This window comes from Bos indicus x Bos taurus, chromosome 3 (assembly GCF_003369695.1).
Source record: "Bos indicus x Bos taurus breed Angus x Brahman F1 hybrid chromosome 3, Bos_hybrid_MaternalHap_v2.0, whole genome shotgun sequence".
Classification (NCBI taxonomy): Eukaryota; Metazoa; Chordata; class Mammalia; order Artiodactyla; family Bovidae; genus Bos; species Bos indicus x Bos taurus.
Genome location: NC_040078.1, coordinates 89,727,278 through 89,871,456, shown reverse-complemented (window position 1 = coordinate 89,871,456; position 144,179 = coordinate 89,727,278). Strand labels below are relative to the sequence as shown.

At 43.5% G+C, this 144,179-nt stretch overlaps 1 protein-coding gene and 1 non-coding gene across 3 annotated transcripts; both read right to left on the bottom strand.

Moving 5' to 3' along the window:
* Positions 1-5,189: 5,189 nt before the first annotated feature.
* On the bottom strand, positions 5,190-5,262 carry TRNAW-CCA. The gene has a single exon. It is a non-coding gene; the product is annotated as a tRNA-Trp (tRNA).
* A 36,609-nt stretch (positions 5,263-41,871) lies between these two features.
* PLPP3 (phospholipid phosphatase 3) lies at positions 41,872-131,233 on the bottom strand. 2 transcript variants are annotated; one of them, XM_027537129.1, is made up of 6 exons: positions 130,526-131,216; positions 86,078-86,235; positions 70,104-70,384; positions 69,646-69,703; positions 57,911-58,087; positions 41,872-43,799 (listed from the first exon to the last, which is right to left on the bottom strand). In XM_027537129.1, the coding sequence occupies exons 1-6, from the start codon at positions 130,662-130,664 to the stop codon at positions 43,677-43,679; spliced, it is 936 nt and encodes a 311-aa protein (XP_027392930.1). In that variant the 5' UTR covers positions 130,665-131,216; the 3' UTR covers positions 41,872-43,676. The 2 variants fall into 2 exon arrangements, with proteins under 2 accessions (XP_027392930.1, XP_027392931.1); XM_027537130.1 differs by lacking the exon at positions 57,911-58,087 and having other exon boundaries at positions 130,526-131,233.
* Between the last annotated feature and the right edge of the window lie 12,946 nt (positions 131,234-144,179).

The window sequence follows — 144,179 nt, the reverse complement described above, 5'->3', positions numbered from 1 at the left end:
GCACATGAGTTTGAGCAAACTCTGGAAGATAGTGAAGGACAAGGAAGCCTGCCGTGCTTCAGTCCATGGGGTCACAAAAGTTTGACATGACTTAGTGACTGAACAACAACAACAAACAGGACGGTGTTGGCCCAAGCTGCTAACACTCAGCTCTGCCATGATGTGAAAGGGGTCTTCTAAGATCAAAGATGCATAGCCACAGAGATGGTCATGCATTCCACTTAACAACCAGTAGAAATTAGAATGGTAGCAGCTACCTCTGATTGGAGGCTTCTCATGTGCTAAAGAGGAGGTATACACACCTCCTGGGTGTTAGTGCTTACCAGGCCCTGACTTGCCCTTGAAGCTCCAAGAATCCCAAACAACCCAGAGCCCCCCAGAGGCACCATGCTAATTCTTGCCTCTGTGCCTTTATCCATGCATTCCTTCATTCAACACTTATATCCTAACTATCTATTATGGGTCTTTGGTGGGGGGAATTGTGTCCCTTTCCCCAAAATCCACATCTTAAAGTCCTAACCTCCAATATCTCAGAATGTGACCTGATTTGGAAATAGGGTCATTGCAGATGTAATTAATTAAGAGGAAGTCACACTGGAACAGGGTGAATTGTGTCCTTATAAACAGGGACAATTTGCACGCGTACACATGGGGGTAATACCACATGAAGATGAAGGCAGAGAGCAAGGGGATATGTCTACAAGATGAGAAACACCAAAGACTGCCAGCAAACCACCAGGAGATAGGAGAAAGACATGAAGCAGATTCTTTCTCACAGCCCTCAGAAGGAACCAAGTCTGCAGACCCCTTGATCTCAGATCCCTAGCCTCCAGAAATGTGAGAAAATACATTTCTGCTGCTTTAGTCACCCAGCCTATAACACCTTGCTACAGCAACCCTGACAAACTAATACAGCATCAGACATGAAGTTATGGGGATCAGCACTGAGCAACACAGATGAGGTCCCTGCCCACACTGAGTTTGCCTCTCAATAGAGAATAGCCTAAGAATACAAAATTAAATACACTACAACTTCAGGTCATGATAAGTGATGTGAAGGAGACTAAAGCAGGATAAAGGGATGGACAGTGAACAAGGTGCTCAGGGAAAATATCTGTGAGGAGGGGATATTTTGCATAGAGGCCTGAAAGAAGTAAGGGAGTAAGTCATGCAAAGCTGTGAAGATAGAATATTCCATGTGGGCCCCTTTGTCTGGATGGTGGTCCCCCTTGCCCTCTCTTAACCCTCCCAGCACCGGCTGACTCATTCTAGTCTCAGCTTAGATGCCACCTCTTCCAAAGAAACTTAGCTGACCCCCAAACTAAGCTAAATGCTGCCCTTCTATGGGGCTCCCAAACATCTAGAGTACATGTATCCCTCAACAACTTGTTTTATTTATTTATTTATTGTTAGTTTTGTGTCTTTCTACCTAGATTGTGCTTTCACAGAGGACAGGACCATGTCCTATTCATTTCTGTGTCCCCAGAGGTCAGCAAAGAATCTGATAAACAACAAGTGTGATAGGTTTGTTGTATATATGGTTGGATGGATGGATGGATGGACTGATAGATGAATGGATAAAAGAAGTGAATGGAATTATGTTATTTATTCCTAACTACAACCTTGTGGGATAGTTATTATTGTACTTATGATACAGATGAGGAAATCTTGGTCTCACTGAGGAGGAATTTGGGTTATTCACACTATTCATACTGACCATGTTCTAGGGCACAATTCAACCGGCTTAAATTGTTGAAGGACTTAGATGAGCAAAGTCATCCACTGGACCCAAGTTCCTTGAAGGGTGCAGCCCTTTACAAATTACACTCTGACATTTCCATTTGTTCCTCCTAATAGCCTGCAAATATATAAACAGGATAACTGTCTTTATTTGACAGACAGGAAAATCCTGATTCAGGGAGGTGAATTGAATTGCCCAGGCTCTCACAGCTAGCAAGCAGAGTGAGGACTCCTGACTCCCTGTTTTCCCATTCATTGGTGCTGCTGCCCCAACTCACTGACCCTCAGAACCATATCTTAGATGCTTAGAGCTAAGAGGACTTGGACTTCATCTAGGCCAGCCTCTTACAGATGAGGAAGGAGAGACTCAGAGCTGGCAACCCCATGCCCACCGTCCTTCCTTCAGACTTAACCCATTTCACTTGCTCTAAGAAAGTACCAGAGGGATGCTACTCTGTTCAAAGACAACAGGAGACACCTGCCCTTTGTAACAAAATGAACAAAAAGCAAAACAAAGAAAGAGAAAAGGAAACCATCATCTAGACAGAACCCTAAAACTCATTTTTCCCGGAGAACGGCAAGCTCTTCTTCAGCACCCCTTTCCCTTTAAAATCATAAGATTTTCTGGAGGATTAAATCGGAGGAGGACAGAGTAATGACAAATCCACCAACCACAGCAGCCCCTCCATTAGCCCTTTAATGAGAAACATGTGAAGAATTGGTGCTTTTGAACTGTGGTGCTGGAGAAGACTCTTGAGAGTCCCTTGGACTGCAAGGAGATCCAACCAGTCCATCCTAAAGGAGATCAGTCCTGGGTGTTCATTGGAAGGATGGATATTGAAGCTGAAACTCCAATACTTTGGCCACCTGATGCGAAGAGCTGACTCATTGGAAAAGACCCTGATTCTGAGAAAGATTGAGGGCAGGAGGAGAAGGGGACGACAGAAGATGAGATGGTTGGATGGCATCACTGACTCAATGGACATGAGTTTGGGTAAACTCTGGGAGTTGGTGATGGACAGGAAGGCCTGGCATGCTGCGGTTCATGGGGTCACAAAGAGTTGGACATGACTGAGTGACTGAACTGAACTGAACTGAACTGTGGAGGCGGAGGGGCATGGCAGCATGGATAGGCAGGGTTCAAGGAGTTCTCCCTCTTTGGTATGGATGGGGATGGCTGCATTTCTCCAGTGACCCAGCATTCCTAGTGGGAAATGGAGCAGAGCAGGAGCCCCACCACAGCCAGCAGTCTGCGGGGCAGCAAAGGTGACTGTGACTTCACTCCCACCATCCACATGGCCCAGCAGCCCTCTGCTCTGTCCTGGATCTCTGTGCCCAGTTCAAGGTTATGGATTCAACCCAGAGAGGTCAAGGTCAGATCCAGGAGCTGCAGTCTGCCCCCATTCCATGAACAGGGAGAAAATCAGGCGTGCAACACTTTTTGGCATATAATATCTCAAATCTGGTCTAAAGTTGAAGGTTTTTATGCTGAAAGCCTGCTTCCACTCCTGTGTTCCAAAAACATGAGCAATATTCACCTCTCACTCAAGGAAAAAACCTCAGCCCCTTCCTTCTACCCTGGGACCATACCCACAGTCAAATGATGAGCAAGGCAGCTCACCCTCCTTGAGAGCTGTCTCCCTAGCAGCACTGTCTCTCCATTCCTAGAGCACCTACCTCAAGTCTGACCTCATCACCTCTTCATGACCTTCTTATAGTAGCAGACCCTCCCTCCCCTGACAACCTACCCCACCTGTTGACATGCTCTTCCTGCACAATTAACCTGATCAGGTTAGTTCCCAGCTCCAAACACCAGGTTCCTTTCCTGTTTCCCTTGTTGTTGTTGTTCAGTCACTAAGTCATGTCTGACTCTTTGTGACCCCATGGACTGCAGCACACCAGGCTTCCTTGTTCTTCATTATCTCCTGGGGTTTGCTCAAACTCATGTCCATTGAGTCAATGACGCCATCCAAACATCTCATCCTCTGTTGCCCCCTTCTCCTTCTGCCCTCAATCTTTCCCAGCATCAAGGTCTTTTCCAAAAAGTCAGCTCTTCACATCAGGTGGACCAAGTATTTGGAGCTTCAGCATCAGTCCTTTCAATGAATATTCAAGGTTGATTTCCTTTAGGATTGACTGGTTTTATCTCCTTGCTGTCCAAGGGACTCTCAGCTGCTTATCTCTTACCACCCATTTTTCTCCCCAGCAGCTCTCAGCTGTGCCATGTATTATCTCTATTCACTTCCTCTTGTGACCCTTCTTCCAGAACAACTCCCTCCCCTCACCATCTCCCACCTCTTATTGCACTGCCCAAATGCTACTCAGTATTTGAGACCCAGCACAGGCATCTTCTCCTGAAGAGGCTTTGCCAGATCTCCTTCACACCAGCCCAGCCATCCAGCTGGGATAGGGGCCTTCACCTTGCACCCACAGCCCTGTCTTGCTACATCCAGAGGGACAGCCACCTAATCCTGTCCCTTTCTTCTGACTCCTCCTCAAAGGTCAGGGCTCTGTTTTACTCATTTCCACATCCCCAGATGCTGGTCAAATCTCTGAAAAAACATAAGAACTCCATAAATATCTAATGGGTGAATGAATGCATGGTTGGTGGAATTGATTTGAAGAGTCAGACAAAACTGAGTGACTGAACAACAACAAATGAGGGAAAGTAAAGAGTCTAGGAGAGTTCCAGGTATTGACACTTTTCGTAAGACTGAAAACACACAACAAATGAAGGTTTAGGGAGCAGATGGCTGCCCCATTGGGTAGAGATGTCCCATAGGCAGTTAGGTCTATGTACTTATATGGAGTTAAGAAAAGACTGTATCTGGATGAGGGATATCATTTGGGGAATCACTGCAGTAGGAAACTTGCTCAGAGAAGGATCTAGAGTGAGAAAAACAGGGGCAGGAACCCTGAGGAACTGTCATTAAAGCATGGGCAGAGGAAGATAGTTCCATGTAAATAACAGAGGCTCCTACTGCTGCTAAATCTCTTCAGTCGTGTCTGACTCTGCGAGACCCCATAGACGGCAGCCCACCAGGCTCTCCCATCCCTGGGATTCTCTAGGCAAGAACACTGGAGTGAGTTGCCATTTTTTTCTCCAATGCATGAAAGTGAAAAGTGAAAGTGAAGTCACTCAGTCATGTCCGACTCTTAGCGACCCCATGGACTGCAGCCTTCCAGGCTCCTCCGTCCATGGGATTTACCAGGCAAGAGTACTGAAGTGGGTTGCCAGTGCCTTCTCCGAAATAATAGAGGGGAGACATGGCCAAAGAGGTAGGAGCCGCTGCATCAGAATGTGATGCCACCCAAATCAAGGGATGAGAGCACTGCAAGGAGACCCATGTTTCCAAATGCAGCAGTCACTTCTTCTTTTATTTATTTACTTGGCTGTGCTGGGTCTTAGCTGTGGTATGGAAACTCTTAGTTGCAGCATGTAGGATCAGTTCCCCAACCAGGGATCGAACCTGGGCTCCCTGCATTTGGGGTGCAGAGTCTTAACCACTGGACCACCAAGGAAGTCTTCCAGCAGTCACTTCTTAAACAATGATCAAGGCCTTTATAATCTAGTCCTTGCCCAGATTTTCTACCTCATCCCCTCACACTGTAGATTTCAGCCCTTCTGCATATCTTAGGGTTCTCTCAATCTTCTGTGACATTCTACCTTCCCATTCATTTGTTCATTCATTTCCTCTCCTATAATGTCCACACATTCCTGTGTGGTTCTGTACAACCCACTGGAAATTGTCATCATCAATCAAATGCCATCTTGAGCTTTTTCTCCTATAAAGCTTGCCTAACCTGTTAACCACTCCTTCCTCTAGCCCTCCACTTTTCTATCAACTTGGCTCTTACACTTCACCTGCAAGACTATATTTCTATTTCCATGCCTCTCTTCCCCATAAGATTGCCTTGTCTAGGGGCACAGGCTGTCTATTTATCTCTACAATGTCAAGAGCAGACACATGATGTGGCATGGTCAGCAGTTTATATGTTTTATTGAATGAGAAAGAGTGAACAAAAGACTTTGCACATCAACATCACTCAGAGAACAAATCAATGGTAGTGTAAAAATCAAAAGAGTTAATTGAGAATTTTCCTTCACTGGGTTTTGATTAACTGAGGTTTCCCTGGGTTAATGCCTGGATTGATACTATACAGAATACATTCAGGTTTGCTCTGGCCTATGTGAGCTCCTGAATGTAGTTGTAAATGAACTAATCTGGGTGGGAGGGATCACCTCTGTACGGTTATATAGAAACATCCATTTGTGTTGAGACTGCCCACCTCTGTACGGTTATATAGAAACATCCGTTTGTGTTGAGACTGCCAAACTGGCTTTCCCTTAGCCCCACTGCACCAAGGGTGTCTCATAAATGTTAAATAATCATAATGACCATGCTCAAGGGGGTGTCAGTGGTCATAAAAGCTGGCTTTTATGGATGCTTGTCTGCATCTCCTGGTGGGTGGCTACAACTTACACAGGCCTGATGGCCAGAGGGCTCCATACAGGATGCATCTGAGAGACCTCTACGCTTGGGTGGCTTGGATCCAATCACAAGCTGGGACGCCCAACCATTGATTGATTGAGGAAGGCCACCCACACTGAGCCTTCTGGAATCCATTGGTGAGTCATGGGCCAAAGGATTATGTCTTCAATATGGGCCATCAGGCCTGATACCAAAGCATTTCCTGCTTACAGCTTAGGGGAGCTGTCATTAATGAGGGTGATGACCTGTGGGTCCAAGAAATAGCCAGATGAGAGGAAAACCACAGTCTCATTTACACCTCATGGGACATGGCTTCCTAAGCTTTTCTGTTTGATTCTATATTCTCCAGCAAACCTCATTTTACACTCATCCTATCATTTATCCTTTGTTTTCATTCATTTCATGGACATTAATTGAGCACGTGGGCTAGACGTTAGAAGTACAGAGATGAATAAGACACAATTCCTACCCTTTTGGGTTCAGTTCAGTTCAGTTCAGTCACTCAGTGGTGTCTGACTCTTTGTGACCCCATGAATCGCAGCACGCCAGGCCTCCCTGTCCATCACCAACTCCCGGAGTTCACTCAAACTCACGTCCATCGAGTCGGTGATGCCATCCAGCCATCTCATCCTCTGTCGTCCCCTTCTCCTCCTGCCCCCAATCCCTCCCAGCATCAGGGTCTTTTCCAATGAGTCAACTCTTCGCATGAGGTGGCCAAAGTATTGGAGTTTCAGCTTCAACATCAGTCCTTCCAATGAACACCCAGGACTGATCTCCTTTAGGATGGACTGGTTGGATCTCCTTGCAGGCCAAGGGACTCTCAAGTCTTCTCCAGCACCACAGTTCAAAAGCTTTTTTGAACACAATTCTTCGGTGCTCAGCTTTCTTTAAGTCCAATTCTCACATCCATACATGACCACTGGAAAAGCCATAGCCTTGACTAGATGGACTTTTGTTGGCAAGGTAATATCTCTGCTTTTCAATATGCTATTTAGGTTGGACATAACTTTCCTTCCAAGGAGTAAGCGTCTATTAATTTCATGGCTGCAATCATCATCTGCAGTGATTTTGGAGCCCCCAAAAAATAAAGTCTGACACTGTTTCCCCATCTATTTCCCATGACGTGATGGGACCAGATGCCGTGATCTTAGTTTTCTGAATGTTGTTAATTGTAGACAAATAAGAAACCATTCCCATGTAATGTGTTATGTATATATGGCCATTGCATGCATGAGTGCTCAGTCACTTAGTTTTGTCCAACTCTTTGTGACCCTATGGACTGTAGCCTACCAGGATTCTCTGTCCACGGAATTTTCCAAGCAAGAATACTGGAGTGGATTGCCTTTTCCTTCTCCAAGGGATCTTCCTGACCCAGGAATCAAACCCATGTCTCTTGCATCTCCAGCATCAGCAGGCAGATTCTTTGCCAGTGAACCACCTGGAAATTCCATATATGGCCATAGGGGTATGTACAAAGGGAAGAAAGGGGACACAGAGGTCATATTTGTACTGAGTTTTAAAGGATGAATAGGATTCCAACTGGCAAGGAAAAGGGAAGAAGAGAGGTGCTGGGTATCCAGAGGGGTGAGGAGGCATTTTAAACAACTAGATACATAGAGTGAGAGGAGTGCAAAGTAGGGATCAAGAGCAGGATCTCTGCCTCCATAATTTCAGGGGTACCACTCACATAAGAGTCTACAAAGCCATGCAGTGCGTAACCTGGTGGTTATACGCCCCTTGTGGTCCTTTTTGGGAGACTTGGGTTCAGTTCCTGTCTCTGCTATTCACCAGCTGTATGACCTCGGGTGATGCTCTCGCTGTTCCTCATTCCTTTCAAGTCTGGAATAAAGAAACTGAACTAGATGATATCCAGATAATCTCTTCTCCCCAGAGTCCTCTATGAGTCCAGCCTGAGATGAAATGTCAAAGGAGTTAAAGCTTGTTGTTTTGCGACTGAATTAGGTATTGTCCTCAGAAATAAAACCCTAATCTTCCCCCAAACTCTTGATTTATGTACATTTTTTAACATAATGTTGGTTAAACAGTGATATATAGAATGTGAGCACTAAAACAGAATTTAAAGATCATTTAACCCAAGTGGTTCATTTTTGAGAAGATGAGACTGAGACCTAGAGACAGTATGCGATCCACCCAAAGGCATATAGTAAGTTAGGTCAAGATCAGAACTCTATCAGACTCTTTGTCCTAAGCCAAGCAGTTACCAAGTTTGACACTGACTAATTCTATAACATTGCAACCTCCTTGGCTTGTTTCATGTTTATTCAAAAAAAAAAGGAACCATCATCCTACTGAGAAGCATAATGCTGCTAATGAAGGCTGCCTGCAGATCCACTCGCATGCCTCCTGGACACCCTATTCCCACTCTGCTGGCTTCCACACAGCAGAGCATCCAGCTGACCAAACCTGCAAATCTAGGACCATAGCACACCTCCACCTGATATTTCTTTGAAATATAAAAAACTCCAAACCCTTTTCCTCATAATTAAATTAAATCTAGGTATATATACAAGTCACTTTTGATGTGGCCAAAAGCACCAGACATCCAAGTGAGAAACTCAAGTGTGATTCTTGCTCCTCCTCCTCCTCCTCTCTCCCATTCCCTCCTCCCAGTTCCAAAACATATCCTTGTCTCCAACTCCACTGACCTACTTCAGAGCTATACCCTTTCTTACCAGAGCTATTACAGAAGTCACCTGAGTAGTGTCCCTCCCTCCCATCCATCTCCCTCCTCCTGCCACCATGATGGTTTTGACTCTGCCCTGCTCAAGGGCAAACCAGGGGCACTCCCACATCTATCAGTAAAACCCAGTCTTGAGCCTGGCATCTTACATGGTTTTGGTCTTCCCCCACCCACCCGCCATTGTTTATCTCTGCCTCTGTACTCCATAAGTATGCATAATTATTATTTATGATTCTACAGGTAAGTTGGAGCTTCCCAGGTGGCTCAGTGGTAAAGACTCCACCTGCCAATACAGGAGGCACAGGAGAGGCCAGTTCAGTCCCCGGGTCGGGAAGATCCCCTGGAGGAGGTAATGGCAACCCACTCCAATATTCTTGCCTGGGAAATCCCATGGACAGAGGAGCCTGATGGGCTACAGTTCATGGGATCACAAAGAGTCAGACACGACTTAGTGACTGAATACACATGCACACATGCATGCCTTGGGCACAGGTATGCTGTGCTATCTCAGGTCTCCACATCTTTACTCAGCTGTTTTCTTTGCCTGGAATGCTTTCCCATCCTCAAATCCATCTCCCTTGTACATCCATCCTATACAAGTCTGCTTGGGGATACCACGGCAAAATTCCATTTTTGTGTAAACAACAAAAATGTATTTTCTCAGAGTTCTGGATGCTAGAATCCATGACCAAGATGTCAGCAAACTCAGCTTCTGCTAAGAGCTCTCTTTCTGGCTTACAGACAGCTGCCTTCTCTCTGTGTGTTCACACGAGCTTTGCTTTGTGTGTGCACACCGAGAGATAGCTCTCTGCTGTCTCTTCTCCTTATAAAAAGCCCAACCCTTATGACCTCCTTTAATTGCCTCCCTAAAAGCCCTATCTCTAAATACAACCACACATTGAGGGTTAGAGTCTCAACATATGAATTTGAAGGGCACAATTTAGTCCATAACACCTCCATTATAGCTCTCATCTCTATGTATTACAGTGTTTTATTTTCATGTCTTTCTCCTCCATTGGCTTCTGAGTTCTTGAGGAAAACTAGAAGTCTGTGAATCCTCATGTCCGTGAAGACTGGTCCAGGTTTTGTGAAGCTCAAGGCTTATAAAATGTGATGGGCCCGCACTAAGGGATTAAAACTTGGGTCCTGAGTGACTTGAGGAATGGCCCATGCAAGTGAAGAGCTCTGGAGCTTCAGTTTCATAGTCTCACAGTTTTACTGTCTCTGGACTCACAATAAAAAGCTTCATTGGGTCCTACAAAGACCACTGGGCTGGGGCGCATTCAAACTTCTCACCTGATTTTGGACAGATAATTTCATTATCCACACCTCAGTGTTTATGCATGTGTAAAATGAACCTACAATACCTGCCATGAGGTTGTTTTGAAGATATAATTAAATAACCTGAAAATACATTAAATATTTGTTTACTTGCTCATTGTCTGCTTCCAACTACAATGTCAGCTCCATTAGGAAAAGAGACTCTGCCTTGGTCGTGGCTGAATCTTTTCCATGATGGCGCCTGGAAATGGTTGGATGCTTCATAAATATTTGTTGAGTGAAAGAATGTAGTGCCTTGTAGGACCTGAAAGAATGGTGCTTGGTATCCATTGTTAAGTTCTGCCAGTTGTAACTATCGCTACTATTAATGAATCTTTAGTTCTATGAATAAGGAAGAGACAGAAAATACTAACATCAGAAGACATAAAAATCACTGTAAACTAGACTCTGGAGAGCATTATCATTCCAAATCTCTTATTCTCCTAAATGTTTTGAAACTTAGAATAAGAAAATATTCAGAAGGAAGAAGGAAAGTTGAGAGAGGGAAGGAGAGAAGGAGGAGAGGAGGCAGAGAAGAAAAGAAAAAGAGATAGACAAAACAAAACAAAAGAACATTGAAAACTGCCCAGCAATGGAGAGAGGCAAAAAGGAAAGCCCCAGAAATTTGACATCGTTTCTTCCAGGACCAAGACAGCTTATTTATTATTCATTGTTCATCAGCTCCCCTTGTGCTCTCCAGGGAGGAGGGAGTGTGGCTGGGTGCAGAATGCTCTCTCATCAGCCTTCAAAAAGGGCAGACAACCTCAAGTCATGTCAGGCCCCAGTCTCTTCCATCTTGGAGCTGAAAAGCTAGTCTTCCAATTTAGCTCTGAACTCCTCACCCCAATCAATTAAGAGAAATCTCATCAAAAACCCCAAATAAGTTTGGTTGGCCTGACCTAGCTAAAGAGGCATGGTTCCTCCTGGAAGAATCTATCATGTTTAAATGGCTCACCCTGATGGTTAGGAATTCAGGGAGAGAGGCTGTAAGCCACACAAAAGAGCTGAGAGGGACCCCCACACTTACAGAGGGCCCCCTTCATGACAGATGGGGAAACTGAGGTTCCAAGACAGCCAGCAACTTTGTCAAGGTTACAGAACTTTTTATTACTATTGTTAAAAGGAATCCCTGAGACAGATCTGGCTTCCTACACAGTCCATTTAATTCTCACACTTGACTGTGTCAGTAACTCTGACTCGTGGTTCAAGGTTCAAGGCTCTTATGAGCCTGACCTCAGCTTCACAGACCTTGTTTCCGCTTCTCATTTTGCTTCCTATGTGCTATGGGAACTTGGACAAGTGACAACACCTTTCTGGGCCTCAATCTTATCCTTCGTAATTTGTCTCACACATGTGCTGTCAAGATTAAGTAAGACAGCATGTTTTAAAAGCTGGTACTTTTTGTGCTTAATAAATGCTGATTTCCCACCTTCTCTCTTCCTCCTTCTGGCTTCCCTGGTGGTTCAGACAGTAAAGAATCTGCCTACAATGCAGGAGACTCGAGTTCAATCCCTAGATCAGGAAGATTCCCTGGAGAAGGGAGAGGCTACCCAACCCAGTATTCTTGCCTGGAGAATTCCATGGTCAGAGGAACCTGGTGGGCTACAGTCCATGGGGTCACAGAGTAGGACACTAACTGAGCAACTAACATTTTCACTTTCCAATCTTCTCCCTTTCTCCCGCAGCCCTCCTTCTTTCCCTTTCCCTTCACTCCTCTTTTCTTCCTTTGTTCTTCACATAACAAATGATGAATGCGAAGAAGTAGATCACCGGGTCCTCGCTCAAAGGAAGTTCATCTCCAATCAGGCTTCTGTTTTCACTTCTGTAGCACGTAAAGGTGGGAATACACAGATGTCCTTCCCTGTCCTCAAGGAGCTTATAGAAAACCAGAGCTACATACAAGGGAGAGAAAACCCCACAGGAAGCACGAGATATTTTCAAGCACTCAAAAAATTTTACACATAGAAGGGGAGAGATTACCAAGTTAGGGTACAGTGATAAGGTATCAGAGGGGGAAACCCAAGAGGTACTGAAGTTCTCTTTGTCTGATTCAGAAAGAAAAAAAAAAAAAAAAAACTGGTAAAGGGAACTAGAAGTTCACCCATCGGGGCAACTATTTCTGGGCACCAGAGAATCTAAGTCCTCTGGGTCCTGTGACTAATGAACCTGGTGGGAAAAAATATCTAAAATTACATGAAACTGAAACAAGAGAAACAAAATGAAAGGAGAAGAGGAAAGAAGAAGGAAGAAAGGAAGGAAACTACCACTGGTTTTCACTTAGCAGTACTAAGTCCCAGACCAGATTCCTTTATACATTCATTCTATGAGTGAAAAAAAGAAAGGAGGAAAGGGGACAGGGGCAGTGAGAAAGGGTGGAAGGAAGAAGGAAGGGTGGGAAGAAACATTGGAGATGGATACGCTCTTCTTTTTAAACAAGAGGAAACTAAAGTCAAGAGAAAATGCCTCGCCCACAGCAACACAGTCATAAAACGCAGAACTACTATTGAACGCCAGCTATGTGTAACTGCAAAGCTCGGGCTCCCTCAGGACATCCCAGTCCCCCGATCAGAGTCCACATTATCCCCCAAATTATAGCATCAGTGGTAAGGTATGGTCTGAAGAGCCAGGATGTCATGGGAAGAGGAATAAAAAGCACAGAGAAAAGGGCCCTTTCAGGTTCTCAGGGAATCCCACCATTTCTGTGATTATCTCTACAACATGAATTTCTCCTTGGGCTACTGACAAAGTTAACCCTGGGCATGTCACATAATCTCTCTGCTGCCTTATCTGTAAAATGGGTTCATAACATCATCATCATTTGATGAAAGAGACTGGATTAGCTGAAATCTTGAGTACCGGTCCAGGTTGAAGTTTTTAGATGCTACTCACATCACAGAATTCCACACCTAAAAAAAGTGTAAAAATCCATGCCCGAGAAATGGCTAGACTCTTGGTAGAGATTTCCACTTGGCCCATTTGGTCTGTTCTCTTCTTTTGCATAATGACAGAATTTTTATCTAGTCACAAGACTACCCAGGTAAAGTGATTTCTTGGCCTTACTTAAAGGTAAGGGTGGCCATATGATCAAATTATAGGTAGTGGAATATGAAAAAAAGTGATATGTGCAAATTCTTCCCTGAAAAAGAAATGGTAAGCTCTCCCTAATTCCTCTTTTCCTCTTCCTGTTGGATGAAACGCACATTTGATGGGAGGAACTGCCATCCTGGATCATAGGATGGAAGGCGCGTGATGAGGACCATAAGGCAGCACAATGGGAAGAACTTGGGTTCTTCTGTCATTCGATATGGAATCTAGAACGGTGGTACTGATGAATTAATTTGCAGGGCAGCAGTGAAGAAACATAGAGAACAAACCCATGGACATGGTCGTGGGGGAGGGGGAGGGGAGGAGGGAGAGGGTGAGATGTGTGTATGGGGAGAGTAACAAGGAAACTTACAATACTATATACAAAATAGATAGCCAATGGGAATTTGCTGTATGTCTCAGAGAACTCAAACAGGGGCTCTGTGACAATCTATAAGGGTGGGATGGGGTGGGAGATGGGAGGGAGGTTTGAGAGGGAGGAGATATGGGTGCACCTATGGCTGATTCTTGTTGCTGTATGACAGATGGAATACCACAAAATTCTGTAAAGCAATTGTCCTTCAATTAAAAAATAAATAAAGTGAGAAAAAAAGAAGCCATCATTCTATCCCTTGATAATCTACCTGAACTTCATATGTGAGAGGGAAATAAATTCCTATCTTATTTATGCTGCTGGCCTCTAGCAAATACATCCCTTTTATGAAAAAATAAAATTACAGATTGTCCAATTTGGGAAATATACTGCATGGAAAGTGAGATGGGAAACATTTTAGACACGTTCATGGTGTTGTCACAGTCATAAATACAAAGTCAAATGGAGCCAATGAAACTTCATGTCTATGCATGGAAATAGAGGGTCCCCCAGATAATCCAAATTATATTTATATTGAATAGAAAGAGGGCTGGATAACCATTTCCATGTATACACAAAATTGTAGAAGTTGTCACAAGACTTTTTTAATTACCCTCACCCCCTACCCTGAGCCTAGAGGCCAGAAGACCCAGTTAGAATGAAAATTATATAATCCATTTATTTTTAAACCAAATTCCACTATGACTGCAGGGTAATAGTGGGAGAAGTCTGTACAGGGAAGATGAGACAGGATGAGGTGAGGTCAACAGATCTCCAGGAACCTGCCTCTACTGCATCTTCATCTCTCTTATCTGCTTTATATATCGAGGTTCCCCAAAAAAGTTCAAATGATTCTGTGCTCAAGCCTGAGTAAGTTCAACTTCCTGGTAATAGAGGAAAGAACTAGCACCCAGAAAGGGGAATTGACTTGCCTACAGTCACACAGTGATGGAGAGGACAAGTTCCCAGGCCTAGGAATCAGCCTCTTTCACTGAACCAGACCTATCTATTGATCAGGATAGACACAACTGCTAGCCCGGGGACATCCCTCTCTAACCACAGAGACAGAGTTTCCCTTTTGTTTGTGATTTTTAAGTGACTCTCTCATTCGCATGGGTGCTTCAGCCAGAAGGGAAAGAACCTTTGACCACAGCAGGTGCTCACAGCCTGAGAACAAGCCAGTGAATTCCTATACTGGCCCCAGGATGTCACATCCTGTCCAGCCTGCTCAGCTGTCCAAGAGAGGGATGGATCTCTCCTGGTCAGAATGGGTCTTGAGAGCAGAGCAAAGGAAGGCATCACATTTCCTGTAGCATTATGACCACAACCAAAGATGTCTTCTTCCCAGAAGGGAGGATCAGGTGGGTGCCAGGAACAGGTCCCCAAATCCCTGAGCACCAGTATTGGTCAATCAGATTAATATTAAAAGTGATTGAGGGGACTTCTCTGGTGATCCAGGGGTGCAGATTCAATCCCTGGTGGGAGCTAAGACCTCACATGCATCTTGGCAAAAAAAAAACCCCACACAAAACATGAAATAGAAGCAATACTGTTACAAATTCAATAAAGACTTTTAACATGGGATGGGGGGAGAAGTGACTGGAAATTCCCTGGTGGTCCAGTGGTTAGGATTTGACACTTTCACTGCTATGGCCTAGGTTCAATTCCTGGTCAGAGAATCAGAGAATTAAGATCCTATACGGTGTGCAGCACAACAACAACAACAACAACATTAAAAGTGATTATTCATTGGAATGATCCAGAAGTTCCCACTTCCCAAAGGCCTTTTACATACATTATCTCAGTTGGCGGTTCTTACAGTGCTAGAGGGGAAGTGGGTCAGAACACTTCTAGTGGCCCATCAGGGTCTCACTAGAATGTGAATTCCCCCAGGGAAGGGGATTAGGTTGATTTTTGTCCACTCTTTCCCTAGTGTTCCAATACTACACTTGAACTGATGCCCACTATTTGCTTCATAAGTGAAGAAACAGCCTCTGCCAATCTTCCCAACTTCATCTCTCTTCAACACCCCCTAATAAGACACAATCCACTCAGCCTTCCAGTCAGTGAACCACAGGCAGGTCCCCAAGCTGAGGCAGCTCTCTCTCCAGCCTGCAGGGTTTCTGCATGCTCTTTCCTCAGCCTGAAATGGCCTCTGCCAACTCTTCCTCTACTGGACCTTTCTATCTCAGTCGACATTCAGGGCTGCTGTGTTCAGATAAGCGAGTTGTTCATCAGGCAAGAGTGATCTGGAAACTAACACAATATTATAAAGGGACTACATTCCAAGATAAAATTAAAATTAAATTAAATGTAAAAAATAAAAGAGTGATCAGCCCAGGAGGCAACTGGGGACACAAACATCTGCCTGGGCTCTGCTTATCACGCTGTGCCACAGGTTAGGGGCTGCATTTACCCAGTAAAAGGGGAAACTTAAAATTATCACACAGATTCCATAAGGCTAGAGTCCTATTGATAGCAGGTCTTCCAGGGCTCCTTTGGCCATACCCCAGAGCAGCATAGAATCCACAGTCTCTGGCCTTGCTCATTTCCCCACAGAAGCCATGAGGTCTTCCACTGCAGCAGCTGTCTCGTTACAAGTTGTCTCAACCGTTACAAAAATACCAGGCCCACAGGAGCACTTCTAGAAATGTGAATGAATAATGATGGGCCTAGAGAGGTGAATTGCCTTTTCCAGGGTGACATGGTCAGCCATTAGCAGAGCTGACTCAAGCCCCCCAGACCTCCTGGGGTCTGGTCTAGAGCTTCCTTCCATAGTAGAAACCCTCCTTCCAAACACTGCTTCTGGAAGCCAAGCCCTCAGAGATAGATATCTTATTTAGCAGTGAAGACAAGCCAGATGAGCCTAATTAATTTTGAACCCTTGCATGCAGCCTGTTCACTCAGTCAGTGAGGGTTACTCATGAACAGAAATATTTGAGAAGACTCATTTTTCCACCCCCAATTCATAATTCTGTCTACCTGTCACTCTTCACCCAGATTTAAGAGGTGCTAGTGAACTTCAAGTAGGCCCCGTGCCTCCAGCACCACTGTCCTGACCAGGCTTTGCCCCTTGATGCTTATCCTGCAAACATAAACCAAAGGGGCTTGACCAAGTGGCTTCTGCAAAGGGTCATGGAGCTAAAAGCATCTCACATGCTGGTATTTTGCGTATAATGTGATCCAGACCCCCTGATAACAAAGCTGTGCAAGAAAAAGTGAGGAGGAATGCAGAAAATCACCATGTTGGCAGCTGGAAGAACTGGGTCACCATCCTGTTAGGATAATATTAATAACCCCTCATTGGAAAGTGAGATTTGATTAAAGCCACTTTGCCTGCCGAGGACAACATTCCCAAGGCAGAGCTGTCTGGAAGATTTGAAAGGTGAGCAAGAGACAAGGGGCTTTGACTGCTTCTCTATGCAAGAAGGGGGCTGTGCTAGGAGTAGAGAACCCAGGAATGGTCTCACACTTTGGACTTTGGGTATAATGTGATCCAGACCACTGCCTACTCCACCGCTTTATTGCTCTGTGACCTTGGGCAAGTCACTGACTGTTTCTGAAACTTGGTTTCCTTATCTGAATAAGGAAGATAAAAATATATACGTTGAAAGGGGTTTTTTGGGTCACACCCTCCTTTCTTTATCTGCTTATCATTTAGAGCCTGGGCTCCTGGCTTAGACTTTCCATGTGACCCTGGGCAAGTTACTTCTCTCAGTCTCAGTTTTCTTTCTTGTAAAATACTGTCTACCTCACCGAGTTGCCCCAAGGGCTAAAAGAAAGGAATGTATATAATATACTCATTTAGTAACTGCTAAACAAGCGTGACTGCAGCCATGAAATTAAAAGACGCTTACTCCTTGGAAGGAAAGTTATGACCAACCTAGACAGCATATTCAAAAGCAGAGACATTACTTTGCCAACAAAGGTCCATCTAGTCAAGGCTATGGTTTTTCCAGTGGTCATGTATGGATGTGAGAGTGGGACTGTGAAGAAAGCTGAGCACCGAAGAATTGATGCTTTTGAACTGTGGTGTTGGAGAAGACTCTTGAGAGTCCCTTGGACTGCAAGGAGATCCAATCAGTCCATCCTAAAGGAGATCAGCCCTGGGATTTCTTTGGAAGGAATGATGCTACAGCTAAAACTCCAGTATTTTGGCCACCTCATGCGAAGAGTTGACTCATTGGAAAGGACTCTGATGCTGGGAGGGATTGGGGGCAGGAGGAGAAGGGGACGACAGAGGATGAGATGGCTGGATGGCATCACTGACTTGATGGACATGAGTTGAGTGAACTCCGGGAGTTGATGATGGACAGGGAGGCCTGGCGTGCTGTGATTCATGGGGTCGCAAAGAGTTGGACACAACTGAGCGACTGAACTGAACTGAACTGAAACAAGTGTGAATAACTCTTACAGTATGTCTGACTACTAAGTTACTAATAAAAACAAACCATAGATTAGTTCAGTGGTAAAGAATCCACCTGCCAATGCAGGACATGTGGGTTTGATCTCTGGGTTGAGAAGATTTCCCTGGAGGAGATGGCAACCCACCCCAGTATTCTTGCCTGGGAAATGCCATGAATAGAGGAGCCTGGCGGGCTACAGTCTGTAGTGTCACAAAGAGTCAGAGACGACTGAGCGACTAAACAACAATGACCCAGGGTTTCAGCTCCAGTTTGGGCACTCCTGTTTCCTGATCTTAAATAATTAAATACCGTCTCTGGTCCTCCATTTATTCCCTCGGTAAAATGAAGGGATGGGGCCTCCCTAAGGGCTTTCCTTCATTACATTCTGTGGGTACCCGAATCTCTGCCCCTTTGAACTCTTCGAGGTCTGAAATGTCCATTGTCTGCCTGTGGAACTCCTTGCTCATCAAGTAGGGCCAGGTTAAACAGACTTCCTCTGAGCATACTTCCGTGACAGGCACAGAAAAAAGCAAACAATCAAAGTAAGTCACGGTACTTTCCCTGCTTTTATTTTTTTCTCATGTTTAAATAGTGACTTTATTATTATCTCCATTAATTCTGTGCCACAACCTATCATACCCCACTGTACACGGTGGCACTGAGATACAGCAATAAGTATCTTGCTCTTCATAACACATTTAGTTATGGTAAAGGCAGGTCTAGTCCCAAACCCTCTTAACTCCTACTATTACTATTTCTACTGTGTCATACTGACAACATCCCAGATTACTCTCTAGTATGAAAGGATCGGGAAAGTCGTATTGTCCAGTGTTGTTTGAAGGGAAGATGAAAATCATCTTTTTCCTGCTTTTAACAGTCACCTGGATTCAGTACTTCCGACTTACTCCTTCTCTCTTTTTCTCCCACTCAGCAAACCCAGTAGCCCTGGAGGACATGGCTCCAGCAGAATAGATAGCACTTGGGCTTTAAAGGCAGATCCGGGCCAAACCAAATTCTGTCCCAACCACCTATCTAATGATATTGGTAAGTCACTTCAACTCTCTTAAGACCCAACTGCCATATCTGAAAAATAGGAGATTAATGTCGACATTACAGGCTGTCAGAATTCAGTGCAGGGACCACCAAGAGCTGGGACCTGAGAACGAGAGAGAGTCACTGGAACGAACTGGAAGTTGCCTTTCTCTTTAGAAACATCCCCAGGGTGTGGTACAAGGGAAGCAGGAAATAAAGTATTGGTGGATGGCACTCGGTGTATAGAGCTGCTTGGAAGTCCAAATCGGCTAGCCACCAGGCCTCCCGATAGATAAACTGCCGCCACAAAGAGTTAATGTTCAACTGCCCTTCTGACCCTGCGTCCTTCAAAAGGAGTACTGGCAGGAAGCCCTGGGCTGCCCCCACTGGGCCCGTGCCTGCCCACCCGAAGAAGCTGGCGGAGAAGGGTGCCGGCCAAACAAAAACCTTCAACTGTGATGTCATCGCAAACTCTCTCCCAGATAAATGCCCAGCTACCAAAGTGTCTGCGTTGCATGCCAAAACGTCCAGCTGGGCAGAAAACAAGGAATCAGGTCCCAGGCGGCCCGTGCAGTCCCGTCCCGGGCGTCTGTCTCGCTGACAAGTGACCCTGGGATCACAAGAGACCAGCGGCCCAAGAAGCACCCTGGCTGACTCTTCTCTAGGCCTCCCTCCCTGCCCCGGACGACAAGCCCCGCTCCGGTTCGCAGGGCAACCAATCAGCGCTTCCTTCTTTCCCAGACCCTGAAGGGACCGCCCCGATGCGCTGCGGCGGGAAGAAAGCCCCGGATCAAAACAGACTGAAAAGTGAGTTCCGAGATAATGCACAAAACTGGCCAATCGGGCTGCAGAAGTAACGTTGCAAGAAACCGCATCTGACTTCTTTCAAGATGTTAGAAGATATTCCACCTGTGAAAACGGCGGCAGAAGTACTGAGGAAGGAAGAGGAGAATCGGAGAGTCATTGCACTTAGGAAAAAGAAAATAAGACGGCTGACATTTGAAAGAGTCCTAACTCCAAACGCAGCAGTTGACCGCCCCCCCGTGCCCCCCCCCACACACAGGGAATTAATAATTCATGGATCGTATCACCCATCCTTATGCCGTCCCTTCTCTCCTTCCGCAACTTCAAGTCCAGACTCCATCATTTTAATGACTCGGCCTCAGTTCCCTTGCACTCTCACGCATCAGTGTGAGCACCTGCCAAGCCAGTTAAATGCAATTTTCACGTGCGACAACCTGGCGCACATCGCCTGGCTGACTCCTCTCAACAAATTCCAGAAACCAAGCCGAAGTCCTAATACACTTCCTGAGTGGATTCCATCCCACTTCTTTAAACGACCATTCGACGTCTCTCTCTTGTCATCCCCAACACCTCCTCCCCCACCCTTCCTCACAGCTGCTAATCTTGCTTCGGTTTTATTGAGGAAATAGACTCCATCCCAGCAGAGCTTCCTCCAGCCACCACCCGCTCCCCGCCAGCCCATATGGATATCCACGCTTGCCCTTCGCGCTTCCTCTCTGCCCCCGCGACAAGGCTGCCTTGTCCTCTGCCTTGCCCTTTCAAGGGCCTCACCTCTTTGGGTACTCCGTGCCCACTTCTTTCATTGCCCCAAACCACCTTCTGGCACCCTCACTTTTCCTTCCTGTCGAAATCATTTTCCTCCGCGCACAAACATTCTGCATTTTTCTCTCATCTTTAGAAACAAGAGCAAACCCAAATCAAGCGTCTCTTTAGGTTCAATATTTTCCTCTGGCTACCTACCCATTTCTGAGTATCCTTTACAGTACAGCTTACCAAGGACAGTCTGTGCCAGCGGTTTTCAAACTGGTTTGGTTTACATACCCACAAAAGAATTTTGAAAAATATGTACTCTAACACATATTTCAAACTGACATCTAAAATTGTTCAGTTCAGTTCAGTTGCTCAGTCGTGTCCGACTCTGCGACCCCATGAATCACAGCACGCCAGGCCTCCCTGTCCATCACCAACTCCCAGAGTTCACTCAGACTCACGTCCATCGAGTCAGTGATGCCATCCAGCCATCTCATCCTCTGTCGTCCCTTTCTCCTCTTGCCCCCAATCCCTCCCAGCATCAGAGTCTTTTCCAATGAGTCAGCTCTTCGCATGAGGTGGCCAAAGTACTGCAGTTTCAGCTGTAGCATCATTCCTTCCAAAGAACACCCAGGACTAATCTCCTTTAGAATGGACTGCTTGGATCTCCTTGCAGTCCAAGGGACTCTCAAGAGTCTTCTCCAACACCACAGTTCAAAAGCATCAATTCTTCAGCGCTCAGCTTTCTTCACAGTTCAGCTCTCACATCCATACATGACCACTGGAAAAACCATAGCCTTGACTAGACGGACTTTTGTTGGCAAAATAATGTCTCTGCTTTTGAATATGCTGTCTAGGTTGGTCATAACTTTCCTTCCAAAGAGTAAGCATCTTTTAATTTCACGGCTGCAATCACCATCTGCAGTGATTTTGGAGCCCAGAAAAATAAAGTCTGACACTGTTTCCACTGTTTCTCCATCTATCTGCCATGAAGTGATGGGACTGGATGCCATGATCTTAGTTTTCTGAATGTTGAGCTTTAAGCCAACTTTTTCACTCTCCTCTTTCACTTTCATCAAGAGGCTTTTTAGTTCCTCTTCACTTTCTGCCATAAGGGTGATGTCATCTGCATATCTGAAGTTACTGATATTTCTCCTGGCAATCTTGATTCTAGCTTGTGCTTTATCCAGCCCAGGGTTTCTCATGAGGTACTCTGCATAGAAGTTAAATAAGCAGGGTGACAATATACAGCCTTGACGTACTCCTTTTCCTATTTGGAACCAGTCTGTTGTTCCATGTCCAGTTCTAACTGTTGCTTCCTGACCTGCATATAGGTTTCTCAAGAGGCAGGTCAGGTGGTCTGGTATTCCCATCTCTTTCAGAATTTTCCACTGTTTATTGTGATCCACAGTCAAAGGCTTTGGCATAGTCAATAAAGCAGAAATAGATGTTTTTCTGGAACTCTCTTGCTTTTTCCATGATCCAGCAGATGTTGGCAATTTGATCTCTGGTTCCTCTGCCTTTTCTAAAACCAGCTTGAACATCAGGAAGTTCACGGTTCACATATTGCTGAAGCCTGGCTCGGAGAATTTTGAGCATCACTTTACTAGCGTGTGAGATGAGTGCAATTGTGCAGTAATTTGAGCATTCTTTGGCATTGCCTTTCTTTGGGATTGGAATGAAAACAGACCTTTTACAGTCCTGTGGCCACTGCTAAGTTTTCCAAATGTGCTGGCATATTGAGTGCAGCATTTTCACAGCATCACCTTCCAGGATTTGGAATAGCTCAACTGGAATTCCATCACCTCCACTAGCTTTGTTCCCAGTGATGCTTTCTAAGGCCCACTTGACTTCACATTCCAGGATGTCTGGCTCTAGGTGAGTGATCACACCATCGTGATTATCTTGGTCGTGAAGATCTTTTTTGTACAGTTCTTCTGTGTATTCTTGCCACCTCTTCTTAATGTTCATTGTAAGTTTAATTGTTGTAAAGAGGTAATTTATGACAATTTGTAAATACTGAAAATTTGAAATGAGGATACTAAGTCACTCTTTTAAAAGATCTAGTTGAATGTGAATATCATAGCATTCTGATGTTTACATTTACTTAAAAAGTATTAGTATATGAAAGAGCTCCTTTTAACAATCAGAAATTTTAGGTTTTTTTAATTTATTGAACTCATGTTTTCATTCTATTTACCTCTCCTCTAAAATCTTAACCTAACACAGATTGTGTGATTGAGAGTCTCTAATTGATCATGTCATATATCTCTAACAAAATGTATATAAATAGAAATGTAAAATGTTTTCTTTCCTCTAACCATATGGTTGTAAACATTAAAAAATTCCATCTGCATTATCATAATGGTTAATAGTATGCAATTGATCAAAATAGCAAATATGGTTTTTTAGAAATAATTCCTAAACATATAAAGTGTTATAGGAAATTATCTCATAATGAGATCTCTGAAATTTTTCTTTAATTAGTTTATGTATCCATTGATATGGGCTTCCCTGGTGGCTCAGTGGTAAAAAGACATGAGTTTGATCTCTGGGTTGGAAAGATTCCCTAGAGAAGGAAATGGCAACTCATTCCAATATTCTTGCCTGGGAAATCCCACGTACAGAGGAGCCTGGCAGACTGCAGTTCATGGAGTTGAAAAAAAGTCAGACACGACTTATTGACTAAACAACATGCAACATCCACTGGTATATAATATTTATTGCTGCAGTGACAGAGGATTAAGCATCAATTCTAGTCCTGCTTTTCTTATTTACAGATGTTAGCACTGAGAGCAATTAGTGTCAAAAATCAGTTCACTGGAAAAGAGTTTTGTTTATAGAAATGTGACTTCATTCTTTGAACTCCTTCTAAGTTATATGCCAAAAATCACATAGTGAACTGTCATCAAAAGTTATTTTTAAGGGGGCTTCCCCGGTGGCTCAGTGGTGAAGAATCTGCCTGCCAACGCAGAAAATGCAGGCTTGATCCCTGGTTCAGGAAGATCCCACATGCTGCAGAACTACTAAGCCCATGAGCCACACTACTGAGCCTGTACTCTTGACACCAGAACTGCAGCTACTGAAGTCTGTGTACCCAAGAGCTGGTGCTCCACCAGAAGAGAGGCCACTGCCATGAGAAGCCCGAGCACTGCAACTAGTGAGTAGCCCCCACTCACTATACCTCGAGAAAAGCCCTCATACAGCAATGAAGACCCAGCACAGCAAAAAAATAAATGATATTTTAAAATATTTTTAAAAATATACTACCTGATAACTACTAAATTGGAGCTCCACATAGCTATTTGCACGGTGCCTATTAGACTTTCATGCAGAAATGCCAAGGTACATATGTCCTGGGAAAGAATGGGGGTGCCCCAGGAAGGATCAGGATGTGAGAGGTGGCTGCAGAGACTGCCCCTGACCCTGACAAGTAGAATGGAGAGAACACTGCACTCGAGTCAATGACTTAGGTTCTAATGACGGGACCAGCGCTGCTGACAGTGTGACCTGGGACAAGTGATAAATAAGCTCTTTCTGAGCTTCAGTTTCCCATTGCGCCTTTCATGCATGTCCACAGATTCTGAAAGCAGGAGGAACTCTCGCTAGGAACGCATTCGACATTCCTAAAGAATTCGATGAATTCTTTAACTTAGGAGAATAACACAGATTCATATGTGACTGAATCACTAGTCACACTCTGATTTTTATCTGTTCTATTTTTTTTTTATTTTTTAATGCAGTAAAATACAGAAAACATAAAATTTACCATCTTAACTAACCAGTTCTACCAGTGTACAGTTCAGTAGCATTAAGTATAGTTACATTCTTCTCTAACCAATTGCCAGAACTTTTTCATCTTGCAGAACTGAAATTCTATACCCATTAAACAACTATTCATTCCCTGCTCCCTGTAGTCCCTGGCAGCCACTATTCTACTTCCTACTTTTATTTCTTTAAATATTCAAGGTACCTCATATATGTGAAGTTATTCAGTATTTGTCTTTTTGTGACTGGCTTATTTCATTTAGCAAAATGTCCTCAATATTCATCCATGTTGCAGCATGTGTTGGAATTTCCTTCCTTGCTAGGCTGAATGAGATTCCATTTTCCATTCCATATTCACCAACTGTGAATTATATCCCACATTGAAATGAGACTTCTGTTTATTCAAAAATATTTATTGAGCACCTTCTATGTGTATATACATCTGGATGTATTGTTCATGTGAGTCAAACAGATATAATGACTAGGTGACTAATATTTTCACTTTCATAGTCTAGTGTAGATGAAAGTGGATTCAGTCTCCTGTCCCATCTTTTAATCCATCAATCAAGCTTTTGGGTCAGAATATCAAGATGGCATCATGATGCCAGTATGCCAGTTTGGAGCCCTGAGACCACCTAGTTTCATCCTCCACACATACAGCACAGCTCCGACCCTTCCTCACACCAACCCAAACTTCTGCCCCCATCTTTATTCACTCCCTTATAATAGCTGTGTAAGCATCTGTATCTCTGATGAGATTATAAACCTGTTTGCAAATAAGAAGCAAGTACCTGCCTCTTGAGAAACCTATAAGCAGGGTCAGGAAGCAACAGTTAAAACTTGACATGGAACAACAGACTGGTTCCAAATAGGAAAACGAGTACGTCAAGGCTGTATATTGTCACCCTGCTTATTTAACTTATATACAGAGTACATCATGAGAAACATTGAGCTGGATGAAACACAAGCTAGAATCAAGATTGCCGGGAGAAATATCAATAACCTCAGATATGCAGATGACACCACCCTTATGGCAGAAAGTGAAGAGGAACTAAAAAGCCTCTTGATGAAAGTGAAAGAGGAGAGTGAAAAAGTTGGCTTAAAGCTCAACATTCAGAAAACTAAGATCATGGCATCCAGTCTCATCACTTCATGGCAGATAGATAGGGAAACAGTGTCAGACTTTATTTTTCTGGTCTCCAAAATCACTGCAGATGGTGATTGCAGCCATGAAATTAAAAGACGCTTACCTCTTGGAAGGAAAGTTATGACCAACCTAGACAGCATATTCAAAAGCAGAGACATTACTTTGCCAACAAAGGTCCGTCTAGTCAAGGCTATGGTTTTTCCAGTGGTCATGTATGGATGTGAGAGTAGGACTGTGAAGAAAGCTGAGCGCCAAAGAATTGATGCTTTTGAACTGTGGTGTTGGAGAAGACTCTTGAGAGTCCCTTGGACTGCAAGGAAATCCAACCAGTCCATCCTAAAGGAGACCAGTCCTGGGTGTTCATAGGAAGGACTGATGCTGAGGCTGAAACTCCAATACTTTGGCCACCTCATTCGAAGAGTTGACTCATTGGAAAAGATCCTGATGCCGGAGGGATTGGGGGCAGGAGGAGAAGGGGACGACAGAGGATGAGATGGCTGGATGGTATCACTGACTCGATGGACGTGAGTCTGGGTGAACTCCGGGAGTTGGTGATGGACAGGGAGGCCTGGCATGCTGCGATTCATGAGGTCACAAAGTCGGACGTGACTGAGCGACTGAACTGAAGTGAACTGAACTGAAGGTTTAGTTATGTATCCGCAGGACTTTAACGAAGTCTTTGCACATAGAAATGTTCAATAGTTGTTTTTTTTAATTTACTGATAAAGCTGAAAAATCCTTTATTTGTTCTAAATTAAATTATTCAAATAATTCAAATTCAAAATAATTCAGGGGGACTTGCCTGAGTCTCACCATGGTTGCTACTCTGGAGTGCAATTCTTGGCTGATCCCGTATAAACCCATTATTACTGGGGAAAAAAAATAATTCAAAAAGTACTGCTTGCTTGCTACATGCCAGAGTCTATTCTAGGAGATAGGACTATGGCAAAGAACAAAGCAAACTTTATTCACACTCTCCTAACACATTCTTGTTAGGGAGTGAGAATCAACAGTGAGTGAAGCACAGTGAAAGAAATAGCAGGCAAGGGCCAGGGTTTATACTGCTTTATCCTGGAGGGTCAGGCACATCTCTGCAGGAGTGTTAGTGGGTCAGAGATCTGATGAGAAGTAGGAGCCCAGCAGGGAAAGTTCATGGGGAAGAACATTCTGGACAGAAGGAACAGAGACCGCAGAGGTCCTGAAGCAAGAAAGTTATACTGATGCAGGTTAAAGCTATATTATTTCTAGTTTAGAGATAAGACCATCAAATCTAAGATTCAGTGACTTGTGCAGCACTCACAGAAGTGGTAGCTAGACTGGAAATTAGGTACAGTCAGAAAGTAATCATATTTAAGTGGTATGCAGACATTTTCCAAAGCAGTTCAATCCTCTAAGCCATAGAAAATAAATACCCTGACTGAACTTGGTCCAAAATAAGCCACGCTTCTCATTTGACACTCTCGCACTGGGTCATCTATCTCATCCACTTCTTGTGTCTTTCTCCACCTCTACCATGTCCAGGTTGTTGACTTCTAAAAGTCTGCCTCCAGACCAGATGTCTGTTATGTCTATTCTGAGCTACAGGTCCTTGTCCCCAACTGGAATGCAAGCTCTCCAAAACCAAAGCATTGTCTTACACACAATAGTTACTGAATAAACATTTGTTGAATGAATGAATGAGCAACTAAATGAACTGTCTATCCAACTATTAACTGGACACGTCCATCTCAACATCTCACAAACACCTGAAATTCAGCGTATCCCAGAATTCCTCATCTCTGCTACTCTCTCCTCCCAACTACCCTTTCCACGTTCCCTCTCCCTCTGAGATCAGTGCACATTCCAGGGCCCAAGTCAGAAACCTGGGCATCATGTTTGATTTCTTTTCTCTATTTTTACCCATATCTAGTAGGCAATGGAGTCTTCTCAATTCCAACTCTTTATATTCTAGAATTTGTCCCCCTACTTCTACATTCTTTCTGGGTTTGCCTTGGTTGAAAATCTTTCTCTCCTGAATTATTGTAGTAGTCAACTAATTATCTCATTTCTTTCTGTCTCTCCTACATAAGACTCTGTTCTATAAGTGATCATTTAAAAATATATTTTAAATTGTAAAAGCCGAATTTTCATTGTAAAGATGTGGAAAGTACAGAAAAACTTGAAAAAGAGAACAGAAATCACCAATAACTCCACTATGCAGAGATAACTATAGTTATTTTTTGCTTTTGGTACAGTTCCTCCTGGTTTTGCTGTGCATATATTTATTTATCTATTTTAAATCAAAACCTGAATCATGCATTCTTCTTTTTGGCTTGGCATTTTATTATGCATGTGTCCCTATACACTGAAATATTGCCAAATGATTTGAATGCTTTAGATATCACATCAGTTGCATGTAGCATAATTTATTTAATCATTTCCTAATTATTCAGCATTTAGATTCTTTCCAGTTTTACTAATGTGTCTTCAGTGCACATTCTTGGACATACATTTTTGTCTTCATTTCTGATTATTTCCTTATGACAAATTCCTAGAAATAAAATTATCAGAGCAAATTATATGGCCATGCTTAAGGCTCCTAAAGCTTTTGTCAAGTTACCTCAGAGAAACTTTTTAAAAACGTGAATTTAATCGTGTTATTCCCTTTTGAAAATCTCTAAAGACAGAACTCAGAAACTAGTTCAAACTTCTTGGGTAGATTTATAAGACTACATGGTTTGGCTTCAACCTACCTCTCTGACTTCATCTGCCACTGCTCCCACATGTAACCGCTTTATTACAACCACAACATACTATATATTAATATCAGCTCATGAAATATGTCAGTCCTTTGGACATGGTTGTGCTCTCTGCCCAGAACATCATGTTCCCTTTTCTTCATCTAGTCATCTCCTATTTGTTGATTCAAAATTTAACTTTAAGCATCATCTATATAAGATAGAAAATATCTTCCGTTTAAATGCTTGCTGTGAGTCAGGCTCTAAACTAAAGAAAAAATTCATTTCATTTAATAATCACAACCGTTTTATCTAAGTATTTATTTCCAATATCAACTGAAGAAACAGGCTCGAGGAATGACAGGCTTCTGTAGTTAAGTGGCAGAGTGGAGATTTAAACCCAAGTCTATCTGACTCTGAACCCATGTTCTTTATCGATGTGTGTAAAATTTGTCTCCTCTCTGATCTTCCTGCCATTTCAGTTCAGTTCAGTCACTCTGTCATGTCTGATTCTTTGTGACCCCATGGACTGCAACGCTCCAGTCTTCCCTGTCCATCACAAACTCCCAGAGTTTACTCAAACTCATGTCCATTGAGTCGGTGATGCCATCCAACCACCTCACCCTTTGTCATCCATCCCCTTCTCCTCCCACCTTCAATCTTTCCCAGCATCAGGGTCTTTTCCAATGAGTCAGTGCTTCACATCAGGTGGCCAAAGTATTGAAGTTTCAGCTTCAACATCAGTCCTTCCAATGAATATTCAGGACTCATTTCCTTTAGGATGGACCAGTTGGATCTCCTTGCAGTCCAAGGGATTCTCGAGAGTCTTCCCCAACACCACAGTTCAAAAGCATCAATTCTTCGGCACTCAGCTTTCTTTATAGTCCAACTCTCATATCCATACATGACCATTGGAAAAACCATAGCTTTGACTAGACGGACCTTTGTTGGCAAGGTAATGTCTCTGCTTTTTAATATGCTGTCTGGGATGGTCATAACTTTTCTTCCAAGGAGCCAGCGTCTTCTAATTTCATGGCTGCAATCACCATCTACAGTGATTTTGGAGCCCCCTCAAAATAGTCTGTCACTATTTCCACTGTTTCCCCATCCTGCCATTTAGATTCCTCTCTTATAGGTTTTCAGAATACCCTGGGCTTCCCTTTGTCTTTCTGTTTGTCCATCCAATCAGCCTCCCTCATTAGACTGGAAATTCCTTGAGGGCAGGAACTATGTCTAATTCACAGTGTAGGAACAAAGTGAATAGTCACTGAATAAATGAGAAATGAATAAACAAACACTGGTTGCACTCGTATAACTCTGACCTCAGTTTTCCTTAATTTCCTTTGCTGTCACCAATGATGACTTTATGAGCTTGTCTCCTTGGGGGATCACCACTCATTTCCTCTGATGTCTTGATTCATGCTGGGGTTCACCAACTGAGCAGAGGTGACATCATGGTCATAGAAGTCCTCTGCCAATCAAGGTGGACCCCCAGACTGCATCCTGTGAATCCGGTAGAAAGAGAAAGATGTCAACTGGGAGTGCCAGTAGAAAGTTAGTTTGCCCACACATGCCAGAGTAATGAGAGGAAAGGAAACATAGAAATAGAAAGCAGAGGCTTAATGGGATGGAAAGAGGCTCCAGTGTGAGGCAGGAACTGCCCCAAAAGGATTAAACAGGAAAGGAAAATTGAAAATTTGGCACAAAGCTTCAATTGGAATCAAAGAGATCAGGTCCATAGGAGTTGTCCGCTGAGGTTGTCCCACTGATGTCAAAACTCTTTCCAACCCTTCCTCTCAAACCCCTGATTTCAAAGGCAACATAATGTTTACTTAGGTACATTGAGTTCCACCCCCAGCCCCATAAAAGGCACCCTCCATGGGGTGAGTTTCTGAGAGCTGCTTGGACCACATGTTCCACAGTTTGGTCTCCCAAGTGGCAATTATCCTTTATTTCCTCTTTCCACTGTCACCGCAAACATCTTAGCATCCCCACAAAAGCCACCTAAGAGTTCGTGTCACCCAGTCAGAAGTAGCAGAGCAAATATCTGCATACATGTGTATACTCAGACACACACACACTTGCATGCATGTCCAGAGTTACACAACCATATGTTTGCAATTATATATACATCCTTGCATATAATTAACACATAACCATGTTTTCACATATACTAAAAAAGGCACCCTCTGGGCATCTATTTAGTCAAAAAATAATTAATTGAGTACTTACTCTGTATCAGCCACTATGCTCCATCCTAAAGAAAAGAAAGATAAGACATTGTCATTGCCTGCAGGAGTTCACAGTTAGTAGGCGAAATAGATGGACATCTAGTCAGTTGCAGAGCCAGATAACAGTGGAAGTCTAGCAAAGCCATCCAGCCCAACCTCTGAGCTCAGAGTTTTTCCAGGGAGGTAGAGGCAGATGTGATCCTTAACAATGACTAGGAAAAGGTAGCTACATATACAAAAGCAAAGTGATATGAATTTGGGAGAATTGCAAGCAGTTCAACATAGCTGGATTTTAGAGGATAAGGGGAAAGGTAGATGAATCATAAAAAATAGGGGTAGAGGGATAGGGAAATACGAACTCATGAAAGGAATTCCATGCTGAAATTCCAAATCTAGCAACATGGCAGACTTCATTAACATAGAACTGCCATCCCAGAAAAAAAAAAAAAAAAGCACACACACAGAAATACTGAATAAAACATAATAGCTCCTCCCTCCACTGAATACAGATCTAATGAACTCTGATGCATGGATCAGACATTTCACGTAACAGAAATAAAAGGAAAGTATAAAATCAAGGTAATAAGCTTCTAGCTGAAGTTGAAGTGTATAGAAGCCAAATCATGCAGTCTTATACATCCATCCAATGAAACTGGACTATTTTCTGAAATCTTTCTGTAGAAAGTTTAAAAAGAGAATAATAAAATTAGATTTGCATAGCCTAGGACCTGTGAACCCCCTGGGATTCCTTCCTAGCAGCACAAAGACAAAATGGCTTTCTAGAGACCAGGGTGCATGGCATTCCCACAGAAAACATAAGCCCTGCTATAGATAAGCTCACAATAAAAAAATTATAGACCACACAAGCTTAATCTATCTAGTATGCAAAATGAAGATTAAAATTCAAAGGGATTATACATATTCATACTTAACAGATTGTTAAAATTTTAAATTCTAACAATACCAGTTGTTGAGGATGGAAATCAATTGCAAAATTTCATATGCTGCTATTGGCTAGTAATGGCACAAATTTCTTACAACTACTTCTGAGAGCATTTAGGCAATAATATCTGTTAAAGTGGAGGTATATTATATTCCTACCATTTAGCAATTCCATTTCTTTGTATACTGGAACTAAAGGAAGAAATACATAAAGGAGTCCATTTCTGCATTGTTTGTAATAGCAAGCAGCTGAAAATAATCTAAATGTTCACCAACTTTATAATAGATCAATAAGGTATGACGCTATGCTATGCTATGCTATGCTAAGTCACTTCAGTCGTGTCCGACTCTGTGTGACCCCATAGACGGCAGCCACCAGGTTCCCCCGTCCCTGGGATTCTCCAGGCAAGAACACTGGAGTGGGTTGCCATTTCCTTCTCCAATGCATGAAAGTGAAAAGTGAAAGGGAAGTCGCTCAGTTGTGTCCGACTCTTAGCGACCCCATGGACTGCAGCCTACCAGGCTCCTCCATCCATGGGATTTTCCAGGCAAAAGTACTGGAGTGGGGTGCCATTGCCTTTTCCGACAGTGATGCTATAGCATGTTAAACGAATATTGTAGATCTATATGCCATCATGTATAAATTGTAAAAACACAATGTTGTGATCAGAGCAGATTATTAAAAAAAACTACTTTGATACTATTTACATATATACATATTTTAAACTCACAAAAGGTATATAGAGTTCATGGATGTATACTTATGTTGGGTTAATAAGAAAACCTGATTTGAAAAGACACACACCAAATTCAGGATAATGGGGAGGGACTGTGTGGAATTAAGGGACGGGGCTGAAATTGTATCTTAACTGATTCTTTCTTAGCAACAATATTTGATTGGAACAAACAGGGCAATATGCTAATCTCTTATAGTTGAGTGGTAGGCACATGGTTCTTGTGTTATTCTCTGTATAAATTACATTTTTGAAATGAATTCAAATTTAAAAAGAAGAATAAATACTATGTGAAGGATTGTATTCCCTGAGAAGGTGAATGACATGGTCAGATTTCTGTTTGGAAGGCTCTCTTTGGCCCCTATGCAGAAGAGTTCTTACCAGAATGAAGACTCGGGCAGGGAAAACCTGATTACTGGAGGCTCTTGGAGTTGGTTAAAAGAGACTTAATGAGGGACTTCCCAGGTGGTCCAGTGGTTAAAATCCACCTTGAAATGCAGGCGATGCACAGCATCAAGGAACTAAGATCCCACGTGCCACAGAGCAACTAAACCCACAGACTACAACTACTGAGCCCAAGCACTCTGGAGCCTGCACACCACAGCTAGAGAGAAGACCTGGCACAGCCAAATGAATAAATAAATAATATTTTGAAGAGTTAATGAGGCCTCAAATAAAGGCAGTAAAGGGAAGGGGTGAGTTTGAAAGCTATTTATGAAGTAAAAATTGCCAATGTATTGTCAATCTTTTCCTTTGGTATCAAGATTTGTTTTGTTTCATTTTTTAGTAAACTTTGCTCCTTTCCCTTTTTCAGTTGAAGTATGACATAGCAATAGACAAATACATGAGTGAAATAAATTTTCACAAAGTGACCAACACCCAAATTAAGTCCTCTCCCAGTCAATATGCGCCTAAAGGTGATCCCAAACCTGACATTTATCATTATAGATAAATTTTCTGTGTTTAAAATATTGATTTGAATTTATTGAAATAACAGGCATTTAGTTATCACAGCTTCCCAGGTGGCAGAGTGGTAAAGAATCCACCTGCCAATGCAGGAGACGCAGGAGATGCAGGTTTGATCCCTGGGTTGGGAAGATCCCCTGGAGAAGAAAATGGTAACCCACTCCAGTATTCTTGCCTGGAGAATCCCATGAACAAAGGAACCTTGCAGGCTACAGTCCATGGGTTCACAAATAGCTGGACACAACAGACCTCACACACACACAGTAGTTGTCACACATAGTGAGTCGTCTAGATGCCAGTTGGTTCCAGAGCTGATTCACCCAGGGCACTGGGTCAGTGACTCTGTGAGGTTCTGACTTTTCCTTTATGGCTGGCAAGATGGCTGCCACAGCCCCAAACATCATACCCTCACAGAAAAATGTTGAAGGAAGGAAGCAGCAATAACCAGGCTACTGAGACATCTCAAGTGCTTTCCTGTTTTCTCAAATACATAGAACATGATCAGCTTCACGGAGGCTGGGAAAGTCAGTGATCCCCGTTTTGAGAATCTGTGATGGGAGATGAGTAGGAAAAACAAGGTTAGGTATCATTATGACAGTCAAATAATTTCCTTGGTTTCCTACCAGGCCCACTCAATCCTAGGAATCAAGTAGTACAAATATTTATTTTTGGTTCAAGTGTAAAGTTTTTCTGACTAATGTGTCATCATTGCTTTGGAATTTTCTGTTCTTACCTAATTCCTTGTTTTTACTTGCTTGTTTTGTTTTTTTTTTTCTTTTTATTCAGTTTTATTGAGATATAGTTGACATACAGCACTGTATACATTTAAGGTGTACAGTATAATGTTTGACTTACATATATTGTGAAATGTTTACCACAATGAGTTTAGTCAGTATTCATCATCTCTTGTAATACCAAAAAAAAAAAAAAAGATTAAGAAAATATTTTTTCCTTGTGATGAGAACTCTTAGGATTTACTCTCTTAACTTCCATGTATACCATGCTGCTGCTGCTAAGTCGCTTCAGTCGTGTCCGACTCTGTGCGACCCCATAGACGGCAGCCCACCAGGCTCCCCCATCCCTGGGGTTCTCCAGGCAAGAATACTGGAGTGGGTTGCCATTTCCCTCTCCAATGCATGAAAGTGAAAAGTGAAAGTGAAGTCACTCAGTCGTATCTGACTCTTAGCGACCCCATGGACTGCAGCCTACCAGGCTCCTCCATCCATGGGATTTTCCAGGCAAGAATACTGGAGTGGGGTGCCATTGCCTTCTCCCATAGAGTAGCATTAACTACATCATCATGTACATTACATCCTAGTTCTTATCTTGTAACTGGAAGTCTGTACCTTTTGACCACCTTCATCCAATTCCACCTCCCTTCAGCCCCTGACTCCAGTAACCACAAATCTGGTCTTTTTCTTTGAGTTTGGTTTCCATTTTTTTTTTTTTAAGATAAAATCACTAGCTGTTTTAAACAAATGAACTTACAATGCCTATGGAGTTGGAGTATATAATAAAATAAGGGTGACAGTTAAATTTAAAATTTTATATACATTTTCCAGCCAACATATTTGAGAGGGAAATTATCCTTAAATCAAAATTATGTATATTAAAATCCTTGTTCCCCCTGATTTATGCTATAAAATTTAAAATTCCCAGAATATAATAAATATCAGCAAAGAATAGACAAACATTAACATTTCTCTAAAGATTATCTTTTCTGATAATCATTCTTAAATTTGTCATAAAATGTGAATATCATGTTGAAAAGGTCATGTTAGTTCTTGCCAAAATAACTTAATTCTAAAAATGAAAATGTCAATTTAACTAAACTACCTCTTGCTGCTGCTACTGCTAAGTCGCCTCAGTTGTGTCCGACTCTGTGCGACCCCATAGACTTCAGCCCACCAGGCTCCCCCATCCCTGGGATTCTCCATGCAAGAACACTGGAGTGGGCTGCCATTTCCTTCTCCAATTCATGAAAGTGAAAAGTGAAAGTGAAGTCGTTCAGTCGTGTCCAACTCCCAGCAACCCCGTGGACTGCAGCCTACCAGGCTCCTCTGTCCGTGGGATTTTCCAGGCAAGAGTACTGGAGTGGGGTGCCAGTGCCTTCTCCAAAACTACCTCTTAGCATCATCCTAAACCCACAGTGTTTTGGTAATTTATAACTCTGTTTGTCATATGTTCTTTCATTTATAAAAGATGTGTATCTTAAAAAGTAAATTGGTTTATCGGGACATAAAAGAAATTGAAACAAGCAAATAGCCACTCTTGAAAATGTATTTATCCGTGACCAATGGAGGAGTCTAGACCTGAAACCCCCAGTGAAAGAAACTCTGACTTTTCATATATTTTACCATTTTCATACTAATTCCTAGATAACCCAGACTTTGAGGATATAAAATGTAAAGAAGAGGGATTAGACCCTGGTGTTTGGAGGGATCTTCTAGTAGGTGATGAAAGGAACTGGAGAAAGCCTATAGTAATCCCTTTTGGTGTCACTCATGACGTGTTTGTTCCTTTGGGATTTAGTAACCTAGATTTAGTTGGGCTTCCCAGGTGGCACAGTGTTAAAGTATTGGCCTGCCAATGCAGGAGATGAAAGAGACATGGGTTTGATCCCTGGGTTGGGAAGATCCTCTGGAGAAGGTAATGGCAACCCACTCCAAAATTCCTGCCTGGGAAATCCCATGGACAGAGAAGCCTTGTGGGCCACAATCACAGGGTCACAAAGAGTCAGACACAACTTGGCCACTGAGCACAAACAACCTAGATTTAGTTATTTTGACTCGACTGTGTTCCATTAGTCACTAACCGCTTATCTTACATCATTTTCCCTCTTGGCACATGAGAGTTTGGTTTTTGTTATGTTTCACATATAAGTGAGATCACTCAACATTTGCCTTCTGTCGGACTTACTTCACTTAGCATAATGCCTTTCAGTTACATACACACTGTTGCAAATGTTAGAATTTCTTTTTTATACTGGAATAATACTCCATCACATGTGTAATATATTCCATACCTTATTTATTCATTCATCTGTTGATGGACACTTAGGTTGTCTCCATGAATTGGCTATTGTAAATAATGCTGTTAAAAACTTTGTTGGGGGTGTGCAGATATCTCAACACAGTTTTCAGTCTCTTCAGATATATACCCAGAGGTAGAATGGCTGGATCATATAATACTTCTACTTTTTTTTTTTTTTTTTGAGGAACCTCCATATTGTTTTTCCATAGTGGCTGTATCAGTTTACATCCCACCATTTGAACAAGGATTCCCTGTACTTCACATTTTTACCAGCAATTATTATATCTTGTTTTTTGATATTAGTCACTCTAATAGGCATGAGGTGATATCTCATTATGATTTTGATTAGCATTTCCCTGCTGCTAAGTCGCTTCAGTCGTGTCCAACTCTGTGTGACCCCATAGACAGCGGCCCACCAGACTCCCCCGTCCCTGGGATTCTCCAGGCAAGAACACTGGAGTGAGTTGCCATTTCCTTCTCCAATGCATGAAACTGAAAAGTGAAAGTGAAGTCGCTCAGTCATGTCCATCTCATCGTGACCCCCTGGACTGCAGCCTACCAGGCTCCTCCCTCCATGGGATTTTCAAGCCAAGAATACTGGAGTGGGGTGCCATTGCCGTCTCCCTAGTGATTAGTAACGTAGAGCATCTTTTCGTGTACCTGTTGGTCATCCATATACTTTGGAAAAATGTCTACTGAGGACCATTATCCATTGTTAAATTGGATTATATGTTTTTTGCTATTGAGTTGTATGATTTATTTATATTTTGGGGGTATTAACGCTTTATTGGATATAAAGTCTGCAGATATTTATCTTCCCTTTCAGTAGACTGTCTTTTAGTTGATTGTTTCTTTTGCTGTGAGTTTGCTTATTTTGAACTTCATTCTGTTGTGCCTGTTTCCATTCACTCAATATTCTTTCTGTGAAATTTATTTGTATTGTTGTGCATTGAAGGGGTTTGTTCATTTTCATTGCTAAATTGTATCCTCGTGTGAATGTTTGATTTCATTATTCAATGATCTGCTCAATCGTTGATGTAGATTTGAGTTATTTCCAGTTTTGGAGATAATATACATCCCTCTGTTGGGTGTATATTTAGGTAGGAGTGGAATTTCAGGAGGATGGGGTATGCATATTATTGGCTTTAGTAGATACTCCCAACATTTTCCAAAATGGCTGAACCAATTTGCATCCCTGCTTGCAGTGAATGAGAGTTCAGTTGTTTTACCTCTTCAACAACATTTCATACTGCCAGTTGTTTTTTAATTAGACAAGGGGGTCACAAGTATGAAGCAATACCTCACTGTGATTTTAATTTGCATTTCCCTATGACTAATAAAGTTGAGCACACTTCTGTGTTTGTCTACCATTTGTACACCCTCCATTCAGTTCAGTTCAGTCTCTCAGTAGCATCCAACTCTTTACAGCCTCATGGACTGCAGCACGCCAGGCCTCCCTGTCCATCACCAACTCCCGGAGTCTACTCAAACTCATGTCCATTGAGTCGGTGATGCCATCCAACCACCTCATCCTCTGTCATCCCCTTCTCCTCCCACCTTCAATCTTTCCCAGCATCAGGGTCTTTTCAAATGAATCAGTTCTTCACATCAGGTGGCCAAAGTATTGGAGTTTCAGCTTCAGCATCAGTCCTTCCAATGAATATTCAGGACTGATTTCCTTTAGGAAGGACTGGTTGGATCTCCTTGCAGTCTAAGGGACTCTCAAGAATCTTCTCCAAAACCACAGTTCAAAAGCATCAATTCTTTGACACTCAGCTTTCTTTATAGTCCAACTCTCACATCCATACATGACTACTGGAAAAACCAAAACTTTGACTAGATGGACCTTTGTTGGCAAAGTGATGTCTCTGCTTTTTAATATGCTGTCTAGGTTGGTCATAAATTTCTTTCCAAGGAGTAAGAGTCTTTTAATTTCATGGCTGCAGTCACCATCTGCAGTGATTTTGGAGCCCCCAAAAATAGTCTGCCACTGTTTCCACTGTTTCCCCATCTATTTGCCATGAAGTGATGGGACCAGATGCCATGATCTTTTCTGAATGTTTTCTGAATGTTGAGTTTTAAGCCAACTCTTTCACTCTCCTCTTTCACTTTCATCAGGAGACTCTCTATTTCTTCTTTACTTTCTGCCATAACAGTGGTGTCATCTGCATATCTGAGGTTATTGATATTTCTCCCAGCAATCTTGATTCCAGCTTGTGCTTCATCCAGCCCAGCATTTCTCATGACATACTCTGCATAGAAAGTTAAATAAGTACGGTGTCAAAATACAGCCCTGGAGTGGGGACTGTGCGGCACTACAGTGACTTTGAGGAGACACCACATGTCCAAGGTCAGAGAAGCCCCACCAAGACGGTAGGCACTGGAGCAGTGGCTGCAAAGCACTAGAGCAACTTTGAGGAGATACCCTCTGTTAGAAAGTTCTAAAAATGGATTGTCTCTCTTTTTCTTACTCATCATTTACAAACCATTCTGATATCAAAAGAATTCTACCAAAGCCTCGCTGATTCTAACATTCACCTCTGATATCTGGGGCCATTCATGCCTTGTCTTCTGTTCGAAGGAGGTGAAGAGAATCCAAATGTGATGTGTGCACTCAAGTTTTCCAAAGACTGCAGTGGGCTGTTGAAGGCAAAATTAGCATTATTGGAAGGGTTCAGCCAGAAGCTGGAATTTTTTCAGGGTTGGATGTTCTAGAAGGGATGCTTACCAGAGATAGGGAGAGGGTCCACATGGAGGACATCAAAGTCTAACTCATTCTACTCATTACACTCCTGCAACACTTCACATAGGCTCCTCCGCCCATTATCATACTACCATAATCACTTCATTGGAAGGACTGATGCTAAAGCTGAAACTACAATATTTTGGCCACCTCATGCAAAGAGTTGACTCATTGGAAAAGACTCTGACGCTGGGAGGGATTGAGGGCAGGAGGAGACGGGGACGACAGAGGATGAGATGGCTGGATGGCATCACCGACTCGATGGACGTGAGTTTGAGTGAACTCCGGGAGTTGGTGATGGACAGGGAGGCCTGGTGTGCTGCGATTCATGGGGTCGAAAAGAGTCGGACACGACTGAGTGACTGAACTGAACTGATAATCACTTACTCACTCACTCGTCTCTTCTCCTAGACCTACATCTTGTGGAGCCCTTTCCATTCATGTCATTGGTCTGGATAGTGTAAACAGGCTTTGGCCCTTGGTGGATCTCAGGAAAGCCACCATCAGACAGGATAGGTCCTCCAGCTGATATCTCTCTTAACTTCCTGTATTCTTTCTTTGTAACACTTGTCTTAGTTCTTAATTGCCTAGTTAAATGATTATTTGACTTTTTGCATCCTTCTCTAACTCACAAGTCCCTGAAGCTATTATCTCGTCCCTTTTACCCACTGTCCTGCATGGATTTACTAGTGCCTGGTACAGAGTACTTAATGAGTATTAATCAACAAATAACTGAAATAATTTGAATCTGAATCCCAGAGCTGCCCTATATTATGGCATGGCTCCATCTTTGCTTAAGTGAAAGTGTCATTCGCTCATTCATGTCTTTGCAACCCCATGGAATTCTCCAGGCAAGAATACTGGGTAGGGTAGCCATTTCCTTCTCCAGGGGATCTTCCTGACCCAGAGATCGAACCCGGGTCTCCTCCATTGCAGGTGGATTCTTTACCAACTGAGCCATAAGGGAAGCCCATCTTTCCCTTAAGTACCCATGAAATGGTGCTACTTCTTATTGAGACTAGTTTAATTCATCAAGTACTGTTGGATAAGTATAACGGGAAGACAGGGAGACCAGTAGTATGCAGTGACTTGATCTCCACAGCTCCTCCACTAACTTGCTGTGTATCCCCCTCCTCCTGCTAGCAAGTTATTTTATCTATCTGGACCTTTGTTCCCCTAGATTTGAAGGGAAAACTTCAGACTCTGGCCTTAAGAATCTCCCTCTCTGCATTCTGGGATCCAAAGTTATGTCCACTCACAGGAAAATGCCGAGAAAATGCTGAATTAGGACAGGGATCTGAGTAGGGATACCAAATGGAGTTTGCCTGGCTGGATTTTAGAATTGCTTGAGACCAGTGACTCCTTTTTTCCTTCCATTTTCTCTTTTGAATAGGGCTATCTATAACTGTTATCCTATGCCTGTCCCATCACAGAATTTTGGGAGCAGGTAACTTATCTCTTAAGTTTCACAAATTCATAGATTCATAGATGCAGAGCAATTGTGCCTCAGGATAGATTAAACCCAGAACCTCATTCTTACCTTACTTAGATGATGTAGTTTGGATGATGAGATTTGAGATTTTGAACTGATGTTATAATGTGTTGAGACTTTGGGGAATGCTGGGTTAGGGTGAGTATACTTTGAATATGGGATGGGTGTAAATCTTCGGGAGCCAGAGGTAGACAGAATAATGGTCCCCCCAAAGATGTCCACTTTCTAATTCCTGGGACCTGTGAATATGCTATGTAACATGACAAAGGGAAGTTAAGCAATTAAGGTAGCAGATGGAATTAAGGTTGTTAATCAGCTGACTGTAACTTGGGTAGATTATCCTGGACTATCTGAGTAGATCCAATGTCAGCATCAGGGCCCTAAATGTGGAAGGGGTGGCAGAAGAAAATCAGAGAGATGACAGAATAAGAAGAACTCAGCCCAAGATTGCTGGGCTTTGAAGAGAGAAAACAAACCAAAGAAAGTGGATGACCTGCGTAAGGTGGAAAAGACCAGGAAATAGCGCCTCTAGAGCCTCCAGAACTAAGAGGTAATACACTTGTGCTGTTTTAAGCCACAAGTTAGTGGGTAATATTTTTATAGCAGCAATAGGAGAGGAATCCAAGTTCTGGCCTGTGGTTTACTCCTCCACAATCTTAAACATCATTTTTGCATTCCTTTGTATTCCTTATTTCTCAAAATCAGAACTCCTGGAAGAATCAAAAGCGACAGACAGGCTGCAGTGCCTGGCACACTGGTACTTAAACGACATTAGTGTCCAGCTTCCCCTCCTCTTCCAGGTTGGGGAAACACAGAGAAGAAAGTGAGTGAGTGAAAGTCGCTCAGTTGCGTCCAACTCTTTGTGACCCCATGGACTGTAGCCCACCAGGCTCCTCTGTCTGCAGAATTCTCCAGGCAAAAATACTGAAGTGGGTAGCCGTTCCCTTCTCCAGGGGATCAGAGAGGAAAAGCAGGAGCCAAATGCCATTCTTAGCAGTGCACCCTCCTGCCTTTGATGTCACCGGCTGTGTAAAGGATTGCCTCAGTGAACTCCCCAAGCATAACTTATCGACAGCCTGCTCCTTATCTGCCTTTGGGGGACTCACAACTCCCCCCTCCCTGGGGAAACCCCCCTTTAGAATACAAAAGCTCTTTAGAAGAGGAGGGCTGTCTGAGAGGAGAGCAGGACCAGAGCGTCACTCTGCAAACAGGCTCTTGGAGATGAAAGAGTTCAGGGCATCAGTATCTACACCACAGCCACTGTATTTCGCAGGGAGAGAATCCTACAGTGGTGCGCTGTCGGGGAGGGGAGCCCCTGGAGGAGTATGGCCTCCTCCCAGCCCCCAACCACCAAGACCAACCCCCCTCAACCATTCCAAGTCTCCAGCTCCCTCCTTAGTTGTTATGAGCTTTTATTTAAAAAGCACATTTAATACAAGTATAGTTTCGCAGATACAAATTTTCACTTTGTATTCTACAAAAGTCTTTGAATATTATTCTCTTTACAAAATGGAACCTTACAAAAATACTGGCAATTTAATGTTTTTATACAGTTTTCTCTAGTTGCAGTTATTTCTTTCATTGTAAAAACATCTACCACAGAACTACGGTATTTTAGTTGATATTAAAAAAAATTAAACTTGATGCTTTTTTTAAGCAGCTAATGTAAATAACACAGGTCGAGACACAGTTTATAATCATAGTGGATATAGCTAAAATTGTTTCAGAAATAATATTTTACATAGTTAACTTTTAATGTTTTATACATTATTTATATAATATTTATATATAAAAATCATAGCTTGCTATAAGTTGAAATGAAAGGACGGCTTCTGTAGTAAGGCTGTGCATGTGGTTGACCCATGTGGTTACACTTAGCCCTTTGAAAGGTGTGCATCCGAGATCTGAAAGCATTTCTTCCTTCCTCCTTTCCTCAAAGGTTCAGTAGAAGCGGTCCCTGACTGCTGCCTCAAGTGGGACCTTGCTTGGAAGGACACTTATGGAGAGAAGATGAGGAAACTCTACGGAGATTTAACCCACGTGTTCTGCCCAGCAGAACCTACCAAGAACTGCCCTAGAGATCAACCCCAAGACAATAGTGCTTTACACAGCTTAGCAAGAGTGGCTCCCCCAGAGATCCTGCCCCCGTCAACTCCGTTATCTGGAAGGGCCGCCTCTGGGATGTGAGACCGTCTGCTACTCTGGCTCATTCAGACTGTGAGTAGCCAAAGGGTTGCTTCATTTTTCATTCTGCCCCCTTCGTTCCTCCATCTCTTGCATGGAAGGCTGCTTTCCATCAGCTGATGGCAGACCACAACTGTGCTCATCTCCGGCCCTCAGAGACCATCCCGGTGGGCACCCAGCAAGGGTTTCCAGGGAGAAAGCAGTAGCCGAAGCTAATCATCACTACTCGAGTGTGCCAGTGCCCGGGTGATTGCTGTACACAACATCAGCATCCTGTAATCGACATTTCAGCATCACAGGATGGTGCGTCAAGAGAAGACACAGGAGGGCCTGAACCCTCCAGCTCTTCCAAAATTGTGCTATTTGTGAAATTCACTCATCCACAAAGAGTCACCTAATCACTATAAGTGAGGGACTGTGGGTGCTGGCCTATGGGCTGAGGAAGTGAGTGATGAGGCCTCATGACTGGGAATCTGGATTCAGGATTTGATCGCTGGACTGAGCAAACCTGCTCTTTTCTTATATTTAAAAGCAAAAACAAACAAATAAGTTTCCTGAACCAAAGTCACAGTAGAGAATCGAGTGGTGTGGACAGAGACACAAGAGGGGAGCCCCCAATGGCTAGTTTGTTGCTTCAGTGCTATTTCTGGCATCATGTGCTACAAGGTGAATGTGAGCTTTCCCAACAGCTTTCACAAAGGTGACCAGCAGACTCCACTCAAATCGTCTTAGTGTTTGCTCCAGAACAAGCCCGTGTTCACTAGAACATGAACACTTAAACCAACTGCATATCCGGGATTCCCGCACTTGCTGTTAGCTTGCTGTTGTTTCCATACAGGTGAACGCTACCTATTTTGGAAGGCCACAAGGTAAGACTTTTTTTTTTTTTTTTTTCCTTTTTAAAAATCAGTCGGGCAAAAAGTTTTTCCCTACATTCTACTGTCTGATGAGATTGGAGAGCAGCAAAACTTGCTGTCAGCAGTCATTTTCCAAGAACAGCTCATGGTGGGTGGCGCCTACACCATGTTGTGGTGATTGCTCCTGTCAATGTCCACAGGCGAAAGCATGTCCTTCCTGATGGCAGAAGGAGGCAGGGAGAGTGTGGTCTTGGTCTTGAAGAGGTCAGACACGAAGAAAACCTAGAAGCATAAAATCAGAGATCCCAATCAGTCACTAACATTTGGGGACAGGCAAAGGGAAGATCCTAGGAGTGTGGACTTTAGGAAAAGGGGCCCCCAACTTTGAATATGGAGGACCACCAAGACTATGGGCTTCCCCAAAGGCTCAGCAGGTAAAGAATCTGCCTGCAATGCAGGAGACATGGGTTGGATCCCTAAGTCAGGACGATTCCCTGGAGGAGGAAATGGCAACCCATTCCAGTATTCTTGCCTGAAAAATCCCATGGACAGAGGAGTCTAGGGGGCTACAGTCCAAAGGGTTGCAGAGAGTTGGACACAACTGAGCGACTAAACACACAACGACATGGAGACCACAGAGTCCAATTCTTATTGCACAGAAAGGGAAACTGAGGCCCAGAGAAGGGTAGTGACAGGCCCAAAGTTGCACAGCCAAGGTAGGAGCAGCCCTCATATCCATGGGCTCTCAGTCCAGTGCTCCCTATCTACATGCCCCACTTCCTTACTTCTCAAGGTAAATGAATAACAGTGAAAGATAAGTTCTCAAACAAAGGAAGCATTAGTCACCGGCATTAGTCCTCAATACTTTCCCTTTCCTCACAAAGGAATCTAGGGTGTAACCAAAAGAGATCAGCCAATATGAATTCCTATCAGCAGGCACTGGAGCAAGGAAGCAGTCATGATGACTTTTTCCTGAAAGCCCAGTGATGTCAACAAGCTGATGGAGGTCAAGAAGCCAGGGTCTCTTGGCTGAAGGAGTCAGCAACTAACCCGGAGGAAAGGTCAATGAAAACTCTCCTATCACTCATTCCCAACCTCCTTCCTCCTGAGCATATGACCTCACTAAGTCGTCTTAGAATCACTGAGAAACATTTACTGAGTGCTTACTCACAAGTGTATAAGGATGGCTCAGGCAGTTTCTGCCTCAATTAGCTTACGATGAAAGATTCAAGAACTTGCTCAGTTACCCAAGTAAGAGAAATTTATGATTTGTATTAGGTGGGAAAATAAATACACAGATCCCCATTTGAGCAAGTTAGCAACAGGAGTTTGTACTAAGTAACTGTAAGAGGCAGCTGTCAGTCATGTAATTTAATAGGAAACATATGGCTGGGTTTTGAAATGGGGACTAAAACACTTCAAAGTTCCTATGTCTAACAGCTTTCTGGATGGAAGAATCTTTGTCCTGCAGATGGTAATGCACTCACTAATAAGGACAACCCTGTGACTTCATTCTGAACATATTACAGGCAAAAAAAAAAAAAATGAAGTTCTTAGTAAGACTGCACCAATACCAAGGCTGTAACAGCCAGAGCCTGGCCACAGAAGGGACTTGTATTCTTTGTTGAACCAATTTCCACAGTGTTCTCTTTAGTGATACAGTCATCAGCAAAATGCAATCAAAATCACTGGGGATGGGTTATCACTGGACGCTTGGTTACCCTGGGAGAACTCGGTGACTAGAAGGCCAAAGGAAACAGTGACTTACTAGCCACCACAAAATCCTTTGTACCTTTTGAGTTTTTGCACCCATTTCATAGATGACCTACTCAAACATTTTATTATTATTCCTTTGTTGAAAAAAAGTAAGAAAAGCCGGGCAATTTCTTAAGTTATAAGAAAGTGAAAAATAAAAATAAAAAAGAAAGTGAGATATTAGTCAAGAAATGGAACATTTGAAAACATTTACAGTCTGAGTGCAATTGAATGGACCCTTTGCAAAGGAAAAAATTAAACCTTTTGTCTCATTTTCTAATGAGGTGTGAACAGTGAGAGCTGTGGCACAGGAAGGTTTGTCTCGTAGCCAGGGACAAGTTGAGACTCAGGAGAGAAAAGGTCTGTTCAGTCCTGCCAGGAGGCCCGAGGCTGCCCTGTCTGGGAACTCTTTACCAACAAGTGGGGAAGGGGGTTTTCAGATGCCTCAGTATAAGGAAATCTGAATAAACACAGTTAAATGTAAAATCAATAAAACTTTTCAACTCTTCTCTGACAGGTGCAGAACCTATGTCCTCATCACTACCTGGAAATTACCTTCTCCTTCCTCCTTCTCTCTGTCCCCAAGGAAGAGGTTTCAGTCAGTCCCTCCACTGCTGGCTCTCAACTCCACTTCCTCTAGCCCAGCAGTGAGCCCCCCAAATAAAGGTTCTTACTGATCTCATTTCTTAGAGATCTTTCTCCCAGCCTGCATGCCATCTACTGAGGGCAAAGAGAGCAGAGGACACCCTCAAACAAACATCCCTCCCTTCAAGATCCTGACACCACCTCTGTCTACTGGCTGATTTCCCGATTTAATTTCCTGAGCTCACACCCAATACATATTAAGAGTTTCCGTTTCCTAACTGCGAGATAAGAATGAAATGAAGGTTAAAGGAGAGAACGTACTTGATAAGAATTCTGAACCTGTGTCTGGCACATAGTTCAAGAAAAGGTGTACCTTGTCTGGGAACCAAAGTCATGTCTGGGCCTAGAGTAAGCCATGTGCTCTCGTGTCTGCAAAACTTTGCTCATCAGCCTTTCTTCTGATGGGAGGCTTCTTAAGGATGGAGTCCAATCCCGATCATCCTGTATCACCTACACTTTGCATTGAACCTTGCACATATTAGGAGCTTATAAAATGTTGAGTGTTGAAATTCTACACTTCTCTCTACTGGAAGCAGGCACTCTGGCCTTGGATCTTCTCATCATGTAGAACTCTTACAGACCTCAGGGGGATCAAATCCTCCCACACCAACTGCACACAGCCCCACAGCAAGATGAAAAGTAGACTCTGGTCCAGCAGGATCCTCCCTGCCCCCCCATAAGCTATATTTTACCTTTCGCGTGGCTTGAAGTTACAACAAACACTTTTTGGGGATCATGAAACATGATCCTGTTGAGACTCAAACAGGGCTCTGTCTTCTTCATGCTTGAACAGCAGAACACAAAAAGGACTAGAAAAACTGAAAACTTTTTGTCCTGGAGCAGTTCTATTTTCCATAGAAGATGATTTCCACCCAGAAAGAAAACCCAGAAGCCCAGGCTGTGAAAGGTCTGTACAAATTAGGTGACTACCCCAGGTGTGTGGGACAAACCCCCTCCAAGCCCATAGCCCACTGCACAGAACTTCTCTGCCACGGGAAAGTACCAGCAGACAACGGTCTCAGCAAACACAAAATTGTGTGAAGCACCAGTAAGAGTTCTAAGATCTCTCGCCCTGAGCATATGCTTTCAATTCCTATTCTCTTCTCTGCATTTCATAAATTACCTTCTTGAAAAGCACAATCAGTAAACACTTATTGAACATCTGCTCTGTTCCAAGCCCTGAGATGATAAAGATAATTATACAGGAGACAGAATTCTTTGCCCTCTAAGAGCTCCCAGGTCAATGAGGGAGAGATCCAGGTAAATAGAGCAATATAATAGCATGGTTTAGGATTAGGATAGAGGGAAGCCAGGGTGTTAAAGCAGTACAGAGAACACAGCATCTAACCCAGGATGAAGGGGAGGGAAGAGGGCCTGAGAAAGCTTCCCCCAAAGGTGGTCTATTTGAGCTTAGCTTTGAAGGATAAGTAGGAGGGAGCCAGGTGGTGAATGCCAGGAATGTTGTTCTAGGCAAAGGGAGTAGCACATGAAAAGGGAGTGAGGGAGCCCAGCAAGTCCAGGAGCTGTGGGAAGCTCAGTGTGGGGAGGGCCGAGCGGTGAGGGGGGCTGGAGGGGGAGCCAGATCTTGAGAAGGAGTATGACACAGCCTGAGGAGCCATGGTCAAGGCTGAAGCAGGAAAGCAGCATGGTGGGGAGACCTGCATTAAGATCACAATTATCTAAGAATAAGGCATCAGAAAGGGAGCTGGGCGCCTGAAGGCAGGGATACTGGTCAGGACACTGTTGCAGAAGAGGAGACGATGAGTCCTGTGCAACCATCACGCAGTGAAGACAAAGAAGACAAGATGGGTTTTTGAAAGGCTGAGGCCAGAACTGCGGTTGAGAGAGGTGTGCGTATGTATGTGGGTGGATGTGTGTGCAGGGGGACCTATGTTTCTCTTTGTAGTCTTGTTTTCAACTCTAGAAATCTTGCACTTGTTCCCATCAAAACTCTGTTTGGGTAACTATCCTGGGGGGTGGCAGGGAATTATAGTTCTGCTTTCCTCTGCCTTCTAATATTCTGGCTCCCTCTGACATTGGCTTAGAGATATGGTTCTAACCTCCTGAGTCAGAGAGGATCTGTAATCTGAGAGTATGGTGATCTGATTCAGGCAAGCACTCAGGAGAATGTAGTCCTTCCACCCAGAGCAAGGCTACACACAAACATGACAACTCCAGGCTGGAGGAATCCCACTGGAGGTGATGAGATGAGAAATGTACAGGAGTCTCCTCATATAAATGGTGACTCTTATTACTGTGCCAATGGGTCACCATGTCCCACTCCCCATCCTACACATGCAGCACCGGTGACAGGCTTTGCTCCTGGGAGTAGGGCAAATCTGTCTTCAAATCAAAGTTCTGCCACTTTCAGCAAAATACCTAAATGAGGGATACGATACCTCAGGCTTACTTAAGGAATACGTGGTGTCACAAAAGGCGCAAGTGGGGCTTGATAGCAAACAACCATGATCACCGGCTTGTGTGTTAAGTGCCTGCCCACATCCAGTCACCTCTCTTCCCCAGCCTCTTGGGTAGAAAGAAAAGAAACAAGAGAAGGAAGTAGAAACAAGAAAAATTAGAGGGAAATAGAAATGATCGAGAATATGAATGAGTACGTGAAAGCCTGTATCGATTCAAGTCAGACACGAAGACCATGTGAAATGGGAGTTTTCCATAGGACACATAGGATCTGCTCTCTGAGTCTAATAATTTCTGGGGCTTTTGGAGGGAATGAGTCAGCCAATCAAAAAGAAAGATGCTTCCAGTGTCGTGTTGCCAGCATTCACCAGCCCTGACATGCCACTCCCCAGAGCACATAGCCCAGCCCAGCTGAGGGGCTGCCTGCCTAGAGCTCACCAAGCTCCAGATGATCAGATGGGCTGCTAGGCCTGCTATTTAATGGCTTATGTGTCTTAGACATCTTGTAATCTCTTTGAGAGCAACTCCCCTATCTGCACACTGGGGCTCCATGAGCCCTTCCTTGAGCTGCTCTTACCTGCTCTCTTCGGTACCCAAACTGAACTTTTAATGACCTTCCATCTTAGTATGAGGCCTAGACTTTAGTGCAGATGCAGTGCTTAAATGTGATGTCATGATTTCCCTTTAGACAACAAGCTACTCAAGGGAATGAGCTGTGCTCAGAGCCCAGCATGCAAAACCCTCAGTAAATCTAGTCCACTCACTCCCCTCGTGAGGCTAGAAACCATGGGCTGTCCCTGTTGCATACCCCGCTATGCCTTGGTCTTGGGATATCCTTAGAGCATCCTGCTCTACCATAATAAACAATCTCACCGATTACAGAATAATTTTCCTTTGCCTTGAGTCTTGGCTCACCCTCACACCTTAAGTCCGCCTGCCAATGCAGGACACGAGAGTTTGAGCCCTGGGTCCGGAAGTTCCCCTGGAGGAGGAAATGGAAACCCATTCCAGTATTCTTGTTTGGAAAATCCCATGGACAGAGGAGTCTAACGGGCTACAGTCCATGGGGTTGCATGAGAGTCTGACACGACTGAGTGACTGAGCACACATGCAAAGAAAAGGCATCTTTGGCAGCCCTGTCTTTTGACTAAATAGGAGTTACTTTATTACAATAATTATTTTCTGACCTTAACAAGGCCAGTGTCAGTGACTTTTTGGCCCTGGGGACTTACCAGTGTCCATACTGAGTAATTTCCTTGTGTATGTGAGTGGGAACTTGATGAGGTAGAAAGAGCGTCACACAAGAAGTCAGGCTACAGGATCTAGTCCCCAAATTGCTACTGCTGTGTGACCCAGGCCAATGCACACTCTTGTCTAGGCTTGCACTTGTGCAAGACAAAGAGGTTTGTGATATCAGATGATGGGTCTGCCCTTCATTTGTGTGCTACGGCTATTTAAAAATCTACCTTCCCACGGTTTCTGTAAGGCTTAAATGGAAGGATTCATGTAAAAACACTTCATACCTATGAAAGGGTCTTCAAATCCTCAGTCATCATCTTTTATGACCATCATCAATACTGAGGGTCATGAAGGAAATTAGTCCCATGAAAAGAAGGAGGGTTTGGAGCAGCAGAGGAAAGTCATGGGCAGTTCTGAAGGAGACAGGCATCTGAACCCTGTAGAGATCCTCACAGGAGGGCACTTCTCAGTTAATACAGAGGAGGGTAGCTGGTAAGGAGGACCCAGAGAGCTGACGCTCGGTCACTAGGGTGCTAGATCCAGCATCAGCCAGAGTTCAGGAACATGGTACCCAAGAATTATAGAAACTGGAGGAAGCAGGAGACCACTTCCAGAAATCCCATCTTTTGAAGTGGAAAGCGTAAAGGAGGCTACTATAACTGACTTTTCCCAAGCATCCCACATGTTCCATCATTCTGAAATTTTTAGGGTCACAGATCATGCCATATACACATCCATCCCCATGTCTTTGTGTTATTGCTCCTACATGAAATGCCCTTCCTTATCTTTCATATCTCAGAGAAAATACCCATACATTGCTCAATATTCTCCTACTCTAGGAATTCTTTCCAGACTTCCATCACCTTCAAGATAAAGGAGTGCTCCCCTTCTCATGGCCCCACTGTCCCCAGGACAGGAGCCCATCCTAATGGCTCTGCCCGTCTACTGCACTTGGGTGTTTTATGTCCTTCCCACTAGAGTAGCATTTTTCAAACTGCACAGTTCAAGTCATTAATAAGTCATGACATCAATGTATTAGGTGGTCACTACCAGCATTTTAAAGGTTAAATTTAAAACAGTAGACTGTATCACCTATAATAAGTGTCTTATTTTGCAAAATATTTTAGTTATGTGTCAGTGCCTCTATTAGGCTTCCCAGGTGGCTCAGTGATACAGAATCTGCCTGCCAATGCAGGAGACGAGACGTGGGTTCAATCCCTGGGTCAGGAAGATCCCTTGAAGGAGGGAATGGCTATCCACTCCAGTATTCTTGTCCGGAAAATTCCATGGACAGAGGAGCCTGGTGGGCTACAGTCCATGGGGTCGCAAACAGTCGGACACACAGCTGAACACGCATGCACAGTTGCCTCTCATGGGTTATGATGTGCGGTGTATTTCTTATTATGGACTGTGGTTGGGAAACCACTGAACCCTAAGCTCTTTAAGGACCAATTCTTTTCAGTTTGTGAATATTTAAAACGAAGCATCATACTTAACACAGAATACACATTCAATCAATGTGCTGCACATGCCAGCATGACACATCTTTAATTCATTGATTCCTCAATCCAAAGATGAGGTTGTGTGTTAAGACGTATCATCCCCACCTGGTGGGATGGAAAGAGGCAGCTGAAAGGAAGTAACTTGGCCGATATATCTAACTAAGTGGTGAGAATACAACTCCCCCCTTCTGAGTCAGCCTTGCATCCATCCCATTCATCTCGGCAGGGGAATAAGAAAGCAGATTTTATCTTACGGAAAAACCTGAATGAACATGTTAGCCAACCCAATACAATGACTCTGCCCTGCTTTCTTCTCTCTCTCACACCTATATTCCTGTCACCCCTGCCCATCTGAGAATGGGGGCCCAGAGTGGCAAGGTCATCCCAGAACTTCTGGACAAACAGCAAGGCTTTTGCAGGGTCAGAGAGATTCAGGAGGTTATTTCATCCATTCCCTGTGCCTGGGCAGCAGTGGAACAAATCCAGTGGAAACACATGGAAATCTCCCGGTACAGAAGGTGATCATCCCACAAATTCATGGCATAGATTGCACATGGTTAGGGTTTCCTAGTTTAATCTTTTAAGATAAGATCAGGAGAGCTGGGATCTGGTTCCTACTCTGCCACCATGTGTCCTCAGGTGTGTCTCACTCTCTCTGCACCCCGGTTTCCTCTGGGGGGGCTGTCATTGCTGAACTCTTCTTCCATTCACATCCTCATTTGTCTCCTCCCTCAAGGTCACCTCTCTGGGGCAGAGACAAAGAACACCCTTGCCCTTCCCTACATCCTGGAGGAAGACAGCAGCACACAAAAGAGCAACGGCTGGCTGAGCCACACCCCCCAGGAGAGGAAAACCAGGAAAGACTCTGCCTCATGTTTATGAAATTCACGAGCAGCTGCTTCCTCTGCTGCACCACAGCAATGGCGGCCTGGCCCTGCCCTGACCCCTCCCAGGGCCCCGTAATTTGCCATCTGTTGGAGGGTCAGGGAGGAGGTGGCCAGATAGGCAAGTTGTCACCAGACAGGAAATGAACCTACTGTCTGTCGCTTCATCCGGGTCCCTGGGTTACTCCAAGGGTGGGAATGCTGAGCCCAGCTGTAGAGTTCAAATTTTGGGAGGGGTGATTGTGTGTATGTGTGTGTGTTGGGGGAGGCGGGGGACAGTGAGCATGTGCCTGTGTTTGCCTTGGCCTGTCTATGTATCCGTGGTTCTGAGAGCTGGTGACAGAAAGAGGATGGATGACAGTGTACAACTGGGTCTGACCATGTGCCTCTGTGCCATGCACCCGCATCCACATGTGTGAAGGTGTATATCAGTGCGCCTGCCCTTCGGACCCCATGCGTCTGTGTCTCCGTGTTGAGTCCACGATGCCGTGTAGGTTTTTTGTCTGTGATGGGCACCGTTGCCTCCCTCCTCTGGAAAGAGTTCAACTCCCAAGCAGTGGGGGAGGGAACCGAACCCTCTCCTGTTTGGCGTGTGATTTTTGTCTAGACACATCTTTTTGCTGTGACAGGACTTACTCTCAAGACCCAGGTCAAAGTGCTTGGCTGTCATAGCCTATTGCCCAAGGCTCCACAGTGGCTGAGCCCACAGTCTGCAGTGATGTGTTATAACCCCTGGGGACTTAAAGATATGCCGTGGCCCCCAGTAGAGGCCACCTACATGGACAATGCAGAGAGACAGTTCTGTCTGAGAAGGCAGGTCTCTCTGCATGTCTGCTCAGTCATGTCCAACTCTGCGACCCTATGGACTGCAGCCCCTCAAGCTCCTTTGTCCATGAAATTTTCTAGACACGAATACTGGAGTGGGTTGCCATGGTCATTTTCCAGGGGATCTTCCCAACCCAGGGATAGAACTCACATCTCCTGTGTCTCCTGCATTGGCAGGTGGATTCTTTACCACTGAGCCACCTGGGAAGCCCCAAGAAGGCAAATCCAGTACAGTTACTACAAAGCCCAAAGTTGGCTGAGCCTCGGAATCTCTGTGGGAGAAGGTCATGGAGCTAAAGGGCTTCCAAGATCAATTCACAGATGAGGAAACTAGGCTCAGGGAGGAAGTATCTTGCCGAAAGTCACAAGCTAACATTACTCATTCTTTAACCAATGCTTATCAAGCAGCTACTGTGTATCAGCCACAGCACTAGGCACTGAGAATGAACAACCAAGGGTTAAGCCATGGATTCTGCCATCAAGATACCCATAAGGCTACTTGGGGAGACAGACATTTGAACAATCATGACAGAACCAGGCTGAATGTCATAGTGGAAAACATTCAAGGGGCCATGGCACCATTAGAAGAAAGTTAAGCAACTGTCTTCAGAAAAGGAAGAAGAGAAGATGTGGCAAACTAAACAATGCCACCCCCAACGATGCCCAGGTCCCTAATCCCCAGGACCTGCGAATACATATGTTACATGGCAAAATGGACTTTGCAGATGTGACTAAGTTAAGGATATCAAGATGGGAAGATGATGCTATATTATCCAAGTGGGCCCAATGTAATCACAGGGGCCCTCAAAAGAGGAAGGCAGGAGAGTCAGAAACACAGAAGATGTGCTGATGGGATCAGAGGCCAGAGAGCCTGAAAAAGAGATGAAGATGCTACGCTGCTGGTTATGAAGATGGAGGAAGTGACCACAAGCCAAAGAATGCAAGCAGCCTCTGGAAGCTGGAAATGTCAAGCAATCATTGGTATTTGAGACTCTCCCCAGATCTTCCAGAAGGAATGCAGCTCTGCAACATGTCAATTTTAGCCCAGTGAGATGCATTCTGGAATTCAGAACTCAAGAACTCTAAGAAAATTAATCTGTGTTGTTCTAAGCTACTAAGTTTGTGACAATTTGTTAGAGCAGGGACATGGGAAAGTAACACAGGTTTCATCAACGATGGAGTGAAACTGAAACTGTGCTCTATTAAAAGGGGACAGCTGTCTAAGACAGGACCTCAGGGTTCCGAAAAATCTGTTTCAAGTGCTATGCCTGGAGGTGAGGGGGTGTGAGAGGAGTGGGAGATGAGGTCTTACAAGAGGCTGGGATCTTCAGAGCTGGCCCTGCTGAACTGCCTGGAGTCGACCCTCTACCTTCTACCCTTTCTCTGTGTTACTTCATCCTTCCTAGTCCGTTTCCTCATCTCTTTAGTGAGGACAGTGAAGGGTGCAGGGTTTTCCGGGCACTGGAGATGATCAGTGTAAAGTGCTTGACACAGTAGCTGCACATGAGCTTTCCATGCTTGTTAGCAAATGTGATGCTTTTGTCACTGGGGGTGCATTTAAGCTTGGCTCAGGAGATTATTGGCAAGGGTGGGAAATGGCTTATACATTCCTTGGCCCCCTGTGAAGTGGCCTTGTACCTTACTGGGCTGCCTCTTCTTGGTCCTCCTAACCAGTCTCAGGTGATGCCCCTGTGTCAAGATCCATTCAAATCAGCCACATTCATGGGTGAGAAGCGAATATGGCTTTGGGATATGCCTGGGCAGCCTTTTTTCTTGGGACCAAGTTCTGCTATGAGACACAGCAGGGCAGAGACCACAGGCTCCTGCCTAGGCTGCAAGCTACCTGGTACAACTCCAAGAAAGCACCTGATAAGTGGTGCGGCAAAACCTGTAAGGTAGATGCCTTTCATCCACCTTCCTGTCCCCTCTTCTTAGTTCCCCAGACCCATCTCCAGCTCATCCCGGTGTCCTGAGTTTTGTTTCTGTCTTCCTCATACTTCTTATGATGGAAAATGACACACTGCCTTCCTTTCCCCCAGTTGAGCATTCTCAAGCTCCTAAGCTGACCCCACATCTTGCTCTGGCCTCTTTGAGTAGCTTACGTGAAATGGCTCACTCGGTGCTGGAATCCTGAGCCAGTTAGGACCACGGGCTCCTGAGGACTAAGCTGGGAGTCAGGCGCTGGGAGAAAAATAATAAATATTGAGTCCCTACACTCGTGTGTTCAGAGCTGAGTGGGACAGGGAAAATGCTTGCAACCCTTTTCTAAGCCATCTTTACACTGTAAAACAGGCTAACAAACTGAAAGCAGCAACTGAAGCAGCCTAAAGGCTTGGGAAGGCCCCTGACACCCTTAAATTCTGCTCTTGAAGTAGCTGCATACGCTGGCTACTTTGGCTCAGGTGACCACGCCTCTTTGCCAATCCCAGAGGGCACAGCTTTGAGCATCCCCAGGAGCTCTCATCTTGGATGACCTGAGTCATCTCTCTGAGTCTCAGTTACCTCATCTGTAAAATGGCTATAGTCTCCAATGGCTTCATATGCCTTATAAGGAACCGATGAGTAAAGAATCTATAAGAGACCAACACAGAGTAGGTGCTTGACAAACGCTAGGACCAAATTCCTATCCAGTGCTCCAGCCTGCCAGAGCCAAACAGGATAAAAGTCAGACCCCTCATTTCCCTTCTCGAAAATAAATCCTGGTCCTCCCATACACTTTGTCCCATTGTACGTAGTACAACGTGCTCTATAAAAGACAGGAAGGCTATCAAGGACCCCCACCCCCGATCTTTCAATTTTTTTAATTGGGGGTGCAGGAGATTTTAATTAGGGCAGTGGCGCCAAAAAGGAAACACCACAGCAGGCCCCCGTGGGCCGACCTCCTGCCTCGAGTGAAGCTCAGACAGCACGGTCAGCAGAGGGTTACCCTGTCATGCAAACACCCATCCCCCGCTGTCACTTCACATTAAAGGGCCAGGCTGCAGAGAACAAGCTGCCCAGTGAAAGCCACTCTCATTAACGGTGCGCTCCCCCAATTTCTCTCCCTTCTGGCCTTGACTAGGAAAAAAAAACTAAAGAAAGTAAAGAATAAAGCCCGCAAAACAGCCAGTCCCTAGGCTAGGGTTCCCAGGTCAAGGCTGGCTGGCAGCTCAGATGCTACTTTCTCCGTGGTGCCCACTCTGATTGCCCCAACTCCATGCCCCTCTTCTCACCTTGTATGCCTGCTCAAGTGTCCTGGCCAGTCCCCATGATGGCCCCTCGTCCTAGTGTAGTTCCTGTGCCTGGCCTGGCTATGAGCAACTGAACTGGGATTGCCTTGAAAGCAAGGACTGTGCCTTATCCATCCCCCTGCCTTCAAGAGAATGTTCTCAAGAAAAAGTGGATCAGCTCACAGATCCTTGCTTTGTTGATTACACACCCATTCACTTCGTCTGAGCTAGCATCCCTGAGAGGTGCTGGTGACATAAGGAGAATAACACATATATTGACTAGGATCCCTGTCCAGGAGGAAAGGTGTAAAGGGAGACACATGTTCACAGTTTCAACACAGAGTGATGAATATAGGAGACAAGGTGGTTAGTGCAGGGAGATACCAGGCTTCAGCCAGGCTGAGTACCCAGGAAAGGACCAGGGGCTGGTATAGATCTCTCTGCCTCATGATTCTTACCGGGAATGAACAAGGGTTAAAACTAACAATACGACCTGCACATGTAGTACTCGAACACCCAGCCAGTACTCTCTGTTCTAGAACTCCTGCTGGACCGGGGTAAGTACCCCTTAGTACAGACCAGGAAAGCATGGTGTCAGAGGAGGTGCTCAGTCATGTTGGCTGAATAAGCCCCTCAAAGTTTCCAGCACAAAATTTAATGTTATACAGATTTTTTTTTTAAGCTTCTCTTTTTGACTTTTAAAAACAGCTTGTTGCAGGCAAGAAAAGCAGAGATACCTGAAGACACAGAGGCTCAGAGGTAGAATGCCTCACCCCACCCTCACCAGGAGTCAGGGAGGAGGTATGTGAAGGGGTAACTCTGCCATATGGGGCAAATCAGAATGTGATCCATTCAAGACCATTCTCCAGGAAGCTCTGTGGTTTGATGTACAAAGCCCTCAGGCTAGGAGAGAGCTGAGCCTTCACCAAGCTCTCTCTCACCCAGCCAACACCGAGACAAGGATCTGACTAAGTCCAGTAAAGGTCATGGTGGTGGTGGTGGTGGTGGTTTAGCCGCTAAATCATGTCCAACTCTTGAGACCCCATGGACTGTAGCCCGCCAGGCTCCTCTGTCCATGGGATTCTCCAGGCAAGAATCCTGGAGTGGGTTGCCATTTCCTTCTCCAGGGGATCTTCCCGAACCAGGAATCAAACCCAAGTCTCCTGCATTGCAGGCAGATTCTTTACTGACTGAGCTCCAAGGGAAGCCCAAGGTCACAGTAAGAAGGGTAAAAGTTTTCAAGAAACTGGGAAGTGCCTCTGAATAGTAAGTGATCACCAAAGCAGCATGTGAGCAACAGATGAGTCAGAGACTTAGACTCTTGACATATGACTTGGGACAAGTTTCTTCCCCTCCTGAACCCTAAATGCCCTCATGAATAGAGTAAGTGAGTAGGATACTATCTAAGATATCTTGCAATAGCAACTATGAGCCTAACCCTTCTGGAGAAGAGGATTTATAGAGTCTGGTGGATTAAAACTTCCATGGGGACTTCCCTGGAAGTCCACAGGTTAAGACTCCATGTTTCCAATGTAGGGGGCATAAGATCCCCCTTTATGTTGGGGAGATAAGATCCCACATGCCTTGTGGTGAAAAAATCCTATGCCTGTGGCAATAGTTATACAACTCTGTAAATATACCAAGAAGCATTGAATTATGCAAGTAAAGCAAGTGAATTGTATGGAAGGTAAGTTATAACTCAATAAAAATTTAAAAATAAAATAAAACTTCCAGGTTGGAAAGAAGCAGGAATTATCCTCAGTTCATTGAAAGAGGTCCTGGGGCAGGGTGGCTCCCTGGACACCAGGCAGAGAAGAAGATTGAGAGTGCCCTGGCTCTGATCACTGAACCAAAAACATTTAATGAGCAAGTTGTTCAGGACCCTGCTCATGTGCTGAGGACCAGAGGCTACTTACTATGCAGCAGGCCACCAGGGCTCCTTGAGCAAATCCTGCCAGGACATCGCTGGGATGGTGCTTGTGGTCAGACACACGGGACAGTCCTGTGTAAAAGGCCATCATGATCAGGGTGAACTGCAGAAGGGGCCGGAGCAGGCGGGCCCCTCGCCAAGTGAATCGGGCCTGCAGGTACAGCTGGAGGGAGGAGACAGAAAGAACAAACACTGAGTGACTGACCGCTCACCTGCATTCTAATCCCAGGTCAATTCCCATGCATGGAATCATCTGCAAGAAAGAGCATTCAAATTGGACTTGACCTCAAGCCCATTTTTTAACTTAAGCCTTAGTTCCTCTACTAAAAACTAGGAAAAATGGAGCTTTTCTAGGGAGCTAAGCTAGAGAGAATTGAAGAAAAAAATCCAAGAGAATGGCCTTAGCACGCTGCCTGACATTCCATAAATGGGAGTTTCCTTTTCTCATTTTTTGATTGAAACCAATTAAAGAATACTAACCAGGGTTCATGGAGAAGGTAATGGCACCCCACTCCAGTACTCTTGCCTGGAAAATCCCATGGATGGAGGAGCCTGGTAGGCTGTAGTCCATGGGGTTGCTAAGAGTCAGACACGATTGAGCGACTTCCCTTTCACTTTTCACTTTCATGCATTGGAGAAGGAAATGGCAACCCACTCCAGTGTTCTTGCCTGGAGAATCCCAGGGATGGGGGAGCCTGGTGGGCTTCTGCCTACGGGGTCACACAGAGTCGGACATGACTGAAGCGACTTAGCAGGAGTAGCAGCAGCAACCAGGGTTCATAACAGTTTCTTTTTTATATTCAGTGACAGTTCATTCCATGCATTTGTGTATTTTCCTAGAGATTATGGCTATACAATTCCTTCACTTCCCACCTCTAAGAAGCATCATGGAAACTCATGCATGCTGATCAGGGGAGGTTATTATGACAATCACAAGGCAATGCTTCCGATTCAAATGAAAGCAACTCTAACAAAGAACAATTTCTAAGTCACCACCTGGAACTATGGATTTTGCATCACAACACGAGGAAACACATAAACCAACCAAACAATGCACGAGATCGTTCAAACAGAGGTTGACAGAGACTGGACTGGGTGGGGTAGAAGAGTAACCTGAAGGAAAATGGAAGAAAAAAAGCCACTCTGGCCGAGGCAAAGAAGTTGCAATGACGTCAACTGGGTATTGTCCCTTGAAGTTATCTTGCTGCAGTTTCCGTTCTAACCTCTGGGCACAACCTACTTCTCAGGTTCCTGTGGGAACTTGGGAAATGAAGGGGAAGAGGCAAGAGGACGAAGGGGAACTTCCGACACAAATCAAAGAAAGGCGCTGGGAGACCAGAGAAAGGGGAGGAGCGCGGAGGGGCGGGCGGCGGCCTAAAGATAGACCTGGGGCAGCGGCAAGGGAGTGATTCTGCCCTTCCTGAGACAAATGGACACCTTCCTCAGGGTGGTCAGGAAAGAAAAGCCAGCAGCAAACCTGAGAGACAGAAGAGTGGAAGATTCCAGAATCATTCTTGCCCATGTGGAAAGAATGCCTAAAACTGACTCCTCAACTACTTGGAAGACAATTTCAAAAAACCCAGACCTGGAAAACAGCAGGCAACTTTATAATCATTATGAAATTACATAAATATATTTTGGGGAAATCTAAGAACAACAGATAAAAAATTTAAAAAGACAGTGTACTGATGTTGTTGGCTGCTAAGCAAGTGATAAAACCCAGTCATTTTTCAAATATTAAAAATACCCCATTAAATATCAAAAAGAAGTAAAGCAATTATATGCCAATTTAAAAAATTTTTAAAAATCTAAAAGAAGAGGTAAAATCATCATAATAGCCCAGCTGATCCTATAAGTAGAAGTTAGCTCACCAAGAACTGCATAGAGCCAGGATGAAACAAAGGACATGGAAGACAATTTGAATAGACAGAATTTTTATTTTTAAGAACACTCATTTATAAGAACCCTCAACTTATAAACTCAAAAGATAATACGTAAATTTGATCAGATTCCTAGGCACATCCTAAAAAGGTTTAGAGAAAAAACTTTAAAAAATTATTATCAAATTAACCTAAAAGGTCAAATAAGTAAATACACTCACATACACACACACAAATAGATCAGTACATAAGCCAGGCACCATGCTAAGTGCTAAGCACACAGAAATGAGAAGTTATCATTCCTCCCCTACGAGAGGCAATATATGAAATATATTAAATATAGATGAATATATGCAAACAGGTTTAAGTGCACTTATGGATTTTATAGACCTATGAAAGAAGCTGGGGTACCAGGGTCAGTTACTAAGGGGTAGGCATATTTGATTTGAATCCTAAAGATACATAAGTATTAAAAGCAGAGACATTACTTTGCCAACAAAAGTCCATCTAGTCAAGGCTATGGTTTTTCCTGCGGTCATGTATGGATGTGAGAGTTGGACTGTGAAGAAGGCTGAGCACTGAAGAATTGATGCTTTTGAACTGTGGTGTTGGAGAAGACTCTTGAGAATCCCTTGGACTGCAAGGAGATCCAACTAGTCCATTCTAAAGGAGATCAGCCCTGGGTGTTCTTTGGAAGGAATGATGCTAAAGCTGAAATTCCAGTACTTTGGCCACCACCTCATGCTAAGAGTTGACTCATTGGAAAAGACCCTGATGCTGGGAGGGATTGGGGGCAGGAGGAAAAGGGGACGACAGAGGATGAGATGGCTGGATGGCATCACCGACTCGATGGGCGTGAGTTTGAGTGAACTCTGGGAGTTGGTGATGGACAGGGAGGCCTGGCATGCTGTAATTCATGGGATCACAAAGATTCAGAAATGACTGAGAACTGAACTGAGCTAAACTGAAGGGGATGTATTGAGAAGTGTGTATCCTAGGCAGCTCAGTGGCTTAGAAGCCAACAGTCAGAGCTGCAAAGAACTTCTGGAGGTTCAGTAATAACAGAAAAGTGTATATACGACCAGTGGGAGTGTGAGGGTGTCAGGGTGTGAGACACAGGGCTACAGAGGCAAGCAGGGGCAATTCATGACGGAGGTTGCATGTCAAAGGAATGTGGCCTCTATTTAGGTAAGTCTTTCTTTCCCAAACCATACTTCATGGAACATTCCAAAGGTCTTTTTTTAAAAAAGGTTGAAAACCAATACAATATTGTAAAGTAATTAGCCTCCAATTAAAATAAATGAATTTATATTTTTTAAAAAAAAGAAAAAAAAAGGTTGATAAATACTAAATCCTTATTTTTATCACTTATAAGACTTATTATTTTTATAGAGTATCTATCTATTGAATCCCAACCAGGAAATATTACTGTTAGCCATGGTGAAAAAATCAAATTATTTTTAAGTAAGAGACTCAGTACCCCCCCTAAAATAATGTGCAGGTCAAAGGCCACTCCCTCATTTCTAGTGAAATAACCCAACAAACAGCAGATTCTGCAATCATGAGTCAAAGGAATCTCTTTCTTTTGAGAGTGAGAATGGGAATGATGTTGGTAGCCCCAACTCAGTCTGGTCCTTAAGACAACGGCAAGTTCAGGGAAGAAGGACTAGTCCATATCCAGCGTGACCACCATGGTCCAGCCTTCCTCCAGCCAGTCTTGGCAAGGAACAGGGATGAAGGGGGAACAGGGTAGCTGAAATGGCACAGGTTTTCATCAGATAAACCTCACTGAGCCTCACTTTTCTCCCATGTAAAATAAATTTAACAACTGCCTTATAGGCTGTAGCACAGATTGGTGATAAATGCCTGGCACCAGGTACTGCTCCAAGAAACAGATGATTTTACTCTGTAACCACTTTTCTTTTCCTTAATTTGGACCTGATAACCTCAAGATTTTCTCATTTCTCTCAACTTAAAAATCTATAGGTCCTCAGAAAATGATTGTTCAAAATCTTCCAAGTCTCCCTGCCCTCCTCCATGTAGCCTTTAAGTCACCGGCCCTGGAGATGGAGATGGAGCAGAGGAAGGGCAGGTTTCCCAGCTGGACAAGGCACACATCTCCCCATCCACCGACTCAGATACTGAAGGCTAGAGCTTAATACAAGAAAAGAACAAATATGTGAGAGGAGCTTAAGGAGGGAGGAAGAGACGTGTCGTCAGAATAGCTTCAGGAAGGGAGTGCTTAGGAAGGAGGAGGGGGCCACCATGGGGCTAGAGTCCCTTTGGGAGGCAGTCCCAGGTGGGGCAGTTGGTAAAGAATCTGCCTGTCAATGCAGGAGACATTGGTTTGATCCCTGGGTCGGGAAGATCCCCTTGGGAAGGAAATGGCAGCCCATTCCAGTATTATTGCCTAGAAAATTCCATGAACAGAGGAACCTGGTGGGCTACAGTCCCTGGGATTGCAAGGAGTTGGACATAACTGAGCATACACACACACAGACATGGAATTAGTGGGCAGATGGAAGCTTGTTCCCCTACATCCACTGGTAACTAGTACCTTTATTGAGAAATGTCTCGAGATCTCAGGATCAAGCCTGGTGTCCACAGCTGGGGCACAGCAGTAATTAAGTGAATTCTGGGGTGAGATTACCCTGATTTCTGGAGAAGGAAACGGCAACTCACTCCAGAAATGCCAAGGACAAAGGAGCCTGGCGGGCTACAGTTCATGGGGTCACAAGAGAGTCAGACATGACTTAGCATCACAGGCCCCTATTTCAGTCCCTTACTAACTTCTCTAAGCCTCAGTCTCCTTCTCCGTGAAACAGGAAGGACAGGATCTTCCTCTCAGGGTTGCCAGCATCAAATGAGACATCACAGGACCCTGCCTGGCAGAAGACAGGGACTGAAGGCATTCTTTAGAAATCAACACCACCCATTCGCCTTGATAGATGAGACTGACTCAAATGACTGTAGTTGATTTCACCAAAATAAGTGAATCACTAAAGAAAAAGATTGTGCAATGACCTTTAGCCCAGTGACTACTTCAGAAATGAGAAGTCAGCTGAGGGCAGCAGGCTTTGAGGTTGATCAAAGAATCTGATAACACCCTCTATCCCACCCCAATCTAAGTGCTGAATGGATTGGATTTTGCCAGTTCAGAGCCCAGTTCATATGAGCCACTCATTCCAGGACCAGAGGTTCAGGCCCCCTCAGAATCCGTGAGTACATTCTGGAGTGCCCTGCTCCTTGGGAAATCTGACATGGGAATGCCATGTGGGTCAGGAGGCTCCATACTCCATAGGGGCAGGTAGCCCTTATCCAGGAGACAGAGTCAAACATACCGGCCACAAGGATGTAATCCCCTGTTATGGGCCAAAGAGCATGGAGCCTTTCCAAGAATCAAAACTCCTGCAGGGGCTTCAGCGAAGTCCCAGGCTCCCTGAAAAGGGTGATTTAGAAAGAGGTGAGCAGAACTGGACAAAACCAGAAAGCCTAAATCAGCTTGACCTCTCCTGCGGGTCAGCAACCCCAAGGTCCTGAGTTCTCTGTCTTTATTTCCCCAACGGTGTTAAGGCCTCTGGGCTCAGAGAACCCACTTCCTGGGCATCAGTGTGATGCCACAGAAAGTGCCTAACTTGCAAACAGAACAACTGGATTTGAATCTTTTTTTTGCTACATACCAGCTGTCTGACCTGGACAAAGCACTCCACTTCTCTGAATTTCTGCTTTCCCATATGTAACATAAGGAGATTTTTTTTTTCATTTAAAAAAATGTTGTAAGCATCAGTTCTGTCCAAAACTCTGAAAGACACAGACACGAATAAAACAAATTCCTTCACACACACACAAAAGAATATAATCTTTCCATCTTTTCCTGGGGCTAAGATTGTTCTTCCAATTGCTAAAATAAAACTGCTGATTGTAGATATGGAAAATACAGTAGAAAAGTATATATCTGCCCCCGACCCCAATGTACAGGAAAAGTCCCCAGCACACAGAACTCACTCCAGAAATGGAGCTCTCTTCTTTCTGGTCCGAGCTTCCAAACTGTGGTCCTGTGGAATTCCAACAAAACCTCCTTAGAAAAGTCTGGCTGAGTTCAGGCTGGCTCGGGGCTGAAGCAGCAAGTCAGACCTGGGTGAGTCTCACTGCTTCTTGCTAAGTCATTTGTGTTTCATTACATGATTTGCATACGGGTGAAACAGGTCTGTACTGTCCTCTGGCTTCATTTCCATTGCTCTTGGGAGCTCTCTGCTAGGCGTGAGAAGGAGGCTTTTGTCCTTCCTCTGTCCCTGCCCACTCTCTTCCTGGAAGTCTGTCTAGATCGCTGACATCCACAGGGAGAAACTTTCTCCCTTCTCCCATCTCCTCCATAGCTCATACTTGACTCTGGTTCACAGAGCTGGTGAGTCTACATGGTACAGAACTGGGAAGTTATTCAACTATATTCAGGACAAAGAGGAGTTATTAGTTGACTTTTCTCCTCCTTGAGAAGGAAAGAGGTCTTGCTCTCTGTCACTATCAGGGGGAGAAAAAGAAATTACCAGTTTGCTCAGCATTTAGACACTGAGCAAGGGGCCTTAAATTACATTCCCTACAATTGTTACAACCATTCTGGTAGGTAGACACCATTGTGCCCATTTTACAGTTGAAGAGATCAAGGCCAAAGAGGCCATGCCACCTGCTCAAGGTAACAGTGGATCATGATTGACACTGAGTAAGAGCGGCCTCTTTTAGGTCCATGCTCTAACCACAGAACCACCTGGCTTTCCTTAGGGAATGAGTGCTCTGCAAGCCAAGTATTGGTCTTCTGTATTGGATTTCTGTCTCTGGAGAAGCAATCTGAGGGGACTACACAGATGTCATGGACTAAAGGACAAACTGAATGGGACATTTAGAACTTCAGGCTCCTCTAGCTCACCTGTCACACCTCTTAAGTGTGCATGTCTGAAAACACAGATGTATAGCTTTCGTAAGAGCTAGAGTAGAGGAGTCTCTGACCTGATCTTAAGTTCAGCAGAGCCTGTGAATTGACTCAGCATGCCTCAGAGCCCTCTCCTCTGACCTCCAAACCCTCAGTCCACCCCAATCAGAGAACTCAGCCAGCTGCTTTGCAACTATTTACTTTTCAAGCTTTCCTCACAAAATGTGAGCTCTCTTGGTGTCCCCAGCTGTTGGCACAGAACATGTACTCAGAAAATGCTGGATGGATGGATGAAGCAGAGAGGAAGAAGAGGAAAAACATCTGGTCCAGTGGTTTCTTTATTCCCCCGTGGAAACAACAATCTTGTTCCTGGCAGGGGTTTCACCAGACACTCCCAGGATCTGTGGGCATGTCTCGTGGACATACCAGACCCCACTGCTCTGGGATTCTAAACATGTTGAACAAAACCTCAATGACTAAGAACCACAGGATGGAGAACATGGCTGTCAGAGCATAGCCACTTCCCTGTTTCCTTGGTACCCAACAAACCCTCTGACACCAATTCTCATGGGTACCACAGTGAAGAGCCCACAGGTAAATACTTCAGAGGCAGCAAAGTCCTTCCCTACATCACATGGGCCCTTCATGATCTATAAGTCAGTGATGAGGAGGTGAACAAAATTTTGATTGGAATGGAAAGCAGAATGGCCTGGAAGTGTCAGAAGATACAGGAGTCATCCATCCATCCATTCATCTAACATTCACTGCATACTTAACTGTCAGACACTACTTGGGTCCATTCGTTCATTCATTCATCAAGCATTTGTTGCATTCTTAATTGTCAGACAGTTTTTGGGGAAGTGAGAGACTGCAATAAATCAAAAGACAAAATCCTCTACTCCACAAAGCTTGTAATATATCTAGTGGAGATACACAAAGCCTGTTTCAGATGGTGAGAAACTGGGGGGGAAATAAGGCTGCAAAGGAAGCTAGGGAGCATAAGATGGGACAGCCAGGAAAGGCTTCTCTGACAGTGTCCCGAGGAAGTGGAAGGGCAAGGTGCAGATTCCTGGGAGAGGAACTCAGCAGTCCAGGAAAGGCCTCACTTGAACTTGCTGTTGCCTGATCTGAGCAACAGAAAGAGGAGCCAGGGCTGATGCTCAAGGGGTCTTCTCAGCTCTCAGTGTACTTTCCATGGTCTACTTCCTATCAGCCATCAAAGCCATGCTCAACTGAACATGTGCAGACCCCATACCACTGTCCTCATGTCCTTCTAACCTCCCACCATCAAGAGACTACCCTACAGGACACCCTCTTTGGCTTCTACCCGCCTCTGCAGTTTAGCGAGTTTCCATAATAAACTATAGACCCCTGTCCCTCCTGCACCATGGACCAGCCTATCGTCATTGTCCATCTGCTCCTCTAGACTGAATTCCCTGAGGGCCATGACCATGCCCTGCCCGTCACTACGTTCCCACCTCTAGCCTGGGGCTTGCATGTGCGTATGCTAAGTTGCTTCAGTCATGTCCGATTCTTTGTGACTCCATAAACTGTAGCCCCAACAGGCTTCTCTGTCAATTGAATTCTCCAGGCAAGAATACTGGAGTGGGTTGCCATTTCCTCCTCTAGGGAAACTTTCTGACCCAGGGATCAAACCTGCCTCTCTTATGTCTCCTGGATTGGCAGCCTGGTTCTTTACCACTAGCTCCACCTGGGAAGCAATTCCTCACTAAACTGCTGCTGAATGATGAATGTTGAAAGCATAGGTGAGTTCCTTGAGGGCAGGGCCCAGGGCTGATTAATCTAGTAGCCCCAGAAGGCAGCAGCGTGCCTGGTACAACAGAGGTAACTCCAGATATGCTATGTGAATTGGTGCCCCCTTCCCTCCCCCAACTGTGTTGGCATTTTATCCAGATAGCCAGGTCATCCTCAGTCCCTGACCATGGAGGTTCAGGGCCAATCCAGATGTGGTCCTCTGGAGTTTAGACCAGGGCTCAAGGGTAGGGAGCACCATTTAGGTTTATATATGCTGTGGGATTTCTCTGATTTGTATCTGCATTAATCTCTGGCAAGCCTTAACCTCATCCTTAAGCTTCTGTACCCAGAGATAATTTGGTGTTTGGAGCTATGGTTTTTCCAAGCTATCCATTTTACAAATCAAAACCTAATACAGAGCACCCTCCAAAGCCATGGGAAGCTCTAGATGGCAGCCTGGCAAAGGGATGGCTGGTGTTCTGGTCCGCCGCTCTCTGAACTCCATGGAAATCGGGACAAAATTGTCTCTGCCTGCTTTCCATCTTCCCTTTCAACACCTAATCCAAACTTCTTTTAAAAACAACCACAAGGGACTGAGAAATCAATTAGACAGTAGACACCATCTAATTCCACTCTGACATTTGGTAGCTGGTGAAAGCAGAGCCTAGAGAAGAAAAGTGGCACCAACTTCCAAAAACAGACACGATTGTCTCCACTTGACAGAAGAGTACACGGAGGTTCGAAACCTAAGAAACCAACTCACAGTTCCACGGCTAGTAATTAGCATGTCCAGAATCTCCCGGGTCTGTTTGACTCGAAAGGCAAACACTGGCAACGCCATACTCAGCCAGTCCAAATGGGGATATTCCTCAGGCTCCAAGGAAGCTGGAGCCCAGGCTGCCTGAACAAAATCCCACAGGGCTCTGGGGGCTGCCAGAATCTGAAGCTCAACATAAAAGCTGCGGGAGGAGCTTCTCTGATGGACTGCAGTATCTTCTACTTCCCCAGACAGGCAGCAAAGTGTTCTTCAAACTTCCTTTGAAGGCTTTGCAAATTGGACTTTCAAAGGGTGGAGACTTCTGTGTAACATCACATAAAAAGGAGCCATGGTGAAGGACACTGTCCTCCCCACTTCTCAGCTCTTACTTTCAGAGGTTATTTTAAGACAAGATAATCTTAGAGCTAAAAAGAGAGCCCTGAGTGTGCACATTGTATATGTGGGTGCCTGTGAATTGTGAATGTGTGTGTGCAGGTGCTCCAAAGAGTGTGTCAAAATATGCTGCAGAGATGAAGAATTAAAGAGGTTCTTTTCTTTCTTCCTCTCTCTTTCTTTCTAGCCACTATAGTTTTTTCCTCCCTTGAAGATGTAAATAAACACTGAGTCACAATCCACGCCTTACCCAACACCCCCGTAGAGCACTCTTGCTATAATCATAGCTGCCAGGAGGTGATGGGCAGTGGGGGTAAGGCGGCATCTCACGCATTAGAGCAGATCTGAGAAAAGCAGGTCGCCTTCAAGTGACATTGGGATCAGGGCTGGAGCTTGTATCTTGAGTTTATCCTGCAGAGGTTTGATTTTTTTTATCACATAGCACCATGAAAAGAACATACAACAAGGCTCGGGTCATGAAGACCAGGCTTCAAATACCTTTCCTGCCTCCTAAATTCAGATTTGTTTGTTTCTGTGTCTGAAACTGAACACAAAACACATCTCGCTGGGTTACTGAGAGACTCTCAGAGTCATAGCATGAGCACGACACAGTGCCTGGCACACAGAAGGTACCAGAGACCTTTCAGCACCTGTACTTTACAAAACAGTGAAATTACATTTTGTAAAATTGCTTCCAGACCTGGGTAAAATACAAATGCAGTAGGAAATGAAATATCATTGTTAAACTGTCCTTCCTCAGAGCAAAGCAGAAACAAAAACAACAGAAAAATAAAGTATGGTGGGAAGTGCTATCCATGAATTTTAAAAATCCTTGTTTAATGCTTTTAGAGGTTGGGGCCCACCTTGTAGCTCTGTATCCTAGGTAACGGGAAGCCTGGAGGCCTCCAGACTTGGAAAGGACTGGGGGGAAAAAACAAAACAAAAAAACCTCTCTGTTGTTTCTTCCAACTCTTAATTATGTTTTTTAAATACAAAAGCAAAATGCTCTTTTTCCAAACAACTTTATGCTCCTCTGAGCTATGTCTGACCTCTCAGCGCCTTCTCACTCTGAACTCCATCAAAGCAGCCAAAAGCAGGAAGTGCCTTGGCATAGGAACCTCATTTCAAGGGGAGAGGAAAGGCAGGGGGACCATATTTAACTGACAAACAGAAACAGACCAGCAGCTGTCTGCCTGTGTGGCAGCCGGAGGGGAGTAGGGCGCTTCACCTGCACCAACCGTCCCAGCATCTCCAGGAAGCATGGCCATGGCAAGGCCAACATGGGGCCTCAGACGGGTCCACCACTAGCTGAAGGCCCTCCAACACACTGTGATCCTCTCTGGGCCTTGGTCTCTAGGTCTGAGCACTGGGGCTGAGGATTTCCTACTTCACTCTGTTATTACGAGGTCACCTGTGCTCATGGATGCAGAAGGATTCTGCAAAACTCAAAATCGGTCTGCAGGCAGATAATGACAGTTAAAGCCTAAATCAGAAGACGATGGAGGAGGACACGGCATGGAGAACATTATGAGGAATTTGATCAGAAGGCATGGACTTGAGCGATAGTTCTGGTGTCTATGTGAATTTTGGCACTTTGCTGGAATTGTCTGAACCTTATTTAGTGATCCTTTCCCACAGTAGAGATAATATTACTTATAACAAAGTCCCTGGAAGGATCAACTGAGTTAATGGATTTTCAGAAAATGGTGCTTGTTACCACAAAATGTTATACAAGTGTCTTTATCACTTAATCATTCCAAAATGGGTGCTCAATCCTTATCAAGCAGCCATGGTAAATATTATTTTTATTTGAAAAACGGGAAAAATCTGGAAAGTGAAATGACTTCTGCTAACGCAGTGGCAGGGCTCAGAATAGAAACTAATTCTTCTAGCCAACCTCTTTTTCAAAGATTCCTCAGTGAAGTCTGCCCCTAACCATTACAAGGGCTGTATGTACAGATGAGATTTAAGCTGGGGTTGGACTTCATTGGAATCAGAGACAAAGTACTTACCACCAAATACAGCATAGTGTACATGGAGAAGGAGGCATGGCCAGAGAAGAAGGACTTCCTGCAAGAGCAAGAGATGGCTGTGTAAGGGCCATATTCATACCCCCACTACATGCTGGTCTGTCTGTCTTCCCTCCCGGGACTGTGACCCTCGGAGTAGCACTTGCTCATTGCTGCATCCGTGGTCGTGCTTTGGACACCTTGCCCAGGACATAGCAAGCACCCGTGAATGAACAAATAAATGAAAGAAAAAACAGATGAATGAATGGACTTACAAAGCTCCACTGTAATTGTTTTTACCATCTGTCAGCTATTTGACTATGAGTTCCTTAGGAATGGGGACTTTGCCTTATTCGTCCATCTGAATCAGGGCCCCAGCACTGAGCGTGGTACTAAGTAAGTACTCACTGATCTGCCTGCAGCAAAGGCGTGCACCCAGTGCCACGGGGGTGGAGTCTCACCTGGCTTCCTGGACTTTGCTGTCTTCGCCTCTGCATCTGTAGTTTTGAATATAGCCCACGGAGCAGTTGATTTGACTGAAATCAGGGTTGCAGACATTCAAGAAGTGAGGACGCAGGCGCCCTATGGAGACCTTGGCAATGTCTGTGAAGGACTGGCTGATGGCGCAGCCGAAGAGGAAGCAGCCCACCTGCTTGTAGAGGGCTGCCACGTAGGGATTCTGAATCGTCGAGCGGGACTTCTCCTTCAGGTAATAGATGCGGTAGAATTCCCCTGTGATGATCTGAAAGACAACGGAGAGGGAAGTGAGGCGGCATCAGGATCCATCAACAAAAGTGAGGCTGTAAGGATATTCAGTGACATAAGAAGATATTCAGTACATAGCTATAGGTTATAATCTAGAAAAATCCCAATTTTCTATTCAAGAAGTATATAAGACACCAATGTGCATGGGAGAAAAGATTGAAATACTAACACAGTCATTTTTTCCTTATATAAAAAGTCATACATGGTCATATAGGACCTTTGTAGGAAGAAATATATGTAATCAAATATGGTCATATGTAAATATATAAAATATATATTAATATATATATTAAGATATAGATATCTCTGTGTGTGTGTGTGTATTGGGTTGGCCAAACAGGGTTTTTCCATTATGGAAAAACCTGAATGAACTTTTTGGCCAAACTGATACACACACACACACACACACAATTACCAAAGAGAGAGACAAATAAGGACTTAGCTATTGAGGAACCAAAATCATGATTAAGGGTGGCCATGGTGGCGCTAGTGGTAAAGAACCAGACTGCCAATGCAGGAGACATAAGAGGCATGGGTTCCATCCCTGGGTTGGGAAGATCCCCTGGAGAAGAAAATGGCAGCCCACTCCAGTATCCTCACCTGGAGAATCCCATGGACAGAGGAGCCAGGGCTATAGTCCATAGGCTAGAACAGAGTTGCACACACCTGAAGCGACTCAGCACAGCATGGCAAGATGTCAGAGGGTCTGAGCAAATCTCCAGATTCTAGGACTGGGGGTCACGAATCACCAACCACGATCAAACCCTACACAGGGCCTTCGCCTGTACCACACTGGGCCCTGGCTGAGGTTTCTTTGGGAAAGGGTGAATGCTCCCTGACTTGGTTTTGGGTTTGAATCCAGGCTCTGTCACCTACCTGGTGTCCGTCTAAAATAACTTGAGCCTCTACAGAGGTAGTCAGAAACGTGGCAAGTGCTGGAAATGCCCTGGGTCACAGAAAGGGATTCTTTCATTTTACTCTTAAGAAGTAGGGCGTGATGAGAAGAGTACTGGCCTACAAACCAAGAAACTTTTACACAAGGCCCTTCAGAGTTTGTGAATTCCCAAGGGTGCCTGCATTGTCTCCTCCATCCTGAAAGGCAGTGAGCAAGTCTGGGTTTTCATATCCTTCCTCCATCCCACTGTGTCTACTCTTTAATGTTTAGGGGAGGAAGATTCATAACTTCTTTAAAAAGAAAAAAAAAAAGAGCCAGCAACTATTGATTATGAACAGCATGTCAGTATTTATTTTTTATATACTTTATGACACCCCCTCAACTACCAGGAGATAGATTGAGACTCAGAGAGGAAAAGCACTCTAACTGAAGCTGCCTGATTCTACATGCAGGTAAAGAATGGTGGGGGCTTGGGGCAGGGAAGCGGGTCAGCTGACTCTCTGTAAGGTAGACACCTTAAATGCCTACACAGCTGAGGATAAGTTCTGTGCTGGTGATACACCACCCCTCAGCCTGCTGTCCTTGACTTAACTCCACCGCACAGCCCTGGCCACTTCCTGGTCACAACCACAGTGCCGGGACAACGATGTTCAACTCATCCCTCACCACAAAGTCCCTCTCACACTTCCTCACAGGGAAGGCTGATGAGCCACACTTGCCCTTTCAGGGAACAGAGAGCATGTTCACAGCCACAAGGGAAGCAATAGACTGACACATCCGGGCACTCTTCTCATGGTCTTCCCTCATTCTTTTTTAGCTGGGGAAGGCATCCAGGCTGGGCGTCTGATCCAAGTCCAGGGCTCCCAAGTCTGGAGGGGAGGATGGCCATGAAATGCCAGCTGGGCCCAGGGGCAAGCAGGTGCAGTCGTGAGAACAGCTACCAGTGCTGCTAACATTTATACAGTGATCCTGTGTTTATAAATGCTGGTGATTTCTCAGTGCCACCCTTTGGTTTCCTGGATCATATTGAATTTCCGAGATCATATGATTCCCTTAGAGAGATGGTCAATGGCCAGCCCCGTCTGGCATCCTGGCTTAGCCATTCTCTGGGAGAGCAGCAGGACTATCAGCTGAATGAATCAGTGAATGAAGGAGCAAGATGGTGGTCCACACGGTTGTTTTTATTGCAAAATTGGAAATGTCCTCTAAACATTACCAAGAGTCCTCTGACAACATGCTGCAGAGATTAAAATCTGAGAAGCCTAGCTAGTCATAAATGAAAGGGTCCATTATATATGGGAGAAACTGAAGTTCAAATTAACTCACATCTAAAGATTAGACCCAGGTGTTCTAACTCTCCACCCAGCATTCTTTCCTACCATTCATGGTCTAATTCCCCTTTTGAACCTGTTTATACTTTTACCCTGTGTAACCTTATGGGCTAACACGTTCCAGATGTTTATTACCACCATCACGTTCTCTCTTCCTTCTTCTTCTTTTTTTATAAATCATGCTCACTTGACTTTAGACATGGGGGGAGAAGCACTAAACTAGGAGTCAAGGGGCCAGAGTTCGAGTCCCTACTCACTGAGTGATCTGGGACAAGTCAGCTTCTCCATTTGCAAAATGAAGGCACTAGACTCCGTGATTAATTCCTTCATAACTGCAGTGACATTTATTCCCAGCTTTCCTGTGCTCCCTTCACCAGTAGCCTCTCATCAAAGCAAAGATAATAAGCAGCAGGAAAGGAAACGTACTTGTGAGATGACACAAGCCAAGAACAGAATCAAGACCCCATGCATAATTCCTGCCCTAGGATGGCTTCTGAGTTCCTTGAACCATCCACTGAAACAGATTAAGAAACTGTTTCTAAATGGGCATGTCTTGGGTGTGATTCCAATTTGATACTGAAAAAGAACACGTGGGTTCCCACTGCAGATCAGCATCTCTTACATCATTTTATGGTTGATTAATCCCAGGGGAGTCACCTCTCTGCTTCAGTCATCTCAGGGAGAAAGGGTTTGGTTACACCCCAAGGACAATCTTTAGCTCTCACATCCTTCATTCTGAAACTTCAGTTTTCAATGCCACAGTTTTGCAAATAGCAAGCTGCTAAGTAAAATGCTTCCTCCTCTCACAGGAAGATAATGATATAAAGAGAACATCTGATGGCCCCTCAAATTCCCAATAACAACTCTAGTAATACTAGCAATCTTTTATATTTCTTTTGCAACTTACAGTTGCATTTAATCTGCAACCTGTAAGGACAATATACCCAGTTTACTGGTGGGAATACTAAGGCACTGAGAAATAGTGACTTATCTGAAGGATTTGAGGCTAGAAAGCTGACAGTTAAAAGTAGAGCCCAGATAGTCCAACTCTCAAGTTCAAAGACCCACAAAAGACTACATCAAGATCGTTTTATTATTTCTGTTATTAAAAACAATTTCCACTATAGAATAGCAACTGTGTATTTTCAAGGACAGGATCCGGCTGAAGCCATTTAGCAGACATATGACTCCAGGACCACATGGCTTCTGGGGCAGCCCTGACAGATCTTGGAGTTAATGAGCAACAAATTATGTATTTTCTCCATCCCCTTGTACAGAAGGGTCGGGGAGTCGACAATACAGCCATAAATCATCATTATGAACTGGCCAGGTTTGGCTTCTTGTAATCCTAACCCTTAAAAGACCATTTAATGAAATTCGGGCTGCCCAAATACTTCACTTCTGCAGAAGAGACGAAGGCTTAAATTGTTCTCCGACACGTTACACACCTAACTCTGGAGTTCCAGATTTACTGCTTTCGGACTTTATTCATTACTCGCAATGTTTTTATTCCCGGGTAATAAAATAAGCTCTTCCCTCCCACCCCCTCCCCCTACAAAGGCTCTGTCCCCACTCGCACTCTGGCCCCTGGAGCCCTCATTTCTGCTTCAGTCAGCAAAGTTGTGATATGTAAATTTCAGCTGAGAAATGCCTTCAATGTCGATCCCTTTCTGAAACAGCAAGCAACAGATTCTGGGGGTGATGGCAGGCTGCCAGGCAAGCAGAGGAGAATTCTCCCCTACCTGCCTTTTAAAGCACTTGGCACAAAATCTGGAAACTAATAAAGTGGGAAAGCATTGCAATTAAGCTATGAGGGGACAGAAAGGGATCAATCAGTCCTCGCCAGAGAATGGCTGAGTTTGAGGGAAGTTGGCTCCAACTCTTAAGACAGCTCCTCTTCCTGTCTTTTCTGGTATACAAGAGCTCAACTGCCCATATATTCACAAATATTGAGCTGCTCTGGAGAGGAAATTTGGAAAAACATTAGGAGAGACATTTTGGAAAGGAGAGATTACACAGTGATGAAAGAAGCACTGACTTTTGGAGCCAGAAAAATCTTGATCTGCATATCCCATCTCTTACCATGAACCTAGAGAAGTGACTTCACCTCTCTGGGCTTAGGTCTCCTTGTCTATGAAATAAGAGTAATATGTTGACAAGTACACACTGCTATATTTAAAACAACCAAAAAGGACCTACTGTATAGCAACAGGAATTCTGCTCAATATTCTGTAATAACCTAAATGAGAAAAGAGTTTGAAAAAGAACTGATATGTGTATATGTATAACTGGATCACTTTTCGGTACACCTGAAACTAACGCAACACTGTTAATCAACTATACTCCAATATAAAACAAAAATTTTAAAGGGAAAAAAAGAAATTAAAAATTTAAAAAGGACTAAAATCTACCTGGCAAGATTGCCAGGGGAATCAAGAAGATGATATATCAAATATCTGGCACCTAGCGGAAAAGCTCTGCAAACAATAATGGTTTTTTTTTTTTTTTTTTTTCCTTCCCTTGGAAAAAAAGAAACAAAAAATTAACACAGGCATACCATTTTATTGCACTTTGCAGATACTGTTGTGGTTGCTGGTCTTTACAAATTGAAGGTTTGTGACCACCCTGTATCAAGCAAGTCTATTGGCTTTTATTCCCCCCCACCCCCGACCCCCGACAGCATTTGCTCACTTCATGTCTATGTGTACTATGTTTTGAAATTTGTAATACTTTCAATATTTCTAATTTTTCATTGTTATTATATTTGTTACAATCAATGATCAGTGGTCATTTTTTAGCAATAAAGTATTTTTTAATTCAGGCATAAACATTGTTTCTTAGACATAATGCAATTGCACACTTAACAGATTACAGTTTAGTGTAAACGTAACTTTTACATGCCCTGGGAAACCAAAAACCCATGACTCACTTTATTGTAATATTCGCTTTATTGCAATGATCTGAAATGGAACGTGCAATAGCTCCAGGAAATGTCTATACTTGTATAAAACATCTTTTCCAAAATAGTTCTAAGAGATCCCTGGAAAAGAACATATCACACTAAAGAATTTGGAAGTACCACCTCTCCAGGGTAGAACCAGAAAAATATGAGTATGGAGATGTTGGGTTTTGACCATTTCACCTAGGATGTCTTTTTCAGGGGAACAAAGCAGAAAGAAAGTCTAAATTCCAGGCAGCAAGGGCTACCCTACTGCATTGTTCGTGTTATTTATAACAGTCCACTATATAGATTATCCCAAGAAAAGCAAGGCTTTTGCACAGAGTCCTAACAATCCCTCTTACAGAGTCTGAGAACTCATCTTCTGCTGCCAAATTCGAAGGACAAACTTCCCTAATACTCTGATCTGCTTCAATGAGAATATCTGCATAGTCTGTAACAACTTACAGAACTTTCCCCTATCCACTGCATTACCTGCTTCTCACAACACCCTAAGAATTGCTAAATTATTCTCCACACTTTGTAAATGAGTGTGATGAAGGCCAGAGAGGCCACTGCATCACCCTTGGGGATAAGGTAGTGGACAGTGGCAGGGCACTTGCTGCAGCCTGGGCCTTCCATGCTCTGCCCAGTGGCATCTAGCTGGCTTTCTCTTAGAAGCCCTAGCAGGTGGCAGGATGTCACCCTGTCAGGCACCTGAACATCCAGATCCCCATCAGCCACAGAGCACCAAGCTCGCCCTTCACATCCCAGCTCTGTGAATTAATGAACTTTTTTCAATCCAGAAGAGATTCATTTATTCAACAAGCACTGAATGATGGAGATTAATGAAGGAAGAATCATTTTTCTCACTTGATTTCTCAGTAAGGGAAAGGGAAATGTAACATATCGAAGTCCTGCTTCTAAGGATGGAGACAGAAGTGTTGCTCTATCTTCTTTGAGCTTTGCTCCATCTACTACAATGAAATGCAGTATCTTCAGTGACTAGAAATAACTGATGAGAAATTTAGTCTCCCATTCTTCTCCCACTCAGTTGTCTTTAACCTCTTGGTAGAAGATCAGTGCCTCATAGATCAGGAAAGGCAATGGGGACCCAAATCTGTCCCAAGGCCACCAGTGGAGTTTCTAGGCTTTACGGGTAGGTCTAGAATATGGACAGCAAAGAAGCCAGAGAGAGAGGTCACAGAAGCTATTTATGGTTGAAATCAACAGTGGCCACCCTAAGCCCTCAAGCTTTACAAAGGAGGCATTTTGAAAGATGAAGCAGTCTATTTTCCAAGAGCTTCCCTGGTGGCTCAGATGGTAAAGTGTCTACCCGCAATGCGGGAGACCTGGGTTCGACCTGGGTTGGGAAGATCTCCTGGAGAAGGAAATGGTAACCCACTCCAGTATTCTTGCCTGGAGAATCCCATGGACATTAGTCAGGCACTCAAAGGCATGAGTCTCCTAGATGATCAGCTCTGCCTATCCACGCAAGAGTTCTCTCTATAGCATTGCCTACTGCCCACTTCTCGCTCCTTTGACCTTGAATTTCCTACCATCCTTAATATCACCACTGTGCCTTTCTTCCTATTTCTCAAACACCTTTCTCTTTCCAGTGGCTCCTCTTCTGGGTGCTGTTAATAAATGTCAGTCTTCTTAGGATTGTATCCTTGCCTTTTCTCTGTGACTTCACCTGTGAAAACGACCTTCAAAAGGGCATTTCTTTCACTCTCTAGTTTCAGCTCACCCTTTACCCCATCAGTCTTATTCCAACCTTCTGCCAAATCTTCCAACTAGTTATCAAACCAGTATTATCAGCACGTCCACCTGACCAAGTCACACTCATTCCAACTTCTGCCCCAAACCTCACTTCTCTTGCCTCCATTCCTACTCAAGATGCCACCAAACACAGAACTGCAAAGACAGGAAATCTTAGACAGCACCCTCTCCTTTACCCCATTGTCATCCAATTCTGTTCATCCCATGTTTGCAAGGTGGGATGTCATATCCATCCTATTCTCTCTCTTCTCTTTGCATTACCACCATGGCAGTTCAGACCGCATCCTTAACCTTGGTTGAAAAGTTGGCCACGTGAGCTGAAAATACTTTCATCAATCTGTAGCCTATTAATGACAGTGAAAACTCCTCAGCACTCAAGGAGTTTCACAATCTTGCAATCATCTCTTCCTACCTTATCTTTGTCTTCTCCCTTATACTCTATTTCTCTAGCTGAACAGGTCCGTCTGCTTACACTTCCTGAAAAGGCCCTATTGTTTCAGTCTCGGTGAAGCCATCCCCTCTGTCTGGAACATCAGGATCTCTGATGAAAGTCTCACCTCTGCTTCAAAGTAGAGCTCAATGCCAGCTAGTGCACCAGGTTAAAGGGCTCCTTTACTCAAGAGTCTTGGGCAGCTGAGCTCTATGACTCTCAGACTCCTTATGTGTACAAAGGGAGATAATCTGATCGCAGTAGCAAGAGCCCAAGGGTTGTTGTGATAATTAAATGGAGTGCTCCATGCATGATGATGATGATGATGAAGCCTTCACCAATGAAAACAACCTTCAGTGATCTCCCTATCAACTCCCACAGTACTTTATTTCTGCCTTAGACCGTCTACAGCAGAAGTCCCCAACCTCTAGGATCTAATGCCTGATGATCGGAGGTAGAGCTGATGTAATAATAGAAATAAAGTGCAAAATAAATGTACTGTGCTCAAGTCATCCCAAAACTATCCCTCCCCCCCACACCCTGGTGGGTGGAAAAATTGACTTCCACAAAACCCGCCCCTGGTGCCAAAAAGGTTGGGGACTGCTAGTTTACAGCATTTCTCTTGTTTTGTCCTTGAAGCTCTCACCTCTCTGGGGCTTACTCTCCTTCTCTGCCCTATCTTCTAGCTGCCTGACCAGTTCTTTAGTCTCCCGGAGGATCTAATGGTGCAGTCAGTCATGTACTTGGCCTGTTCCATAAGCGCCAAGGACAGTATCTGTGTCTTGTATCTCAGCTTCTAGGCTAAAGGGAAGCCTAGAAGCTGCCTGTATGTTCTGAGGAAGGTCTCACTCAGAGAGGCTTTCACTTTCTGAACAACTACTTCTTCCTACACAACACTATCCCAGGCACTTCCCCAGTGGTCCAGTGGTTAAGACTTTGCACGTCCAATGCATGGACTGCAGGTTCAATCCCTGGTCGGGGAACTAAAATCCCACATGCTGCACAGCAAGGCCAAAAAACAAAGAAATAATTAAAATAAAAAGAGAGTAAGAACTAAATTAAAATCTATTTTAAAACAAACAAAAAATTTGTTTTTTAAAAAAGGAAAACCCACTATCCCACACTGTCAGTCTTGGGCAATCATCTGCCCAGGGGCCTAGCTGTTTTGTCCTCCTCCATACAAAGAGCTCTTTAAAACCAGGAAGTACAGATTTTCTAGCTCACTAAATACAGAGCACTCTGCATAGCCCCAAGCACACAGTGGGTCTTCAATGTCAGCTCCTGTGCTGGGTTTTGAAGCCAGACAGACCTGGGTATCAATTCCTGCTCCCTGTTCACCAAGCAGAATGACCTCACACTGGCCACACTCCCCTTGTAAACCTTAGGACCCTCCCTCATTAGTAAAATGGGGTCAATAATACCTATCCCCTGCAGATGCTGAAGAGGACTTAAGATAAGGCATATTAGTTTCCAGCCCACTAGATAGTGGGTCAATGGTGTCTAATCCTCTATCCCATCCCCTAACACTGACTCACATGAACAGATTGCCCAGCCTCCTAAGAATTGTCACTTAAAGTGGAGAATATCATCACCCTCATATTAGATCGGAGAAGGCAATGGCACCCCACTCCAGTACTCTTGCCTGGAAAATCCTGTCGACAGAGGAACCTGGTGGGCTGCAGTCCATGGGGTCGCTAGAGTCAGACACGACTGAGCGACTTCACTTTCACTTTTCACTTTTATGCATTGGAGAAGGAAATGCCACCCCACTCCAGTGTTCTTGCCTGGAGAATCCCAGGGATGGCGGAGCCTGGTGGGCTGCGGTCTCTGGGGTCGCACAGGGTCGGACATCACTGAAGCAACTTAGCAGCAGTAGCGTATTAGATAGATTTTCCAAATAGTCCTGAATCCCTAAGAATGATAGTAACTAAGGAAAAATTGCTACAGTGTGTGTGTGTGTTGAGGGGGTGGGGTGGGGGGGAGGCCGGGAGGGACCTAAATCCTAATCTCAGTGCCTGTGTTTGTTACATGGCAAATAGGGCCCCTCCCCCCACCACCCCCTCAGGCAGTAAGGAGGTCTGAAGAACTCTGTAGCCCTCTGATCAGGGATGACACAGTTGAAGGATTAACATGATCATTCTCTGTTGGTGGTCTTGGTAATTGCACAGATATAGTGGATTGTAAACTGGGGGAACTGGGTCTCCCACCAAGGCACCGCTCGGCCAGCCTGACTTCACATTTTTTTTCAGAGTTGAAGACTCGACTAACCTTTAATGAGGAGGCGGTCTTGGGGAACCTTGTTTTCTTGGCAGTGCTCTCTCAGATAAAAGGAGATGGGGGTGGGGAGGAAGTAATGAAGTCCAGATGTGGGCAAACCGAAGCCTGATCCTGAATAAACAAGTTTTGGAGGTATAAGTTCTTCTTCTTGTCTCTCCAGCCAGAAATGTGCATGTGGTACAGAGCAGGCTCCCACGTGCATCAGAGGCCATCATCCAGATTTTAGGGAGACAAACAGGACACGTGTCCCTGCTCGCCTAGGTCCTCTAACATCTTTTGACCTAATGCTTGTCGGTTTCTGCTCGAAATGTACGGCCTCCTCTATGATTTTCACAATCATATATATTGAGTACCCAAGTTTGTGCCTTATGCTGCAATATAAAATCAAAATCAGACCAATCCCTACTCTAGCAGAATCACCAGGAATAGTCAAGTAAACAGACATGCTAGTTCAATACAGTTACTGCAAAGACAGAGGTGGGCCCAGGGACCCCTGGGATCTTTGGAAGGTGGGGGAGGAGGCAGTCAAGGAATGCTTCCTGGAGAAGGCGACATTGGCTTGGTGTTTATTTAAGCACCTACCACATGCAAGAGGGAAAGATCTGATCTCTGCCTTGCAAGAACCTATTATCTAGCTAGGGAGATGAAAAACGGACACAAATCACATTGCAGGGTGATATATATTGAAGGTGCTATCTGTCTGCTAGAGATGGGGCAGCTTCGGGCAGTTTAGTGACAAGAGACAACACACAGCTTGTTAGGCGAAGGTTCAATCCTGGATCACCAGCACCTGCCATGCCCTGTGGGCTTAATAAGTAATTGTGGAAGGGAAGCAGGCTTTAGAAGGCAGCAATGGTCTCATTTCAAAAAGCCTTGCCCTAGAATCAGAGGACTCCTGGTCTGGCCCTGCCACTCACTAATTACGGGAAAGTCACTTCATTTCTTCATCTCCAGTTCCCTTAGCCATACCAATCCACCCCTGAGAATCATAGAATCACTACTAAGTGCAGACAAGAGAATGTGCACATGAAGGGCACTTTGTAAACTGTACAACACTATAGAGATGAAAAGGCCACTTCTCACTGATGACACATATAACGTCAGTTGATTTGACTCCCAGAACTAGCCTATGCAGTTGGTGAACTATTGTCACCAATTTACAGTAAACGTAGGTATAGTTCTTTTCCACAGGGGTCAATGCCTTGACAGAAGTTGAAGGACACGTCACAGAATGAAGAAGCTCAGAAGTTTTAGGCCACGAACCTCAATCAAAGCCAAAATCTGAGCTTTTTCTCTAGTTAGGAATGTCATAACAGAGGTTCAAAATGGATGGGATGTGAGGAAAAGGAGCATTTTTATGGCCAGAGGGAGAAGTGGATTCACTCATGACTCACCAAACTTCAACTCCCAGATATTAAGAATCTTTATTAAACCCCTTTCAGGGTCTGACCAAAGCAAGCACTTGAGCCCATGTTTATTTAAAAGGAATACTAAGCATTTTTTCCATATTAAAATCTTTGCACATAATTCTTTGCACAGCATGGTGCAAGGCAATTGGAGAGAAGGCTAGATAAAAGATGATATTTACTGTTTTTACTCCTAATCTCACTGCTGCTAGAGTCATTAAACCCTTAGGAGGCAGGGATAGGAACCACTGCCTTGTGGATTTGGAAGGAATTCCTATTATGCTATAATTTCAAAATCTAAGATACATCTGAAAAAGAGGTCAAAATGACCCGATTTTTCCACGTCTCCTGCCATAGAAAGGTGTCTGCTTTGTCTATAACTTCTGAAATTTGCATCTTGAAACCCCACTGGTGTGCCATTCCTTTGTTGTGGGGACTGTTCAGACTGGAGCAGGGGCACCCAGATCAGTCAAGGCTTCTCTTGTTGTTTTAAACAAACCTGACATTTGGCGGGAGGAGGCCAGGGCAGCAAGTAGCAGGCTGATTAGATTTCCAGCTCCGGGTCCCCCTTCACCCTCCCTGACTGTCATTCACGCCCTCTGATCAGAAGCAGATTCTGCATGGAGCCAGCCAGGCTCTCTGGCCAGTCACAACGGGAGAGAGGGTTGTTGTTGTTGAATTCAAGTTGTATAGCTTTTCCAGAATTGACCATATGTATTAATGGAAATTATTCACTTTTCCTCCGAGGTCTTTGCTTTTCCTCTTGTTCATGATTACTCTGGTTCTTAATGACAGGTAAGCGGGTGAGCATACCTCATTAGGAGCCCACATCTCACGCCTCCAGCTGAAATGCAGGGGCAGCTGGATCAGGAGGCTAAAGTTTTTTTGCAAAGAGTATTGGCACGAGAGTCAAGAGACCTGAGTTCTCATGAGTAAACTACAAGGGAAGAGCGGGAGATGTGATGAATCCAAAGGCTGGAGGGCCTTTCCTAATTCTACTTCTGCCAAGTAAAAGGTCTTGACTAAGTCACTTCAGCATTAGTTTTTTTACTTCTTCATTTTTTGATGCTGTTTACTCACAATAAAAACAGTGAACGCTTGCTGAATATACTGCCTGTGTCAGGCACTGAGTTGCTTTCCACGTATTAGCTCATTTATTTCTGAAAACCTTCATAAGTAGACATAGTATCTCCATTTCATAGATGAGAGCAAGGAGGCTGACTAATTTTCTACACGTCCCATAGCAGAGGAGCTTGGAGGTAAACCAGAGCCCACACTTTTAACCCCATGTGAAACTGAGACACCGGAAAACTCTGTGTGCGTGTGTGCGTGTGTGTGTGTGTTGGGAGGGTGCAAAAGGCTTGAATACGGCCCCAGGTTTCCAGGACATAACAGTAGCACCTGACAAAGGACAGCTTTCTCAGAACCAAAGGGAAGCACCATCCAGACCTATGCTGCTGGCACTGTGAGGGTGGGGGAAATGTCCTCGAAGCCCATCCCATAACATCCCACCCCACAGCCAAGGCCCAGTGCATGACTCTTTCAGGGGAATCTGGGAGGTCAGGGAGCATTTTAATTAAAACTTCCACATGACACAAGGAGAGAAGCCAGCCACAACCAAGCTCTTCAAAGCAGGTTTTTCTTAGTGAGGAAGGAAGAAGCGAGGACCCAGAAGAAGCGACATGAGCACCCTGGATCCTCCTAGCCCACTGCAGCTAAGGATGTCCCCCCCCCCCAGGTGAGAAATCAAACAGTACTCTCATTTTACAGATGAGGAAAATGAGGCCTAGAAAACCCAGGTGGCAGTGGTTTAGTTGCTAAATCACGTCCAACTCTTGTGACCCCATGGACTGTATGTAGTTCAACAGGCTTCTCTGTCCATGGAAATTTCTCAAGCAAGAATACTGGAGTGGGTAGCCATTTCCTTCTCTGGGGTTCTTCCTGACCCAGGGATGGAACCGGGGTCTCCTGCATTGTAGGCAGGTTCTTTACTGACTGAGCCACCAGGGCAGCCCAGGGATTTACCTAATTCACATACTTCAGGGGGCCCCAGGTCTCTCTCCCTGGTGCCGTGCCCAGGAGCAGCCCACTAGGCAGGCCACTAATAACTGCACGTAAAGAGAGCAGAGACCACAGACCATCCCTGTGAATGTGATATTCTTACCTCAACAGCTCCCGAGTTAGAGCCAGCTTCTAAAAGGATTCAATTTAACTGAGCATCCAAGTGTCAAAACACCTGTTCAAACCTGAGCGCCAGATACCGTGTTAAGTATTCACCTTCCATTACAAACGTTTTTTCCAAGCAAAGCCATTCTTCCTAAAGAACTCAACCCCAACTGTAACTCTGGAGCAGAGAGTAAAATTAGATTTTGTATTTCTCAGCCTCTGAACACAAAGCTCCTTGTCCACCTTTACCACGCTTGCAAATGGACTGTTTTTCTTTTAAAGGTTGGAAAGAATTCTACTTGCCTCCCTGCCCCCTCCCCAATGTCAAACTGTTGATTGTGTGCCTGGTTTACGATGTTATTAAAAAACAAAGAGGGGTCTCAAAGTTTATAACCCACCCCCAGAGTGGGGAAGTCAAAAGAAAAACTTCATGGAGTGCACTCCGTGGACCATCAGCTGTTCATATTTGATGCAGAGAAGGCAAGAGTAGCTAACCGCCTATCCCACCGAGCACTTGAATAGGACAGCCAACCACCTGTCCACAATCAAGTCAGCAACATGGACAGAGGGCTTTGGAATAAACCAGGTTTAGGCTTGAACCCCAATTTTTACTTGCTTTTGACTTTGAGATATCACTGAACTCCTCTGAGCTTCTGCTTTTCCATTTGAATGATGGGAACACTAAGCCCCTATTTTACATGCAATGTTGCAGTGTTCTTAATATTGGGCTTCCCTGGTGGCTCAGAGGGTAAAGAATCCACCTGCAATGCAGGAGACTCTGGTTCAATTCCTGGGTCAGGAAGATCTGCCGGAGAAGGGATAGGCTACCCACTCCAATACTCTTGGGCTTTCCTGGTGACTCAGCTGGTAAAGAATCTGCTTGCAAGGTGAGAGAACTGGGTTGGGAAGATCCCCTGGAGAAGGGAAAGGCTACCCACTCCGGTATTCTGGCCTGGAGAAGTCCATTAACTTTCTCCCTTCTTGGCTTGCTAATATAGGCCAAAGATAAGCTTCCATGATTGGATTAACACAAAGATGACTTAGAATCTAGAAGAGAGAATTTTTTATCTTGGTGAACGTGATACTTAGCCCTTTGCCCATGTTGCTGGGGTTCAAGGACAAAGAAAAAACTGAAAATAGCAGATATGTGGAATGGATGTCTGTGAAAATGTATGAACTACAAATTATAAGACTGGATTCCCTCACTCGTCCCCTCCCCTGCTCTAAATGGACACATCTAAAACAAAGCTGTGATCTAAGTACAGCCCAGATAGACGACACCCCAATTCCCACATGGCTACCATTGCTCAAAATAATTCTGGACCTTGTCAAGCTGGTAGCACATTTTTGCACCTGCAGTGAGGGCTTCATCCTCTAAGGGAAGATCTGGATATAAGTCTAGACTTTACCCCTGGGTATGAGCGACCTGGTCAGCAATTAAGAGTTTATCAAGTACTTCAGTATTCATGATCTCTTTTATTCCTCACTGCAAAGCTTTGAAGCAAGATGGTCACCCTTGGTTTTAAATATGTACAAGCTTGGCAGTGGAGGGCCAGGTCTAGAATCTAGGTCTTTGGACTGCAAGTCTCATTTACCAGGTGAGAGAATTAAACAATAGGCCAGATCATGCCAGCGGCATTATCACTGTCAGAGCAGCAGCACAATCGTGTGGAAAAAAATATAGAAAATGCCCAAGATATTCAGTAAGGCATTTCTCCTGTCCTCTGGGGCTCAGATTTACAACATGGCGGCTCAGAGCTCAGACTCTGGAGTAAGGGACGTGCACGCATGCTCAGTCACTCAGTCGTGTCCAACTCTTCGTGAGTTCACGGACTGTAGCCTTGTGTCTCTTGGTCCGTGAGATTCTCCAGGCAAGAATACTGGAGTGGGTTGTCGTGACCTCCTCCAGAGGATCTTCCTGACTCAGGGATCAAACCCTCATCTCTTATATCTTCTGCATTGGCAGCCGGGTTCTTTACCACTAGCACCGCCTGGGAAGCCTGGGATAAGGAAGACAACTAGGTCTAAACCCCAACTCTATCATTCATGAACCAAGTGACCTTAGGCAAATTATTTTTACTCTGCGGACCTCCGTTTCTTAATTTGTAGAAGAAAGATAAGGATAATATCTACACTTTGACTATTGTAGAGACAATGTATGCAAAGTATTTTAGAAGGTTGCTTAGCATACTTTTATAATATTTACAGTGTATATGTATTTTTTTATTTTAAAATATTAAGTTGGACAAAAATCTCTTTTGGGTTTTGAATATCCCAAATGAACTTTTTGGCCAACCCAATACTTTTAGTAATAGTAGTAACTGCATGAAATAGTGTTAATCAAGTGAAATTCTACTTGATCTTCTAAACCTCTGCTATATCAGATAGACCATGATGTGCTGCCAGGGAATCAGACAGGTTGCCCATCGAAGTCTGGGCACTTACCGCGAGGATGGCAATAACAATCCCCACAGCAGTGAGCACAGCGTCATTGATTGTCTCCCCAGTTTTCTGTGGATACTTGATGCTCTCGTCGTTGCAGTAAAAGCCCCGGTGGTAAGGCTTGATGGTGCTCGTCTCGATGATGATGAAAGGCAGGCCGGCTGGTCAAGATGGAACCATCATCACCATGTACAGGGGAGAAAACGAAACAGGGAAAACATCAGTGCAAAGGGGCCAAAGAAGAAGCAAACACCACCCCAGACAGCAGCATCGATAGTGACGTCGATTCCTTGCCTTTGTAGTGACCCATGGCACCCCACTCCAGTACTCTTGCCTGGAAAATCCCATGGACGGAGGAGCCTGATGGGCTGCAGTCCATGGGGTCGCGAAGAGTCGGACACGACAGAGCGACTTCACTTTCACTTTTCCCTTTCATGCATTGGAGAAGGAAATGGCAACCCACTCCAGTGTTCTTGCCTGGAGAATCCCAGGGACGGCATAGCCTGGTGGGCTGCCGTCTATGGGGTCATACAGAGTCGGACACGACTGAAGCGACTTAGCAGCAGCAGCAGCAGCACAGCCTTCTCTGGGGCTTCCCAGGTGGCTCAGTGGTAAAGAATCCGACTATAGTGCAGGAGAGACAGGATTCCATCCCTGGGTTGGAACGATCCCCTGGAGAAGGAAATGGCAACCCACTCCAGGATTCTTGCGTGGGAAATCCCATAGATAGAGAAGCCTGGCGGGCTACAGTCCATGGGTCGCAAAAGTCAGACAAGACTGACTAAGTGACGAAACAACAACAAAGCCTTCTCCACATGCACCCCCTTTCTGCCTTCACTCATGACTAAGAGATGTAGCATGAGCCTCTTGTCTTGACCAAGAGCACAGAGGGAGACAGTGCAAGCACCAGGCAGGAGCTTTTCCACTATTCTACGTCATCCTGCTAAAGTCAAAGCACGATTTGTAACTATCACTAACAAAGTTCCAAATCTAATGAGGTCTCATGATGCCTCCAAGTGCCTTCCTCTCTTAAGCCAACCATTTCCCTTTTGAAAAGCTCACCTCAAGGCACTCAGGCATGGAATTCTGAAAACCCTGGAGTAAGATAATCTGAATTTGAACCCCCAGATCCACCACTTCCTAGCAATGAGGCTTCTGCTTCCTTCTCCATCTTCCTGAGCCTTAGTTTCCTCACAAATGAGTTGTACTAATGCCTAAAGGGGATCAAAGCATTCAAAACTCCTAGCAGAGTGCTGGCACACAGAAGCTACTCAGCGAACAGCATTTCCAATTCTTTTCTTTCACTGTTCAACAAGACATTGACAAGACTGAACAGAGCTGAGCTGGGCCCTGCTGCCTGCAGACCTGGAGCGGAGCCCAAGGGCATCAGGAGCACCGCGAGGCACTCTCGCAGCTGCTGCGAGTTTATCAGCGTCCAGTTCAGATGCCATTTTCTTAAAGGTCATGGAAAATAGATTTCATCACCTGCCAGGAAAGGCCCTTATAAGCCTGAAGCAAAAAGTGAAGGCCCACAATCTCTTCTGCTTGGACCAGGCAGCAGCCTCCAAATTGGTCTCCTGGCCTTCTGTGCCTCTTACATATATCCACCTGTTTACTTCCTGGGCATGAGCATGTCATGGCCACGCTCAAGGTTTGTCAATGGTTCCCCACCACACAGGACAAGATGACGTCCCTAAGTCCAACCTCTGGAGTTCCCACAACCCGAACCTCCTTGACACACACTCCAACCAAATGACACAGGACCTCTGTCTTGGTTCGTGCTCTCCTCTTAAGCTTGAAAGACACTTCCTCCCCTACCTCCAAGTTCAACACCAAGCCCCATTGCCACCTCACCAAGATGAGGAAAAGGTAAAATAGAAGTGAAAGGTGAGCTACTGAATGTCAAGACTAAGGAAGACCGTGAAAAATATCTGGCCAATGATAATAGCCACTGCTGATGTGCGCCAACAATGTAGAAGACACTTTGCATCCATTTTTGCATTGAGCCCTCTAATGACCCTGAGTGGTCATTTTAAAATCATATAAGCACTGCTATCCCTCATCTCCCAGTAGAGAAAAGAGAGGCTCAGAATGACTGTTTAGCTCACTCAGAGTCTCTTAGTCCACCTCCAAAGTGCCCGAATCCCCAGTTTAACTTTACAAATTGGTTTCATCCATATAGGAATTTCATTAGTGGGGGAAAAAAATGTGATAAGCAGCCATTTAAAAGATAAGATTCCATTTTCATGTTTTTCCAAAAGAATTAAGCTCACATCATGTTACTCAAAGGCCCAGACTGCCTTAAAAAAAAAAAAAGAAATGTACCATGAACTCCACAGTTTTTCAATGACTTTAGTCCAGGCCAGCAGTGATAAAAATGCTCACTTTCTAAAAAGTGTATTTATGTATCACTGTGCATACACACATGGATTTATTTGGTTTTATTCTTTGGATTTATTTGAATTCTACGGCTATTTATTTTGTGACCCCTAACTGCTTCCTGCTAGAACAACAATTTACTTTATCAAATTCATACTGGTGCTTTGAAAAGAAAGCCCAGCCACACACCACAGCATTGTGCCTGACCTTCAGAAAGTAAACACAGAGGGGCCCTGGAAGGCAATCACCAGCAGCTCTTGAAATTCTGTCTCTGCAAGGACGGAGAAAAGGAGCAGGAAGGGGAGACAGTGAATGCATGTTCTGGCTTAGTGGTGGCAAGTGCAGTTAGCTGGTCCTCTTGGGTTGGGGGCTAGGAGACAGAAGATATCCTGTGGGCCGGAGCCATCTTCATTCCACTGCCTAAACACTTTGAAATGTGGCCAAGTTGGCTATGAAAAGGAGCTGCGAAGCCAGCAGTATGATATTAATAGTCCGCTTTTAAAGTTCCACACATCGTGATCAGCCCTGTTAGCTTCGCATCTGAGCCCGGCCGCAGCCTCTGTGGTGCCGAGGAGCCAAAGCGTTGCTAATAAACTCAGGAAGGGAACAGATCCCCAGTTCCTTACATTTGTGCTCCGCTCTTAGGCCTCCAGCTTCTATTTTTAATAGTGTTCACATGATAGGCCTGTAAAACATATGTTTCTAAGGACAATAAAACACATATAAAGGAGCTGTGGAGTCAGACTGAACTCGGTTAATGATTTCAACTCTGCTCGCCCCTACTTGAGCAAGTTACTTCCCATCTCACGACCCTCTTCTCATCTGCTCAATGGGAAAAATAGAGACTTGCTTTGAGATTGATGGGATGGTATAATACATTAATGTATTCACTCATTCATTCAACAAATATTTATTGAGTCTCAAATATGCCTATGAAGTACAAGGAATACAGAAATGACATAAGTCCTGCCCTCAGGAAGCTTATAGTCAAGTAGGGGAAGATATAGATCATGGAATGAAATCAGTACAGGGAGTTGTTTTAGTTGGAAAAAAACAGGCAAGAGCATGGGGAAGGGTCAGCACAGAGTCTGGTGCACATTGTGGACACTCAAAAATTCTGTAAGGAAGAAGGAAGGGAAAGTCCCACAGAGAAGGTTAGGAAAGAAAATCTGTCTAGTCAGTTCTTCTGCACTCAGCCTGGGAGCCATCCAAGCCCTCTTCCTTCCTTCCTAGTCCAAGGCTTGGGGAGGGTTTCCGGTTCCAATAATATGGATGATGACCACAAGCAGACAAGAAGTTGGATCTGAATATGGTTCATTTTATTTTCTTGAAAGGCATGGAGAAAGCATTGAGAAAACCCAATGGCCTTTTCTGTCTCCCCTACAGACTTGTGGCATGATTGGGGGTGATGCCAGTCGAGTCTTGACTTGGCTCCAGGAAAAGAATAACCTCAGATTCCCTTCGGTTGATGGGAAAAGCATAAATATGTCTCCCTCAATGGGGCAGCCAGTCCTCAAGTGACATAATGCCTTGCCTCTCCAGGACACAGAGATGAGGCCATTCTAATCCAAAGCAGGATTTCCATTTCCAATGTTGGCACTATCTTTATTACCAATCACTATATTTCCTGACTGTTTCATTTCAAGAAAATTCCTAGTGATAGGTACTGGAAATTGAGGTGACAGTACATCAAAGTACCTGGCCTCAAGAAGCTCATGGTGTTGTAAAAAAGTCAAGAAAACAAGTGCACTAAAATATTTTTACAGTGTGAGGACCGACAGATGTAGAAAGTACAATGAATGCACAAAAGAGCACTCTACAGGGGACACTAAAGATGGTCCAGAGGGGAGGTTTAATCTGACACTCATGTGAGTAGGTTTCTGGGATCCTAATGCAGGCATAGGAGAAGGCAATGGCACCCCACTCCAGTACTCTTGCCTGGAAAATCCCATGGATGGAAGAGCCTGGTGGGCTGCAATCCATGGGGTCGATAGGAGTCGGGCACGACTGAGCGACTTCACTTTCACTTTTCACTTTCATGCCTTGGAGAGGGAAATGGCACCCCACTCCAGTGTTCTTGCCTGGAGAATCCTGAGGACAGAGGAGCCTAGTGGGCTGCCGTCTATGGGGTCACACAGAGTCGGACACGACTGAAGCGACTTAGCAGCAGCAGCAGCAATGCAGGCATGCATGCTAAGCCGCTTCAGTCATGTCCAACTCTGTGCGACCCCATGGACAGCAGCCCACCAGGCTCCTTCATCCATGGAATTCTCTGGGCAAGAATACTGGAGTGGGTTTCCATTTCCTTCTCCCTGGAGTCCTAAATACACTCATAGAAACAGTGTAGCTTAGGGATTGCAGTAGGGCTTCCTAGGTGGCACTAGTGGTAAAGAATCTGTCTACCAATGCAGAAGACTCAAGAGACACAGGCTCCATCCCTAGGTCAGGAAAAATCCTCTGGAGGAGGAAATGGTAACCCAAGCCAGTATTCTTGCCTGGAAAATCCCACGCCATGGACAGAGGGGCCTGGGAGGGCTACAGTCCATGGGGTCACAAAGAGTCAGATACAACTAAGCAACTGAGCACGGAGCACAGGGACCACAATAGGCTATCGACAAAATGAGGCTCACTGCTATGATGAAAATACCATTCTAAATCTGGCCACAGAGGTGGGAGAGATACCCAAGGTACAGAAGACCCCCACATAAACTGGCAAGTCAGGCAAACCTGTGGCCTGTTCTGTTCTCAGCACTGATGGAACTACTGAGGTGGAGCCCCAGCCTTCCAGTGGCCCAAAGGCCAATAGGAGAAGCAGTCATAAACGTTAACACATTAAGTCACCCTAAGGTTCAAAAGGATTAAAGTGACTTACCAGAGTCACTGGGTCAGAAAAGCTGTGGAGGTGGATGGGATCAAATGCTCTGACTCCTGGGCACATTCTAAAGTAAATGAGTCACTTAAAATAGAAGGAAGCACCTATGAGTATTAATAATTAATTGAAGCTCAGCAAATCTCATGATCTTTGAAGAAAGAAAGTGCTTTGTTTGGAACAGTCAAGGCAACAGCACTGGCTCCTGTTCCCTGAACATTTACCGTGTACTACACACATTAGTGTCTAATATTATTAAAACTCTGAGGCCAATATCCTGGAATTAAATTTATCTATACTGAAAGGTACATTATAAGCTTTTTGCAAAGAAAAACGAAAATGTAAGTGAACACACACACACACACACACACACACCCCATCTGGTGATTCTAAGACCTCAGACTCAAGCATTTCTCCTTCTTTTAATCAAGGATCAATTAACTTCCTAAACCTCCAGGGACCTCTTGGGATGTGTAGGCTGCAGGGGAGGTGAAATACGAACTCACTGACAAACACTTAATGGGCAGAAAATCAAAGCATGAAGAAAAGCCCCTGTGTTGGGTTCAGCCTTTGAAAGTTCTTGGGCTTTGAAAAACTAACAGTTGGGCAGGTTGGGCGGTTTGGGGGTGGGGTGTAAAAAAACATGGGATAAGTTTTCGTGGCCCACCCATTGATAAAGTCATGTGGGAAGTGTTACCAAAGTGACCCAAACCCAGAGCCCTGCTCCCTCCAGCCACAGCTTCAAGTTTGTGCAAAATTAAACACAGCCTCCTGTTCTCAAAGTGATTTTTAGAAAGCATTTGTGAAGGTAGGAGAAGAGTAGGGTGGGAGAGTGAATGAGAAATTTTTGCACTTTTGCATGACCAAAATCAGATCATCAGGGAGAGATTTTCCCATCATTCCTGTAGGCCTTTTCCAGAACTGTCCAACTTTCCACTTCACCCAAACTGTAGTTACCCTAAAATGAGCCAAGTCTAGCATTCAGCTAATACCTGCAGAAAGCCTACATATCTACTCACAAAATAATATTGGATAAAGAGCCCATGTGCAGTCTAGTTTAATGATTCTGTGACAGGAATTTATACATTTTAGCTAGGGTATAGAGTTCTATCAATTTTACTGTTTTATTCCCTTTGCAAATGGAAAATTAAGGCTCAGAAAGGTTAAGAAGCCCATCTGAAGTCAAAATGAGCAAATGGCACCAATTCAGACCAGTATAGAAGTAGAGCTCGACAGGGGACTTCCAGTGGCAAAGAATCCACCTGCCAACTCAGGGGACACAGGATGGATCCCTGACCCTGGAATTAAGATCCCACACGCCACGGGGCAACAAAGACTGTGTGTCCCAACTACTGAGCCCGTGTGCTCTGGAGCCTGCAAGCCCCAACGAGAGAGAAGCCCACACACCACAGAGGAAGATCCTGCTGCTACTAAGACCAATGCAGCCAAAAATAAATAAATATTAAGAAAAAGAAAGAAAAATACAGATGGACCACACCAGGTTTCTGATTCCAAAGAGTTTAGAATCTAGTTAGGAATTAATGTATTTTAATCTCCACAACAGCTCTGAAAAGTTAAAGGCTCTTATTTTCATTTTTACCCAACAGAAAATTGAAGCCAGAACTTTCATAACATGGCCAAGGTTCCCAAGTGAGTCAACTGGTCACTGGGATTTGAACTCAGGTCTGTCTTTCTTTTGGCTTATGTTTTCTTACTCCATGACCTGACCCTCCCTTTCTTTATAAATGTCTTCCCTGTTAAAATATGACCAACTGATTTTTTTTTTAATCACTTAAGGCCAGAATGGTCAACCCAACTACTACTTAGAGGTTCAAAATACAAATATTTATGTTGCTTGTAAGTGACAGGGTTTCTATTTAAAGTAATTAATTGCTACTGGTCTTAGAAGTGTGCAAACTTTCTTTGGTTTACGATATTTGTCCAGATTTTTAGACTGGACACAATCCAGATGAGACAAAACTAAGTTTACTATGAAGGCGTTTCCCACCTTTGAAAGAGGCTGCCATGAAAAACACTTGCTGTTGGCTGGTGTGAACATTCAGCATTCTGGTCTAGAGGTTCTCTTTGACAAATGCTCAATTCTTTGGTCCTGGAAAGCTCAGGCCTTTTTTTTTTTTTTTTTTTTTCACAAAAAGAAGATTGTCAGAACCCAAAGCAACCACATGGTAGAAATGAAGAAAGGAATGGCAGGTCCCGCCCTGGCTCCTGGGTTCCTTGAGTCTAAATCCTGGGTCCTCAATTGGACTCCACAAGCACATATGGACAGTTCCTGAGCACTGGGCACGGTGTGAGGTGCTCAGCACACAACCTAGAGCACCGTGTTGGGTTCCTTAACTTCAGAAAGTCTCAGGTTCCGTGATAAAGAGACACCTGACTTAGTCTATTTGTGTGTATGAAAAATGACTTTGAATGGTCTTTCTAATTTGAAAGTGCTTAAAGTATTATAAAAGCATTTTATCCTTTGGAATAAATAATAGCCACCTTAAAGTCTCAGCTCTGGCTGTTTTGGCTTTTGCAGTTGGAATTTTAAAGGGCTGCCATATCCACCAAGAAGTAAAAAACAGGTCATCCAATAGTCAGTGATTTATGCCTTTCACTGAGAGAATTCCAGACCTCTTTTGTTGCCATTATATATTTCACAAATGGGATACTTTATTTCTATTACTACACAAAGGACTTATGATTCCTCTCCTCCAGGTAAAAATAAGTCAAGACCTCCTTTCTCTCTTTTGATGCCTCTTTAAATAAGAGTGGGAGTCCATGTACACTCATTGGGCACTTATTGTGTGCCAGGAGGTTTGGATATATCAACTAATTTAACTCTCAAAACAATCCTCTAAATTATCAGTTAATTACCAAAGCACAGAAGATTATAATTTGCCTCAGTGTCCACTTTGCTAATAAGAGGTGTAACCAGAGTATGTAATCAAATACTCTGACTCTAAAGTTCATTCAGAGATGGGGCCAGTGAGCCTGCCCTTCTTAAGTACACATAAACTCTGTCTATACAGATGATTCGCAAAGCTACAAAGCTCTGGAAAGTAGAGGTTGACCTTAAACAAGGATTAAAAAGTAAAGCCTTAGATGTTGAGATGCATTTGTACAGATCCAGCTACTCTCAGTCTCTCTTATGAGCCAGAGATGTTCATTTGCAATATACTGCCCAGAACTAGGACATGGTAAGAATCACATGTGTGGTTTCACAGTTCTTAGGTAAATGATCACCTCTGATCTTCCTGACAATTCTGGAAAGTAATGTTTTTAACATCTGGATTAAACTATCACTGGCAAACTCTGATTCAAGACCTGAATATGTTTTCTACAAAGGAGCCACTTAGCCACGTAACCCACTCTGGCAGAGTTACTTTTTTCCAATTGAACCAGAAATTTTGGAATCAGGCAGACAGGATTCTACTTCTGTCACCTGTCATGCTTACTGTATGACCTTGGGCATGTCACTTGACCTCTTTGAACTCCATTTCCATCACCGTGCAATATTTCTCAACATACAAAGTGGATTGGGAGGACTGAGACAATTTATAAAGCATCCAGTAGTCACTTGGCTCTGTAAATGTTACTTCTTGCTTCTGTATGTGATAGGAAGCCACAGAAAGCTTTTAAGCAGGGACAAGACATGATCAGAGTTCTGTCAAAAGCCACAGCCCCACCAGCCCCTTTCCCAATGCAATCTGATCCCACGGGAAAAGCATGCTCATAAAATCCTTTAATTCCAGGGACTTCTTGGGATTGTGTAAACAGAAGGGGTTAGCAGGAACTGGCACCCTGACACAGAGAAGAAATATCACAGCAGGCACCCTGCCCTGCATTCTTAAAGATCACAGGAGGCTGAAGGGGAGGTGTAATAAGGGTGAAAAACATTTCTTATTTTTCCAACAGTTAAACATACATTCGTCAGCAGTGCGCTCTCATCAGTCACGCTATCCAGGTGTACACAAACACCAAGTTCATGTGGTGGTACAGTAAACAACACGGGGACTGGCAGGACATCAGACACTTTCGAGATAGTCAAAAAGCAAGCCTGCAGCCAGATGCAGCGCCAAAAATGAAGAACTGAAGCATTATTGGAGGCCTTGCAAGAACAAAAACATGCTGGCAGGTAATCCAAGGCCATCAGGGCACTTTAAGCCAACTCATCAAGCTACACAGCCCTACCAAGTTCTAGGTCAAAGTTGACACACTGGCAGCCCAAGGCCAAATCTAGCCTTCAGAGATCTTCTGTTTGGCCCACCCAGTTTTTAAGATATTTTTAAACTCATCATTAATATTTAATAACAGGAGGTCTTACATAACATTCAGATTTCAGCTTCCTTCCTTCCTTCCTTTATTTATTTATTTATTCTTGGCCTCACTGGGTCTTCATTCTGCACAAGGGTTTTCTCTAGTTGTGGTGCTCAGGCTTCTCATTGCCTTGGCTTCTCTTGTTGAGGAGCATGGGATCTAGGGGTGCGAGGGCTCAGTAGTTGTGGCTCATGGGCTTAGTTGCTCCACGGCATGTGGAATCTTCCCCAACCAGGAACTGAACCTGTGTCCCCTGCCTTGGCCGGCAGACTCCCAACCACTGGACCACCAGGGAAGTCCCAGATTTCAGCGTCTTAAGCCAGCTCTACTGTCCTGTGGCAATCAACGTAGGTAGCGGTAACTAGCTACACAGACTCTCCAAAGCACTATCATGCCCTTCTGTCCCCCTGATAACCAAGGCTACATCCTGGTTCCATTCCCATTGAATCTGTGCTGTCAATCTTCCTGTAACTGGTGTACTTCAGTCATTTAGGTTAATAGTAATATCTGATCCCTGGAGATGTTTGGTTTTTCCATCCCTGCTCTCAAGAATATAAAATCCTTAGTTGAACCATAAAAATAGAAACAATAAACACTTGATTCAACTTATCATCTCCTCCATGGTAAGTGATGGCCATATTAGATCCATGTGGATGGGTATGTGCATGGGTATGTCAAAGACTTAACCAAAGACCGTGCCTCCTATCAATGTTTTCAAAGCCAAACATTGTGTCAAGTCACCACTGCAAGGCAGTTAATAATATCTGCATATTACACACAAGGAAACTGAAGTTCAGTAGCTAAGTGATTTGCCAAAGATCTCAGTTAGTAAAAGGAATGAGGTAGGAAGCCAAGGCTTGTTGAACAACAAAGTTCTTTGCAAGTTTATTCAATGAGGGTGGCAGTCGGGCCAGAACGAATCTGCCTTACTGGCCAGTTAAACAAGGTGTACATGTTAATAAATTACATGGTTATGCTTCAGGAGAAAGAAGTAAACACAACTTATACATGTCTATGTGATATACTAAGTGAAGTTATCAGAGAATTCTATTTTTCAAGGCAATAGTGTTAAAGAAAGAAAAAGCCTCTTTCTGATTAGAAGCTCATTCATTCTAAAAAGTAAAGCCAAGTGAGAAGGAATTTACAAATAAAATCCACCAAATAGTTGCTGGTAATTACAAATCTTACTCTAGCGGAGTCAGGAACATTATAGTAATATGCTGGAAAGTTTTGAAACTACAAGAGATCCGAGGCGTCAGTTATTCCAGTTCAGTTCAGTTCAGTCGCTCAGTAATGTCCGACTCTTTGCCACCCCACGGACTGCAGCACGTCAGGCCTCCCTGTTCATCACCAACTCCCGGGGTTCACTCAAACTCATGTCCATTGAGTTGGTGATGCCATCCAAGCATCTCATCCTCTGTCGTCCCCTTCTCCTCCCACCCTCAATCTTTCCCAGCATCAGGGCCTTTTCAAATGAGTCAGTTCTTTGCATCAGGTGGCCAAAGTATTGGAGTTTCAGCTTCAGTATCAGTCCTTCCAATGAATATTCAGGACTCATTTCCTTTAGGATGGACTGGTTGGATCTGCTTGCAGTCCAAGGGATTCTCAAGAGTTGAACTCTCACCACAGTTCAAAAGCATCAGTACTTCGGTGCTCAGCTTTCTTTATAGTATATTCTATTTACTAGATGGGAATACTGAGACCCATCACACCCTAGCATTGTGATTACTCCTTTCTGGGAAATCTCTTCAGAAAAGGGTCCTTATTTTATTTATCTCTGTATCCTCAGCACAAAGAATAATTCCTGGCACTTACTGGGTGCTCAACAAACATGTACTGAATAGATGTATAGGAAACAGACTAAAATTCAGAAGAAAAGGCTCCACCCCTAACACACTTTATGATCTGTGAATCCTCCCCGCCATGCTCCCTTGCTTCTGAACTTAATCTAATCTCTTTCATATCCCTAAATTCTGTTTTTTGAACACAGCCTCCCAAAGCAACACAGTACCCTCATAAAGCGCAGATGATGGTGCCAGGAATAAATTATGGAGAACCTAACCAGCTTCAAGTACCAGATGGGTGCTTAGACTGGATAATCTTTAAGACAATTAATCTTCAGAGTTTCCCACATGTTTCATGGCTTGAAACTATCAGAAAATACTGGGAAGGGGTAAAGTGAGGAGGCTGCTGCGGTGATTTAGCACCTGGTCCACCCTGTCCCGTCGGCTAAGGGCTAAGGATCAATTTCAGCACACCTCGACCTAACCCAGTTGCTCTGATCTTATTGGGAATTTCTGCCCTGAAGAAAGTTCCCAGTAAGAGGAAGAGCACAGATTTCAAGAAAGCAACAGACCTGGATTTGAAAACCAGTTTTGCTACTTATCATCTAAGCAATCTTCAGCAAATTGCTTAACTTCGCTGAGGCCCAGTTATAAAAAAAAGGACGCCAAGAGCCACTTTGAAGAGCCATGAGAATGAAATACCATATTTAATCAAGGTATTTATTAAATGTACCTTTGCATTTAACACAGTCCTAAAAATCTACTCTCTGGCTGTTTCCACGATACCAATTAACCAGCTTGACTGGTTTCCTCCAGAAGGTGGCTGGACTAACCTAGACAAGGCTGTGTCAGCTCAGACAAGGACTGTCACGCAGGTTGCCCAAGATGACAGCAATTCCAGTGCGCGGCTGAGAAGACAGCCCTCACCCCAGGAGCACCCTCCCCATTCCTGGCCCTGTCAATGTTCCTTTTGTAAAACACAGAAACCTTCTTCAAATCTGACAGCTGCCACCTGCACAAATAATTCAAGGATGTAATTTTGTAACTGAATACAAGCCCTGAAAGCTGAAAAGTTTGAAGTCCAAAATAATCCCTTTGACCTTCTGCCTAAACACTCACTAATCACTTTTTAATTTGTAGTTTATTTCCTCTCTCTGTGCTGTCCTTCTAGGCTATATTTTCGTTTTAGACGTATCCAGGGAGTGAATGGCATTACAGAACACCTGATTAAAGTGCAAGTCAAACTTCTCTCCCAGACATCTGAGGCTTGGTGCACGCCTCACTGAGTTCTCCAAATTGCACTGGGTGGCAAGAAAGTGAAGGAGAAAAAGCTGCTTTGAAGGAGGGAACTCCTCACTGAGAGAATTATGAGCTACAGAAATTAATAAGAAGTGGTCTCTGCCCTCTAAGAAGGCATACTCTGGGGACAACTACCCATGATGCCACGTGACGGGAACTTCCACGGAGGCATTTCTAAAACATTCAGGGTGCATGGAAGACGCCCTTTAGCACATGACTTGGCAGCCAATAGGCATGCAATACCGGTTTATTGACTAGCCCAGTAAATGCATTTCAAAGATTCCTTGCTGTCATTCCAATGCCAATTTTGTACTTAAGGCAATACAAAAAAGAAAAGAAAAATCCAGAATAGAAAAGCCTCTCCCACCCCCAACAAACTGCTTCAGTGTTTCACCCACATCTCCTACCTACCTTTTACCCTTGAGAAAAAAGGAGAAAAGTAGTGTGAGGGGACCCACCTAATTCCTAAAACTCAGATACTGAAAAGATGCAAAAAGAGAAAAAACAGAATTAAAAATGTTATTCATTCCAGAAAAAAATCTCTTCCTTGGAGGAAAAAGTTTCTAACTTAATCATCACTCAATTCAGTTCAGTTCAGTTGTTCAGTCACGTCCGACTCTGTGACCCCATGGACTGCAGCATGCCAGACTTCCCTGTCTATCACCAACTCCTGGAACTTACTCAAACTCATGTCCATCGAGTCAGTGATTCGATCCAACCATCTCATCCTCTGTCATCCCCTTCTCCTCCTTCTCATCACTAGGATCACTATAAATTGTAATAAGTTGAAGGTAGATCAGTATATTAGAGTCATTCAGCTTTGTGTCTGTTCTAGTAAATTAGCCTACTGAGTAAATTTCACCTACTGAGCAAGGAGGAGTCTCGAGTAGTCTGAGCTGGCTCAGCTCGACCAATATCCTGGAAGGAAAATGATCTCCACACTAGTTTTTAATTCAGTGGAGTAATGCCTGGTAGTAAAAACACAGCACAAGTGAGTTTGGGGAATTTAAGTTTCTCTAGCTAAAGTGTTAGTCGCTTAGTCGTATCCAACCCTCTGTAACCCCATGGACTGTAGCCCTCCAGGTTCCTCTGTCCATGGAATTCTCTAGGCAAGAATACTGCAGTGGGTAGCCATTCCCATCTCCAGGGAATATTCCCAACCAAGAGATCAAAACTGGGTCTCCAGTATCCGCAGGTGGATTCTTTACCGTTTGAGCCACAGCTAAGGCCACCTTAAAAATAAATACTAACAAATGATAACTAATAATAGAAATGTTAACTGCTGCTAACTGTATATCACCACACTTCAGCTCACTTGGGTTCTATTTCTTCATGGGAACTTCGACGGAGGCATTTCTAAAATATTCAGGGAGCACGGAAGATAGCACGTGACTCGGCAGCCAACAGGCATGCAGTACCTAGTGCAAAATGAAAGAGGCGGTCCCACCAGGTGTCTAATGGACCTTCCAGAGCTATCACCTCTATCCAAGGAGTGTGAGGCATGTTTTGAACAAACCATGCTTTGTTTCCATGGCATCCTCACAGAGTAGATGGGCATCACCTCCTGTCCATTATCCCAGCTGGGGCCACCAGGGACCAGGCTATTTTAAGTTTGTGAAGATTCAAAGATGCTCATTCATAAAAATAAAGAGCCTCAGAAAACATCCCCAAATCTGCCGATCTTCAGATACAAACCAAATTCAAGACAGGCAGCTCTTGGCTCACTCAAAGAAGTAGATATCAACAACATTTTCAGTGTGGGTTAGAGGCGGGGGGAATTAGCATCAGTTACTCCTGCAAACTGGATACCATTCTGGGCAGTTTGAGCTGCCTCTCATTTGTGAAAGTGAAAGTGTTAGTTGCTCAGTTGTGTCCAACTGTCTGTAGCCCCATGGACTGTAGCCCACCAGGCTTCTCTGTCCATGGAATTCTCCAAGCAAGAATACTGGAGTGGGTTGCCATTTCCTTCTCCAGGGGATCTTCCCACCCCAGGGATCAAACCTGAGTCCCCAGCATTGCAGGCAGATTCTTTACTGTCTGAGCCATCTAACCCACCCAGTAATCCTTTCCAGTAAACAGTACCCGCTTGATTTTGCAAAGGCCAGAACTGAAGATGAGAAATAAGTCCACAGAGCAGCAGTGCAGGAATGCTGCCAGGTCAGGCTGGCTTTGCACAGTGCCCCACATCACATTTCCTATGTGTAGGTGACTTGACTGGACCTCCAAAGGGGTACTTCTCAGCCCTCCTTAGCTAGAAATCCTTGTGCGCTGGGGCCACCCTCCACTGCTCTGGCCCCGCCCCATCCCCACCAGGATCAGGGAAACAAAATGTGGGCATTCAGATACACGTGGGAGAGCCACAGCAGTAAAGAACTCCTAGGTGGCTTGCTATAGGAACCCTATTGTTCCAGAGGGAAGCTCTTGTGCCAAAACTCTGCAGGAAGCCACTGCTCCATGATGCATTTTTCAGCTGTGAAGAGAAAAGGGTAGCTCCTGGGATGTTTCTTCAACGGTTCTGGAAGCCAGGCCCTTAATCCTTGCAAAGCAGCAAGGAGCCAGCTTCTCTCAGAGGGACAGAATGTCTAGAGTCCTTCTTCCAAATAAAAACATAAAAAGAACTCGTCAACGTCCCCTTTACAACCTCTCAAAATGTATGAATCAGGAAAACGGGGAGTAGAGGATATTGAAGCCCAAGAGTTGGGGGCGTTCAGGCCTTCTCTGCTCCCCTCTTTTCCTCATGACCCTGCCCACTGACCTCTCTATTGCAGTAAATTACAAAGCCCCCACTGTTCTCTCTACCCATCCTCCCCCCAACCTGTCCCCCCCACACACCCCCCACGCCCCCTCCCACCCGCCCCCCCTCACACACACATACACTTTCTTAAAAGGGCGAAATGCCAAATAACATTATTCTCCTTCACCATGGTATTGCCACGAGAGCTGCCTGGTATGTTTGCCTGAAAAATGGAAGGTTTTCATGGAAATCTCAGGCTCCACTACAGCTCACCCTTTGTGGAAATGGATTTGGAAAAAAATGGAAGGAGCCCCCACAGAAACCTAATTGGGCAGACAAGAGCAGAGGGCAAGGCCCATGGAATGGCTCAAAGGCCCCAGGAATACTTGAGTGTGCCTTTGGCAGCCCTTAGGAGGCCTTCACACTCCGGCAAAGCCCCTCTCTGCAGCCCCACTCTGCCCACTGTGCCCCTCTGCACAACATGGCACCCTGTAAAGGCACCACGCCTCTGGGCAGGGACCCTATTATCTCACATGCAGGGGGAGGGGAGGGCCTACAGGACATATATTATCCAGGTGTGCCTGCAGGTGCTGTAAATCGCAGAAAACGTTCCTTCACTGCCCAATGATTAACCAGCTGAACACCAAGAAAAATAAAAAGGGTCTTCGGGCTTTGGTGTGGTCTGGTGGCAGTTTGGAGGGAGCAGACTCAGGTGGGAGTCCCACCCCCCTCTGACACATGTGGCAGTGTGACCCTGGACTCGTGAGCTCTCAGGACATCTGCGTCCTCCCTGGCAAAACAGATCAGGCAGTTCGGAAGGGCCGCTGTGAGGATTTCCTGAGATGGTGTGTCACACAGCCTGGTTCCAGCAGATGGGCTCTTAACGTTTCTTCTTCCCCATCCCACAAGCGCACAAAAGGGAGGGGGACAGATTCCTAAGAACAGGACAGGATCTGTGAGAAATCGTCTCTCCTGTCGTGCTCCAAGGACCTCTGAGAGCAGAGCTGTGTATGTGGGCTCTGGCCTGTCCATCAAGATGACAGAATGGGTCTTGGGGAATTAATTATTCAACAGACTCACCCTTCACAAATCCCATCCAAAGGAATGGTTGGATGCCTTTTAGTACACGGACTATACAAAATACTGAAAGGCCAGCGCACTTCAAAAGCCTCACAAAAACCCAGGCCTGGGTTTGGCAGGAGTTCCTCAGCCACTGGGTTTTTCTGTGTGTGGTTTATAATAACATGCAGACCTGATGCCAAGTCCTAATCTATTAAGGGACTGCCAATTAGCAGGAGGCTTAGAGCTGCAGGTTTGAGAACTGGGGAGCAGGTCTAATTAGGCTTGCAAATCATTGCTGCCCATCGCCCCTCTCCATCTGACCCAGGCTATACTGGCCAATTGTTCTGCACACATCCTTTCCATATTCCTCTCCACACAGCTCTTTGTGGGTGTGTTTGTTTGAAGGTTCCAGGCCTGGAGGTCAGTGCTTATTTTCATGTCTGTCTTTAAGAGTGACGTGGAGGATCAAACAAGATTACCTTCTGGATAGTGACTCTCAGATTTGGTCAATCATCCAAACCATCAGGGACACTTATTAAAAAACACATTCTGGGCACGGCCTAGAACCCACTTGATAACTCAATCAGACTCTCTGGGGAAAGGGCCTGAAAGTTGCCCTTTTTAATAGGACCTCAAGATGATTCTATCCCAAGGCAATCTGGGAATCACTACTCTAAAAAGCATAAACAAAATTTTAAACCATATCAAATATCAAAGGTTTACTGAGCACCTATTGTGTCCTGGAGCTGGGAAATACCACAACGAGTAAAGCAGGGTTCCCGCCCTCAAGCAGCTCTCTATTTAGGGGGCCAGTAACATCCCCATAGAAACCCTGTTTTTCCTACTAGAGCTCCTGGGAGAATCTACACCTGCAATCCTCCTCTCACATTCTCTTCTGCCGCATCATAAACCTAGCTTTCTAATGTTTTTGCTGAAATGGCTCCGAAAAAAACCCAGAATGATTTCAGACACAAAACATCAGAGGCTTATCTTAGGAGGGGAGGGGAGAAAAAAAACCTAAGAAACATATGGTTTCAGGATACAGGAGAAAATACATACTTTAGGACTGCCTGGTCTAAAGACAGAAACAGAGTGGAGAGAAATGTTAGGGGGGCTCTGTGCAGCAGAAGCAGCCCACGGCTGGCTCTTGGAGCCCAACATTAGATACTTTCATGACTTCACAAAGTCCCTTTTCTTCGCCAAGCCTCCTTTTCTATTAAGGAGAGGAGGCTGCACAACTCAGTTATATCTCAAAGCATATTTGGCACAAACTGTTTTCCTTGGAGCTTTCATCAGAGTTCACTTTTGAGTTTCAACAGGAAAATGTACAACCTAGAAGAACCAGAATTCTCCAGAGCCCTCCCTAAGAAAAGCTGGCCTGAATGATCTCTCACCAGCTCCAAAATTATGTTTTGAGGGTATGGCTTTCAAAGAGACTGATTTCCTAGCCATCAGGGATGGTGTTTTTTATCTTATTTTTTTTAATCCTATCCTATTAGTCGGTAATGCCATTCAATCATATAGTGCTGGGTGCACTGCAGAGACTCAAAATAAGGGGGTAGATGTGGGGTGGACAGCATGGCCAGGCTGTGTTTGAGAAAGAGCACCCTGGTGGCCATGGGGAAGAGGGGTTGGAACATAGGACTTCATATCTAAAGCTCCCTGCTTATGATGCATGACCAAGCATCTTCCCAAGGAAAAAATCTGTATTTTCTAGACACATCTCCATTAGCCCTTAAAAAGAGATACTAAAGCCTTGACAGCAAGCTAGGTCCTGGAGAGGACAACCCAAATAATCACTGCCTTCTCTCCAGGAGTGGCCAAGGCTGTTCCCCTCTTTGTTTTCTGCACCTCTATGAAACTCACTGCTAGTATCAGACTCTCTCAGGTTATCTTAACACACAGCACTATTCAGGAGCATAACTAGGTATAGAAGAAGAATGCAGCGAAAGGGAGTGGCAATTCATCTGCTGGCCACTGAAGAACATGGCAAAGAATAGCATGGTGTGGATTTCGGAGTCAGTCACGCCTGAGTCCTGCCTCCACCTTAAACACATCAGTTAACTCTCCATAGGGATATGACATGAAAAAGATATGATATGCAAAGATGCTTCATATAATGCAGGCACACTGAAATGCTCAATTAATATTACTGGTATCATGAATATGGGATGGTGTGTCTTCTCTAAGAAGGAGCGAGACAAGCGTCACCTTGGCTCATTAAGAAATCCATTATGAGGACTTGTCTGGTGGGCCAGTGCCTCAGGTTCTACCCTCCCAGTGCAGGGAACCCAGGTTCAATCCCTGGTCAGGGAACTAGATCCCACAAGTGGCAACTAAAGATCCTATGTACCACAACAAAGATTGAAGATTCCATGTGCTGCAACTAGGACCCAACTCAGCTAAATTAATAAATAAATATATTTCTAAAATGCATTATGTACTTCACATATAGTTACTGAAGATGTATCTTAAAATCACCAAGCCTCTGGTTTTTTTATGAAATGGGAGTGGGTAACTGACAATACAGATGATTAAGAAAAGCACAGGGTTTGTGGTCAAATAGATGTGAAGCTCAGCTCTGTCTCTGTTTAGTCCTGTGATACTGGGTAAGCTGCTAACCTCTCCAGGGAATCTGCAAAATGGGGTCAGTAGAGGGGTTATTGTGAAGTTTGGAGGTACAGTATCATCTCAGAGTGCACTCAATTCATGAAGCTACGGTTATTCCCATGGTCTCCCCCCAAAATACATTAGAATGAAGAATGATGATAGGATAGCCCTATGTCTCTATGTGGGAGCTTTCCTTTCCTTTAAAGCAGGCAAGGCCATCAGTATATGCAGAGTTTTCTAAAACACCAACGTCTTTTCAATGTTCGATTATTTCCAGCTAAAAGAAAATAACAGGATTTTCTCAGCACTTCATGCTGGTTTGTATGGAATGTCACTTGGATCTTCCTTGGTTCACATCTATCGAGACTATGTGTTCACTTTCTTTTCAATCATGTTTGCCCAGTAAATATTTTTATGCACCTACAATGAACAAAGCACAGAAAAGAGCAATGGGGGTGATGTAGTGATCATTAAGTCAAAGTGTTTGTTTGCTTTTTTAATTCATGTGAGGAAATTAAGAGTGGCGTTGACTTGCCTAAGTGCGCTCAATGGCAAAAGGACACAGATGCCCATGCACTGACCAGCTGCACCATGCTGGGCTCCATTAGCTGATTATTGTTGCGCTGGCCCTAGCCTTCCCTGGCGCCTACCTGTGTGTCAGGGGCGGGGCGGGGGGGGCGGGGCGGGCAGTGGGTGTTCGCATGTAGCCTGCCATAGTCACTAGCCCAGGAGAAGGAAAACGAAAAACCTAAACGGAATCTACAGAAAAGACAGACAAACAAGATAAAAATTGGTGATCCATAGCTAACATTGATTGATTTTGCTATAAAGTGTGGTCCAATTGCCAGACAATTACTGGGATGCTATAAAGCCTACCAGTCATTGTATTCCCCGGTACTTTCAAATAAGAACAGAAGAATCTGTGTAACAGGCTTAGCAGATGCTTCAGAGCAATAAAACATTTTAACTAAGCATAATGTCCTATACTTGACTTTATTTTTAAATAACATGATTTATACAGGTTTCAACTGGTCAAATTCAGTTAAATTTATCAGTTAATAACCATCAAACTTATCTCATGATAAATAAACTCAGATAAAGGAAGATTTTTTTTCCCCCTTTCTTCATGATATTCTCAGTTCATGGGGAGAAAACAGGATGTGATGATAGCACATGACCTCAGAGTCATTTAGGCCCAAAATCAGATCAGCTACTTGGCTTGGGCCTCAATTTTCTCACATATAAATGGGAGGTGTTAGAGATTGAATTGTGCCTTCCCCTAAGTTTCATATATTGGAATTCTAACCTCCCAGGACCTCCAAGTGTGGTCTTTCTTGGAAAGGGGGTCTTTGGAGAGGTAAATCAAGTTACAATGACGACAGTAGGGTGGGTCCTAATCCAATATGATTGATGACCTGCAGAAAAGGATATTTGGATCCAGAGACGCATACAGGGTACACAGGGAGAATGCCATGTGAACATGAAGACAGCCATCCATAAGCTAGAGAGAGGTCGGGAGCAGATCCCTCCTGCATGGCCCCCAGGAAGAATCCCCTGCACCACTTTGATTTCAGACTTCCATCTCCATATCTCTCAGACAATATATTTCTGCTGTTTAAGGCATCCAGTTTGTGGTACTGTCACAGGCATCCCAGCAAAGTGGGGGCAACAGTGCCTCCCCCAGTAGAGTTTTGGTCTAGGGGAGCAGAATGAAGGAAAAAGAAAGAGGGTGAAAGAGAAATTTGTGTGATTAGAGGATGATGCTTAATTCTGAATGATTGTAAAGGGTCATACAATCAAGCAAAGACAAAGTAACTTCCATTATGGTGACTATTAGCAACACAGAAATAATCTAAGTAACTGAAAGAAAATTAAATAAAAAATGATTAAAAGGGAATATGCCTAATAGTAATGTTTGTGCAAGTTGGTGAATTATACATGATCTTCCCTCTTTTCCTTATATTTTTGGTGATGTAGTTTAACATATCATGTTGAAAGACAAATTTACCTTTAGAAAAAAATCTATAAAACTTATGTGAGTGTCAAAACTGACTTAGGTTTTTCTATTTTCTTGAATTTTTACTGAACAACTTATATGTACAGGCCCGAGTGAAGCACTAGAAATAGAAAAGTAAGAAAAAGAAGGTCCCCACCTCAGATTTCACTGTCAAGGTTCTACATAAACCCTCACTTATTCTTTATATCTCTCCATATACATAGGGAACACAGTATTTTCCCCAAATTTTAATCCACCATACAAATGCTCCAATTCAAAGAGCAAGAGAAAAGCCATGTGTGTGGTCCAGTGCTGGGAAACACACCAGAAAGTTTTCTTCTAAATCTTGTTCAGTCTACCAACCAGCCATTGTAACTTCTCTGATTAAGTTCAGTCATCAAAAACACCACTTGTAGTAGGAATCAAGACATCTCTATGTCACAGGACAACATCTAATGTTAGGGTAACCTCTACTCAAATTCAAGGCCCTTATACCTCTGAATTCAAGCATGTTTGCATTTGTTGATGGAGCATATGTTGGTAAAACTACTGTTTAGGAACAATTAATAATGGCACATAACATTACGAGGCAGAGACTGGGTAAGCTTGGAGTCCTGATTCTTGGAAGACATATAAGCATGGACTACGTTATCAATACACATTTGGGGCATAGAGTAAACAGTTAAGATCGCTAATACATGAAAGTTCGTCCCTTTTTGCCTTAAATCGTTGAGTCCTCTGTGTTCCAGGAAACTCAGTTTTCCAAATGTATAACCAAAGTCACTGTTCTTCTTCTACAATGACGGACAGACTCCACTGACTCAGCCCCTCCAGATTAAGTCCTCTTGCCGGTGGTTCTGCCAAATCCACCCTTTTCCCTTCTGTTGTTCCTACTGTTCTATTTCCACTCCCCTCCCTCCCTCTTACCAAGCAGTTGACAGGTGAATTTAGATATATAAATGAAATATGAACAACAGAAAAAAAAAAATGAAGACTAGAATCCATCAGAATTCATTTTCTCTTCCCTCGTCTCCATCACTGAGCCTTCCCCTGTGCTTATAGTGCTCCTCTGCCTGGACTGGCCCTGCTGGACTCCTGTTGGTCAGTGCGCTGCTATTTAGGATACCTGTAAAGGTGAGTACGACAAGTTTCACCTCAGGAAAGGTCACATGTAAAACCCTATTAGGGTGATGGAGGGGAGGAGAGTCATGTGTACAGAACACAGTGGGACATACTTCAAGTTTTGGTTAATTAGATGTTGAGCTCCGTGAGTAGGAATTGTGCCGTTTAGCTTTATAGCCCCATCAACCTAGCATGTAGCAGGTGATCAGAAAATATTGCAATTAAGCGAGTGAATGAATGAATTCATGAATGTGGTTGCTTTGGTTTTCAAAGAAAACCACTGGCCTTCAGGTCAGGCGTCGTGCTAAAATGGGAACATCCACAAGTACCTTTGAGACTCATTTCCCCTTTTCTGTTCAAAGACATACCATGTTGTGAAGTCCACATTTTAAAGGCATGCGGATGAAGCTGACAGAGGAAAGATAACAGCTTCTGAAACCAACTTTCAAGGGTTTGGAAAGAAGCTCTCACTGTATGGAGAAACTTTATACTTCCTCCATCGATCTCATAGTCCCTCTCCTCCTCAGCAAGTCCCAGGGCGCTTTTCCAATCCCACATTGCTCTGTGCTGATGCCAAAGCCCAGTTTCCTGCCTCAAAAGGCCCTTTGTTTGGACTCTCTTTCCAAATCAGCGTATCCTGAGCTTGAACCCTCTTGCTTTTGAGAACTTCGATGTCTTGGCAGCAGAAGGCTTTGCCAGCAGGTTTGTGGTCCTCATGGCTTTCAAAAACCTCAATGTGAGGGCATGTCTATAGCTAAAAACTCTTTTCATGAGGGGTGGGGGAGAGGGAGTATTATTTTAAGAGTTGCAAAAACAACTTCAAATTGACTCTTTAGTGTTTAATTGCTACCAGAATACTGAGAACTTCTTGTTCCCTTGTATTTAATTAAGATGATAGTTTTAATCAACTTTCAATGATATTGGTTCATAGGCTTTGCTCAATCTCTTGGGAAGTTTTGCCTCAGAACAGTGGAATGCATTAAAGACACATTTCCAGCAGGTTCTCTCCAAATGGGAAAACACCTTCCTTCATCATGCGCGGATGGAAAGGTAACTACATCTGTGCAGCTGCTTGATGAGTCCCTGGAAGGACTCCAAAGTTTTCCTTTTCACAGATCAGGTAAACTGCATCTCATCCATTCTCTGTACACTACATCTGCTATACATCCTGGTAAGGCTATCTCGCATTCCTTGTGAAGCTTGCCAACTCTGACAGATAAGAGTTTGCAAACAAAAAGATTTTAGGAAGGAGGGTAGAGATTAATGTGGAAGAGCCTACTGTCTGTATCTCCTGATTTGGGGATGCTCTGTCAGATAGGAATTGTTCTTCCCATTTTATAGATGATGAAACTGAAGTTCAGAGGTTACAACCCTGGCCTCCACTTATAAGCTAGCAAATGGTGGAGCCAAGATTTGAGTTCAGAACTGTCCCCAAGGACACATTCTCTTTCCACTATGTCATGTGGCCTCTGAAAGTTTAAAACTTTCTGACTTGAGTTTAAACTGTGGGAACTTCTTAGGGTGACTCTCTTCATCTCTCCTTTTATGTCGCAACCCTCTGATAGGATTCAGCAATTCAACATGGATCAAAATATCCAACCAGGAAGCACTGAACTAAATGTGGAGTCCTTTATATTTGATGAACTCAGCAAAGCTTAAAGATCATCTCACTCACCTGTCCCATTATTTAGGAAAGAAAAGACCAACAAAGTGATTGAAGGTCACTGCGTGAAAGTTCCCTAAGGTTGGACTAGTGAGGGCATGAGATGTGCAGAAACCAGCCTAGCGATGGATACTATTTCCCATAGGCAGAGAAGAAGGGGAGGGTGCTTTGAAGAGCAAAGACATGATCCAAGGCCAGAAGCAGACATCTGTGGGGTGTGTCCAGGAAAAAAAATGAGACCGATGTGGATGAAGGTGCCACTGAGAATACCTGTGCATTCAAAATAAGGTCGGCAGGAACTACAAACTGTTAACAGCAATGCCTCCAGGGAATGGAATTTGGAGGGATGGTGAGAGGGTTATCTCCTTTTAACATAATCATATTTTTGGAATATTTTTACTATAAGAGTGCTTTGGGATGTTATGTTAAGGTTTAAAAGGCTTTGTAGATTATGACACATGGGACCATTATCTGATTTACAGAATAACCAAATCCACAGTGTAAAGGGATGCTTTAAAATAAGGTATTTATTGGACTTAAACTTGAACCTACACAAGGTAAGGGTTTTATTGGCTCTGGATTTTACTCATTTTCTTAAGAGAGTAAACTTCTCTGAGCCTAGTTTCCCCACCTATGAGATGGGAGTGGGCAAGGGGAAACCCTTGATCCTTGGGCCCCTCCACTCCTGCATTCTAAGATTATTCTAAAGGATGGTCACTGTACCAATGGTTAGAACTTAGGCAGAGGAATCACTCAGCTCAATGAAGTTCTTCAGTGCAATGCCGTTTTCAGCAACAGTGCACCAGAGCATTCTTCTGAATTGGCCATCCGAACAAGTGGTAATGTTACTACCCCCAGACCCCTCAGCTCAATTCTGCTACCTCTATACAGTGTCCAGGTTGTATTTCTAGAAGTGCTACCGCCCAGTGTCCATTCTAGAAGACTCTAGAAGACTATATCCAATTCATCATTAGACGCCGACACCAAGCACAGTACTTGGTACATGAAAGGTGCTCAATGGATGTTAGTTGAAGTGATGCATCACCACCGATTATTCAGGGGCTTCTAATTATAAAACTGATTGATATTATTATTAATATTAATAATGACCTACCAGCATGACAACCAAACATAGCTGATACTGGGTTAAAATTATAGCAAGGTAGACACTGGGGTTACTTCCTAGTACCTAACCTCTTCATGCCTCAGTTTTATCATCTGTAAAATTCAAGTGATAATCCATTACACAAGGATATCATAAGGATTGAATAAAACACATTAGGTGCTCTGTTCTGAGTTCCTTTCTCTTCTGAATCAGACATTTTGGTACTTCAATCTCAGCCTTCTCAGAATTATGAGAAGCAAGATTAACCCAGACGAATATTTAAAAAGGTAAACATACAAATTGTGGTGTCTTAGGATATTAAGCAGAGAAGGCAATGGCACCCCACTCCAGTACTCTTGCCTGGAAAATCCCATGGACGGAGGAGCCTGGTAGGCTGCAGTCCATGGGGTCGAGAAGAGTTGGACACGACTGAGCGACTTCACTTTCACTTTTCACTTTCATGCATTGGAGAAGGAAATGGCAACCCACTCCAGTGTTCTTGCCTGGAGAATCCCAGGGACGGGGGAGCCTGGTGGGATGCTGTCTCTGGGGTCACACAGAGTCGGACACGACTGAAACAACTTAGCAGCAGCAGCAGCAGCAGGATATTAAGAGGTTGTTTAAAAGTTTTTCCAGTGGGTAAAAGCAATGAATCAATACTGTTGATGTGATGGCAGAAATAAACAGAACAGTAATATGATAAAACAGAAAAGAGTTGAAAGGAGAAAAAAAGCCTTCTCTTCCTCCTTCAATGTGAACTTCACGATATTTTATGGCACAGAGAGAGATTTCAGAGGAAATGCCTGGAGAATTCTCCATGCCGCATTTCACAGATGAGGCAACAGAGTCACAGAGAAGGAAAGCTGCTTGGCTAAAGTGATCCAGTAAGTTAACAAGAAAGGTAGGACATAAACCCAGATTTCTTAACTCTCCGCTTGGGCATCTTTCTCTGATAGGAGGCTTCTGCTCTGCTCATTCACAGAGCCTCTCCTTAGGGCAGGACTAGGATGAAAAAACCCAATCATCCTAAAATATAGCCCTAGCTTTTAGGGTAACTTCAGCTTTTTTTTTTTAATGGAAGCTATCATGGTTAGTACAAATTCAGTCTGTTGACCAAGTTCAAAACACTATGTTCATGTAAAACTTGAACTTAAAATATCTAGCTGCCTTTAGTTAAGTACATACTCCCGATCTCTCAGGTTAATTAATACTTTATTATAGGCTATTACAAACTCTAGCAAGTGAAGGCTTTTTCCATTTCATCACACTGATTTGCAGGAAGTATGTATTAAGCACCCAGTGTTTAGCTTTATAATTATACTTAATAATAATTCAGCTATTTATAGAAAGAAGAGATATTGTGCCAGTAGCTGTTTTAAGATTGTGCAGTATAGGCAACAAAAATTGTATTTTTCTGTTTGCTTCTTGTTTATATTTACCAAAACAGCCTTTTATTGATACTTTCTTCAATGTGTTGACTTTATTAAAAATTTTCAAGCATTTGTTCTATACAAGGGAGTCATAGTCTTTTAAGACAGACCTGTACCAAACTATAAAACAAGCCAAAAATTTTGACATAAGAAAGGTCAATACAAAGTGCTATGATCGCCTAAAGAAAAATTCTGCCCAGAGGAAATTAGAAAGGGCTTCACAGACTGGGTGGCACTTGAATTGATTAAAAGAGGTGAATAACATATATGGAACAAACAAATGATTTGGTGGGAAAGTTTCTGGAGCAGTCACAGAATGGAAACATCTGGGCAAAGGCACAAAGTGGGAGGATGGGAAGAAAGGGACTAGCAGGTTGGTTGGGGCCAGATTCTAAAGAGCCTCAAATATACTAAGAAGTCTTAGTATAGTCAACCAGGGCGGTGGGGTGGGGGCTGCGGGGGGGGGGGGTCAAAAAAATCCTGAAGAGAAGGACCTATGTGATTAAAATTGCAGTTTTGATAAATTATTCCTATATAGTTAATGCATAAATAATATATGGGAGAGCCTATCCCCCTAGAAATAAAACCTGTAAAGGAATGTTTTCAGATCTAGGTGTATGAAGAAATTCATTTAAAATGGAATAGGGACTTCCCTGCTTCAGTGGCCAAGACTGCACTCCCAACGCAGAGGGTACAGGTTTGATCCCTGATCGGGAAAGTAGATCCCATATGGTGCAAGTAAGATCTGGCACAGCCAAATAAATAAATATTTTTTAAATTAAAGATAAAATGGGATAGAAACAGGGAGAACAGAGGACAGCAGATTCAGACTATGGGTTGCCATTTCCTTTTCCAGGGGATCTTCCCAACCCAGGGACTGAACCCAGGTCTCCCTGTCTGAGCCACCAGGGAAGCCACATGCACATACATTTATATTCATTGTACAAATATGACTTTACAGTTTCAAAGCATTTTCCTTATATAAACATGATACCATACTCTTGGTCTCAAGAGCTTCATGAAGTAGGCAAGGAATAAATCATCATCTCCATTCTATCACCCAACTAATACAGCAAAGTTGGGAACACAGCCCAGGATCAGCATGGAGCTGCCTCGTAGACCTCCTGTTTTTAAACTTTCATTTAAGGATCAGCTCAAGACACCTGGTCATGTTTTCCCCAGGAATGAATGTGTGTCTCCCTTCCCATCTTCTTACCTACCGCTTGAGGGCAGGATCCGCCTTTTAGTATTTCTTTGTTATCTCTTTGTATTTATCTCAATAAATACTGAAGGACAGATAAGATAGCCAGCTGAGTCCAGGAATGTTCTCATCTGTAGTTCCCCAACCACAAAGAATGGTAAATAGGCAATGATCCATTTTCCCCTTGGTCCTGTGAACGCTTCCCATTCATCACCAGTTCACAGCAGACGAACAGCCCCTGCCATGACTCCTATGATCTGAGCTGCCTCCTGCCAGCTGCTCTGCATTCTAAGAGTGAAGGATCTGTACAAAATGGGCTTGCTCTCAGTCCTGTTTAACTTTTCCATGGCTCTGTGTTTGTCAAAGCTTCATGCCAACTCTGTCAGAAAAAGAAATGCCACAAAACTTCTTTGAGGAAAGGGGAAAAAAGACCTACTTTATACACTTGCTCTTATGCAAATCACACTCCATTCAAATCCCAGCTGAATAGGAGCCCTACAATAGCCTGGGAAATACACAGAGCCTCTAACCCAAGTGTAAGCTGCTGCACTCAAAATGTTGCATTTCTCGGCCTTTTAAAAAAACTCCTTTGCAGAAGACCAATAAGAAGAATTAACAATATCATCTGAGGTTGCTATCCCTCTGCATGAAAAGAAGTCATTCCCTTCCTGTATAAAATCGGCAAAGTATTCATCTCATCTCATCTCAAGTTCTGCAGAACTGGAGTTGGGAAGCTCTGTGACATAGTTTGAATCAAAATGGATACATGGTCCAAGCTACCAGCTCCAAGTAGATCCTAGCAAAGCAGTTCCCCTGGAGTCTCAGTAAACCATCTCCCCTAGTGATGAACTGGCTGAATTATTAATATACCACCCACCAAAAAGAGTTGAGACAGGTAGGGCTAACCAGGTGCTGAGAAAACTGAAGTGAACTCCGACACCCTCCTCCATAGGTTGCTGTGAAATTCAAGCAGGTTAACCAGCCCCTTGCATGACTGCCTGCAATGGAGACAGATGTTCTTTAGTTCATGCCCTTCCCACTTCCAGCCCAGAGGTTTTTGAGTCTAACCTCTATCTTCCAGGAATTTACAAAGAAACAAACAATAGTAAAATGGGCAAAATGCTTTAACCCCCAAATAACACTTGAACACCTCACAAGGCCTGGTCATTTCACTTTGAAACTTTCTGGTTGGCTTGCTGGCTCTCCATATGCTTATAATTGAAAATAGCAGCCAGTGCAAATTTTAGTGCCAGTCTTCACCATGGGAGGAAAGAGTCCACACAGGTGTTGGTTGGTTCCTATCCCAGGCATTCCACCATTTTCTAGATACAGGATACCCAACAAGCTCCTCGACCTTTCCCAAAGGCAACTGCCACATCTGTAAAATCAGTTACAGTAGTATCTTCCATTCACCGTTGTAGACTTTGATGAGAAATGGGAATGTGCTCGACTATAGTGGAAGGGTTCAAAAATGTTCCTTTCCCAGCCTTTTTCATGTTGACATCTGGAAAATGACCTCCTCAGTAGGGTGGTTTGGGTATATTTTTCTAGGGGCTTTTCAGGGCTGGGGAGCTTAAGAGCTAGACTGAGAAAAATGAACTGAGGCAAGAAAGAATATTTACATGCAAATTATCTAATGCACACATTATCGTTTGGTAGCACTATTCAGTGAAAGGTATTATTAATTAATGATAAATGTTTGGATTTCACAGCTGAGGCCAATACAGCTACAAACAACCAATTTAAAGCAAAATTATAATTAAAGGTTCTTCAACTCTATCAGTTGGCCTTTGGAAAATTAAACCTAAAATCAAGAGGGCTTATTTTCCCCTGAGATTTAAAGCTCTGTATTTTGAATGCTTTGACCCAAGAAGTATACTTTAATTTCCCAGCCAGCCCCAGAGAAGTCTGCATTCACACCATGCCTACAGCACAGACCATCCAAAGAGTGGGACCATCATCCCTCCTTCTGTGTCATTGGAGCCACTCTCTTCAAACAGATTTAAATGAGAAGCCTGCTAAACACAAGATTCCAGTACAGTAGCCTTCCTATTTTGGGGGGAGACTTCTGAGACCTCTGGGGCTTCCCTGGTGGCTCAGATGGTAAAGAATCTGCTTGCGATACAGGAGGCCTGGGTTCAATCCCTGGGTTGGGAAGATCCCCTGGAGAAGGGCATAGCAACCCACTCCAGTATTCTTGCCTAGAGAATCCCATGGACAGAGGAGCCTGGTGGGCTACAGTCCATAGGGTCACAAAGAGTCAGACATGACTGAAGAGACTTAGCACGTTCCAGTGGGTCCCTGAAACTGTGAACAGTACTGAATAATATAAGTACTAAGAATTTTCCTGTATGTACATACCCTTGCTATGAGAAAGTTTTAATTTATAAATTTTGCACAGGAAGAAATTAAAAACAATCACAAAGAATAAAATAGAACAATTATGATAATATACTACAATAAAAGTTATGTGAATGTGGTCTCTCTCTTTCAAAATATCTGCTTGTACTGTAGCCACCCTTTTTCTGGCAATGATGTAAGATGATACAATACCTACATGATAAGATAAAGTTCGATACAGTATTAAGCTACTATTGACCTTCTGATCTTACGTCAGGAGCAGGACCATCGGCATCGGGTGATTGTGGGTCATCAAGACATAGCAACATGGATGGCTGGAGGTCAGTAGCAGCCCATGTTGACAGCTGGGGGTCCTGGTGAGAGATTTGATCCTACTACTCAAACTGTGTGCAAGTTGAAATTTTTGAGTTATTTCTGGAATTTTCCACTTAATATTTTCAGAGCAAGGGTAACTGAAAACATGGAAAAGGAAACAGCAGATTAAGGGAGGACTACCTTTGGAAATATTTTAAAATCTCAGCCTGCCAGAAGTTCCTTCCATTGCTAGCAATACAAGCGGCTGCTTCAAAAGAAGACATTAGGCATTTAATCATTGTCCACTATCCACAGAGCTGCCTGTCCATTCTAGAATGTTCAACATTTTCACCACCAAAGATCCCTTGCCGTTCTTCCATGACTCTCTATGACATCTTTATTTACCAGGTAAACTACATGTAAGTCATTTGTTTGCTTCTGTTAATCAAAGCACGGGAAGTGCTGATCACATCTCCTAATGAGTGGAAATAACCAGCAAGACCAGAGTGATCTGCCAGGTGTCATTCCACACTCAAATCACAAGCACAGAAAGCCGGCGCTTTGACCAGTCCGGGCAGAGGCCGATGCTCTCAGTTAACCTAGGCAAGTTAATCATTGAAAAATGAACAGTACATGTTAGATATTTCTGAAGTTCTGAAAAGCGCACGAGATGCCCTGTGATTGCCCTAGTAGACCTTGATGGGCCCAGAGAACCCACGGTAAGGATCACAAGACTAATTCATTTTGGACAAGTCTTCATGTGTTACTGACGTGAAAGTTGGCAGGGAACAGTGCAGAAAACTTGAGCTTCAGAAACAGAACAAAAGCAGGAGAGCCTATTGTTTAAGAATGGCCTCATGAGATGGACTTCTCAGGTCTGACCCCAACTCAAACTCACTTGCTCGTAACTTTTGTTAAGTTATTTCTAATATCTCTGAATCTCAATTTTGTGAATGCAGATAATAGTAATAAAGACTTCATAGGCATATTGTGAGGATTAAATAAGAGAATGCCTGCACCCTGTATAGCCCAGTGAGAGGTACATACTTGTACTTGGTAAATGTTGGCAACTGTCATTATTTAGTCAGGCCTGAGTCCAAACCCCAGACCTAACACGTATTAGTTGTGTGAACTTGGGCAAATCATTTACCCTCTCTGAGTTGCAAAACCAGTTATTGACATCTACATTATTCTGTGATTGAAAAGATAAGTGAAATATCATCTAAAGTTCCTAATATTCAAGGTTGAGTGTCTTTTCCTCACCCTCTTGAATTGTATGTGGCCTAATTTTTCATTAACTTATAGCTTAATCTGCACTGTAATTTTCAGTTCCAACCAATTTCTAAAGATTTGTTCTTGTGTCTTATACTCTAATATCACCCAGTGTCCAGCACATAAACCTAAAAAACGGACGGTAATTTTAGTTTCTGAGAGGCAATCACGTATACAGCTGTATCTCCAGTGGGGAAAGGATGGGAAAAAAGAAATCAGTCTTATCAGGATCTACAGTTCTATTTCATGGTCTTAAAAATATCATAAAGCAAATCTAAGGAATATATAGATTTCAATATTTGTACTTTTAACTGTTTTCAGGGTACTCTGAAGATCCAAGGCTGCTTTTCATTTTACTGAAGCAGGAATCTGCTTGTCACACTCTAGTTTCTGGAAGTATGTCACTCAGCAGGTGACTGGGTCTAGCTGACCACCAAGCTATTCCTCAAGCAGTTTTATTATTCTCCATTCACTCGTCTTAAACCCAGTGACACTGCTAAACTGGTTGAAAATTTTCTTTGTGAAAAATTCTCTGACAAACAAAGCAACACTATAGTGTTTTCATAAATATGTTAATTCCAAAAGTCTTCAGTAAAATGTTTGCATTTTTCCCATATATATCTTAATTAATTTTAAGACACCTCTATTGATAAAATGGTACAGCCACTATGGAAAATAGTTTGGCAGTTCCTCAGAAAGTTAAACATAGAGTTACCATATCATTCTGCATATCTATTCCCAGGTAAATATACCCATGAGTATTGAAATTCTGTGTCTATACAAAAATCTGTATATGAATGTTTATAACAGCACTATTCATAAGACCCAAAAAGGGTAAATAACCCAATGCTCTAGCAACCAATAGATGTATAAACCAAATGCGGTATGTCCATATAATGGAATATTACTTGGCAATAAAAGTAGATGAAGTACTGATACAAGCTGAACATACATGCTACTATATGGATGAACCTTGAAAATATCATGCTGCTGCTGCTGCTGCTGCTAAGTCACTTCAGTCGTGTCCGACTCTGTGTGACCCCAGAGACGGCATCCCACCAGGCTCCCCCGTCCCTGGGATTCTCCAGGCAAGAACACTGGAGTGGGTTACCATTTCCTTCTCCAATGCATGAAAGTGAAAAGTGAAAGTGAAGTCGCTCAGTCGTGTCCGACTCTTTGCGACCCCATGGACTGCAGCCTACCAGGCTCCTCTGTCCACGGGATTTTCCAGGCAAGAGTACTGGAGTGGGGTGCCATTGCCTTCTCCTAGTATGCTGAGTGAAAGGCAAAGAAATAGAAAGTTGATCAGCAGTTGCTATGGGATGGGGAAGGAGGAGGGTAAATGTTGAATGACAGCTAACAGGTACAGTTTTGTTTCTTGTTGCAGTGATAAAAAAAAAATTTCTAAAATTTATTATGGTAATGGTTTCTTAACTCTGTGAATATATACTAAAAACCAGTGAATTGAACACTTTAAATGAATTAATGTTATGGTATATAAATTGGGTCTCAGTAAAACTTTTAAAAATACCATATAACCCATGGAAAACTGTTTCCCTAAACCAAGAGGATTTCTAATGGCCCATTTATTTTAAGGGGCATTTGAGAAATTTAAAGATTACAGAGCAAATAAATAAATAAAATTTAAATATATATATATATATATAAAACTTATAGCCTCATCTTTTTAATAAGATTATGAATATAAAGAAGTATTTACTAATCCTATTATAATAGGGGCTTCATAAGTCTTCTACAAACACTGCATTTAAAATGTGGAGGGAGGGGCATTACCATGGTTCAGAGGCTCCCAACCAGGAGATCAGGAACCCCACCACCTACCTCCCATCCTCTCCACCTTACCCCTCCCCAATTTCCTTTAATCTCCTTCTTCACCCATCCTTCTCCTCTCTGTCCCCAGTAACTCAGATTCATCTGTCTCTCAATTGATCTCCCTCCTCTGCCTGCAGTTTCCCTCTCCTCAAATCCAAAGATCTCAAACAAAAATCAGAGTAGATTTACCTCCTCTTAAAAATTGTTCATGAATATGTTAATTCCAAAGGTTGCCTGTAAAACTTTTGCAATTTTTTTTCCTTACACATTTTAACTAACCTTACAACACTTCTAAAATGATGCAGCTGCTATGGAAAAGCAGTTTGGCAGGTCCTTAAAAAGTTAAACATGGAGTTACCCTATACTGAATCTGGTTTCTATATAAAATATTCCACAATAAAAAGAAAAATGAAAACAAAAATACAACTTCATTCGCTGGTCCTCCAAAATAAAGTTCAAGTCCTTAGCAGCCTGCCATTTATAACTCTCCTTTTTAATCTGGCTCCTAATCATCTCTCCAGCCTCATCCCCAACATCTTCTATCCCCCCAATTTAATGCAAATATACACCACTTACATTCCATCCTGCAACCACTCACCCTTCCCAAACATGATCCTGTTTCCAAGTCTCAGCATCTGATGCTTCCCCTGCTACTCTCTCCCACTCTATATGTACTCAGTCACTCAGCTATGTCCAATTCTGCAACCCCATGGACTCTAGCCCACCAGTCTCCTCCATCCATGGGATTTCCAGGCAAGAATACTGGAGTGGGTTGCCATTTACTTCTCTACTCTGTATAATGTGGGCTATTATTTCTCTAGCAAGACCCAGCTCCATGCCCTCAGGCAAATTCATTGCTTTTCCTTATGCAGCTATAGCCCCTCCCTTACCACTCCCAAGTCAGTGGGACTAAATGTGTGAAATTATTAAAAAGTCTGTACCCATTTCCAATCTGGGAATTTTTGAAGTGCAAGGAACCCTACCTCCCGACCCAAACCGAGGGGAAGAAGGGACTGAGGGGGGTTACACATAGTGGATGCTCAGGAAACAACTGCAGAAGATAAGACATACTTGAAAGGTATAAACATAAAAATTAAATAGATTCTCTAGAAATTATACAGATTGATGCCACAAACTAATTTGGAGGCCAGATATAAAGAAACCATCAATGAGAACAGCTTCCTTCATGTCAATAATCATGTGTATTATGTGCTTTAAAGACACATAAACAGGAACCAAAGCATACTGCTTATTATGACAAGGCGCTTACACTGATTTGCGTTTCTCTGCAAAACTCTCTAGGCATATAATTTTGTTAATTTGTGACAAACCTCAAAAACACACTTCCCACCAATACTCTGATTGCAATGTATAGTTTAAAAGCACACAGAAATCATCAAGTTCCTTTCATAAGTCGCCAGTTGGATCTTATGTGTGTTGTTTGGTTCAGTTTGTTTTAAATTTGGGAATTTTAATGCAGATCATCATTTATAATCTAACTTGGACTTAAGGGAAGAATAGTTTCACCAGGATGTCAGACAAACTGACCTAGCCTTCTTTTGAATATGGGGACCACCAGCTCATGCATGGCCTTGAGGAGATTACTTCATCTGAGACTCAGTTTCCTCCTCAGTCAAAAGCAAACACTTTGAAAACATTGGCTTCTCTTTCTCCTTTCCTGAGACAGGTCATTTGAAAAAGACGGTGCCTGTTCAAGTTCAAATCAGTCAGCAGTGCTCTTTGGTAATAAGCAGTTTCTAGAACAAGGGCCAGTTTGAAGAAAAGCGATATATGAAAAAAAACTGCCTAGTCCATCAAATCTGCACCACGTGTCTCTAGCCTCACTCAGCTATCATCCTCTGATTTGGATTAAAAGTTAAACCTGTTTGTCTTGTTCCTCTTTTAATTGACCCAGGCAAGAGAAAAATGAGAATAGAGCTCTCTGGAGAGCTACCTCATATACGATATCAAGTTTCAAACTGACAAGGACACACCGGAAAAGCAAAATGGTAAGAAGGCACTGGTTCTAGGCCCTGCTCCTTCGTCACTGGACAACTACTAACCAGTCCTAGCCTCCACGTCTTCCTATGTGAAGAGCACTGACTAGGACGTGGTGACAATGACAACAGCAGCTGGGGAGTGCCAGCGCCATGCACTATACCAGGCATCACCTCACAGGTCCACAGTGCATGCTATCCCATTTCACAGGTGAGGAAACAGAGACCTCGGAGACAGTCACAACGTGCCCAAGGGTGTACAGCTTATAACCACAAGCAAACTCCCACCTGTCTGTCTCCAAAGCCTGTGCTTCCTCCTCAGATCTCCTACCTGTCCCCTGTTCAAAGAGGCCTATTTTTCTGACTGAGATAGAAAAATGATCTCAGTATTGCTGATAATGAAATCCTCAAGGTACTTTCAAATTCTAAAGTGTCCACAAATCTAGGCACTGAAAAATTGCTCCGATGGAATTTTCTTTATGTCCAGAGAGGCTTGTCAGCACACACCAAGCTGTTGCGCAGCTATCTCTATATAACTCTGTGCCCTTTACTGCCCGATATGATCCTTGCATTAAGACTCATATTTGTGTCCTATATTGGGACTTCCCTAGTGGTCCAGTGATTACGACTTTGCCTCCCATTGCAGAGGGTACAGGTTCAATCCTTGGTTGGGGAGATAAGATCCCACAGGCCTTCCAGTCGAAGAACTAAGACATAAAATAGAAGCTATATTGGCCCTACAGAACACATTTGTACATATGTGGACCCAATAACATGGACATAAATGAAATGGAATGGAATAGAAAGAGAGAGCCTTCATGGCATAAACTGCGTTGGAAAGTGGGCAGCAAGGTAAGCTGACAAGAGTTCTGGAAAATTTAGTGACTCCTACTAGCTGGGTGCTCTTGTTCAAGTTACTTAACCTCTCTGAACTGCAGTTTCCTCCTCTCTAAACGGATCAAATATCTATAGCACATGGTTGGCATACAATAAATACAATCACTATCACAGTTATTCCCTTCCTCAAGAGACATGGAGAATGCCCTGGATGACAAGCATTTCGATTATTTTCAAACATGGCTGCTCTTTTTAGTTAGATTTTTTTCCCCTGGGCTTTCAAAAGACACATAAAAGAGTTGACCCTAAAACAGGCCCTTTGTCCAAACTTCCTCCCAGCTTTCCTAAGGTGTATCTGTCTTTCCCTTAAAGTGATATGGCCATGTCACTTCCAGAGGAGAAGAAAGTAACCACCAAAGGCTCTTTGAGGTTCCCACACACTGACTTTCCCCAAAACTGCCACTGCTCTCCTCTGGCTAATGGAAAACATTTGTATTCCCTGTCTGGCTTTTTCTTAGACTCTCTTCACAATTGTTTCCCCTGATATATTTCAGGCAACTTTGCAACCAAAACATTAAAGAAGATTTCATAGAACCATTGAGGAGTAAGAACAGTGGGGAGGAAAGGAAAATGTTATTACTATGAATAATAATAGCCACATACTACCCAATAATGACTTAGTGCTTTGAAACTTTTCCAAGTAGTTTCAGATTTATGATATCATCTACGCTGTACCATACATGAGTGTCATGAGGTTTGCTTTTATATTTTACAGATGAGGAAACTGAGGCCTGAAAGATTAAACAGTTTTTGCCCAAGTCACATGTGTAGAGGACATTCTGTCAGGATTTGAACCCAGCTCTGGGTGAATCCAAAGCTTGTACTGTTCCTGCAGTACTCTGCCAAGCTAACTTTGATTTTTTAAAGGCTCTCTTTAGAAATCTAATTCATTCATTTTACTTTTTACTCACACACAACAAACTTCAATGTCTCAAAAGAAAATATTTATAGAGTTTACACTTCATTTATCCAAAGTGGTTACTTGGCCTTCAATAAGTATACTACAGAGAACTCAGTTTAAGTAAAAATCCCAGATTCTCAGCAACTAGGAGACACCACCAAGCCCTGGATGGGGAAGATTCCCTGGAGTAGGAAATGACAACCCACTCCAGTATTCTTGCTGGAGAATCCCATGGACAGAGGAGCCTGGTGGGCTACAGTCCATAGGGTTGCATAGAGTTGGACACTTTCACATTCACCAAGTCCTTGCACTAAAAATCACAGGCGACTTTCAGGCAAGCACCCAGTGGTAATTTTTCCTTTTGAAAGAATTCTAAAAGTCTTGAATATCTTTTTCTTAATTTTATTGGAGTTTAGTTTGTTTGCAATATTGTGCTAGTTTCAGGTATACAGCAAAGAGATTCAGCTATACACATACACATATTCATTTTTTAGATTCTTTTCTTATAAAGGTTACCACAGAACACTGAGTAGAGTTTCCTGTGCTGTACAGAGGTCCTTGTTGGTTATCTATCTTACATATTATAGTGTATGTATAGGCTCATCCCACGCTCCTGATCTGCCCCGCCTTCTGCTGCCCGGACGTTCCCCCTTTGGTAACCATAAGTTTGTTTTCAACATCTGCAGGTCTGTTTCTGTTTTGTCAAGTTCATTTGTATCATTTTTTTTAATTAGATTCCACATATGAGAGATATCATATGTTATTTGTCTTTGACTCACTTCACTTAGGATGGCCATCTCTAGGTGTCTTAAACATTTTTATTGGAAAAGACAGGTGTACTGACCACAAACAGAAAAAAAAAAAAAAAAAATACAGACAACCTAACAATTTAAGAAGTGCCAGAACATTTAATCCTTCTCTATAAACCAATAGCTTTTTCTCAATCGCCATTAAGACACTAGCTATTAAACAACACAGTGATTCTCAAATTTAGCCTGATAAGAATCACTAGAAGCTATTATGAAACACAGAATCCTAGGCCGTGGTCCAGTGCATACTGAATTTGAATCTTCTGGAAAGAAGCCTGAGAATCTGTATTTCACACCAGACAGGTGTTCTTATTAGCTGAGGTTATAAAGTACTGATACAGCAGGAATCCTGAAAGTTATCACTCCCCAAATAATGTGTACCATGTTAAACTGACACTCAGGGTAGCAAGTCTCCATTAATAAAACTTTTTAAACTGGGAAGTAGCCCCAGGGGGTTGGCATTATTAACATCATGCTATGCACAGCAGGGCTTGCCAGCCCAAACAACTGCACAGGAAGTGGAAAAGAAAGAATGTCAAATTGACAGGAAATCAATAGCACTAAAGGTGGAAGAGGCCACCAACCCTGACTTCAACAGTCTCCCACAAAGGCAGCTATATCCCTATGGCATATATCAAGTACAAGAGAAAGGGATGAAAGAGCTAAGAGGGGGGAAAAAAAAACTAGCCAATCCAGACAATGAAGAAATAAACGTTTTCAAATGTCCTGGAAGAGTCAGCAGGGCTTACCTACGAAATGGAGGCTCCCTTCTCATTATGATCAGTGCAGGATGCTTCTTGGCTGGAAGGTTCACTAGTTATTAAGTGAAAATCTATTTCTAAATTCTTTGGTTCATGTGGTAGATTAAGTTATCAAAGTCTACTGCATTATTAAAAACACATACTTAGTGACTCTAATAGCACAGTTAAAAAAAAAAAAAATAGAAGGGAAAACCTGTTGGGCTTGCTTCCTATTTCACCTATAATTCCTATAAATTTTAGGAAGCAGGTGAAAGGACGCATCTGGCCAGGAAAAAATCTAGCCAGGTTCTCAGCATATTGGATGAACTCTAAGAAAAGACAATGCTCTTTATCCCTCCAGAATGAACCCCAATTCAAGCTAATTGTCAGCAATACTTCTGTGATACAAAAACATAAAAATTCAACTGTTGATAAATAATCCATGAGAAACAATTTCTGGGTTTCTACACCAGTTATCTATCAGCACAGATTCATAAAATCATTAGTGCTAGAAGGGGTCTGAGAGATGATTTAATCCCTTTCCTTTGTGATCATAATCAAGAAATCAGGCCCACAGAAGTCAAGGGAATGTTCTCAAAGGCACACAGCGACACAGCAGTACAAGACCAGAGCTCCTATTCCTAGGCCCTTATTCTTGTGACTTCCTGGGCTAATATACAACCAAGAGCTAAGCAGAGCACAAGTATCAGGTACCAGGTAGACATTCCATAAATCCAAGTTTCATTCCTCTCTACTAGAAATCGGTCCTGGAAGGTCACAAGGCAGCTTGTGACATTAGACATCATCCCGCCCAACCAGTCATTTCACTGTTGGAAAAAACTGAGACCCATTAAAAACTAACTTGCCACAACCACACAACTAGCTGCTGGCACTGGCCACCCTGGAACCTGAACTTCTGGCTCCAAGTCCCCCATCCTCTTCACTACATCACATTGCCTCCCTCTCACTATTAAAAGTGAAGAGTTTAATAATAATACGTGATAATTTTATTTATCCCATAGACTGAACCAGTTCTAGAATTTTGTTTCAGCCTTTTAACTGCAAATCAAGAAGTGTCCAAAAACATTCTAGAACCACTAAGTTACTAGCATAGTTGCTGACTATCCAAATTCTCTATTTTTACCCATTTGAGTTTCTTTCTCTTTGCCTCACTAACCGTGTTTCCTGGTAAGGAATGGCACAGGAGCCAAGCCTTTCAAACCAAATCTGCCTGAGCACCTGCTCCTTCAAACATCTCCCACCTCCACCATAAACTCAGTTACGCCACCTTCTAGTATCCAAAGTCAAAGGAGGAACAGTCTTCACACCTGCTCTTTCAAAGATCTCCCACCCCCACCATAAACTCAGTTACCCCACCTTCTAGGATCAAAAGTCAAAGGAGGAACAGTCTTCACACCTGTTCCTTCAGAGATCTCCCACCCCCACCATAAACTCAGTTACCCCACCTTCTAGGATCAAAAGTCAAAGGAGGAACAGTCTTCAAACTACTGCATAACTGCACTCATTTCACATGCTAGCAAAGTAATGCTCAAAATTCTGAACAAAAAACCTTCTCTAAAGCATGATCAGAATATACTGTGAAGATGGGATGGCTCAAAATACTGCTAAATTTTAGGGGTTGCCTTCTCAGCTAAAATTTAGATCAACAATGAATGAAAATCATCTGTCTTCAACCTGCTAGGCCAGTGTGAACTTCTCCTTTTGGACGTGGATGCTTTGTGGTCTTTGCTATAATATTGTTATTGAGTTTTTGTTTCATGGTCTCATCTACCTATGATTCTGAGACACAGCATATAAACACAGCCACAAAAGCTTCATATAGGGGTCTGGGTTATAAATCCTTTGCATTTGCCCAAGTATTGAGAGATGACAAATAATTTTCACATCCAATATTTCCTCTGATGCTCATGGCAACGTAATGGAGCGGCTACTCTGATCACCATCTCACAGATGGGCTCACTGACCTCAGAGGATGAAGGCCCTTGAACAGAGCCCTTGACAAAAAGCTAGACCGGCTAACTCTGCCCCCCTATCAAAATGCACGGGCTGGGAGGAGGCAGTCAGTAAATACCTGGGGAGAGAGACGGGGAAGAGATGAGATGACGCAGAGAAGCTCCACGTAGATTTACCAAATTTGCACATTTGCACTACAGTTATGCACTGCTCTTTGTGCTTTTTTTGGAACCACTGTCTTATAGGGTAAAAAAGCACCCTCAAAATTTGGGAATTACTCAGTGTTAGAACCGCCCCAAATCAAAGCAATGCCTTAGGGCAATGAGACCATATCATTGACCAGAAGAGCTGAACCACCTTTATCCATCTGTTTCATTGCTAATAATGAGCTGGAAAATGTGGAGGGGCAGCGTGTGTGTGTGTTAGCTGCTCAGTGTGTCCAGCTTTCTGCAACCCCATAGACTGTAGCTCACCAGGCTCCTTCTGTCCATGAGATTTCCCACTCAAGAATACTGGAGTGGGTTGACATTTTCTTCTCCAGGGGATCTTCCCAACCCAGGGATCGAACCCCAGTCTCCTGCATTGCAGACCGATTCTTTACCAACTGAATCACCAGAGAAATCCTGGCTTTCTGCCAACAGAGCTTTAAACTTTTTCTAATAATCTGAGTTTTAGGATTCTTCTGATGAGGGAAGGGGGATGGACTCCAGTCATGCCCGCTGAAGATTAGGGATCAACTCAAATTGACTTGTGTGAATCTCAGTTTTCTCATCTATAAAAAGGAGATAGTCTCTTCATCAGTTGCAGTGAAAAGTACATAAACTAATTTACTTGACAAAGAGTCTAATAGAGCTTAGATAGAAAAGATGCTCCTTCCTCCTTGCATGGGAATTGTCTCTGCTGCTCTCTTGTAACCTGGTACAGCAAAAGCATTGTATTAAAAAAAACAGAAGGCCATCCATATTATGCAACCAAAAGAAAAACAAAATCAATTTCAGAAAAACTACTATGCAAAGATTCATAACCATTTTTATAAGCAATGATTGGCAAAGATAGCTATTTTCTGAGATATAAACTCCCACAGGTGATTCTCTGACACCAGATTCTTTTCATCCTCAAAGGCGAGTGGACTTCTATTGTTTCACCAAGAATTTTACATTCCAAAAAGGTAACAACACGTATATTGCACATTGCCTCTTATTTTTTTCCAGACACAAGGAGAGGAATCTTGGTGTATATTCCTGTGAGAGAATAAACAGAAAACTGTGTCTTTTGTCATATATTAGGGCTTTGTAATCCAGACCACATGATCAATAGACTATATAAAAATTAAATCATGACTGACAGTCCCAGGCAAAAAGTGAACCAAGTAGAAACATTTTTTTAGGACTGTGATGTGTGGAATATTAAAATCACATGTTGTGTTAATAATTTTCTTTTGGAAGTCAAAGGGAGTTCTCCTGCATAATTTCTCAAGTAAATGTTTACCTTGCAGTGTTTCCTATTATAGGAGGTCAAGACGCATCAAATTAGTGATATTGTGGTCTGATCTATGCACAGGGGAGACACTTTTTAAATGACTTGGTTGACATGATGTTAACGGCAAGGCATATACCCTTAAAACAGAGCTGTGTGATTCTTACGGTAAAATAAAAGATCCTATTATCTTATAAACATTTTTTACAGTAAACAAAACCATTTGCTGGAACAGGCCAAGAGTAAATAAACTTAATAAACAGCTAGGTATAGAATATTAGCTTTGGAAGGGACATAGGGAGATTCGGGACAGATGAAGAGCTGAAATGCACAACTGTACACCTTACTCACACCTTCAATGCACAACAGTATCTTAGGATTTGTGTGTCCCTGGCTAAACTATAGCTGATAGGTGTGTCTTAAATTCCTTCACACTTTTTCCTTTGATAAGACACACCATCTCTTGGGATTGCCTTCTGAAATCCGAGTGGAAAGCAGAAGGAAGGGTAACAAAACTGTCTGAGCTTTGCTTCCCTAACCACCAAGTTGGAGATAGGAGGGTACATGGCAACAGACAGTCTAGAAAGAGTTCACCCTTCCACCAACAAACCGCACCAGTAAAGACTGGAAGCCCCAGATAAGTTTACAGCAAACAGCTTCAGTGTGTTTCTGCGTCCCTGGTACTCCCCCAGGACCAGGGAGGATCTCTTAAAAATTCAATAGCTTGGCAAGGAGACTTTAAGCACTAATCTCCCCACTGTGCATAAGTCGGTTGCCTTCAGGAAGGTGGGCCCCCCAGTGACAATTCCTTTACATAACATCTTAATGTTGAATTTATATGAAGGGGTGAGAATGGGATTTGCGACCTGAACTACAGGCACCTTTCTTCCCTTCCACAGAGCACAATTGACCTTCAGCTGTCTCCGTGTACCTAAAAGAGGCCATTCTTCCATTTAAACTCCGAGAGTCTCTTCTTTCTTCGACTCTGAAAATTCACTATGGACAGTCAAGCCAAGGTCAGATGGACCTCAGTAAGGACCCTGCTACAGAGTCATGAACACAGGGACCTGGGACTTCAGCCCAAGAAGTCTCTGGTTTGCACACTCTGCGTGCACAAATCCAATTCAAAGGGGACTTGAACCTCCTGTGCAGGAGTTCTATTTTAAGGGAATGAAATTGGGAACACAGATGTTTCTTCAGTTAGCAGAGTTGGCAGAACAGCCCCTGGACCAAATCCGAGTTCTTAATGCAGGAAGGGGCCTCAGAGAGCAACTAGTTCAACCCACTGACTCAATTGATAAGGAAACTGAGGCCAAAGAGGCAGTTAGGTGGCACACTCAGCAAGTGGCAGAGTGGCCCTGTTCCGATGACAAGTCCTGCACGCTTTCCACTTCACCATGATTCGCTTAAAAAAAAAATCTAAGCTGACTTCAACCTTGGAACTCCTGTAGATTCGTGTCAATAGCCACCCCTCGCCCCGGGGGCAGTTCATAAATCCTCCTGACCCTCCCACCCCACGCCCTATACTCCTTCTAGCTGTGACTTCCAAACAATTTGGAAAACAGAAGCAAGCTACTGCCTCAACTTTTCGGGAGTACAATTAATGCTGGTCCCAATGCAGGACGGTGGCTAGTTTTCCCAGTCCCTCAGTTTCCTCACTGGTGAAATGGACCTCCTCGCTCGTACTGCATCGAGTCACGGAGAGGGCCAGTCAAAACTAACACCTGGTACACAGTAGGCGCTTTAAAAGTGACTGCTGGGTCGGCACCACGCATCAAGCCCCTCGAGAGCACCCTCCCAACCCCTGGGGGGCGTGCAGGAGAGCAGCAAGTGAAAAGGCCTGGGCAGTCTCAGCGGAAGGGCTGAATGTTTACATTCGGCCGGGAGAAGGTAGCGCTCTCCAGGCGGGAGCCCGGCGCTCCAGGAGATCCATCTTACTTGGATGGATGTCCAACCAGCTCTACGCCGGCTCCGGGTCCCGGTTCCATCGACTTCCCCTTTCCTAACGGGACGAGCCCACTCTTTTCGTGGGATTCTACCCGAGCTTCCAACTGCAGCTCGGCTTTTAGGATTCGGTGTCCAAGTGGCCCGCGAAAGCCTACAGCGCTCCCAACACTTCTCTACAGGCCGGGGAGGCGGCGGGAACCGAGAGGGCGGGGACCCCGGGGCCGAGAGCAGCGCGAAGGCTCCCCGAGAAGCCTGCAGGGGCCCCCGAGGCTGACTGCGCGGCACGGCCGGGAGACGCCGCCCCGTGCGCAGCCCGAGTCGGGCTGGGACGCGCGCCGGGCGCCGAGGGCCCGAGGGACAGTGGGGCCGGGCTCACCCATGAAGAGGCAGAAGAGGTCCAGGCAGATGAGCAGCACCCGCTTGCTGCCTCCCTTCCTCGGGTTGTTGTTGAGCGCCGGGCTGCCGCCGTTCTTGCTCTCTGCGACGATCGCCTTGTCGTACTTGTAGTTTTGCATGGCGCTGGTCAAGACGCCCGGCGACAGCAACCACACACCCAGACGCCTGGGTCGCCTCCCGGCCGAGGCTGCTCGGGGCGCGGCGGGAGAATGCGGCCCCGCTGCCCGCTTCCAAAGGCAGGCGGTGGTGCTTTCTGCTCCCCCTGGGGCTCCTCTGCTTTTCCTGTCTCAACCCTGAATCGTTCGAAAGTCCAGGGTGAAAAGAGCCAACTTCTCGAGGGGAAAGTTCTGCAGCGCTGCGCTGCTTGCAACGCGAGCTGGCGTGTCTGTGCGCAAACCAGCGAGTGGGCAGCCCGGGCGCTCGGCCACCTTCCTCCGCGCCTGGTTGCTTAATGAATGGGAGCTGCGCGGAGCGGAGCTGAGCGGAGCCCAGCCACCACCGAGCGCTGCCGCGACTCCAACTTTCCTCCTCCTCCTCCTCTTTCTGCTGCTGCTGCTGCCGCCGCGGCTGCCGCTGTGATCACCAGGGTTTGTTTTCAGCACTTTTATTGCACGAGGTCCTTTTAAAAAAGAGAGAGGGAAAGAGAGGGACCTCCTTACTTGGCTCAGAAGGGATTCTGAAAGCACAGCCCCTTCCTTAAGCAGCCTAAGACGTAGGATAATTAAGGCCACATTTTCCCCCACCCCCTTCCAGAAAAAAAAAAAAAAATCCTAAAAGGAAAAGTTACTCTCAAACCAGAGAATCCGGGAGCCCCTAGCGTTCAGAAACACTGAACTGTCACAAAAGGAGGGGGGAAAACAAGTATAAAAAGAAACATTTTCTTGCTGGCCTTGGGTCAGGCTTAAGTTTAGGCTGTACAGCTCAAAAGCGTTTCTTCTCCGTGACACGTTTGGGGCTTTCAAGTCTTTATTTTGATTTGAATCGTATTATCCCAAAAATATTCAAAGGAAAAAAAATCGTTTTTTGTTGTTTTTAAGATCTTAACACCCAGCACCAGATACTGGGGTAAAATCTGAGGGGGAGTGTGTGTGTGTGTGTGTGCTCAGTCGTGTCTGACGCTTTGTGACTGTATGGACCCATGGACTGGAGCCCGCCAGGCGCCTCGGTCCATGGAATTTTCCAGGCAAGAATACTGGAGTGGGTAGCCAGTTTCCTCCTGCAAGGGATCTTCCTGACCCAGGCATCAAACCCTCGTCTCCTGCATCTTCTGCATTGCAGGCAGGGAAGCCCAGGATTCCGAGGATAGGAACAGGAAAAGAACTGCAGGACTCTGGAACTGGACCTGTGGTTTGAAATCCTGGCCTGGCCACAGCTCTGTACTCCGATTTCCCGATATGTCAACTGGAGTTAATGTATTTCTCCAAAACAGAGGAATTGTGAAGACTTAAATAGCTAACCTACCTCAGGGCCTAGAACAGTGCCAGGTATAGGTGTTAACTGTGATTTTTACTCCTGTTTCCAGGGTGAAGGAATTCCAAGCCCTCCACTAGATCAACTGGCCCCCAACCTACCTGTACCACTATGCGGGGGTGGGGGGTAGTTTGGGGGTGATCTAATGCTTTGCCTTAGAGATTGTTATATGCTTTTAAATTATCTTTAATTTTACTTTTAAATTTATTTAATTTTTAATTTTATTTTAAAATGTATTTAATTCTTAATTTTTCTTCCAGGTAGAGTACAAACATTTCCAAGGCAAGGGCCTTTCCTTTTAACTTCTGTAGTGCCTATAGGAAAACTGGGCACACAGTACCGTAAATAGATATTCCTTCCAGATGTCTTTTTTTTGTACATCCAGAAATAGAAATATTGTAGCTTTTTTATACATTATATTGATCATGTTCTTTTTTATACTGACTTGTTATGGGGTTCAGTAACCTTATATCCAGCCACCACAAGCCACTTGCCTTGTCTCCAATAGTCATTTCCCACTCCACACTCTGTCCTCCTTCTCCTTCTGCCTGTAATACACATCTATCCCTTCTCTAACTACCAAAATGCTTCTCTTGTTTTAGAGTCTGAAATGTCACCTTTTCTCTGAGCCCTTCCTTGACCCCTGGATAGAATTAACTTCCCCTTCAACACTTTACTCTTGTAGCATTTATCACAATCTGATTTGGTGCTATAGTTAGTAAAGACTAGTGCCCTCTGTAGATCATCAGCTCTGAAGCGTCTCCCAGGTATCTTGCACAGAGTTTGGTGCCTACAGAACTAAGCTCAAGTCTAGATGGCATAGCAATCAGTGGGCAAAGAGAGGCAAAATCGCTGTCTTCGGAAAGAGAGAGTAATTGAATCTCCAAGACAATTTTGGAGCTGCGGTATCTAGATACAGATTAGACCCAGCATTCTCCATTCAAATAGCAGCAAGGAAAAGTCAGGGAGATTAAGAGAACCGATCCCTTAGACACCTTTACAGTGAGAAATACTTCTTCCTGACATGTTAAAATAGCAGAAACAATACAAGGCCGATTACAACAATTACAAGTCCAATTCACCATTACTGACATTCTCAGAGGAACTCTGGGATTCTGGTATCTACCCTTGCCCACCCCACGCTCCTTGTTCAGACGATCGTCCTTGAAGTTCGAAGTCACCAAACTACGTCTTTGGAATCCCAGATGAAAAGTAAAAGCAAGCCCCTGAGACTTCAGCAGCCCTCTCTGATTTTTCCCTCCTCTGAGCATCAAAAGTCCTCTGAGGATCGTAAGTGCCACTGACAGCCACTTATATCCCACTGTAGAATCCTCTGTTCTGTTATTTGAATTTTAAGTTACCTCCCTTTACATCTCCTGTCTGTTTTTCCCTCTCTATGGAATGACTTTTATTAATTTAAGAATACACATTTTGAAAAGCTAGACTTTTACTGTAGTCAAATGGTATAACTCAACAATCGATGTTGGGGTCCTTAAAGTTACTGGGTAAGATTGATGGTAAACTTCAGCTTTACACTGAATACCAGGAACCTTTTTGGCTTTAAGGTTCCCTGGATTAAATTCAGCTACTTATTAAGAAGGATAAAAATCTGTTATTCCAGGAGTGGAAAAAAGGGGAAAATAAATGAATGTTTAAATAAGAGCTTTATATTTCCATTTACAAGGCTCTGTGGGCTACTTTTTCCATAACAAAAAGATCATAGTGCTAATTGATGCATGTTGTTGGGTGCAAACAATTATTACATTTGGATTACTCTTCAAAGGAGCAGAACACTACAGATACTCATTAAAATGGACTTGAACAAGCCATAAGCATAGTGTCAGTATCATTCTTTAGATAATAGGATATAAAACAGCCTCCCCAGATGCATACATTTGAAGGCCTCTTTGCTTTAAATCCTAAAATTGGAGAAACCAACTAGCAAGTAAAATGCAACAGAACTGACTTGATAGTTTAGAGTGGTGTCATTTCAAAGTAATTACATAATTTAAATTCCTGGTAAACATAGCCTACCGGAATGCACACCTGAAAATGACATTCAGTTCACTAAACTAGTTTGTATAAAGACTATAACATCAGCGGGGATAAATGCCTTCTTAAGATTAACTTATTATGTGTGGCAACAACAGCACATCATTCTTAAATAACTAATACCTCCCAAGAGATTTAAATGGCCTTCATTTCTAAGATCTCTCGTTACCTCATAACTTTATTTCTCTCTCTTTTTAACCCCTAACTTTTAATAATTAATCATTTCTTTATTTTTTGAAAAGGCATGAATTGGCTCTGGAAATATTTAAAGGAAAGGTAACTGGGTTTCTTTACATAAAATTGAGTAGTCAAAAGGTCAGAGCCCAAATTTCCCAAGTCGTTGAAATTCACTTAAGGAGACCTAAGTTTTGGCTAACAAGTACCCATTTATCCAGGTTCTTTTAAAGTGTTACATTCCATCTCTGGTTTTTACTAAACAAAACTTGTTGGCTTGCTGCTCCTAAGTGTTGGATTCAATAGCACAAGAGCTCCCACTGGACTAAGCAGAGGCCTCCAGAGCAACACTCTGGAGGAAAGGCAGGAAGGAGCAGAGGATTTAAGGTCTGAATATCTTGGGAGTGCTGTTTGACTTGAGAAACACTCAACAACCTCTCTGAACTTTAATTTCCTCAACTTTTCAATGGAACTGACATTTCTTTCTGGTTCCGGGGACTAAAACATTAGTAATGAAATAAGATTTGAAAACGCCTAGTTCACCACACCAAATGGGCTTCCCAGGTGGCACAGTGGTGAAAGAATCCGCCTGCCAATGCAGGAGCCTCAAGAGACCCAGGTTCAGACCCTGGATTGGAAAGATTCCCTGGAGTAGGAAATGGCAACCCACTCCAGTATTCTTATCTGGAAAATTCCATGGATAGAGGATCCTGGCAGGCTACAGTCCATGGGGGTCACAGAGTGGGACATGACTGAGCATGTGCATGCACACATACATACAACAGATAGTTGACAAATGTTAATTAAATGTTACTATCTTAAATGAGCACTTTATTTCTACAATATACCTATTTTAAATTCAGATTTTAAAAGTTATCCAGTATAGACTGAGGGTTAAAGTCTTTGTGATTCATGTATCAGATTGCCCAGGATGCAAATAAAGATGTGGCAGAGATATTCCAATCCACTCCAGCATTTTTGCCTGGAGAATTCCACAGACAGAGGAGCCTGGTGGGCTACAGTCCATAGTGTCAAAAAGAGTTGGACAAACTGAGTGACTAACACCCATCCAGTACTAACTCTGAATGTATCATTTAATTTTATTTATTTTTCCCCTAGATGAAATAACACTTTCAGCATCTCTATATCTATATGTTTTTAAACGTGCAGTTTCTTGAGAATTCTGAAGGTATTAAATCAAGCATGTTTATTTCTTTTACATAATTTAGTTACACATGGTTTTCTTCAGGATTGTTTGTGAAACTCAAGAAAAGCTATTTGCTTAAACTAATGATCTTGTACAAGTGGAGTACTTTCATTTTAAAAGCCCTTTCACATCTATTATTTTATTCTTACAGCTCACCAGAGTAGGTGGGGTTGATATCATTAGACCATTTTATAGATGAGAAAACTGAGGCAAGCCCATTTAACTGGCTAGGAATGGTTTTCCCCGAAGGTAAAATGGAAATGATTCTAACATTAGCTCATGCTGTGTAAAATAGAGCCCTTTACAGTTTATAAAGGTATTTACATTCACTGATCTCATTTCAGGTAGGTAAGGCAGAGATCATTATCTTCATTTTAGAAGTGAAGGCACTGAATTTTTGAAAGATAAGAGATTTACTTAAAGTTGGAGTTAAGGGGATTCCTGAAGCACTAGAATTCCTAAAAGTGAAAAAGTGAAGTCGCTTAGTCATGTCTGACTCTTTTGCGACCCCATGGACTGTAGCACCCCAGGCGCCTCAGTTCATGGGGTGCTTCCAGGCAAGAATACTGGAATGAGTTGTCATTTCCTTCTGTGGGGGATCTTCCCGACCCTGGGATCAAACTCAGGTCTCCTGAATTGCAGGCAGACTCTTTACTGGCTGAGCCACCAGGGAATCTCTAGAATTCCTGAAGCACTCTTTAATTTCTAAATTAAGATTCTTTCCTTTACACCCTCAAAGATACCAGAAATTTCTGCTTCTCATCTATGGTTTCAGAGTATGTTAAAGGGAGTGCAAAATTAGTCTCACATCTTTATTAAAAAGAACTAGAAAAAGTTTCACACTGTTTTGTCTTTTCTTATAGATTTGGAAAGGAATGACAATGTTGCACTTTGTGTCACTGAAAAGGAAGATTTGGGTCCGTTGTTTGTCAAGCAGTTATTTGTTACCAAAAGGAAGTTTGAGAACACAAATCGCTAGTATTACTGTAAAGCAGCCTCAATTCATTTCAATATTTTTACCTTTCTACAAGCAATAATCTTTTCTTTAGCTAAAACTACACAGTTAAGAACTAACTGCATAATAATTTAAACAGTCAATGCTGTTCATTAATTTTTTTTTTTTTTAAATCCAGAATGGACAAAGGAACTTGCCAATTTAAGATGTGGCAGTTTGTCTCTAGACCAAGTAAACCTGGAGCACGGCTGCAAACTCAAAAGGAGACCGATGCTGCCCCCTTGTGTCACTTTAGAAAAATGCTAGGATTCCCAAAGTAAAAATTGTAGCTGGTGGAATAATTGTAAGGATAATTCAGAATTTTTATATTGTACATTAAATGATAATAGTCAAGAATTTTTGATATTTTCCTGATCCAGCATTTGTTATTCATGCAACAAGGATTTATTGAGCATCTTGGAAGGAAAGTTATAACCAACCTAGACAGCATATTAAAAAGCAGAGACATTTCTTTGCCAACAAAGGTCCCGTCTAGTCAAGGCTATGGTTTTTCCAGTGGTCATGTATGGATGTGAGAGTTGGACTATAAAGAAAGCTGAGCACTGAAGAATTGATGCTTTTGAACTGTGGTGTTGGAGAAGACTCTTGAGAGTCCCTTGGATTGCAAGGAGATCCAACCAGTCCATCCTAAAGGAGACCAGTCCTGGGTGTTCATTGGAAGGACTGATGTTGAAGCTGAAACTCCAATATGTTAGCCACCTGATGCGAAGAGCTGACTCATTTGAAAAGACCCTGATGCTGGGAAAGATTGAGGGCAGGAGGAGAAGGGGACGACAGAGGATGAGATGGTTGGATGGCATCACCGACTCGATGGACATGGGTTTGGGTGGACTCCCGGAGTTGGTGATGGACAGGGAGGCCTGGCGTGCTGCGGTTCATGGGGTCGCAAAGAGTTGGACACGACTGAGCAACTGAACTGAACTGATATGTACCAAACATTCTTTTAGGAACTAGGGATATGGCAATGAACAAAGCAGACAAAAATTCCTGTCCTTGTTGAGCCTTTTGGCCTCTAGTTATTTTATATGTATGAACTCATTAAAAACTCTATGAGGAAAGTGTTCCCATTTTACAAATGAGGTTACTGGGGCCCAGAGAATTTAAGAAACTGGTCTGAGATTACAAGGTGGTAGACCCTGGATTTGAACTTGGGCCATCTGATACATGAGTCATTGAGACTTTTATCATCAATCTGAATAAATTTGTCCTCTGTCTAGGTATACAAGGGAGAAATTAGAGCTTTTCCCTAGTGGCACTTCAGCTGTGTGTGTCTGGAAAAAGAATAGAATGTGTGAAGGTGTTGTGTGTGTGCATGTGTATATACATATGGGTTTCCCAGGTGTTCCTAGTGGTAAAGAACCTGTCTAACAATCAGGAGACATAAGGAATGTGGGTTCGATCCCTGGGTCGGGAAGATCCCCTGGAGAAGGCTATGGCAACCCACTCCATTATTCTTGCCTGGAAAATCTCATGGACAGAAGAGCCTGACGACCTATAGTCTGTGAGGTCAAAAGAGTCAGACATGACTGAAGCAACTTAACACACACATATACATACATACACATCTATGTGCATTATTTACTGAATTCATATGGTATACATATTCCATATGTATTCACTGTATACATATATGTGCATTTATTCACTGTATATATATGGGCATTTATTAATTTAATCACATTTTCATGAGCACCTATTCTATACTAGAATTCATGCTAGATGCTAGAGATAATCAAATGAAAGTTTATGGTCTCTTTCTTCAAATGACTCATTCTTAGTAGTAAAAAAAAAAACCAAATACTTGCAGTGTTATCCTAACACTTACCACATTTTATTGTAAAGATTTAATTGCTTTCTTCAAAAATCTATACTCTTTAGACAAAAGCCAAATCTTTGTGCTTAGCATGGTACATAATAAGTCATCAAAAAGTAGCCATTGAATGAAAGGCTAGTAGAGAGATATAAGTTCCACATAGGGCTATCAGGGAAAGTTTCACAAAGCAGATAAGGAAGGGCTATGAAAAAAACCTGGGAAAAATATGTAACTTGAGTACACAGAAACAAAAGAGAAAAAAACATTTGCAAAAATTAACCCCAGAGGGATAATTGACATAAACATGAATGATAAAATACTGTTTTTAGAACAGAACAAAGAAGAATCTATTCATGACCTTGGGTAGGCAAAGATTTCTTATATGGGAATAAAAAGTAATAATGACAAAAGAAGAGATGTAATTGGAATTCATTAAAATTAAGAACTTACATTTATAAAATACACCTGAGGTCACCAAACCATGGGCTAAAATTCAGCCCACTACATGTCTTTGTACAGTCTGTGAGCTCAGAAAGGTTTTTACATTTTTGCATGGTTGAAAAAACTTTAAAGAACAATAATGTTTCATGATATGTGGAATGTATATGAAATACAAATTTTTGGTATCTGTAAATAAAGTTTTATTGGAACAACCATGCTTATTCATTTCATGTATGACTTTCTAGAGCTGCTTTGTGCTACAAAGGTGAAGTTGGGTAGTTGCAATAGAGACCACATGGCCTACAAAGTCTAAAATATTTACTATCTGGCCCTTTACAGAAAAAGTTTGCTGACAGCTAAAAAATATAAGTAAGAAATTAAAAAGGCAATTAGGACAGATTAGGAAAATACACATATCCACAAACAGGACATATTCAGAATGTATAAATAACCATAAATCAATCAAAAATATAGGCATCACTTAAAACTTTTAAAGGGTCAGGGAAGAAGGGGAAAGTCTTAGGCACTTCACAAAAGAGGATATATGAATGACCAATAAGTATAGGACACGGTGCTCAGCATAATTAGGCATTCAGTTCAGTTCAGTTCAGTCGCTCAGTCATATCCAACTCTTTACGACCCCATGAATCACAGTACGCTAGGCCTCCCTGTCCATCACCATCTACTGGAGTTCACTCAAACTCATGTCCATCGAGTCAATGATGCCATCCAGCCATCTCATCCTCTGTTGTCCCCTTCTCCTCTTGCCCCCAATCCCTCCCAGCGTCAGAGTCTTTTCCAATGAGTCAACTCTTCGCATGAAGTGGCCAAAATACTGGAGTTTCAGCTGTAGCATCATTCCTTCCAAAGAACACCCAGGGCTGATCTCCTTCAGAATGGACTGGTTAGATCTCCTTGCAGTCCAAGGGACTCTCAAGAGTCTTCTCCAACACCACAGTTCAAAAGTATCAATTTTTCAGCGCTCAGCTTTCTTCACAGTCCAACTCTCGCATCCATACATGACTACTGGAAAAACCATAGCCTTGACTAGACGGACCTTTGTTGGCAAAGTAATGTCTCTGCTTTCCAATATGCTGTCTAGGTTGGTCATAACTTTCCTTCCAAGAAGTGAGCGTCTTTTAATTTCATGGCTGCAGTCACCATCTAGGGAAATGCAAATCAACCACTATATATCTATCAGAATGGCTACAATTAAAAATCCTGACAATACTGAGTGTTGGTAGATGTGGACCAAGTGAAAATTGGTACAGCTGCTTTGAAAACTCTTTGGCAATATCTACTACAAATGAATATATATATATATATATATATATATATATATGTATATCTATATGTATATGTATATACATATATGCATATACATTGTTCATAGTGATGCTTCCTAAGGCCCACTTGACTTCACATTCCAGGATGTCTGGCTCTAGGTGAGTGATCATACCATTGTGATTATCTTGGTCATGAAGATCTTTTTTGTACAGTTCTTCTGTGTATTCTTGACAACTCTTCTTAATATCTTCTGCTTCTGTTAGGACCCTACCATTTCTGTCCTTTATCGAGCCCATCTTTGCATGAAATGTTCCCTTGGTGTCTCTAATTTTCTTGAAGCATTGATCGCTGAGGAAGGCTTTCTTATGTCTCCTTGCTGTTCTTTGGAACTCTGCATTCAAATGGGTATATCTTTCCTTTTCTCCTTTTCTGTCTCTGCTTTTGAATATGCTATCTAGGTTGGACATAACTTTCCTTCCAAGGAGTAAGCGTCTTTTAATTTCATGGCTGCAGTCACCATCTGCAGTGATTTTGGAGTCCAAAAAAATAAAGTCTGACACTGTTTCCACTATTTCCCCATCTATTTCCCATGAAGTGATGGGACCGGATGCCATGATCTTCGTTTTCTGAATGTTGAGCTTTAAGCCAACTTTTTCACTCTCCTCTTTCACTTTCATCAAGAGGCTTTTTAGTTCCTCTTCACTTTCTGCCATAAGAATGGTGTCATCTGCATATCTGAGGTTATTGATATTTCTCCCCACAATCTTGATTCTGGCTTGTGTTTCTTCCAGTCCAGCGTTTCTCATGATGTATTCTGCATATAAGTTAAATAAGCAGGGTGACAATATACAGCCTTGATGTACTCCTTTTCCTATTTGGAACCAGTCTGTTGTTCCATGTCCAGTTCTAACTGTTGCTTCCTGACCTACATACAGATTTCTTAAGAGGCAGGTCAGGTAGTCTGGTATTCCCATCTCTTTCAGAATTTTCCACAGTTTATTGTGATCCACACAGTCAAAGGCTTTGGCATAGTCAATAAAGCAGAAATAGATGTTTCTCTGGGACTCTCTTGCTTTTTCCATGATCCAGCGGATGTTGGCAATTTGATCTCTGGTTCCTCTGCTTTTCTAAAACCAGCTTGAACATCAGGAAGTTCACTGTTCACATATTGCTGAAGCCTGGCTTGGAGAATTTTTGAGCATTACTTTACTAGCGTGTGAGATGAGTGCGATTGTGTGGTAGTTTGAGCATTCTTTGGTATTTCCTTTCTTTGGGATCGGAATGAAAACCGACCTTTTCCAGTCCTGTGGCCACTGCTGAGTTTTCCAAATTTGCTGGTATATTGAGTGCAGCACTTTCACAGCATCATCTTTCAGGATTTGAAACAGCTCCACTGGAATTCCATCACCTCCACTAGCTTTGTTCGTACTGATGCTTTCTAAGGCCCATTTGAGTTCACATTCCAGGATGTCTCGCTCTAGGTCAGTGATCACACCATCGTGATTAACTTGGTCATGAAGATCTTTTTTGTACAGTTCTTCTGTGTATTCTTGCCACCTCTTCTTGATATCTTCTGCTTCTGTTAGGTCCATACCACTTCTGTCCTTTATCGAGCCCATCTTTGCATGAAATGTTCCCTTGGTATCTCTAATTTTCTTGAAGAGATCTCTAGTCTTTCCCATTCTGTTGTTTTCCTCTATTTCTTTGTATTGATGGCTGAGGAAGGCTTTCTCTCTTCTTGCTATTCTTTGGAACTCTGCATTCAGATGTTTATATCTTTCCTTTTCTCCTTTGCTTTTCGCTTCTCTTCTTTTCACAGCTATTTGTAAGGCCTCCCCAGACAACCATTTTGCTTTTATGCATTTCTTTTCCATGGGGATGGTCTTGATCCCTGTCTCCCGTACAATGTCACAAACCTCATTCCATAGTTCATCAGGCACTCTATCTATCAGATCTGGGCCCTTAAATCTATTTCTCACTTCCACTGTATAATCATAAGGAATTTGATTTAGGTCATACCTGAATGGTCTAGTGGTTTTCCCTACTTTCTTCAATTTCAGTCTGAATTTGGCAATAAGGAGTTCATGATCTGAGCCACAGTCAGTTCCTGGTCTTGTTTTTGTTGACTGTATAGAGCTTCTCCATCTTTGGCTGCAAAGAATATAATCAATCTGATTTCCGTGTTGACCATCTGGTGATGTCCATGTGTAGAGTCTTCTCTTGTGTTGTTAGAAGAGGGTGTTTGCTATGACCAGTGCATTTTCTTGGCAAAACTCTATTAGTCTTTGCCCTGCTTCATTCCGTATTCCAGTGAATAATAAAACAAGCAAGTGAATGAATGAATGACTACCTGGGATGGCACTCATGAACACTTCAGGAAGAGTTAATGATAATTTTAAATATTGTCAAGTCAGAGTCCTCACTGGAGGAGGCCTGCTCTATTGATATTTATTAGATACAAGACACGGCTATGGGGTTTCATCTCTTAGCAGCAGTGTCCCAGACTAGCCCAACTCTCCTTTTTTCACAAACTACAGTTCCTTAGGAACTACAGTCTGCTTTACTGTTTAAGATGAATTCTAAGTTTGCTATTGGCATTCTGTCTCCCCAGCCTAGACTGTTTCCTCCCCTCAGACATTGTTTTTTTCTGATCTTTTGTCCCCTCTTCAACAATGTTAACTGGCCTTTCTCTCCCATCTTAAATTGTTGGGCAGTGTAGTGGGTTTTCCCTTAGGAGAGAATATCTTGGGTTGATCCAATCAGGATAGAAGTAAAATTTTGATTAAGACAAAATTCAGGTGGACAAATAAAGAAATTTTAGTCCCATTCTTCAGACTATACAGTAGTATCTTTCATATGTATTAGCTCAACTCTTCATGTTAACACTGTGAAATAATAGTATTAGCTACCACTTACATTGTGCTTATATGCCAAGTCCAAAGCACTTTGCTTGGCATTATCTAATGCATATACTAATTAATGGCCCTAAGAAACAAGGGCTCTTATTAAACCCCATATGTGGTTTAAGAAAATGAGATTCAAAGAAGTTAAATAACTTGCCCAAGGTCACACAACAACAGTCATCGTGGAGCCAGGATCCAAAACAGAGAGTTGGGGTCCACCATCTGTGCTCTTAACCAACAAGCTCTAATAACCCAGTATGCTATTATTTGGCTATTAGAGGTTATTGTTATCTCCATTAACAGGTGAAGGGATCAGGAAAAAAGTAATTTTTCTCAATGTCATAGAGTTAGTAGAAGGCAGAGCCCATATTTGAACCCAATCTAAACCACCTATCAAACTACCCATGTACATAGACACGGGGTTGTTCTCAAATGCATCTCAAATTAAGCATGTCCAGAAATACAGTATCCCAAACCACTCTACCTTTAGGAGTCTCCATCTAAGTAAACAGAATCTCCAGCTACCTCATGCTCTACATCCAATCAGTCACCTACTTTCACTGATTCTCCCTCCAAAGTAGATCACAAAATCTGTCTCTTATCCCTGTCGCAATGCCAGCCATCCTTTCTTTCTAATCTATTGCAATAACCTTTTAATTGCTCTGTTTCTACATTTGCCCACTTTGGGCTTCTCAGACAGGTCAGTGGTAAAGAATCTACCGACCAATGCAGGAGACCCAAGAGACATGGGTTCCATCCCTGGGTCAGGAAGATCCCACGGAGAAGGAAACGGCTGCTCATTCCAGGATTCTTGCCTGGAAAATCCTATGGACAGAGGAGCCTGACGGGCGACAGTCCATGGCGTCGCAGTGAGTTGGTCATGACTAAGTGAATGAGCGCACACACACACACACAATTTTCCACACAACAACCAAAATGATTTTTTTTAACATAAATTTGATTATGTCATTTACCTGCTTTTTAAACTTTGAGGCTTATGATAAAATTTAAAATCCTGCCTAATATGGTCCCTAACTAACTCTCCAGCTTATTCCCCACCTTGTTTGTGCAGTCTGGGGACATTGGCTTTCCCTCTATTCCTTATAGATGTTAAGTCCCTTCCCAATTTGGGGTCTTTCTTTATATGCACTGCCCCTTTTATTATGTTCTTTCCCCCTTTAATACTTCTATTTTTAATGGCTTTATAGAGATGTAATTTACACACCACAAAATATACTCATTTAAAGTGTACAGTTCAATGGTTTTAATATA

Bases quoted from the DNA above. Each gene is read 5' to 3' on its own strand.
- PLPP3 (XM_027537129.1), bottom strand. From the start codon at position 130,664: ATGCAAAACTACAAGTACGACAAGGCGATCGTCGCAGAGAGCAAGAAC. The intron at 69,704-70,103 runs GTGAGACTCCAC...TTGCTCTTGCAG, and splicing joins AGCAAAGTCCAGGAAGCCAG to GAAGTCCTTCTTCTCTGGCC. The intron at 43,800-57,910 runs GTAAGTAGCCTC...TTATGCTTCTAG, and splicing joins CCCTGGTGGCCTGCTGCATA to GTTTTCTTCGTGTCTGACCT.